This window comes from Salminus brasiliensis, chromosome 12, assembly GCF_030463535.1.
Source record: "Salminus brasiliensis chromosome 12, fSalBra1.hap2, whole genome shotgun sequence".
Lineage (NCBI taxonomy): Eukaryota > Metazoa > Chordata > Actinopteri > Characiformes > Bryconidae > Salminus > Salminus brasiliensis.
Genome location: NC_132889.1, coordinates 26,870,737 through 26,976,947, shown reverse-complemented (window position 1 = coordinate 26,976,947; position 106,211 = coordinate 26,870,737). Strand labels below are relative to the sequence as shown.

Here is a 106,211-nt window from a genome sequence, read left to right as displayed (position 1 = left end):
AATTAACAGTCAAGAGGGGCACAAGATCGCTAGCTAACACTCCATCTGCTTCACACAGACATCCACCTTCACCAACCCCGGTTCATTTTCATAAATACATCACAACAACGGTTAGCTATATGTGCAGCCGCACATACATGTAGCTATATATGTCATCGTCTGCTGGTTTTATTCCTACAAAAATGCAAAAACAGTTATGAAGAGTTCTTGATCGGAGAATGAATGATTACATGAAAACGAGCATGCTCTTTTGTTGGTCCGAGGACGACCTGTTTCGCCTGTAGTGTGCGAGGCTGTATCTCAAATTGCACCATGCTCCCTATAAAGTGCACTGCGTTTAAAATCACGCGTCCTGTTCACTAACCATTCTTCATCACAGATGTCAGTTTCTAACTGATAGGAGAAACGCTTGTGAGGATTTCCCCTCTCTGTATCAAGCAGCAGTATGTCAGAATTATTTTTTTGATCTAATATAATGATTTTCTCAAGAATTTCTCATTTATATTCTCAAGAATTTGACTTATTGTCAAAATATTTACTTTTTTTTACTTAATTACTTTTACGTAATTATTATGTATTATGTACTTATAAAAATGTAAAGACGATTATTTTATCTTTAATCTTTATCTTTATATTTTATTATTTAATCTTTACTTAAATATTGCATTTACCTTAGCAAAGATTTATAAGCAGAATTTGCTAGCTACACTTGTACAGACCTTTCACACCCCAACAAAATTTACATACACCCAGCCTACTAGCAATATGCAATGGATAGTTCGGGAGAGTATGGAAGCAAGGCTCAAAAGGCTAGAAAGGCTAAAAGCTAACATGATGGCTGTGTGGCGATCCCATGAAGAGAGTGGGTGCTAGGCTGAAAGGTAACCCTGCCAGAGTGTACCACAATCTCTTCAGTTAGCCAACTGCTAACCACACTGAAAAGACATCAAAAGGAGAGTAAGACTATCTGGTGAGACTCGGGAATAATTACAAAATTGAGAGGAAATTAAAAAGAGAAAAACAGCTTGTTTCATTCATGCTAGTAAAACTGAGCATTTTACAGCCAACAAAGTCACATACTTATTTAATATTTTTACATCAAGAAACAACAGAAAATTCACATTTAATATTGACTATAACATTTAATCCCTACATATTATTTCAAAATACTGAGTTACTTAGATATGAATAGACTGAACAAACTCATAAAGAGGGCCGGCTCTGTCCTGGGGTGCTTCTTAGACCCAGTGCAGGTGGTGGGAGACAGGAGGATGACAGCCAAGCTGGCATCCATGCTGGAGAACAGCTCCCACCCCATGCACGAGACTCTGGCAGCACTGGGCAGCTCCTTTAGTGACAGGCTGCTTCACCCCAAGTGTGTGACGGAGGGGCATCGCAGGTCCTTCCTTCCTGCTGCCGTCAGACTCCACAACCAGCACTGCTCCCAGCGGACCACATACACACACACACACACACACACACACACACACACACTTAAACTACACACACATGTTCAAGGAACAGAGGTCGTCCCTCAATGTAACAATACTATGTGCAATACCCCCCATCCCCCAGTCATTTGCAATAACATGTAAATAATATTGTTATTGCTTTTTAAATTCTTATTTATATTGTGTTTATAGTGTAAATTATTTATCTACATTTATCTTGCTATCCCTTTCTGCTGTAACACTGAGAATTTCCCCACTGTGGGACTAATAAAGGATTATTTTATCTTATCTTATCTTATATTATCTTAATTCTTGAAAATGTTATTATAATGTAATATTTGAGAGAAAATAATAATCGTTTCAACAAAATAAATCCTATTAATATTCAATTAAAACATTTTGACCCTGCGTTTCTCTGTAAATCAGGGTCCAGTGCGTAGCGGTTTGGGACGTGGCCTTGGCGCGCGCTCCTCGATTGAAGCGCTACTGTGCCTTTAAGAAGCGTTCCTCCGTGCGCGCGCGTCCCACTTCATCACATGACCGCTGTGTCTTGTGACACACCAGATCGCAGAGTAACGATTATTAGAGTTTGTTTATGGAGTTTTAGTTTAGTCCCTAAGTGTTGTCCTTTGTTTTGTGGGGTTAAGAGAAGTCGACCGAGCGTCGTCGTTATGGCGTTTCTTTAGGACACACGCGCTCGTTTCTCGGCGGCCGTTGCCTCCCTCGAGTCTGTATGATTTGAGGGCGCTTCTGGTTTTACAGTCTGGCGACAAAGTTGGCGCATGGAGGGCGGTGAAGTTACGTTTTCCTTCGTCGTGTTTTCTTCACGGAAAGCGAAGAAAGAGCCCGCGGTCGTCTGTTGAACGCCTTGGTTAGCTAGCTAGCTAATATTCACGTCAACTGACTACCAGCTATAACTCCTCCGCAAAGAGGACGCGTCCTATTCCGGCATGGACAACAAACCTCTTCTTCAAGACAGACCCCCAGCGTACAACAGCGTCCCCGGGGCTTATGAGTACGGGGCCATCCCGCCGCCTGTCCCTGCGCCTCCGCCCTATCACTTCCCACCCCCCGGCCAAGGTAAGCCAGGCTATTAATAAATCTGCCTTTACATACAAAGCAAGTCTGGCGGATTGTAGCTAGATAGCTAGTCAGCTAGCTAACCTGCCCGGGGCGAATCCGCGTGTTTACCCCGCAGTGTAGGTGGCACAGGCTGGAGGAAACGTCTGATCATTTGACAGTTTACAGGTCCTTATGTTATCGTTGAGCACATAGCTATCTGAGGGAGGCTTTTAACTAACTCGATTGAGTTAAAATGTTTTGAGCATATTTGGTCACGAAGCACAAGCAAAACTAGTCCAGCAGATACTCTTCAGTGTTTCACATCAACAGATGTATCTAGCTACTTGTTGGGCATTAATGGCTTAAGTTTGATCGATTATGTATATTCTTAACCCCTCACAGACAGCCCTGTGTCTATTTGATATAAAAAATACAAAAACTACAGAGCCACAGTTGTGAGTTGGGCGTGCTTTCACTTTCCATCGGTATCATGAGGCTGTAGTGACTAAGACACATTTCCTGCTCTTTACGATCAATGGAAATCCAGCCAGATTTAGCCTGGTTTCAGCCTAAAATGTCTCTAAAAGCTTAGTTTGCCTGTTAATGTACACCTATATTTCAGTAGGTATTCTAACCTGTTAGACTTTGTTGCTTTTAGGTACAAGAAAGGATGAGTACACCAGCCTAAACTCATCCTCCAGTAAAAGCATGGCTCCTTCAGTGAAATAGTGATTCAGCTACAACATAACAGTAACAAAGTAGGAGAAAAATACTAAAATACTACATTACAAATAGAGTAAATACTGAATAACTTATTAAACATGCATCATTTTGCCTGTGTTTGGTCTTAAAAAACTGCTAAAGCTCCGAAGTCAGATGAAGTCTGCACATAACATATCTAACCTAATGAAACTTAACACAAAAAAGGGGATTAGTAACTACATGTTAAGGGCTGACATGCAGATTACAGTGCACAAATATATCTGAGTAGATGTAAAAGCATGATTATGAAAGGACATAATCGTAACTGAATAAATTTAACAAGGTAAATGATCCACCTGTGGTTACGACACAGGTCTTCAGCTACTGCTGCAGTTCAAGGCTACCACAAATTAAACATGCTTTTGGACACTATTTAAAGAGTCTGTCTGTGGACCATGAAATATCAAGAAGTTACTAAAGAATAGCTAAATAATTTCAATAAATCCAGCTTCCTGTTTTTCCTCCCTATGGCTTTTCAGCTGTTTATACCTCACCACTTGTATTTCAGTAGACCTGCAGCATAACGTAAGTTTGGCTGGTGCTGTTCTTCTCTTTTTTTTTTTTCTTCTCTTTTTGTCTTTAAAGTCGTTTGGATTTTAAAGCTAAACGATTAAGCTCAGAAGTCAGAGAAGTGATCACAATAAAATGGCAGTGCATTTCATTGCGGCCCTACAAAAACCTTAACTCCATTGATCATAATATTTTGACACAACGTAAAGAATAACTGCATCAGATTCACTTGACAAAACGTGTCAAAATGGAGATGCAAGGTTTTGTCCGATAGCAGTAATATGCTGTCACATAATGTGCAATGAAACACAAAATGGGCATTATTAAGTACATGTTAATGAAATGTAGGTTAGTTTTCCCACAAGTACATTTGAGTAGATATAAAAGTATGATTAAAAAAAAATATGAAAGTGCATATGACTACCGTGACCCAACACAGGCATTCAGAAAAAGCTTCAGTTCAAGGCAACCACAATCCAAACATGCGGTTGCCACATTAGAGTAGTAATCAGGTGGTGTGGATGGGCTGTAAAATATACAGAAATAAATAAAAATAAATTGTAACAAATTTTATTAAATATTATGTCTCTTCTCATGTTCTCTCTTAGGATTTCCAGCAGCTCCGGCTCCCCCGGTTGCCCCCATCGGCCAGCAACCAAACTATACCAGCACGTACACCATCATCCAGCCCTCTGTAGTGGTGGTGGGAGGATGCCCAGCCTGCCGGTGAGGGAATTAACTACACAGTACTGAAACTGCTTAAACCCCACCAAAGCTTCCGATTTGGAGCATGAATGTTTCTGTGAAGTCTACCAGTTACACAAACATGTAAACATGGTAGCTTTAAGAGCCTCAGTGTCCCTGAACAGCATGACATCTGTACATTAGAAATTGATAGGTGAGTGCATCACATTGCTGTCAGAACAAAACCTGGTATTTTAAAAATGATACCTTTCCAAGAGAAGAAATAGGCAAGCTTAGCTTTAAAAGTAAGATAGTGTAGAAAGATTTTGGACTATTTCTTTCTGATCCATTCCTTGTTTTCACACAACGTAAAGGGAAGCTGGCATTATTTTAATCTTGTGTATTAAAAAAAGGCTTTTGGCCTTGCTACAGCATTCAGTTTCACTTCATACTTTCATAATGTATTTATAACAGATGGGCTGACCACTACAGAGTGCAGACAGACCAGATTACAGGTGTTTCACTTGTGTACACTTGTTGACACAATGAATCTTTATGTGAATTTGGTGTAATTAACAGATACAGGGATGTTAAGACGCTATGATGCTAGATGCTGCTGGTAAAGCCGAATGGATAGTATGCTTGGTGGTGTAGCTATACTGGCTGACTTTATAACACTATCGTTGTGGTCACAAGAAAACCTTGTATCTCAGTTTTTGCTGTTTTTCAGTTTTGACATAATGTGAAACTGGCAGTTGTTCTTCACATTTTCTCACAATCCCTCAATTAACAGACCAATAGAAACGCTCTAAAATGACCTGAAATAATTATTTTACATTGGCTTTCTTCGGAAGTTAAGGCTTTTTCATTGTCCTGTAAAGTCATCATTTTGGAGATACAGTTTTCTTGCATTACAGCAACGAAATACTGATAGACTTGTGTCAGAATTCAGTTTCAAACTTTTTGAACATGCTGGTTTCCTGTGTCCAGTGTGTTTGGATAAAGTTTGTGAAGCTACAGGTTGAGTTTTTCGTGATCTTCGGCTTGATGTTCAGTTTTAATCTCAAGAGCTGTATAACTTCATTTCCTCATAACAAGAAATGGAGGACCGAGGAACTGGTTTGAGCTGTGAAGAAGGTTGCTAACTGACGCTGTGGATTGTGACCACAGGCTCCTCTTCCTGTCAGCCCTGGCCAGCACATGACAGACATTTGAATGAGGCCAGTCGTCAGGCAGCCCACTCTGCGTTTCTGAAGCTTTTACACACATTTATTCAGATAGAAATGTGGCCTTTTGAATACCTTAATTTTTATTTCTGTGCTTCGAAAGACTTTATTATTTTAGTATCAGGACAGTGATTAAACGTTGTGTACAGACCCTGAAATATTCACAAGAGAAAGAAAATAACTCTTGAAGAGCTCAAAGGCAGTTCACAGAAAGGCAGAACACAATCCAGAAGTCTCCATGATTGTGTATATTTCATAATCACCATATCATTATATTATTGCTTGCTGTTAAACTAGACATTTTTAATTGGTTCAAAGGTATCTGCATATTCAGACTGTAATTAATTTAACTCTCTTCTGTGTAGACTACTTGGCAACCCTTAAACTACTTTCCAACCCTACTGTTCAGAAACCCTTTAATATAAAAGACTGAAATGTGTTCAGTTCCCCTCTGTAGTCTGAGCCTCAGGGCATCAGCAGTGACCTCAGAAGTGTCACGCTTGTGCGTATTTGCAACATTCTCAGTGTTCATGTGATTGAGTGAAAGCCTGGTCACGCTCAGAGTCACACTGGGTGTTGGGGATAAATCAGCCTAGTCATAAAGGAGGGAGCTCATGACAATCCTGATGTCACTCTTAGTTCGGGTCCAAAGCAAATAAAATCAGGGAGTTTGTCAGACATCTAAGTCCAGGCTATAAAAACTGTGTTAATTTTCTAATAATACACCCGTTGATTATAGTCCTGTTGAGTGTATCCTGGCTCATGAGCTGCCTGAAAGCCTTCATGTTAAAAGCACTAAAGTACTCAAGTACTAAAGTACTTGAGTTCAATGATGTGTCCCAATACTTTTGTCCATAGTGTAATGTTCTATTTATTGCTTCCCTGACCTTCCAAATGACTCAGCTGTGGTCTTAAATAACATTTGATGTGACATAATAAATCTTAAAATATTAAGGATAGCTCCTACAGACAGTGAAATGATTTCACAGTGTGATTTTAACAATACTGCAGTAATACAGAACACTGTTTGTTTTATTCACTGATCATATTTTCAGAAATGTTTTACACCCCCAAACCTAGGTATGAATGTTTGTTTGTTTTTTTGTTTTGTTTCCGGATTTCAGTGACGAGGGATTGGTAACAGATTTAACCCAATTCTACCTAATGGCTGATTACGAAGTGTAGGAGTAATAATCTTGTTATACAGCTTAATGACTGTGCTGTGCTCTCTTGTTTGCAGGGTGGGGGTGCTGGAGGATGACTTCACCTGTCTGGGCATAATGTGTGCCATTCTATTCTTTCCCCTGGGCATCCTCTTCTGCCTGGCCCTGCGACAGCGGAGATGTCCCAACTGCGGAGCCACCTTTGGCTAGAGGGACCACACTGCAGCCACCACTTTGGGGCCCAATGACCATCGCATTTTGATTTTTATTTTTTTGTTTTTAATGTTTTTGCATTTATTTTAGAAAAAATAATAATTGCACACCTTGCGTACTATGATTGCGTACTACAATAATCGTGATAATGAACAGCCGCATGGTTCTGTTTTTCCTTCATCTTCAAGAGGCTAATGAAGGTGAAAAAAACAGCGTATTCACACACTTTTAAAGACTGTTGATTTTGATTTTAGATTTTTTAAATATACCATGCAAGCCAGACCTCTGTCATCCAATCACTGGTGCCTTTAAGATGGCCAGGACATAGAACTGTAGGCTGCAGAAGCATGGAGACCAGGGACTTGGCATAAGAAGATAAAAAACTCACGCTCACCGTTTGAACTGCTAATGACGTATCAGACTCAGTCTGAGAGAAATCATCTTTCTAAATGACACAAAGACTTTGCTGAAGCTTTGGTTTAGTTACGCCACACTTCAGTTTCCTTTAATCGAAGGGGATTTCCTTTGTCTGTCTGTGTGTGTGAGACGAAGATGTAAGCTGCCTGGTGCTTTTGCTTGTGTGGGGACGGAAATCAGTGCCACGTTTTTATCTAATCAGCCTCGTTCGTATGTTCCTCACCCACTTTTTAATGACCTTATCTGTCTTCTAGAAGACCAAACCACTTCCTCTTCATTCTTCTCAGCAGGTTCTTCAGGCCTGTTTTAGGACGTTGTACCATTACCTTCATGCTGAGCTGGATCATCTCTTCTAGCTCAGTACACACTGTGGAGTTTGGCAGAGGTGTTTATATCTCGCCGAGAAAAGCCGGCCTCTTGGGAAACGGCCGGGGAACGCCTCAATTGTCGGTTCTGATTGGTGATGACATGTTCTGGTTAGCACTGCACCAGTAATCAGTGTAGGACGGTGCAGTTTTCTGAGTTATGCTAAAACCTTAACTAAGATTTCATAAGCAGTCATTTTTTTTTTCGTAGCAGTTGTTGCTAGGTTGGACAAACTTTGCAGAAAAAAACCCAAAACAAAACATGTAACCTAATGCTGCGTTCTGTTTGAGCTGGGATTTTCAGATTGGTGGTCGGAATTTCCAAGTTCAATATAGGAAATTTTGGCTGTTTAATTATCTACTCAGAAAGTCGGGGGCCTCACCAGCCCCAGGTTCAAAAACCAAGATGGCTGCAGCGACTAACTAATGTGTGGATGTGTTTCCCTGGTGTTTGGATGCGCAAAAAGTTTTTTGCAACTCTGGAACACAGCATAAATATCATAAGATGGAGCAGGTGTAGTTTTTGTGTGCACTTCAGCTCATTTTAACACGGTAGAAAATGAGTTGTTGTTTCCATCCTGCCTGGAAGTGGTTAGTGTAACATTTGTAAAGAGAAAACCGTTACATTGTGATATAACTGGTTAAAGTTGGCTACAGTTTCTCATTAAGGAACTGTAGTGTTCTGCAAAGCCTGTCAACACTTGCAACAACTGCTCTAAAAGAAAGCATTTGTGGGCGGAGCCTAGATGGCACAATCTCATAGAACGGTTTAGACCATAGGTCTTTTCATTTGACCCACAGCTAACGGACATGCACTGTGTTGTTGTTGAACTCTGTGACAGTACTACCGTTCCTCTCCGAACGAACGACAATCAGTCTAGAATGAATGTGTACCAGTGTTTTGTTTTTTAAGTCATAATGTCTTTGCCCTTGTTCCTTCATGGTGTAATTAAACATAGTCAGGGGTGTTTGATCTGCTTTAGAACACTACGCACGCTGTTATGATCGGATCCGACTTTTTATATGAGAGGTAATGTAAATAAAAATTCTATGAACGCTGCCTTTTGAGTCCAGGCTGACTTTGTTCATATCGCTGCTGCGATACTGAATCTGTGTTGATTAAAGCTGCCATGGTTGAGGTGATCATCTTTGTTCTCTTTGTTTTACTGATCGGAACAAATCTGATTAAGGCCTTTGCCAGGAAAGGGAGTGTCTTCCCAGCCTCACGTGGGTTCCCTGAAGAACCATTTTTATAAAAGAGAAGCCTTATTTGATGTAAAGGTTCTTTACCAATTTAAAGGTTCTTTACACACATCTCTTTAATAAAAAAAAAGGTTCTTCAGAAGAACCAAGAGTGGTTCTATGACATCGCTCAAAGATCCAGAAGAAATGTGGTTTCTTACTGTGATTAAGGTGCCTTTGCCAGGAGGGTGGGAATCTCTTTCTACCCTTATGTGGGTTCCCTGAAGAACCATTTTGTAAAAGAAAACCATATAAAATCTCAGAGAAGGTTGTTGCCAATTTAAAAGTTCTTTACACACGTCTCTTTAATGAAAAAAGTGGTTCTTCTATGGCATCGTTCAAAGATCCAGAAAAAAAAGGTTTCTTACTGTAATTAACGTGCCTCAGAGGGTTAAAGCCTTTGTCAAGAGGGTGGGAATCTCTTTATACCCTTATGTGGGTTCCTTGAAGAACCATTTTGTAAAAGAGAACCATATAAAATCTCAGAGAAGCTTCATTTTCCAAAAAGGTTGTTGCCAATTTAAAAGTTCTTTGCGCACACATCTCTTTTATAATGTCCTTCTATGGCAGTGCTCTAAAAACCAAAAAAGCACAAGGTGTTTTTTTACAGGGACCACTGAGAGTCAGAGGGTTAAGGCCTTTGCTAGGAAAGGGACTGTCTTCCCACCCTCACGTGGGTCCCAAGAGTAACTATTTTTTGTAAAAGAGAATCTTATGAAGGCTCAGAGAAGCTTCATTTCATTATCAAAGTTCTTTTTTATGGAAAAAAAGATGGCATCACTCTAAGAACCAAAAAAAAAAAACACAAGCTGGTTTCTTACAGAGACCACAGAGCGTCAGAGGGTAAAGGCCTTTTCCAGGGAAGGGAGTATCTCTACAGCCTTATGTGGGTTTCATGAACCTTTTTTGTAAAAGAGAAGCTTCATTTGAGGTAAAGTTTCACACGCGTCTTTTATGAGAAAAAGTGGCTTAAGGCCTTTTCCCAGAAAGGGAGTATCTTCCCACTCCCATGCAAAAGTAATGAGCTTAAGCTTCAGAGTTCCACAGTGTGTGAAACACAATCGCTCCTTACCGCGTATTGGGCTGAACAGTCGCTGCTGTGTGTAGAAAGAGATGTATAAATAGCACAAGTCCAGAAATAAAACTTTTTTTATTTTTATACAGCAGTGATCCACAGGCCAGGGGAAGGGCTGCAGCAAGAGGAAGAAGTGCATTTATATAACGGCAAATGAATGGCTTCCCTGAAGCATTGAGTGCAATTACTGCCTATTGTACATAATTAGAAGGTCAATTTCATCAAAGTGGCTCTCGGAGACGTTGTGTATGCTGCTGAAGCGCCGACACTGAGAGTTACATCACGTTCAGGGTAGGGAAAATGTGTTAAATTAAGGCAAATGTGTCCTCTCTGACAACAAATAGAACAATGGGTATTCTATACTATCTGGGAACGCCTCTGCAATGTATAGCAGAATGTGGAAGTCTATAAACACTCATATGCAGCATTCAGAACAGATCTTTAATCCTAGTGTACCATTAGTCACGATGGTTGAGGTTATAAATAAGCTAATATCATTGCTGTCATATCAAAGTCTTGTAACTCCATTTCAAAATGGCAACTGCCCTCGACATACACTCTTCAAAATAAAGGTGCTACAAAGGCTTTTTTGGGTGATGCCAGAGAGGAACCACTTTTAGAGAACCATTTTTGTAAAGAAAAGAGATTGTGTGAGTGTGAAGGACCTTTCAACTGGTGAACCAATAAATGAAAGGTTCTTCTACACAAATGGTGCTTCAGAGGACCAAATTTGGTTCTTCTATGGCATCACACAAAGAAGCCCTTCGTCGTATGAACATTTCATAATGAATGAACCAAGGCAAATCTCGTTACACAGCTTAACATAAATAGTTCAAATAGCTTCTCCTTCTGTAATTTGGAGATATGTCTTTTTTTATTACAACACCGAAGATACGCCCCTTAAAAAGAACAACTACAACACTAGTCTGGACTCTTCTGCAGAATTCAGTGCCTCTGTCCCTCCTACATTCATCAACTGTCCTATGGCAACAGGCAAATCTCAACAATAATTAGAACAGGCTGGATTCCGGTCTGTCTCAGCACACGGTAAGTACAGCGTTCTATTCGCACAGCGTAAAAGCAAACATCAGGGTCTCGGCTAAGCATTCAGGACCCGGGACAAAATATTCAGCGGATCTGTTTAGTTCATAGGAGTAGGTCTATTTCCTACCTCTGCTCTTGCTTGCAATGTCTGGGCCTGGGAGGTTTTCCCTTTCAGCAACACAGTCGAACATGTCTAACGATGTGAGCGATATGCAAAATCACTTATAAAAAAAAGAAAGAAAAAAAGTGAATGTATATTGGCTTTTCAACGATACATAAATAAATGTGTTTGCCATCTCGTGGTGATTGTGTGCAGTGAGCAAGCGCTGGTTAAAATCTAAGCTGCGTCTCTAGTGGAGTTTCTTGGTCCATGTCCACTGAAGCCAGTCTCAAAGCTTTTATGCGACGCAGTCATTCACAGAAACAGTGCTGTCTGCAGGTTACTGGTGGTGAGGTTAGGTGTGCTGGGGCTGCTGGCGGCTGTGAGCTGGATGGTCGCGGTCGCGGTGATCAGATGATAGGAGCTGATCTGTCGTTGGTAACAGTGGGCCTCAGCTTCACTGTAGCAAAGGGGTTTCCTCCACTGTGGGGTAAAGAATTTATTTTAGCTTTGAATGAAAATTGGATTGTTATATCCTGATCAAAATTGTATATTTCTTTCAATGTATTTTCAACATTTTATACAGGATTAGTGTTTTTTTGTGTTTTGTACAATTTTACAAGTTAAACATGTGAAAGGATCAACATGCCACAGTTCAGGCATTACAAGATTCCAAGAGCTAATTTAAAGCTTTTTAAATACCCAGACTTCTCAAACCTAGTGCACTGTTCTACTGTGCAGCAACACCTGCACACATTCATGGAAGGGCTATCAGAAGAAAACCTTTCCTTATCATACATATTCAACTTAATACCAACAAATTCTGGAAGAAAACATCTGTAAAAAAAACTGAAGATGAAAAAGAATGGCTTCTACTGCAGAATGACTAAGTACTGGCTATGCAGTGTGCCCTTTCTGGTTATTTTGAAATAGTAAAAGAATCATGCCTAAAATATTAGAAATAAATCTTTATAGCCTATATTTATTCTTATAGCATCTATATTGTCCTTTGGGAATCAGGTCTACTTGCTTACCTATTCCCAGTAAAATACATTCTGACCACAGTATGCTATAAATCTTTTAATAAATATTCCAGCCTTTTTTTAACCCAATAATTATCCCTAATTTTAATCTACCTATTCGGAGAGAGCAAGATCAATTGTGCTCTCTTGGGCTTTGGCTGCTGATGGCATCTGAACTAGCAATCCTTGGGTCATTGTGGTCTTAATCTACTGGACCACTTGGAGCCCCAAAATATTCCATCTTTTTTTAGCATGACCTTCATTTAAGGTTACTAAAAACATATTTAGTGTCCAGTTGATTTCCAAAAAGAACACCCTTAGGCTTAAAACTCACTCATGAGTGAACCCAATGGGCAATGGTCTTCCTTGTTGCATTCTCTGACTACACTCTCCAGCCTGTGTAATTGTGACTTCAAATGTAAGCTGCTCTGAATATGAGCAACAGCCAAATGTCAAGAAATGCTGAAAATACATATTCCTTTGAATCATCACCATCTGCTTCTATGACACTGCAACCGCATAAGACTCCACATCCTAAAAATACGTTTTTCCAGACATTAGATTCGGTTGCTGGTTTTTAATGGCAAACTCACCTTAAGAAAGGTGGCTTTGGGATTCCATTTTGCTGAGGAACCTAAAACAAAAACAAGAACAAGAAACACATCACCTCAGCATGCTTCTTCAAAGCCAAGTCAATACTGAAGAACATATGAAAGTTGTGCTTGTGGATAAACAGTCCCAATATGTGCTGTCAGATGCTCTTCACAGGGTCAGGTGTCATTTATGAGTAAAAAGAGTAAACCACATAACTGATCTCTGACTCTGATATAAAGCTGAAGGCCAGTAAAACAGGTTTGATAGCTAAGTCCGTAACACTGTCATGTGGTCGAGACATAACTTCATTGCCAGCCTGGAATCTGTCCCTGCTGGAAGGGCTTGTCAAGAGTGCCAGCTTAGAATTCTTTTCATCCGTTATTGCTGAAATGAAGGTGCTTGTCCTAAGGCAAGTTTACAGTACATACTCATTAATATATCCTTACATGAATGAAAATACAGTACATTACTTAAGCAGCATACCCTTGCATACATATACAATTAAGCACAGCAATGCAGGCATATATTAGAACAGCAGCACTTTAACCAAAAAGTTAATATGATGTCCAAAATGAATAATTAAGGGAGTGAAATGCATCGTATATCATCATTTCCAACCTCATTTGCATTTTCAACAGCAGTATGTTGAGTCCAAACAGCTAGCATGGACAAGAACTGGCACTATGTCTCCACTAGATGGCAGTAGTGACCTGCTAAGTTAATAATGAGCCGTTGGAAACGTATAATACAGCCAGATTTGACCCTCAGATGGAGCCAGGCCGAAACATCTGGAATAAGCACCTGTCCAGCTGCACCATTTTAATCTGCAATCTAATCTAGAAGGCAAAGTCAAGGGCCTGCATGTCACTGTTTGGGCTAAGGATTAGCAATATAGCAAACGGTATCATTATACATAGTACACAAAAGTACTGGGACACCTGCTCGTTCTTTGCTTCTTCTGGAATCAAGGGTATTAAAATGTGTTTTACATGTTTTTGTTGGAGCAACTGTCTGATTGTGGAGCATTGCTGTGAGGATTTGATTGCATTCAGTGACTAGTGCATTAGTAAGATCAAGATGTTCAATGCATTCAATGGAACACCATCATACCAGAGAACACAGTTCCACAGTGCTGGGGGGGCTTTATACCCCTCTGGCCCACACCTGGCATTAGGCATGGTGCCAATAGGTTCCTGTCTTTCTGCTCCAGAACACCCTATTTTACTGGCACTACTTCTACTCAACTAGACAAGCTGTGTGTGTGTGTGTGTGCATGTGCACATATGTGTCAGCAGTGGTTGCAACCTAAAGTAGCTGCATGCATTCATTATGCATTCATTAGAACTGGACATAATGTGTATATGTATCACCATATTTAACTGTTACGATGTGAGTAGAGCTATGTTTCTATGATGATGAATTTTTCAGTATAACCAATAGTGTGGGGTATTATCTGCTACTCCTTTGCAAAGTAACCCTTGGTTATTTCTGACTTATGAATTTATGCATATCATGGCAGCAGGCTGGGTAAGTCTGTCCTTCAATACTTCAATAGTGTATACAGTAGGACCCTCCCTTATGTGACTGCTTTGTGACAACACTAGTTGTAAAATGTGCTATACAAGTACATTAGATTTGACTAGATAGGGCTTATAGGCTATAGCCTAGTTCTGCACTATATTTCCTTAGAAAATATAAAAAGAAAAGTAATCCCTGACTCATAGTGTTCATCTTTTTTTTTATATAGTTTTTTCATTTTAAAGGTTGCATAGGTTTCAGTTCCCAGTTCTTACAGTTCTGTGACTAATTTACCCTGTTCTACTATGTCTTGCTTTCTCTTTCACTCCTGTGCCCTCTCATTTTTCACCAGCATGAAACCAGGAGGTGAACATTTCTCACACAACCGCTTAGGCTATGATGCATTCCTGCAAACTGCCCCCCCAACCTACCCACCCCACACACCTAATCTGATAAAACGGGTTGTGTGAAGAAAGCTGGCCTTTTTGTCACACAAACAACACCGGAATCATCTTCCTGCTTTGCTCTCGTTGATGAAAGGAGCGCTTGTGGCGTGGCATCTCTGCATTTGCCTCCGCTCTCCAGGGCTATTCACAGCACAGAGCCAATCCCTGCTTGAGTAATTACATGGCATTGGGCCCTCTTTTGCCACACCAGCGAGCCAGGCCTCAGCAGGGAGGACAGGTGTTGGACAACAGGCTCCACACCTACATAGCTGACTCGTCTTTTGATTGGAAAATACTTACTGTCTTTGAAGAATGCAATGGGATACAGAGAACATGACAGATCTGATACCCATGGTCAGTACTGAGGCAAAACCAGGTTTGGGGGACAGGGTGATGGAATGGGACACTGGTGATGACGTGATGCGGTGATGGTGCTTTAAAAGCAATGACTGCCATGTTTAGATTTCATTTCATTGTAAAATAAAAGTACAATAACTGTAATATTACTGTAAATAAACTGTAATACTGCATGCTTTCAGGCTACATGCATCTGCAACCACCCTCCACTGTAACGATAGACAACAAGTGTTATTATCTGTAGTGTGTGTGAACGTGGCTTGGAAGTCCTTGCTCAATGTTGCAGTCTGCCGTTTCTCCAGCAAGGGGGTGCCATACAAGGACTCGGGTCACATATGTGTGCCTCATTTAAAGAGAGAATAATTTTTAGATATTGCCCAGCACACGCTAATCAGATTTACAATAGATACATTATTGTACTGCCATACTTTACTTATCTGTAGTCCACAGCTGTGTAAAAAAGTTCCTTCCTTCCTTCTTGTATTGATTGAATCATCTCAGAAACAGACATCCTATTAAATGCACAGTAATTCTACTACTACCACAGTAGTTTAGCCTCCAAACTGTTCTGTGAGCACAGAGCTGTATGAATGAGAGCTGAGCTGGCGGCCGACTGACCCAGTCCAGCTTGTAGACAGGTGCCAGTTTCAGGTTGAGGTGAGTGTGGAATTCCATCGGCCAGGCTGAGCCATGGGCCGGATACGTCGCTCACGTGGTTAAGGTGGCTACCGGAGGCTCCGGGGCTCACCAGAGGATTGAGCAGGCAATGAATATTTCACTGTGCTCAGAAAGGAGTATCCCCTTTCAGGGCCTCACCATTCAACCCTCTCCAGGCAAACATCCCAAATCTCCTCTGTATTAACCTCACTTCCCTACTGTCTTTGGAAATATAGCTTTAAATGAGAGCATATAGCATGATGGTGAATAAGACTACACAGACATGAGGTAGCTCACAGCTCATTTAATTAATGAGGAGAGCACAGCTATCATATGACACATCACGCTAGCACCGGCAACAGAAATACACAGAGGATAATACAGCGGACATAGACTGGGACATTCTGTAGGAGGTGTTAAGTTGCAAAGCCCATAATATAGTGATCTAGCATGCATAGCTAAACTCTTGACAAAACAGGGCAATTAGTAAATGATCTTGACTACTGGCAACTGTGCTTTTTGTATTTTTGCAGTCCAGCAAAGGCTGGTGTCAGCACAAACAAAATTATTTACATGTAACCTCGATGCTGCCACTGATAAGCATACGTATCCTCGATTTTTGTTAATGATTTACATACATGTAAAACAATTCATGGCAAGGCCTCCTAGAGGGGAAAAGCATTACACACTGTTAATGCCAATGGCAAATTTCAGCTTATGAAAGTGCTGTATGTAGAGCAGCAGGTAAGACATGCAAGCAGGGCTCCCTAGCTCGGGGTATGTAAAAAGAACGCTATCCAGGTCAGGTGACTCTGAAATGGTTCGCCTTTTCTCAGTCAGTGTGGCGCATGCCACTCCTCTGTCCTAGCACTGAGGATTTAGCATTGTTCCACAGGCAATCCTCTTTCAGGTGTACCTGATCCTATGATCCACTCAGCCACGTGGACTGTAATAATATCCGTGTCACACCGGCCCGTTTGGCACCTCTGTGCCAATAGACACACATAGCTAGATGAACGCCACACATTTAGTTATTTAAAATAGGTCATGCTCACAGCTTTGTGAAATGTCTTCTTGGGTATGTGTGTGTTTCTTCAGAAAATGTCTCCTGCGAGAACTTGAACTGATCAAGTATTTATCATTTAGAGTAGGGATGTCCTGATCAAGTTATTTCCCCTCAAATTACGTCTCTTAATGCTGAGTATCAGCCGATACTGATCCACTAATACACAGCGTGTGCGTATTAGCAGTAGTTCAGGGCTGGTTTAAAAACAAAGGATGGAAAAAAAGAGCGTTTCAGCAATAGTTTTATAAAGGTTCAGATATTATGGTCTGTTTTCATGTTCCACTGTAAAATTGTTCCACACTGCAGAGTCTCTTTTATTTACCTATTGAGAACGTCCTTACTGATGCTGGATGAGCAATAATGTCTGTTAATGGCACCTTGAGCACAACAGATGACACTCTGAACATCGGGGTTAAACGAAGAATCGGAACTGAATTGGGAATAAAACTGCCTGGATCAGATCGGGACATCCCCAATTTAAAGTACTACACTAAACCATACTACGGTATGCATTCTTAAATCAATCACAATCCAAATTAAATAATATTTTTTGTCCAATTTTAAAGTTAAAATTCAGAACTATATAAATACAATCTACCACTATATAAATACGTGTTTTCATCCCAAAGTAAATCCCTAGCCCCTGTCTTAAGTACAGTACAATTATTCATGTACAGTTTTTAGTGTTTCTTACATAAAAATGTATTCTAGTCATATGTGTGTATATTTAGCATTAAAAATAATTCTGAATTGCACCAAAATGTTTTAAAAAATGAGTTATGTTACAATTTACAGTCTCTTCAGCACTGAACTGTAATCAAATTGAACTGTTGTGAGATTAGACATTACCACTTCTACTATAAACAATCTACACTGAAAAGTTCACATCGTGCTGCAGTATAAAGATAAAGCTTATGGGTCACTGACCGTGTTTTCAGATGAAGGAATGTATGTATTCATCTGGGACTTGGTAGAGTTCTTCCTGACAGGTGAGTCACTGTAGTCGGGAGGAGGCAGCACCATCGCATCCTCATCGTTATCCTGCTGCGCAAGGTTTGCCACACTTTTGCTGCGCGCTGGAGGGTTCCCAATGATGCTGAAAATCAGGCCACACATTAGAACATATCCCATATCTTCACTCTCCTACCATTCAAACTGCCAGGGCATTTATTTTGTCTATTATTACTATCTAGCAATCCACACAGTACTGCTGTTTTGAATAATTTGACATGTATAAGTGACAGAATAATACCCTGTCTAACATCCAAATATCTTCATATACTCTGTCATCATCATGCCCTAGATCAGAGGCCACAGCACTGGAGAGTTTAGCATTACCCCAATTAACGCACCTGCATAAAATCATTAGCTAATGGACAAGCTGTACAGAACGCTGGCAAAACTGCCATTAAACTTAATGGGAAATTGGAGCACACAACAGTTTTCGTCAACCATAAATTATTCAAACTGTACCATTGCAATTTGTCCTTAGAATCACTACATAACATTGCTCTACAGTGCTGCGCTTGGTGTAGCTAACTGAAATAGGCAGAACAGCAACAACACAGACTGTGGGGCAGCTGTGGCCTAATGGTTACAGACGTGACTTGGAACTAGAAGGTCAAAGGTTCAATCCCATGGACTTGCACAACTTGAGCAAGGCACCCATCTCCCAACATTCACGTGTGCTTATTTCATGCAGTGGCCATAAAGGATGACGATTTTCATTTTCCTTCCAAGCCAAACCTAGATTATACAACCTATTTCAACAGTGTGACCTTTTATATTCAATCAATACTATGTGAAATGAACAACATCCTTTAAATTGGGGTGTGTTAACAAAGCAAAGTTGCAATTATGTTTTGCCAGTGTTTGCAAAGCTTGTCCAACCTCGGCCAAGCGTAGCTACTTGCCCAGTAGTAGCTCAGCTAGCAAGGCCTTCCTGAGTGGAATGTGGTGTGCTGCCCAGGACTCAAGATTCATAAATAGCTTGAGACAATTTCATCACTATATGTACATATGGAAATAAGATGAGGGATAATACTCAGGATTAGTGATCATCTAAAGAATGGCTCACTCAATCCACTTATGCTGAGCAGAGTGGCCCATTAGACTGCTAATTAAATCTGGTTTGATATACACTATACAGACAAAAGTTCTGAGACACCTGTTTCTTCATTGTTTCTGATGAAATCAATGGTTTTAAACAAATAATGTATCCTGCTTTTGTTGAACTAAGTGTCTCTACTGTCCAGGAAAGGCTTTCTACTAGATTTTGCATTATTACTGTGAGGATTTTATTGCATTCAGCGACCAGAGCATTAGTGAGGTCAGGATGTTGGATGATCAGCACCCCACCTCATCCCCAACTTCCCAACCCATCCCAAAAGTCTATTGGGATGGAGCACCGTCCAATTTGCACATTTGTGTCAGCAATGGGTGCAACTTAAAATAACTGAATGCATTCATTAGAAGGGGTAGTGTTTTTCCTGACTACTATTGAACAGTTAAATAGAATTGAACTGAGCAATACGGCTGGACGCTTTTCAGCTCAGGTTCCTCAGGACAATGAGTTAGGTTACTCTGTAATGAATTTCCTCATTCTACTACGTAATTTATCCACTTGTATTTATCTTTCAGAATCTGTGGTGCAGCAGTGCTCCCGGACAATGAGGGCTAAAGGTCTTCAGATGTAATGGGCCTAAAATAGAGCTTGACCTCAGCTTGGGTTTCCTTGTCTTAAAAGAAGGACTGATCCATATCAGCAGTAATCAGAAGGACAACAGAGAGGTGTGCACCGGTGTGTGTGTGTGTGTGTGGGGGGGGGTGTATATGGGAGTGTGTGTGAGAGGGGAGTCTGATTACCTGTTATTTACTGCAGGTTCTACATATGGACGACAATAAGAGGATGGAAACCAGCCCCTCCTGTGAACAGCAGACAGAAATGCACATGGAGTATTCAGTTACGTACGTTGGACATCATCAACAACAACACCAACAACAACAACATCATGTGCAATACACTGGAATATTTGGACTTCTTAAGAAAACAACTAAATAGGAGCTGTTTTTGGGAACTGGTCAAGTGTAGACAAGCTGATATGGAAAATATTCACTAGACATATCCACTAGACTAACAGGGTCTAACTGTCGTTAGATGTATTAGACTATAAAGACTATTTCGAATAAGGCCTAAACAATACACTGGTAGGCCAATAACATCAGTCAACATGGTTTATAGAATGGTTTACGGATTTATAGACATTCAGCAAGAAGCAGAGAAACTTTTCAGTTCATTTCAAAGTATAATATATAATATTCGCCAAGCAGCCATAACATTAAGGGAGGTGAAGTTGAGTATATTGTTGCAACAGCAGCTCTCAAAGGGTGGGATATCCATATTAAGCAGCAAGTGATCTGTACGTCCTTGAAGTTGATGTGTTTAAAGCCAGGAAAAGCATAAGGATAAGGGCTAGCATAAGGATTTGAGCCACTTAGACAGGGGCTAAGCGACTGGGCCAGAGCATCTCCAAAACATCAGGCAGGTCTTGTGGGGTGTTTCTGGTTATGCAGGTGTCAGTACTTATAAACTGGACCATGGAAGGCCAACCGGTAAACCACCGACAGGATCAATGGTGGCAAAGGACTGTTACTGTGCATGGGTAGCACACGTTATCTCATCTGGTCTGATCCTACAGAACAGCTACTGTAGTACTGTAATTGCTAACTGCTGAATAAGTTCATGATGGCTATGTCATGGGGAGTTTATGCCTTGACAGTAGAGAGATATTTTGGCAGCACAAGGGTGGTTTCAATGTTATAATGTATAATGCATACCTGTTAATATCTGAAGACTTAACGGTTTCTTTAGCTAATATCATGGGAATGATGGCTCTTTATAATTGGAGACAAAATGATGGTATCATGCTCAAAGCAAGGAAAAATTGAGTGCAGTTGTCATTGTCTCAGTCCCATAGGTACTATCGACAGTTCCCATAATAGCTGACATGCTATTTCAGTTTGTTGAAGCCATGTGCACACATTCAACAGCATCTGTCTGAACTGTAAATTCAAACAGGTTACTAGCTGCTTCTTTGATTACATCCCTGTAGTCTCTGCTGAAAATATGTCAGTTATTCTCCTCAGACAATTCCCTCCTCAATCAGTATGACAACTTTGTCTTCAAACGTGTTTTGCTCAAGACCAAAGATGCTATGATAAGCAAAGGGAATGTGTGCATCTGATATTGTTAGCCAATGCCATCACCCCTCAGCGGCATCTGGAAAGACAGCTAACTGACTGTCTTGAGTTTCAACTGACAGATATCAAGTGGACAGATCACTCACGTGCTAAGCTTTAAATTCACAATGGGAAAATAATGGGAGTCCAAAGAATGAATGAACTTCAACCCTTGAACTGAAACCCTAGGCTTCTAGTTCAGTTATTCATCAGAATTGAGTAACTACTAGGACCTACTATGAAAACAATGTAAGTTATGAAGTTCTGAGAGTGAGAAAATAAAGAGTGGGGCAACATGCACTTTAACCCTGTAAAAACACCTAATAATAACCCCATTAGTTTGTATAGTATGAGTCCCTGGAGTTACTAAATAATATGCCTTTCTGCGTTAAGGGGTTAATTGTTGCCCTTAGATATAAAATGATGATGTTAGCCTGTCTACAGTAATTATAGGTGTAATCAGATTTACACCAACAGGCCCTTAAGACCTGATTGTTGATTGATTAAGATTAAGAGATTAAGATTTTGTTTTCTTTTTCAGACTTTCCCTCACACTTCCCTCACAAACCATGTCAGAGTATTTTAATTAACCCCAATAGAAAGATGAATGTATTATTAATAACACTGCTTATAAGGGAAAATATTTTCTTTAAATAGAAGCATTCAGTTTGATGGAGTTAATCTAGCTTGCCTGCATAAAGAATGGATTGTTATGGTTGTATTTTTGACTAAAATGTCCTTATACAGTTTAACACTGGGAGAAAAGTGCCTGTTTTTTACATAATGACCCTTAAGAATATAATAATAATTACATCTTCATCAGCCCTTCTTGCGGCCATGTTTCAATAGCTTCTCAGTAGGTGTTCTTTTTAATGCTCGAGTTTCCTTTGAAAGCCTTTTCATTAGGAACTTTCCACTGCACTGTTGTAGATCACAGACACTGATACTGTACTATGACAATAAAGGGAAACTGCTCTTGGTATTCTAAAGGGAATGAAACTGACTGGTTTAAATGCATCTCATTAAAACACTCCCTGCTTGCTAGCACCATCTGGTAGAATCCGTTCAGAGGCTGGCAAAGCAAAAGATAGCATAAATATTTGGGCTAGCGATGGAGGCAGGTGATCTCCCACATAGCTGTGCCGCTCTGTCTCCAGCTGTGCTCTGATTGCCTCTCCTCCTCTCGCTATAAAACTCGCACCCTTAGCCGCCGCATGTGCCGCATCTCAAGCAAGCTGTCACCGTCTGGTGGCTCTTTCAGGTCGTCAAAAAGCTATTCAGCTGACACAGATGAAATGGGCGTTTCTCTGCCACAGATGGTTCGTAGAATGACAAGGACAGTTGTGTACACAGACCATCTCTCTGGCGAGCCTTCTACACAGACAATGGCTCTAGTGATTGGACTGAATCTATGAAAAGCCCCCAGCAGGTGCAATGCAGCATGTGAAGGTGCTGGTTCAATTCTTTGTTGCCATGCTGGATATGCAAACAACTGTATTTGTATATCTGCCACAACTGAAGGGCTCTACATTTAAAGTCTCAGGGAACATCATATAAAATATTACAAATGTTTGTATTAGAATCAGAATCAGAATCTCTTTATTTCACCAAGTATGTTACCCATACAAGGAATTTGTCTTGGTGAGAGCAACACGTATGACAAGTAACAAAGAAACACAGAACACAGTCTTAAACTAAAGGAAAATTACACTAAACAATAAATAGGGTAGGGGATAAATAAAAAAAAAGTAGAAAGTACTAAAGGTAATAAAGGTAATAAAGAGCTGAAAGATGTATTTACAGAAAAGAAAAGAACATCTTATTTAACAAGAATATTTAACTGGAGTTATATTAAAGAAAACAAACATTTTTCACTTGTAGCCTGCTACCTCAATCAAGCAAAAACCATATACAATAGACAACATTTTTCAGTCTTCAGGTGATGATGCCTTAAATAAGATAAGATTCTCATTAACTTGACTGCTGGATGTGCATTCACGGAATGTAGCCAGAATGCTTGCATGGCCAGTTCAACAAAGGCACAGATAAACAAAAAAAAAGTAATGAACAAACAACAAATGGCACCCTAGGTTGGTGCAGCTGTCTAAGCACTGGCCCTATCAACTAGTGACCGCTGGTTCAATCTAATGCTAACTGCCAGTTCTTTTACATCAGCTTACAGACTCCCTTACTGGCTAACATTAAGCTGAGAGCGAAAGCCATCCTACCCAACCGATTCCTCGTTGGCCTCGCTTTAGCTGGTTGGGAAGGATGGCCTTCTTTCCTTCATCATTAAGCCTGATGCTAGCCAGTACTGGCGTTCTGTTGTCCAGTGACGTTGCATTAGTAATAGCACTGGTAATGGAACTGGTAGTATAGTGTGATAGGGAGACGGGTGGGTTGGAATTGGAAATTATTACGTTGAGAAAAATGCATGTGTGACTGCAAGCTTTACCCAAGATTAGAATCACATTGGTCACTTGCTGGACATTTAAAACCTATTCAAAGGCCATGCTTTGTATATGTGTATTGTTTGCCCATGTAAGTTAGATTAAACAAATTAGAAAGAAAATTATACTCCCCGGGGCTTTAAAGACTGAATAGCTGACATTTACTAGTATGTACCACGCCTGTGGAAGCTGGAACTGGGAGGCAAACTCTGAAGGATTTAAGTTGGAGCTCAGGGCAGCTTAGAGGTAGGTCTGTATCTGAGATGAACGTGGAGAAGAAGGGTAAAGACGGGTCAACCTTTACGTAGTCTGACAGTTTGTGACTGATTGAGTTGCTGTGATGTGATTACAAAATGCTTCCACTTTTCACAAAAACCGCTCGCAGTTGATTGTGTAATATCTAAGAGGGAAGAAATTTTACCAACTGACTTGTTGCAATGGTGGCATCCCATTACAGACTACAATTCAGTGAGCCTTGTAGAATGGTTTCTTCACTAATGTATGTAAAGGCACTGCATGACTAGGTGTGCGATTTTATACACCTGTTGTTTTATACACCTGGGAATTCAACGTGTCCCAATACTTTTGTCTTAATGCATAATGCAAATTACAAACAGCACTGCTATATGGTAACTTACTGTCTGGTTTTCTCCAGCTCTCCATAAAGCCAGCCGTCTCTCTCGTCAGGGATGAGCAGCGCAATGATGTCTCCCTCCTCGAAACTCAGCAAGGTGTTGTTGTTGCCAGACTTGTGGGGGAAAATGGTCCTGACGCGGGGCCTGCGAGCCATGTTGTTCAACCCTGAGGCCATTGACACAGACCTGGCTAATCCACTCTCTTCATTGTTATGATCTGCAAGTGAGGTACAAGGGTAAGATAATTGCAATTGACAGTGATAAACCATCTATTTTTGGTTTGATGATTTCCTTGGTCAAGCACACCTGGCCCTCCATTTCATGGGGCCCTACATAACTGAAACTGTATATCCCTGGTAAAGAATGGTAAAGAATCCTTTCTCTGTCATGTAGTGCAGTAGGATTGGGTAGATTAAACCTTACCGGGCACACTGTCTTGTTTGGGGACGTCTGGGGTGAACATGTTGGCTAGTGGACTGGTCTGAGCCTTCAGAGGGGGTGCAGGAGGTGGAATCATCACCTCTGAATTAGTCTGTGAACGTATTACAAAGCATGCTTCAACTTGTCTTGAACAATAGTTATTGAACAACTGTTATTACTATGAGCGTCCTAAGATGAATGCATAGAATGCTTTCATTATGCAAGCTAATTTCACAGTATTTCTGCCATTCAACACGCAATGCTAATTAGAATGAAGGTTGGTACAAGCATTAATCACTGGATGAAACTGTGTGTCCACCTTGGGATATATTCAGATTACCTTTATAAGCTTACTTTGTGCATATATTGCTTATTGTTGTTTGCATTATCACGTTAAGGCGTTCCTACCCGGCTGTGGCGCCTTGTAGCCGGAGAGGCCTGAGGGGTTATGGACACTGGAGTGCGCAGGCCATCTATCATTGCTATCACGCTGTCTGGAACATTGGTAATGTCAGCGCATTTGTCTTGCCAGCTGGGTATCTTCTCTGTTAGTATGTCCTTTGCCTTTTGGAAACCATAAATGACAGTGATTAGTTTAAAACTTAATTTAGACTTAATTCAAACTAATTTTAGCTTCATTTAAAACTTACTATTAACAAACTATGGCAGTAGTAAAAATAAAAATAAATGATTGAACGTGTACACATTTTTAAAAGTGACTTTCCCCTACAGGATAAACCTCATTAACTGATCTATCAGATTACGTAGCAGACTGGTGATATGAGGAGTATGAATGACCTTGTCATGGAAAGCTGCTATCTGGTAGGAGAAAGTACAATGCTTGTCCACCAGAAAGCAAAACCTTCTCTTCTCCTCCAGAAGGGCCTCCTTACAACCCTCTGCTATGAACTTCTGCATGTCCATCTGGCGGTGTGTGAGGGTCTCCAGACACTGTCGAGGAAAAAAAAATCATACACCCTTATCAGCTGGCCCACATACACAGTGCGCCTTCCTGGTTTTCACTGTAAACAAACCATCACAGGAACCAAAATGGCATGACATGGGGCTTTTTCATTTTAAAGCATAAAGACACTGTGAGGGAACAACCAAGAGGCCAACCAGATAGTGTGATCTCAAATGTCAGCCTTTGTGATGGAAGTGAACAGCCAATCTAGCTGCTGTTATCTGTTAAGTCAGGAGGGGTGGCAGTGAAAAGAGACAAGACTGGGTTGCAAAAGTCTTTTTTTATTGCTTGTCAGCCACCTCAGCTACTGATAATGACAAGCAAGGATTCCTTGAAAGGAGAATTGCTTAGCCTGACCTATGAAAAGTGTTGATAACAAGATGATAGGAACGTTACTGTCTAGGTGGGACCTCAGTGGTGGGACAAATAATCCCTCCCACTATCAGTTATATCACTATTCTACAGATTATGTTGACAATTAATTAAGTCATTTGATGTTTTTTAAAAAGCCAAACAATAAAAATGGATTTAACTAGAGCTCCTGAGTGGCACAACTGCCTAAGCGTTGGCTCAATCATTGGGAGATAGCAAGTTCTAACCCAAATAATGCCATTCCTCATTCATGTCTGGGGTTCTAAAAAAACAATACAGGCTATGCCTTCTCTCCCTAACACTCGATGATGCTAGCCAACACAAGCTGTTGTTAGCTGGACAGTTAGCATTCTCTAACATAAACACTTTCTTAGGTATTCAGCTGTCAATTGACAGGTTGGCAGCAGTTTGATAAGACGTGGTCACATTTCATGTGACACCTGAGAGGAAGCACATGTTAACCTTTATTCTCCTAGCCTGATAGCATCATGTGTGGTAGCTACTTAGTTAGCAGGTAAAACAGTGCAATATACAGGAAATTGCATCAGCACTGGGGAAGGTAAAACTGAATAGTAATTGTGTTTAACTGAGTAATGCTGACAGCCCTAAATTGTTCTAGAAGGTAGAACAGGATACAGACTACATGGGTGGCCATTTAAAGCCTTCCATAAAACTGCATTATTCATACAGACCCACCCTGTGACTTTTGTAATCCAGAGAGGATGACAGGGTGTACGAAGCACTTTGGGCTTGATTATATGTACAGTCAGCACAGTGATCTCATCAATACAGAAAAGTCTGTAAATATCTTTACTGCTTTTCACTGGTGAGATGAAACAGGCTGGCCTGTCTGGGCATTTCCCATGTTAAGATTATTTTCTGCTTTCTGCATTTTTTGTCTCAATCTTTGTCTCACTCCCCTTCCCTCTAATTTTCTCCTGTCGTCACTATAGGCTGATGAGACATGATCATACAGTGTGACTCAACCAAATTTCATGTCTACACGAGTCTGCTCTGAACAACTTTCAATCTTTGGCTTAAAGGAATTTATTTCTTTATCATGGACCATGGATTTCCATGGTATTATATGGACCAAAACTGAAGCAGATCCCCCCTTCACCATTCATAGCCTTTACTAATCCTCGCTCTACATCTTGGCGTGTGCTTCCTCTTGTTATTAAAACTCCTCATTACTTCTTGGAAAGGCACTTGATATGATTGTTTTTTTTAATCGCAGGTACTGTATATAAAGACTAAAGAAAACAATCAAGCTTGGTGGTACAGGAAGGACCTGGGCGATGGTCTGGTAGAAGGCAGCCCCCCTGGCTTTGTTGGGGAAAAAAAAACACGCCTGGCACTCCGAAGCTGCCTTCCTTTTTATCTGCTTCCTGCTTTGAGTGCCAGCACACATTGGCCAGGTTGCTTTCAGCGAGCCCCATCTCATCCCTGTTCAAACAGAGCACCATCCTCAAATGCACTTGAATGAGCCATGCTGCATTTCTCGCAGTGGCAAGGGAATTACCTGAGTGTTAGAGCTGAGCGGGCTGCGAGCCATACTCACACACCGGTACACATGCATGTGTGCTATCAGAGAGACAACAACATTCTGGCTAGCTGCGATAACACAAAATATTCCCGTAATACAACAGGAACGGCCACGCCAGCCCTGTGTTCTGCTGAGATTTGAGAAGGTGGCTGTGTTTTTACAGGCTTTTCTTGCTTCACTCCCCTACAGAGCTGTTAAAAGCCTTGATAAAAGTATGGGAGGCACAAGCTATATCTATATAAATCACAGACACAGGCATAGGCAGGTCCTTCACAATGAGTTGGCCGTTTATCACCCTAAACCTGTGATCTGCGCTGAAGCCTGTTGCTATGGACACCTAAATTTCACCTGGTAAGAAAGGCACGAGTTCTATCAGACACAGCAGAGACACAGAAGGGTCTTAAACACCATTCCAGTCTGAGCTCCTGAAAACAATGACTGTATGAGATCGCATTATGGACATGCTCCTGGACAATTGTCTGGCTACACTGCATGTGAACTGATCAAACTGCAGTTACGATAGTAATTAGTAATATCAATGCCACTAGTAAATTGACATTAATATTAAAGTCAAAATGCGAACAACCCTATGTGGTGGAGACCACCCAAAACATGTTGTGAGCATCTGGACCAGTCACAGTTCCAAATAAGCCTCTAAGAGTGTTTCTGTGGGGGTTTTAATCAAGTATTCATGAAATTAAGTCGTATCTAAACTAATAAGAAGATAAAGAATAAAGTCCAGGTAGTTGCTAGGCTGTTGCTATGTGGCCAATAGAGTGAAAATGGTTTTGCAAAGTGGTTGCTAGGGGTAGCTAGGGTGTTGCTATTGTTACGACCCTGTGTGTGTCCTCTACTGGCTGCTAGCGGAATAGCAGATGAAAGGTGCAGTCATTAGTGGAGACCCGCAGTGGCGTGCTCGCTCAAATCCAGGGAAGACTCCTAGTAGTGTTAATAGATCTTGGATTCCAGTATATAGCTTGGATTGTTGTACGATTGACCACCTGACCACCTGACCACATTTTAATGTCTCTAGTCTCTCTCTCTATGTGGTCTTTTTTTGCAGACCCTACATGACCTAGGATCAGGAGTGGTGATCCTTATACCACCTAGATTTTTAATATCCCTCAATAAAGTAAATTGTATTAACATTCAACCTGGTGTTGTTTTTCCTTTATATGTAACACAATGCAGTTGCTATGCTATTTTATGTGGTTGCTAAGATGTCCCAGGTGGCTGCTAAGGTTTTCCTTTCTATGTTGCTATGATATATTAGGTGTTTGCTAGGGTGGTTGTTAAGGTACTGTATTACAGGTGGTTGCTAAGGTATTCAAGTGGTTGCTAAGTGTGTGCTATGGTGTTGCAAAAGTGCTTCATGGTGGTTGCTATGGTATTTTAGATAGTTGCTAAGGTGCCCCAGGTGGTTGCTAAGGTTCATGGTTTTGTTCATGCTATGTGGGTGCTATAGAGTTGCTGAGGTGTTTCTTGGTGGTTGCTAAGCAGTTGTTATAGTACTCCATGTGGGTTGATGGTTGTTACTAGTGTATTTGTATCATTATGAAATGGAAAGGCTGCACATACTTTCTCCCCCTAGTTGGGAACAAATCTGATGTTATGCAGAAACTGTATGTCTGATCAGAAATAGGTATGCAAGCCTAAATTGCACAATCTGACCAAACAATCTGGAGTTGGAACGGTATCAATATCTCGAAAACTGTGTTAGGAGACAAAAATGCTGCAGAACGATAAAGAAGAAAAAGAGAAAGAAGAAAACTAAACCTCTGCAATGAGCCACCACAAATACACTCCAGCTGGAATTATAAGAGTACCCAGAAATACACTACAGCTGGAATTATATGAGTGATGCAGAAGGCTCTGATTAAGAAAGTGTAATCCCACAGATTTTGACCATGTTGCTATAACTGTTCTCCTTTGGTAGGCTTGTCATTTGTTTTGTTTACAACAGCAGTATTGGTTATGACTGTAATGGTTGTATGTCAGGATGCTAAAAACAGATGGCTGAGACTGCAGAAGCACAGACATATGATCTTTGTGTTATTTGTCTTGTCTGAAAAGAAGATGTGTAAAAAAAAGAAGTGTATGTCTTATCTCAGGGGTCTGTAAAACCAATGGAAGCATTCACTCTTATACAGGTCTGCAAGATCTTTCAGAAAAAAAGAAGCATTGTACATTATACTGTTGCATAATCCCATCCATGTGGAGGCAGACATACAGAGACATACAGAGAAGCCTTCATATCTATATGTGATTGCCATGAATATTCTGCTGGAAGGGAATTATGCATTCAGTGGTTTTGTATAAGCTGAAGTCCAACACTTAGGAAAGGCTTAAACGAGTAATAAAAAGATGAGGAAAATGAATTGTAGGTATTTTGCTAATTATTTGTTTCAGAATTATCCCAAACGTAGTTGATTAGCTAAGACATGCTGGGTGTCCAAAGTTTGCTTGTGTGGTTTTGCACATCTATTTCAGATTACTTATCAACTCACCATTGTTTGAAGGAAGCGTGTGATGATTAGACATGCATTTTGCACAATGCAAACTGATGCACATTGGCTTCCCATGCTGTTATCACATATTGTTATCTACATATCTACATGACCCCCGTAGGTCCAGGGCACAACTAAAGAAGTGAACTTCTGATAATAAGCATGACTTAAATGATCGACATCATTTGGAGTATGAAAAAAGACTCGGAAATGTGAGTTCTTGCTAAACTAATTCTTTAATGGTCTCTATTGCTAAGTGTGTGCTATGGTGTTGCTAAAGTGTTTCATGGTGGTTGCATGGTGGTATTTTAGCACACAGCATCTAAAGAAGACGCTGGAGTCATTTCATCTGCTGCCTCGTGACACATACATAATTTCTAGTCAGTCTTGACATTTCATTTTGCTTAAGAAAAGCCTTTGGACCTATTTTTGCATTTCAACTTTCAGGGAATGGTGATTCACTGTTAAATGCCTCTTTGCCTGCGAGACTTGTGAGATACATTTAACTTCAGGCTTACCTCCTGAAGGTTTTTCTGGTTTTGATATACAATTAGGGCAAGGTACAGCATGTGTGTGTGTGTGTGTGTGTGCATATGTGGTATCTGGAAATTGTGTATGTGCGTGTGATCTAGAACAGCAGGGTATTTTCCTGGAATTCATAAGCATAACACAAAGTCCAACGACTACTCTTTCTTCATAAACATGTGGGCAGTTAAAACACAACCCCGCGGCCGTCACTGTATGATGGCAGGGATATGAAAGTGGCGCAAGCGTTTGCATTCACTCACCTCATTTTCTTTGCTCTCATACTTCAGGGCGTTCTTCCCTTGGCTCTTCCTCCTCAGCTTTTTCAGGTCAGCCTGAGATCTCTCCAGCGAGTCCTGCTTCATCTTGTGTTCTGTTTGATACCTCTTGAACGTGGCCTGTGGACACACATGAAACCCACTTACACTCTCAGCATGTTCACACTTTCTGTAGGCAGCTAAGAGTTGTTTAAAGGATTTTCACTCATTATTCCTTGCAAAATGCTTCTGGTTCTCTGAGATTGGACGGTCTTGAATGCACCGCACTTTCTGTCCACATATTGTTTATATTGTATGTTTAGGTCAGGGGACTGTGAGGGCCATGGAAAAAGCTTCAGCATGCACCTCCTGGGGCAGTTCATTGTGGCTTGTGAGGTATGATGTAAAAATCTTCCTTTTTATAGATGATTTTTTTAGTTTCAGAATTTGCAGGTACTAACAGGAAGGGCTTTCGTCTAACGCTTCTTCCATGAAGATTATATTTGTGCAGATGTCGCTGCACAGTAGAATAGTGCAACACTACTCAAGCTGGGTTTATGCAGTAGGAGATTTGCCTTTCTAGCAATACTACAAGCAGCTCTCTCAGAAAGTTGGTCTTGGTCTTCCAGACCTCAACTTTCCCTCCACCATTCTGATTAACTGCCAATTCTTAATTACACTACGAACTTAGGAAACATAGTCTGAACGCGATTTGCCATCTTCTTTTAACCTTCTCCTGCTTTGTGAGCAACATTTATAAATAACCTCCCTCTGTATTAGGGAGCTGGCAGGTTTAAGTCTGGGGAATGTCCAGTATAGCTGATACAGACATTTGCATTCACACATTCAGCTTCTCTAACTAATGTCCAGAAAAGTTCTGTGTTACCATGAATGTCTGATGACTGTGAATAAGCCATAGCCCTAACAGGCTACTTAAGGTCTTAAATTGATTACTGAAGTTATTTGAGAGCTCAGACTTTATGCATTTTGGAGACTGTCTCATCTTCTACTAACATAACTAGTCACAGTAACAGACTTTTTTTTAATATTTTTTTTATATTTTCTTTATCATGAATCAGTCACAGGGTCTCCAGACCACAGGACTATTATGATTGTCACTGTCTGGGTTTTTTTAGTACCATTCCCCATGGAACGCGCTGCTCACCGTCATGTATTTCACATCCATGTCCGTTTTCTTCTCAAGCTCACCGATAATCTCCCGATGGAAGCGTCTAAACTGCAAAAAGAGAAGGAGAAGGATGAAAAGACTGAAGGGGATAGAAATGTATTCTGTGTAGATATTATAAACAGAGAGGGGGAGTTACGTTGGTGGTGAGCCTGCATTAGCATCGCACACGCACAAATACACACAAATGCACACAGAGAAAAGTAAAAATAGGTCATTGAGTAAAGCGCTGCTGGCCTTGGCTGCTGTTGTATAAGCCCAAGTGCCTGCTGATGAGGGTCTTTATGAAGAAGATGAGTCAGAGACCCAGGCTAGGGATGCCCATGCCCCCCATGCCCACCCCCAACCCATTACCACCCCCACACTCTAACCATCATTCAACTAATCACACATACTCGCATGCTCCTAACGCAGCCTGTTCAACCACAGAGTGGAGCGAGGGCGAGTGATTACATCACCGCAGACCTCGCTGAAGCGACAAGTGGCGCCCACCCATCTCCCCCATTCTTCTTTTTCATAAGCACAGATTTTTTTTTCTCTTTCCCTGTGAAAATATGCGAATTCCCACACTCGCTCTCCCTGGCCAACTCCTCGAAACTCCTCCACACCGAGCCATTCTGGTAGAATTCTCTTTTACACTGCTGTTACTTTCCTATCCATTCATTCAGAAAGATCGTTCATTCACAAACAGAAAAATACTGTGCTGCCAAATTTATTCCTTCTCTAAAAGTTCAGTCTGATTTCTGTCAAGACTAAGCTTTTTTGAGCCGCCAGTCTAATGTCATGTTTTCAGACTATGCTATTTTTAGCACTTGGTTACTATGTGTAGGAAAGAAACAGTAACCTGGGGATGAAGGAACCCTTCAAGCCTCTGGAAGCCATAAAAACAGGGAGTGGATGATACACTGGGTGTGTGTGTGTATAAGTGTGGGTAGGTAAGTATAATAGCAAACAGGAAGGTATACTCTTGTAGTGCCAGAAAGGAGTAACTATGGAGTAATGCCATGGAAAACCCCAAAGAACCCTGAAGAACCATTAATGGAGTGTGAAGAACTAAATCCATCTAATCCATGTCCGCAGCCATTTAGGAACCTTTATTTTGAATATATCAGTAAGTAGAAACGACAGTCAGAACATACATTCTGTTAGGAAACTTTGGTCCATGGCACTGGTCCATGTTTAGCTCATCATGAGCATTTTCCAGTGTTTCAAAGCCGTTTTTGAAAGAATCAGCACAGTACAGTTTCCTGAGGGATGCAGCATATGGGAATAACTAGTAAGGCTATTATTAGAACAGTCTAACTACATAACATGTAGCTTCAAGGTACAGATTTTTTTTAGGTACGGCTAAAAAGCTGAAGTTAACTGACAGTCAATTACCACTTCCCTTGAAACTCTTAACATTAAAAACACCCTAGTCTGGTCCAACCCGTTCACTACATTTTCCTTTTTAATGGATTAAATACTAAACAGTTCTGGCTTCTAGATTTTTCTCATGCTGTGTTTACAATACGAAGGAAGCCAAACGATCGCAAAATAGTTATTTTAATATTATTCAAAGGAGCAGCACCAAAAATGTCAACAGGAACGGAACTGTACAGCATTGGTGAGCAGAATGTTCCGTTAAGTAATGCATTTTTTCAGCTTTTCTTGGTGGAAACAAAACCTTGGATGACACTATCAAGACACTGTGGCACTGACTGTATTAGGTGAAGGAAGGTGTTCGTTATAGAGGTTAACTGGTCTACTCTGGTGCATCGATTGCTCTGGCATCAGTGGCTTGTAGGGCACCACTGTTATGCCACTGGGTCTCTGTATTTTCATGCCTCTGTATTTTTCATATCCTTGGCCCATGATGATGGTTTTGCACTCTGCTACAACTGACTGGTGTGCTCACGTAATTACATGCAGCAGCATAGCAAACAAGATGGTGTTGTGACAATGTTGAGAAAATCAACAACAAATTGTTTGGTGCCCACAAAAATTCCAAAATTTATGACATGTTCTATTGCCAGAAAATGGATTATGGAACATGACAAGTTCTCAAAAGCTCATTTTATGACCAAGAGGCAATGTTAACTAATGATTTGATTACGACAACGTTGTGACAATGTTGTTGAGAAAATGTAAACAAGGCAACTTATCGACAACACTGTAGCGACGTTGGGGTGGTCATAATATTCTGATATTACTGTGTATATATACACACACATATTACCCATATATAGTATGATACTTTTAAAGTGCAATTACATTTGCCTTTTGATTTACATTTTGTATGGTCAAATTTAAATTCAAGGGCAGAAGCCAGTCTTTCACACTTGTTCACACCATCCAGGCTTTTGTTGTTTGTGTTTCTTACACTTGCGGCTCGATCAATTAGCCTGCAGCACTGGGGACAGGTGAGCAAGCAGAATGCATCTGTGCTGTGTTAACGCGAAGTACTGCGCCATCGACAGAGCTGGCCTCAGGTGCAAGACAGGACATGCTGAAACCTGTTGTGCTAAACGTTACTATCGGAGCAGGTGCACATCTATTCCCTAACCTGCTTTGGTTTGAAGGGCCTTATATATCTGTGTGAATGAAAGCATGATGAATGAAAGCTTTATTGGTATTTGGGGAACAGACCATTGAGGAAATACAAGAAAGTAGAGTATTTTGTTATTGTTTTTGTTGTTGATGTTGTTTTTTTTGGTATGTATGACCTCACATCTCAACAAGATGTAAAACTAAATGTGTTTTGCAAAGCCTGGTTTAAAAACGCAGTTAATATGGTGGTTTTATTTGGAGCCCTATAAATGTCTGTATAAATGTTTTTGGAGTATATAATCAATATTTACATCAATTCCACATGAAAAAAAGACATTAAATCAACATAATTTTGCCTTTTGATTTATTTTCTTCTAGTAAAAACTAGAGCTGTAATCTATTCTATTCATGTGGATGTGAATGTAAACATTTAAATCCAGCACATTTTGTGAGCAGGTGCTAATCAATGGGCACAATTTCAATAGCGCCAAGAGGTACAGTATGGCTGCCATAAGAAAACCTACACTAGAGACACACAGAGCGATCCACATCTCAACATGAAGATCATTAGGCAATATTTCTATGTATGTGATGTTTACTGGAAAACACTTACATTTTCCTCCAGCTCTAGATGAACTTTCCTGTGAACTTCAGAGATTTCCATCAGCACAACCCCTGGAGAGAGAAATCACAGTGATCAGCCGAATACACGCATACACACACCCACACACACACGCATGGCTAAACCTCCTCCAGGTACATGTATCTGCAATATTCAACACACAATCAACCACATAATGAACCACAAGTCTCCTCTGACAATTAAACCCCAAAGGCCTTGTTTTCCAGCACCAGGCCCTCCCTTAGAGCAAGCTACTGTAATTAAAATGTGCTCATGCAGCATGGAGCTCGGCGTTATATTCCAACCAGCATGCTCTTTTTCAGAGCAATCAAATGAGGATTAAAATGCAATCACGCGAGCCTACAGTAAAAAAAAAGAAAAGAAAGAAAGCATTATAACACATTATGTATAAAAGGATCCGCCCACAGCACACTTAGTCAACGGTTATTTGTGAGCTGCCGATCAGCATGCACACAAGAGATGCTTTTGAAGGTTGGGCAGAAGCTTAATAGTTCATGCCACTGCTGTTAGCACTTCTAGCCAATTCTCTCAGAAATCTGGAGACAAACTTTATCAGTCCCCAGGGGCTCCGTGTCCGTACAGCGAGGGAGCGGAAAAGGCGAGTTTTCCATGGAAACAACACATAGAAAAAAGCCTTTTCTCTGCACAGCTGATTTAGCTCTGTTATCTATCCACATGAGTCCTCAAGACTCCACAGGTCAATCTCTCTTTCTCTCTCACACTCTCAGCAGGAATTCTCTTCACACTGCCCAGTCACAAATACGTTGTCACGATTACTCATTAAATCTCGATACTTAACAATGAAACAACAGTGACTGGTTGCCGGTCTGCATGATGATAATTTATATAGCTAGGTCCATAAGTATTTGGACTGTGATTAAAGACCAAATTTGGTCATTCGCTGTCCACCACCACCAATGCAATCAAGATGTGATTTAAGTAAAGGCGGAAAAGTAATCAGACAATCACCGATAAGCAGTTTCATGGCCAGGTGTGGCCTGTTCTCTCATTTTTTCAGGACAAATTAAGAAGCTAAAAGGTCTGAGTTGATTACAAGAGTTGAAAAAAAGTGCATTTGGTAGTAGCTGCTCAAGAGAATGCTTAATATTCAGTCCAAAGGGATGTCAATGCAAGTGAAGGATGCCATTATTAGGCTGAAAAACAAAATAATCCTCTCAGAGAGCCAACAGAAACTTTTCCAGGCCCAGAGGCACCAAAAAAGAATTTTGGAAGACCATAGAAGGCAACCAACAAAAGCAGCTAATTGCAGAATTCTATATTTCATTAAATGTAAATACAGAGGGTTTCCTTCAAGATGCAAACCCCTGGTAACACTGCTTTTTAAACTGCTAGAAAACAGTTTAAAAAGCCTGGTCAGTTCTGGAACTGAGTCTGGAGAGGCAAAGGAAGGGTTAATGATCCAAAGCATACCACATCATCTGTAAAACATGGTGGAGGCACTGTTAAGGCATGGGCATGTATGTCTCTCAGCGTTCCTGGGTTTATTAATGGCGTGACTGCAGATAGAAGTAGCAGGATAAATTCTGAAGTTTGTACTTTTTGCTCAGATTCTTTTCAAATGCAGCAAAACCGAAAGAATGATGCTTCACTGTACGGATGGATATTGATCCAGAACATACTGTGAAAGCAACATAACAGCTTTTTAGAGAATAAAAAAAAATAGTTTTATTCTGTTAGTTGGTCTAGTTTATTCAGTGTATTCAGGAGAGGGACCATACATGTATAGTGGAATTCTACCCATTAACCCCCTACCCTCTGTGACTTTTCTCACACTAATCAGTAACTACATGCAAAACAAATGCAAACCTTGATCTTAAGTTATAACAGTGGGGAAAAGAGCCAGGGACCTCTGGAAACACTACGTCTAGAAGTTTAGGAGGTTAATAAATTTCATCCTTGTAGGTTGCATCCCAAACCACACACCACTGCACAATTACACAACAATGTGTAAAAATAGTGTGGTACCATTAGAAGTGGATTCATTGTTGTGGCACATAAAGTATATATGTGTTTGGTTTTGGGCACTGTGTGTAGCCCAACACATACTTCGTATTTATTGGAAATAGATAACACTATGTTAATGCTACGCCACATTATAAGTTAAGAAAGCCAGATGAACAGGATTGCCATACTATTTCAGCAGAAAAATATTTATTTGTAAATAATCTGGATGTGTAATACTGACAGTTAACTTCTATGATTCTGTGTGGGCAGGCCAAAATATTTAGCCTGCCAATTTGTTATGGGAGTAAGACATATATCTTATAGTAAGTAACAGAATCTGACCTCTCTATATCTCGTTTAAAAAAACACACTGTTTACTTAATTAATCGTCAAAATAATCTGTAGTTTAATTACAAACATTTCCAAATCGACAGTGACTGCATTAGTCTCATTACATCAACTACCCCTCCTTATTTTACTTACAACGTTGCAACAGTGCATAGAATTGACGTGATACATGGTTGACGCATAGATAATGACTCATAGCCAAATCATCTGTTTAAATAAATCCACCTGGATAAGAGCAGGCCTATGATCATTTGAAGAAGTGAACTTTGATTCGGCTCATGTCTCAACATGAGACACGAGACTACCAAAGCCACCTGAGCGGAAGAGGTATGTGTATTTCCCACAGCCCAGTTGATCAACATACTGAAAAAGGCCCATGCTAAAAGAGGTCCGTGTTGAAATGCACTGAAATACACGGCACAGTGTGTAGGAGGAAATGTCTTTAAGCCACACAGAGTACATTTATCTAGTGACATTGCTGTATAAATGATACTTTATGGCCTTTGTTATTAATTCTACCTGTTCATAAAAGACCCAATGGAAGCACATGAGTTTGTTTATGTGGCAAATGAAGAGGCATAAAACCAGTGATCTTTGGAGTCATATCTCGTTTGCATAAAGAAATAAGGATGCATGGAATGTGCTGAATTGTTTTGAGCTTATGCTCCTATCTTCTTTTGGATTCATGCCACTCACATTTATGATGTTTGGTAGAGATGTCATGATCCCACATTCTTTTCCAATACCTATACCAATATCGAAACCTTGAGAGTCGGCTGATACTGACCTGAATTTACTTTCTTTAAAAACATTCTAAGCTTTCAAATGAGGTTCACTTAAAATGAGAATCTAAAAGTAGACTATCATGCTTAAACACTTAAACACTACCCCACGAGAAAAAACACACAGCTAACAACATCACATTACACAATATTATAAATGTAAGCTATTTCAGACTAGACTGGATTGGAGTCATTCATTATTTCCTACACTTTATATCGGATCTAGAATTTTTAACTGATGTCTACACGATATTTATACTTTAAATCTGACTAATGCTATTTGTAGTGCTGCTTGGTATACACTACATGGACAAAAGTAACGGGACACCTTCTCATTCATTGTACTCATTCAAGGGTATTAGAAAAGATCTTGCTTTGATTTCTGCTAGATTATGAAGCATTGCTTTATAGATTTCATTGCGATCAGCGACAAGAGCATCAGTGAGATCAGACTGTTGGTTGATCACCACCCCACCTCATCCACAACTTCCCAACTCCTCCCAAAAGCTTTATACCCCTCTAGCCCACAGGCATGGTACTAATAGGTTAACAATTCACACTTATCTGCTTCATAGAGTCATATTCTGTTTACAATACTTCTCCACAGGAACTAGACAAGCTATGTGTGTTTATTTGCATGCATTAATTAGTAGGAGTATGCACAAACTTTTGGACATATAGGGTATCATCCACACCAGTATAACAGTACTGGTATCACACAATAATGAAATACCAGGTTTATATATTGGTCTTTTCAGACCTAACAATTTTGATAGAAATCCATGCAAACTAAATAAACAGAACATGTCTATTCTGGAAATCTGTGGAAACGGTTTCTGTCTGGTTAACATGTACAGTGTAGTGTAATGTTCCCTATGATGTCATTTTAAAAGAATAATACAGGCCAAAACAAGCTATGCCATGTTTGTAAGCCCAGTGTAGCCACAGTGAAGAATCATCACCCTCCATTATTTTCTTATCCGCTTAATACATTTCAGGATCACTGTGGTAGTCGAGAAGTACGGGTTAATTATCTTTATTAATGATGAATGGAACAATACAAATGATCCAAAATAACCTGGCATACAATCTTTTTACACTGGCTTTCATTTTCAAGTTAAGTTTTACCATGTTAGATTTACAATGATAATGCGATATGTCTGAAAAACACAGCAAACTCAACTTTGATCAATACTGCCCATCATTACACATTTAGGAACCTTCCTATCATCCATGACTTAGATAAAACATCAGATAATGGGAAATGATCGCCTTATAAATGATGTCATAAAATAATGTGTGTTCCCCAACAGGAACGCTTTAACGAGGAAGAACATGATGCCGAGATGAGCTTTCTCAGACATGTCTAGATATTCATTTAACAGAACAGCTCTCCACTTCCCAAACATCTCAATACTTCTAATAATCAAGTCTGAATTATAGACACTGCAGTCGAGTGTTCGAGTGGGAGGGGGCGTTTATGAGCACATTCCGATCAAAGCAACACAGGGTGCCACCCAGTCAGAGACAGAAACTTCCACTGATTGGAACAAAGGCTCAAAGAGAGAGGGTTGCACAATGGTGTAACGGCCACATACAAACACAAGAGAGGCATGGCCAGGGCTTTACTGTAAATGGTTACTGTGTGATTACAAAAGATCATAGATTGTCCATAGCCTTTGTATTATCACAGGCAACAACAGGCAGGTCCAGGACAATGGATGATCCAGTACAGAACACGCTGGTGGGTTTCTGATGAATCAAGCCCATAGTGCTCTGCTAAGCTGCTACAATTCACTGAGACAATTCTGTCAAAGTAATTTTTGAGGATGGGGGAATGTAGACACTTCTACTTTTTAAAATTCACTCTTTCTCCCATCTTTCAAAGTTAGCTTGAGGTTATGTGTGGAATCACTACATACACCCTTGAAACGAAGAGTTCCTAAGAGGTTCTTTACTTGTAATAGATGTAAAAACTCTACTTAATGTGGATGTTCTTTAAACCTTTATTCTCAACGGTAATGGTTCTTCGCTCCATCACTCTGAACTTTCTGGCATGTTTATTTTGTACTGTAGGATACATCTATTTTTGCTGCACCACTGATATATGGATCACCAGGCTAATCCTATGTCCGTGGTTATGCAGGAGAAGATGCACCGCCACTGGTCGAATGCTACTGTCGTGAGGATGAAGAGGCAAAGACGAATGGATGTCATTTGATGAGGATAAGCTAACCAATTACTGCTGTACTATGTACAAGAAATCCTGTCAACAAACGAATATGACTACATGTAACCAGACACAGATAGTGTCCACCCTTTTAGTGATCTCTGACACACTACTGTACTCATCTAATAGTGTATAAATGCTAAAAGGCAGAAGACGAGTTTCATTGGTCAGTTTCACACAAAACATAGAGGGACACACGAATCCACCAATTACAGATGCGCGGCAGATGACGGATACACGAATCCACCAGTCAGACACAACGAGAACCAGAGACAAGTATCCTGACCCATCTTTATAGCCTCGTAACTCCAGATTTGACTCATGTACAATCTGACAATAAGATGCAGTTGAAAGGGCGGATTCAACAGATGTTTCAACTGTATTTCTGCACTGTATAATCACAACGATATTAACCCCTTAACGCAGAAAGATTTAGCACACACTAAGGTGTATTATTCAGTAACTACATGGTCTTCTGTACAAACGTGGTGGGTTATTATTTGGTAACAGAGGTTTGTAATAACTCTTTTGGCAGGACATAGACTGTTTATCGAGAAACTTCGAATTTGACTCCAGAGGATTCAAAATCATTTCACGCTACACAATATTTATTGTGATAATTTGACATGCAGACAAAATGCATTAGTAGCGACTGAGTCTTAAAAAATGATCTTTAAATACTAAATGCTCTTTAATTAAAGAGCACTAATTACACTCTCCATAATGAAATGTGCAGTGGATCAGTGTTTTTAAGCACTAACAATATCCACGATATGCTCAACAAAATTTATCATGATTTTGATACATTATCTTCATATTGTCCATACCGCTTGCATCATAGCACATTGTCACTGTCCCACAAATGTATCTTCCAAAGGGCAACAGAAGAGGGTAAAACCATTGGAACTTTTAATGAAACGAAAAATAAAAGTTGTATTCATTCTGGGATAATTTTGGATCATGCATAAACTTTGTGAAGAACAGATGCCAGATTTAAATTATGTAAAACACTGAAAAATGGCAAAAACAGAAAAAGTTGATCTATATCTTCCAAAAGTGGTAAAACGTACAACAACTTCTTCTATTTGTTGAAACCGGGCCCCTGAAATGCAACCGTCCGGTCACTTTAAAAACAGCTGGTCTATCAGATTGGCTCATTCCTGCTGGGTGTGTTTTGACTGCTGTCCAGCGGCCAGCGCTGCTCAGTGCCGTTCAAACAACATGACAGACTAAAGGTCACCAGAACAGCCTGGTAAAAAGCTTCCTTTGTGGCATGAGGGAGGGAGAGAGGGAGGGTGTGCGTGTGTTTGTGCAAGTGTCTGTGTGTGGGGTTGGTGACCACCTCTCTTTCCACTACTATACAAATCACCACAGTGGGGTGTGGACATCAGTTCAGATCACATTGTGTAAAAAAGAAACAACCAGGAGCTAAAACAAAAAGCATTCTTTACCCCAAAAACCATTCTTTTCTGAGTTAAAAATAAATTCCTTATAAAAATCCTGTAGAGGAGAGTATTTCCATGTGTGGATGTATTTGATTAGTCAAGGTGCTCAGTAATGAGGAGACCCACCTCTTCAGAGAGACCCACCTCTTCAGAGAGTACTTGGACGAATAGTTCTATGGTCGCCTTATTGTATTGTGTTTAGTAATGTCTAAGCTTGGAGGTATCTTTTGTATTATTAGTCTATTCTAACTAGCTAAGGCTTTTCTTGGGTAAATAGCAAAGCACTTTGTAAGTCGCTCTGGATAAGAGCGTCTGCTAAATGCCGTAAATGTAAATGTAAATGTAATGGCTCAGTTAAAGACTGAAACCTAAAGGAAATGAGAGTCAGAGACTTTATAATAAAGAATGAAACAGGAAAATTAACTTCACCCTAAATACTGCCAAACCTTTTTTAACTTTTCAGGCCCAGCAGAAACAAAACTCAATGGAGCTCCCCCCCTTTTTTTAATGTACTTGTTTATTATAACTGTCTTATTGATAAACTGCCAGCTACTAACAGGCAATGTGTATGAGAATAATGCATATTTTAAATTCTCCTACTGTTATTTTATATTTGTTGCAGTAAGAAGCAAACCATGATGAATGCTCCTAATTAAATGATTTTTTTTCTTTTGCCAAAGAGATATTTTAATGAAATCCATTTTTTCCATTAAATATTTTGGCACCTTCAAAAGGCTATGCATGCAATTGTTTTGACTTTTTAAAACATTCTTACTCAGTTAATAAAAAAAGCAGACTATATTATATAATTAGTTCTAGCCCTTGTCTGATGAAAGAAACCTGAAACAGCCTTCTAGTAACTGGAAAACACTGATGTTGCCCAACCTAGGACTGAACCAGGAACCCGTTGCCATGTTATAATTCCTTGTTCCTGGACACTGAATCCCCTGAGAAATGTTGCTTATTGTGATTATTACAGTAACATCACAAATATGTTTAGTGTGAATCCTCATCATAGATGTTCCTGCTTAAAAACGTTTGCTAGACAGTAAGAGAGAGGAGAGAACTTTGGGCTGAAGTTCAAATGGCTTCTGTTTGTAAGTAGAAAACCAACCAACCCATCATTCTCTTAGTGATGGGGGATTTGCTAGTGATTGGGGAGTTCACATGAATGTGATTGGGTAGCTGGGCCTCTAAACTGAATAAAAAATGGGGTTAAAAATAAATGATAAAAATAATTATATAAAAAGTACATTTAATTTCTGTTTTGTAAAGCATAATCATTTAATGATACATATAACAATACACCTCTAAAGATTGTATATCACCATTGCAATATGCATTTTTGTCCATATCTGTGAGAATCCTACCCAACCATAAATGTTGCTTGTTAAATGTTGATGAATCAGAGCACTTGTGTGTTTGTATGTAGGAAGGGAGATATTTTATTCTTTAAAATGAGATTAAAAAAGTATTATTGTACACCTACTGTGATTACATGGATAGAAAAAACACAATTTACATGTTTGCCATTTGTTATTGGTTGTTAATATTGAAACTAATAAAAAGACATATAAGACAGAAGTGAGGAATTGAAATCATGTAATTTGTTATGTTACTATCCATGTAATGCAAAGCGGTCAGCGGTTAGAGCACGGGGCTATTGCTCCCTGGGCACCGCAGGAGGCTGCCCATTGCTCCGGGCACATGTGCTCACGGTAACTGTGTGTGTTTGATCACTAGTGTGTAAGTGTTGGCCAAATTCCATCTGTTTCCAACAGTAATAGCAAATATGGTTGTCTCTACACCTCATAATCATATGTCAGACTGTCATATGCTCTGCTCTGTCTAACTTCACCATAAAACGGTCAGTGAGCTTTATGACTAATATCTGAGTAACAGATCACGAAATAGGATCAGAGTATGACCTTGTTACTCAAACAAAGCAGAACAGCTCTCTTGCTCGCTCTTCTGCGTGTTTACTTTCCTGACACAACATGTTTCTTGGCAACTAGCATGAGCAAATGAGCGTCACACACCCTGACAACTTGCACTGTATATATTATAAACATTACATAGCAAGATAAACAAGAGATATGAAGAGATTTCCTTGTTGCAATGCTGAACGCTGAATCTATTAGTCATTTATCTTGAAACAGTGGCCGGTCTACTTTATACTGTTCCTACTAATCGATACAATAAGTGCTGTAGCAAAGTGTCCAAGGGTTTTGTCAAGGGCTTTGGTAAAGCACTGGGTTAATTCGGTTCAGGCAGAGAGTAAACTGACTGAAAGATCATGATATAGTTTTCGTAGAATGTACAGTCATAAGCAGAAAGACTGGAACACTCGACCTTGCTTTGAATAAACACGGCTTTGCAATAGGGAAGTAGAGCTGAGGTATAATAGCCAGCCTTCTGTAAGTTTATGGGAACAGGGCTCAGAGTTAAATGACCACAGGAAAACAACATGCAAATGCCAAATAGTCTGTTTTCAGTCCCAACTCATTCACGCACTGTAGTCTCCTGTCATCTCACAGATGTTTATGTTGGTGTACTTCCTATCCTCCTTACCACATTGATCAATGCTTCAGTGGTGAAGAAGGGTAAATATGGACTTTTTTGAGTATATATATATTAAATACAAAGCACATTTTTGTTTTGAACATTTTTGTTTAAAAGAAAACACAGTTCAGTCTTAAAGGGATTATCCCTAATAATTAAGGGGCATTATAAGGGACATTAATAAGGGACATCCCGAGCTGATAAAGTACAAGCCAATACCAATCTGATCTGATCGTCCTATAAATAATACATTCACACAGTTTAAATAAGATGAGCTGCTGTTTAATACTGAAGTAACATGGCTTTATTTTTAGTAACAGTTTCTATAATGAGAAATTCTGAACTGATTTATTAGTTTGGTGGAGACTTTTCTTAAATTTATAGTGTGGTTAACATCTTATAATCCAGTCGGACTCACCTCCCTGACCATTCAGATGCCAGTTCCTTTAAAAACTGCAGTCAAATCACTTTGTGTGTGTAGTGATATAGATATCTGTCGTTGTTTGTGAACTACTGATGTGAAATAACTGTTTTATAGTGAGGTGAATGTGCTATGATCAGGTTTTCTATAGTGCCTGTGTTTATTAGCATTAGTGTTAGCATTCTCCTCCCGGTTCAGAACATATACTGGTGGTTTAAAAACAAAGAAAGACATGTGATTCTTTTGCTGGTAAGACAGTGTTTAAGCGGTTTAATAATGTTCCACTGTAAAATAGCTCCATTTTACAGGTAAATAGACTCTAAACTCTTTTATTTACCTTCTGAGAACGTCCTCACTGGGCAGTAATTTCCATTTATGGAGCCTTGAGGACATCAGACGGCACTCTGAACATTGTGGTTAAAACAAAGACTTGGAACTGGATTGGGATTAAAATAGCCAATACCCAATCAAAATATGTCTGGACCCAATCAAGACATCCCTGATAGTTAAGATACAATTTTGCGATACATAATATGTACCACAGTATTTGTTGTCCCTGAAGATTGATAAATTGGAGCATGCAAAATGCACCAGTAAAGTTTTCTTTACAAAATACTATCAACAACTAAACAAATGTGATTTGTGTTCAAGATATCATTTACTGCACCAACAACACAGTTAAACAAAGATTATGCTCTTATGAATTATACAAATTCTATACAAAAAACATGATTATCTAAAGAATCACTGAATTGTTCTTTTGGCTGACGGATACCCTCTTGTCTATACTGCTACGAGTCTAAGAACACTAGTACTGTACTGTAGTACTGTAAACTGCATTGTGGATGCATTCAGCCCACTTTTACTCAGTGTACTGTTCTTGTCTGCTGCCCAGACTAATACATTGCTAACACAAGTGCTTTGGAATAGCACTCCTGATTCCCCTTTCTGGTCTAAAACGCAATCTAATGTAGCTTTCTTGAGAGGCTACATTTTACTTTCTGCACCAAGGCAACCCACAGTTTAAAAACTACTGCTATCTAGAACTCTTCTACTGAAAGTGTAAGGCTGGGAAATATGATGATATTTGTCATTATCATAATAAACTATATCCAAATGTGCTCTCTAGAGAATACTGTGAATATAATCAGTACTTAATGAATAACCAACTGCACATTTAATTAACAAGAAAGCATAATTACTTTGTTGACTTTGACTTAATGACTTTAGTTGTGTGTATTTATAGTTGAAGTATTGTGATATTATATTGCCACAAGCTGCCACTGTTGGGCCCTTGAGCAAGGCCCTTTACCCTCTCTGCTCCCCGGGCGCTGGAGTTGGCTGCCCACCGCTCTGGGTGTGTGTGTGTGTGTGTACTCACTGCCCCTAACACATGTGTGTGTGTGTGTGTGTGTGTGTGTGTTCACTACCAGATGGGTTAAATGCGGAGGACACATTTTGCTGTAAATACGTGCACCTTTACCTTTACCTTTTTAATATATGGCTCCCCCTATTCTATTGCTACCTTGTATCCTAAAAGGTTTCTATATAGTACTGAAACAGACTATTTTACTTGTTACAATAGTGTGATCTTTTGTGGTGCTAATATAATGCCATCCACAAGACTGTTTCCTCATTTATGAAGAACAATTTAACCAAACAAAGAAATACTTAACCGCTAAAACACCTAAGAAGCTATGGAATGTTTAACGAATTTCTACCACCAAAGAATAGCCCCACCAGTTTGTACAGAAGTCCCAGTAGCTACTGAGTAATACACCTTAGTGTGGTAAGGGATTACGTGTTTCAATGGTTCTGTGAGTTGTCATGGATCTATAAAGACCTCTTGCCTTTACTAAAGAATGCTTAAAGGGTGAGGATGATAATCACAACTCTTGTCTGTACTTATTCTTCTCTTTCCTTCCTTGTGCACAAAAATGGTTGTCTAAAATCAGCAGGTGAAACCTGATTTGGAGTAGACTTGCGCAGATTATGTAAAGTGTCCCTGGAAGTCATTCAAAGCGAGCTGAGGTGGGGTGAGTGTTTTGGTGGTGAAGGGTGGCTCAGGAAGTGGCCTAGCAGTAGGATAACACACTCTGAGCCTGTCTAACAGATAAGCCTCTACAGCTGCATTCACACGGCCCTTTACTTCCCATCATGCTTTCCTTTTACTGCAGAGCTGTTGCTTAAAGGCCCAATAGTGGCATCTTAGCCAACCGGGGTACTGAACACACCGTCTTGTGAACCAAATAGCCCAGAGCTTTAATTTCTGAGTCACCCTTGCCGGTGAGATGATGAATTAGTTATAAAATAAATGTCACTGAATAATTTTGTTTCTTAATATAGGTAATAACAGACAAACAGAACACATACTTTTAACAGTAATAATAACTGTAAAAGTAGCATTTCATCAATGTTTACAAAAGTTTGTATCTCTAATTTTGCTGTTTTTCACTTCACGACTGATTTGGCTCTAACAATTGTCTTTTACTTTGTGTTGACTTCAAAATGGCCATATGACGACATGTTAAGTTATAACAATACATTGTTTGCTAAATCAAGTCTTCAGCTTATAATGATTTGGGAGAAGACTGGGAAAGAAGGGGGAGAATATTTTGGGCTGGAGTTCGGATGGCTTTGCTTTGAGGTAGGAAGCCAAGTCCCCCTTCTGATGTGTGGAGCCAGGAATTATAGATGATAGGGTAAAAGGGAAGGTGATGGGGTGGTGGAGGGTCGTGCAAACTTGTTATAGACATGTGGATAACGTTGAGGTGTAATTCACAGAACATTAAATTAGAAAGGGCTTCTCCCAAAATTCAGTTATTTCATAATTCAGTTATTTCATAACTCTCCAAAATGGCAAATTTACAGGAGCAGGAAAACCCTCCTTACTTTCAGTTGAAATCTCTAAAACTCTTTATGTTTTATTCAGTTATTATGGAGCATTTCTATTGGTCTGTTCATCAGGAAATTTTGAAACACTGTTAAAAAAAAGCAGATTCACATTATATCAAAATGTGAAAAACTGCAGAAGTGGAGATAAAAGGTTTTTGGCCCGCAGCGATGAATACTCCCTCACCTGAATCTATATAAACAGCCCTGTTTCTCTACAATACTATTACATATTTCTTTTATTTATCTAACTCTTTCATGCTGGACCAGTTTAAGGTCTCAAAGAAAGTCATTTTTTTAAAACGACCACAAAATCCCCTGGGGAGAATTTGTGGGAAGATACATAACTGGGAATAGAAAGAACACCTTCCTCAATCATTTGTGAAAGTGCATACAGTACCTTTTCCCAAAGGAAATGGGGTTTTCCCACATATAATGGAACAGCATTTCCATGTCACGTCTGCATTTAATATGCACATCATGTATAAATGGGTCAAGGGTAGTGAAGTTGGGAATATTATATAGCTTACTGATCTGCTACCTTTAAAAATACAGCATTAAAAGTTTGTTTGATCTCTGTGACTGTCTGAAGATGGGGATTGTTGATAAAATTTTACTAAACATTAGATATGCTGATCTTTTTCCATCTCTATAATAAGGGATGTGCCTTAGGGGGAAGAAATGGTACTCTCATACATACACACACACACACACACACACACACACAATTTGCCAAGCAGTTCTGCAGTAAGAGATCACATCCGTGAGAATGAGTTGCAGAATTCTGATTACATTCCAGCGAAGACTTCAGCGTCATCTGATCAGCTGCAAACCTTGTCAGAGAGATATGGCGTACTGCTAATGATTTCAGTCCAGAAATGGAACAGGGCTCTAAGAGCACCAAATGTTCTCAAAAACAGCACTGCAAACATTCTAGTAAAACGCACAGCAAAAACACTTCAGCAGCTCTTTGCATTGACCTTAAATCTCACCCTGACATCAATGGATAAACTGATTTTATTGCATACTTGTGTTTAATCTATTAAATAATGGTTCTTATAATTGATTCCTTGCTTGTATCTTTCTAAAGAACCTTTTAATTATGTGCAGCAAAGGGTTCTCCACACTCCACACCTTTACAGAAATCTTTCTATAAAGACTTGTTTCTCGCACAGAATTGCTCTTGGGTGGATATTCATGCTTTTAAAACCTTATAGTGGTTCCTTACACCCATAGATTTACAAAAATGGTTGTTTAAAGAACCTTCTGCGGAAAGGCTCAATAGAGAAAAGTGCTTCTTTTATAACATCTCTCCAAAGAATCCGTCTTGGCACCATTATCTTTAGAAGAATACAAGACCCTCCTGATCATTAAAGCTCACGTCTACACTCCAACAGCTGGAGAAGCCAGGCTTGGAAGCTTTGTTGGGCTGATGTGTGGAGTTTGGTGGGGCGGCTTAAGAATGAAAAGCCTCTCCGCCCCTGTGACACACGACCCAGGAAGAGGAGGTGGGGGGAGGGCAGGTGTGTCAGACTCTCAAGGCTATCCGATGTCAACTCAGCCACGTCACAGCAGCTCCAGTTTCACCATGCCAGAAAAGCCAAGAGTCAAGATGTTCCACTTATTGAGGAAAGCTCGGTGACGTGCAGCATGAGGTCAGTTATTCAGAGGTTATCTGGGTCAAACTGGTCATGCGGGGGAAGGTTTTGAGCTCTTATCGCTGGCTGATAGGGTGTGTGTTTTAGTGGACGTTTTCAAATGTTACCACTCACAGGGGACAAGGTCATGGTGCCCAGGTGCAGAGCGAGATGTACAGGAAGTAAAGGAAGTAGCATCAATCTGAAGAGTGAACACTCAGTGCACGTGATAACAGAATTATAGTATGGCTTTTCCTTCATTTCAGTTGCCTAAACTGTGTGGTGTAAATGAAAGTACTAGCATTCAATACCATTTAATGGATCCAGAGAAACCTGTAGAAGTAGGCTGAGGACACTAAAAATGAGGAGGAAGAGGAGAAGAAGAAGAAAGAGGGAAAGTAGGGAGGTGAGGAAGAGGAGGAGGAGGACCTGCTTAGATATCACTTAATGCATGCCAGTGGTGGGGCAAGGGAATTTCCCCCGGCTGCCAGGCTAGGGTTAATATGTCCTGTGATGTTGATGAGATTCTCTGGCCTGGCCCAGACCAAAGACGGGATGCTGGGGCAGAATAATTATTTTGTTGTTGTTTAGTGTATTGTACTGTACTGTGCACTAAGAAATAAAAATGCGCAAATGTTTTATTTAGACATATTTATTTATTGAGCGCTTTTGATTGGGAGCTTTATTTTGACCTTTAAAAAGAGGAAGTTTGGCTACTTGACTGAGACGTTATGGATTTGTATTTAGTGTTTTGGGAAATAAAGGTATAATAAAAAAAAATTTTAGCAATCAAGAAAAACTGTCATTAAATCCATCATTCTCATCAAGTTGAATGCTCCCCTGTGCAACTGATTGCAACACAACCCCCAAAGCCCCATGCTTTACATTTCGAAAGGCAATTCTGTGCCTTTTTCTCTCCAAACAAATCTTTGATCATTGTGGTCAAAAATGTATAATTTAACTACAGCAGTCCAAAAACATTAAGGTTATTTTGACCTTTTTCATTAAGGTCATATTTGTGAAGGTGGACAGTAGAGTAGTGCATAGAGTAGTCCAGACTAAATCTTTCTGAAGGTCTTTTTGCAGTCAAATAGAAGGCTCGATTTGCCTAGAAATCTTACAAGCAATTTTCTCTGAAAGTGTTTTTTCACATAACCAATCTTGGTCATCCAATGTGGGCATCAATTACTTAGATTTTTAGGCATATTTAAAAAGCTTTGAGATTTCCATCATTTGGCCTTTTTCAAGAAAGGACTGAGAACATGCTAAAGCACTTACAAGCAATTTAGTGCATTTATGCCTTTTGGAGATCCGTTCATTTTGTACTTATTTAGGTATTCATACTAACAGTGAAAGTAAAAGACTGTTCTGACTCCCAAACAGTGCCCAAACTTTTGCATTTTTGATTTTTATAGTTTGATGCACTGTGGAATTTTCTGAGTGCACAGGCACCCATGTTCAGAAAGGAATTCATATCACTAAGCGATTACTACTGATTTGTATAATCAGTAAGTACATAAAAAGTGTCTTAACTGGGATGTATAGCCTTATGTGCCTCTCGTGCCTTCGTGTGTTTGCATGTTCATAATAGTATCTTGCAAAACAAAAACTTTCTTTTCCAACTTCTTTACATATTCAACATAAATGTGCTGACATCATTGCCAAAGATCTTTTTTTGCCTCAGCATTAAACTTGAATCTTAGCCATCACAGGCAAAGGCAATCACATTATACCCCAAAGTGGAGGTAAAACTGTCACAGACTGAGGTGCCGTTTGAATTCTCATTTTAACTGAACTTGAAAAAATTGCTTCAGTCTAAGAGTAAATTACTTCACTGGTGTAGAGGAAAATGGATCTGTCTTAGATCTGGCACTACAGAGCTTTTATGAAATACAGCAGCAATGACATGCGTGAGCATCTCAGTCACACTATATGAGCAGCTTTATTTTCAGCCACAGCACTAAACAATCTGGATGGAGTGCATTTGCACTCCAGAGAAGTGAGCATCACTACAGCAGCCTGTTCCCTCAGCACCTCACCCGGCTGCACTGATTAAAGCCTGACTCATTAATCAGCACAGCACGCACACCACTGAGCTACACACTCCACCACGGACACTCTGAGGACACTGGCCTTATACACATACACACAACCCCAAATGTACAGTATGTCTACAAATATTGGCCTGGGGCCTTTGTCTATTTATATATATATATATTTACAGATATAGAGATTGTCAAGGAATACCAGCATCTGATTTGAAAATGTAAGGATTTATTACAGATTTTAAAATAGGCTAAAAATTGCAACAAGTAATATTTACAATAATGAATTAACATTTTGAAGTTATTAATCCAATAGCTGTTTACGTCTTTAAAGGTGAGCTTGTTTATCATTTTTGGTGGGTTTTTGGTCACACCCACAAACTAACAACTAACCAACATACATATATACTGTATCTATCGCTATTCAATGAAATCTATCCCTGTCCAATGAAATCTCCAAAATAATGACTTCACAGGAGAAAGCAAAAATGTGATAACCTTTAAATGGAAGTTAATGCCAAATAAGAGTTTAGAGCATTTCTATTGGTCTATTTATCCAGAATTACTTACACTGTGTCCAGAAAATCTACAGGGCTCAGACAATGGAGAAAACCAAAAACAAAAATAAAGATACATGGTTTTTATGTTTTCATATTTTTGCAGTGAGCAGTAAGGTTGGGCACCAAATAGTAAAAAGTCCCAATACTTGAAACCATACTCACCATACACAATACATATAAGAACAACTGATGAGAACTGATACTTTGGTACCAAGTTTGGTACTTGTTTTATATGGTACTGAAACCTTAGCGTTCAACCAGGGATATTAGCACACAGTGTTCAGCAACCTCTCTGTTTTTCTTAACATCAAGCATCAAGCTGATCTGGCCTAGTCTAGAAGGGTTGTGGTGGTTTTACCTTTTCATAGCGTGGTTCGATTTGGCAGTCAAAACACCACAGAATCTTAATACAAGGACATATAATGATCATTAGATCGCAGATCATTGTTATATACCAATGCTGGACATGACAATAGGAACAAGGTCAGTAGTCTGAATGGTTTTAATGTCTAGGCTGGGTTCCACTGTTTGTATGCTGTGCCATGACAGGTTGAGCGCTGTTCAGAACACAGTGTTGTTTGTTACTTAATATTAATAACGTCTTGTTTTTGTTTCATATTTCAAGCAGCTAGGCACTGCAATAGGTATGCCATCCCACAATTGTTTTTAGATTTTTAAAAGTACTGAATGTAAAATGTAAGAAGTAAAGTAAATGATTTGCTGTTTTTTTTGAGGTATGAACATTTGTACAGAGAATTGTAGAATTTTAGTGGTACTGGTACTGACTACAACATGTGTCCCAATAGGGACATTTATAAAAAAAAATTATAATTTCTTTGAGCACAATGATTTCTTTTATCCAATGATTCAGATACAGTATATTCAATTAAGCTGGTCCAATCATGTTTTCTTGGACTTTGGGCATCTTTGGGACTTGAACTCACAGTCTGCCAACAACAGGGTGAATCCCTAGACTGCTACACCAGTTGGCAGTCTCATTGGTTTAATGAGGCAATCAGTTGGACAGCGTTCAGAAAGCACTGATGAAACTTATCATGATGTAATTTATCCTGACAAGGATATGATATCATCATACCGCCCTCCCTTAGTTGCCCTGTACCCCTGAACAAGCTCTAGTCTAATTTAGGATAGGCCTGAGCTCAGATCAACCCAGATTACAACAGTCAGATTACTCTTGACTTTTCCAAACAAACAAAAAAAATGTATTCCTGTTTGCTGGTTAAGGGAGAGGCACACAGACACATAGGCCATTTATTTGCCCTTTGAGTGTGTGTCCTTCAACATAGGGGAGACCATCTTAATGGTCTCAGAGAGCAGCATGAAACACACACCACTTGTAAGTCCAGACACTATCCAGGCACTTCTGTATGAAATAGAAGGATTGCATTATAAATCTGCCATCGTGTCAGTATTGGCAGATAAGCCTGCACATGCTCAGCTCAACTTAAGACTGTCAGATGCAGGCTGAACAGAAGGCAAGGCTACTTTCCTTTAAAACTAAACAGTACTGTGCCAAATGTGTGTGGACACTGCTTCTAATGAATGCATTCAGCTACCTGAAGTTTCACCCATTGCTGACATATATGTGCAATGACACACACGTACACAGCTGGTCTAGTCCCTGTAGTAAAATAGTGCCAACAGAATAGGACTCTCTATTGAGAGTCTGCCTAATGGCAGGCGTGAAATAGAGGAGCAGTGGAAATTTGTTCTCTGGAATGATGGTGCTCCATCCCATACTCCTGGGATGAGTTGGGGAGTCACTAATGCTCTTGTCAATAAAAAATGTGCTCCAAAATCTAGTAGAAAGCCTTCCGTGGACAGTAGAGACAGTTACTCCAACAACAGATACGATAAACTCTTATCCTGAGGTTTAATACTTTTAATTTCTGAAAAAAACAATGAATGAGTAGGTGTTCCAATGCTTTTGCCTATATAGTGTGTTTATCATTACTATCATTTCTATAGTAGAGGTGTAAAAAGGCATGTATCAGGGTGCATCAGTCTGAAATGTGTGAGTAAATTTGACAGCATATTGAAAGTCATATTGTGTTGAATTGACAGAAGTTTGCTTTATAAATGACTGGCATCAAAAAGGTGATTTGGCTAATATTTTAAACCAATATTTTAAACCAAAGTCTCAAATATTGATTGAACCTATGCAGAGGATTGGAGGTATTCAGATAATGCTGGGCTATTGTGCTAAAATATCTCCATTCTATTTGTGCTACTATTTCTAAAAGCCTCTAAAAATAACCATTTCTCCAGCTGGATCTGTTTCTACAATTTCTACATTTTATAAATCCATCAGTATCCACAGATCCCACATTGTTGCCTGACAAATTACAATGCTCTAGCTTGTAACGAACATACATACAAAAAGCCTGGTGTCTTTATTCTATTATATTGCAATGTGTAAACACTTCACCAGTCACATTTGTGTACTTAGTGTATCTGACAATAAATGACAAAATTACAAAATAAAATAGTTAAATGCAACTAGCTACTCACTTCACATCTGCAAGGACATGTCTGTGCTCTGTACTATAAAACACAGTCAGCTGTAAGGCCTATGACTGATAAGAGAAGTTATCAGACACTAGTGCAGGGTTTATTGGCACTACCTCAACACAATAACTGGAAAAGTAAACATAAGACTAGCAAGACAGAAAGCTGCTGGCTAAAGCTAAACACAAACTAGGAAGCAGGGCCATAACTAGCAGCTATGGCTAAAGATAATATACAAGGATATGGATAATAAAGATGTGGCTAGGGTTAAACTACACCTAATGGCTAAGCAAAGACTAAATATTAAAAGGGCACAAGAGGAAGAAAACACAGATGAAGAAAGCAAATAGGCCTACCATGTGGGATTGCACGGTTTAGGCCTGGCACTGAAACGCATTTGTTACCCATAGGAGTGTAACCGTACACAAACTCATGGTTCAGACCTGACAGTTCAGGACTGGGTTTTCCTAAACACAAATTAATGATCACTGTTAAATGGTAAAGTGAGCATCACATGAAACACTCTCTCTACCATTTAAGATTATCTTCACACCATGAAGCTGTAGAGAAATGTTTCTCTGTATCTAGTCACTCTTATCGTCAGTACTGGTTTCACTGGTGTGTTACTGGATAATAACCAGTTACTGTAGACAGAGGAGATTATTTGTGGCCTGAATTCAGCCTGACTCTGAGCCAAAAGTGGACTTTCACACATAGATGCGTCCTCACAGAACATTGCTAACAGGAACGCTTTAGAAGTTTCCAGCATTTGGGATGGTTCGCTATGAATACACATGCCATTACACCCCATACACCCCAAGTTGCCTGTGATCCGTTCTGTCATTACAGACCTTACGGATGTGTCTACATTCTGCAATCTTCTATTTGGAAAGCTAAAAACAATACTGTTGTTCCTACAGCACCTGGGCTGTCTATGTGAGATCCAGGGAGAAAAGCCTGACAATAACAGCAGTTCAAAAGTGTGCACTACTGGCAGCACAGCAACTGAGTAAACATTCTCTGGAACGTGTGAGAAACCAGCATAACTGGGTTGTTTTTGTGCTAGATGTAGGTCCAGTCCTCACTGCTGTGTTCTTTCTAATCTCAGAGTCTTTGTATATTTTATACTGTACTACTTAACAGTGATTCTAAGCAGCATAGAAACTTTCTTCTGAGTGCACTAACCAAACTGTACTACTCAGCAAAATCATGCTATGCATTTATGAAGCACCAACATGAATTACTGGGAGCAGTTTCATAACCAAGATGAAATCATGTCAGATATCATATCAGATATTCTATTTCTCAGTACCTTCTCAGTAAGCCTGCACCATCCTCTCATAAAAAAATAAAACAGTAGAAAATGGTGGCATTTAAAATGTTAAGACTGGTCTCCACCAGTCCAGACTTTTGCTGAGACTGAAACTGCTGAGACTGAAACTGCATAAAAAAATCCTAAAATCAGTTTGGGAAGGAAATGTGATTGGTCCAGACCAAAACCTTTACATAGGCAATAATATATTTAATATACTAATTACTAGAAAAGCTTCAGATTTAGTGTGGAATTGTCAGTGAACATGAAGTGCTGGCAACCCCTGTTGGGTGAATGACACTTTGAAATGGAACCTACTGCATCTGATCTTAACCTGTGACTCCAGTTGGCTGCTTCCATTGTTTGGCATGACGCACACGTTGAATGTTTTCATGGACGGAAATGGAAACAGTTTGCAGAGTGGTTTTAGTGCATAACCAGCATAATGGTTAGTAGTTGTAATGAGCACAAGTGAGACGACTCTTCAAGGTATGCATCCATTCAGAGCACTTTCAGATGAAAGTGAAAGTCTGATACTCACCTAATTCTCTAGATACTGGAGATACAGCAGCATTCTCTCCAATCTTAGACACAGCATCAAAGTACATCTTTCCAGCCAGGGTCATAGCTACAAGACAGAAAACACATTAGCTTTCTCATCCTGTATTTCCTGTATTACGTATGTTTACAAATGACAAAATTATAATTGTACTAATAAAAGCATTATATGTTTGGTATAAAATTAAAGTGTTCACAAAATCAATCCAGCCTGATGTTTTGTAGTTGTTCTTACCCAGTCGTCTAGACATTACAATTTAGCTGATGCCAAAGTGGCTCATATCCTTATGCTTGGCTATTTTTTTCTGCTTCTAACACATCAACTGCCTGAACTGACTATATACCTGTTGCCTAATATGCCTGACTTCAGAAGAAGGCCCACATTCCCTTCTACCTTAGTTTAATGGGATACACCCAGAAGCCTAGTTTGGATAGTGGTTTCAAGACAGCAAAAATTAAACAATAAAATAGAGTGAGAGGTTGTGTTCTGCATGAGTTGGAAGCATTACTACATCAGCAAGTTTCTAAAAGCCATGTGGATGTCTATATTTTATCCTATTAAACACCCTATTCCTTTAAACCTAAGAATTAGCATTAGCACATCCAAAACTGATGCTCACCCGTAACAGCTTTCTCGTAGCTCTTTCCGAGGTTGATGAGGTTCCGCAGCCCCGGGTTAAACTGTTCCATAACATTCTGCAGAGATCATAGCAAGAACACACTTATTAGCATATTAGGGAACTAATGAATCTGTGAGGTGTAAGCTTGATGTAATCAGTAGCAATCACACAACACTGTCTACACTGCATCCTAATGCCACTTAATTTGCTTGTAGCCAATATCCAGCCAAGTATTTAAAGCAGGAAGGATATGGAAGGATCATCAACTAGCTGATACAAAAATATGTACTGGAAGAGCTCATGAAATTTACCCGTTTTATACATTTCTTGGATCCTTACTGTTTGACCACATCAACATTGTTGAAGAAGTAGTGTGTGGTTCCATCATTTAAGCTTACATTCTCAGCAAAAATAGATCTTTATAAAGTAATAAGTAAGGATTTTTCAACTCGCACACCATAGAAAAGATTGCCATTACTATAGAACCCCTAATAAACCCATTTTAAGAGTGTAGTTAAGTACATTTATGATAAAACTAAAACTTATTTTATATCAGCTCTACTTTACCAATATACATCGCTAATTCTTTTGGTGTTTAATTTTATCCTATTCTGTTGGGGCATTGCTGCACCTGCTTAAAGTGTTATTCTAGATGAAAATGATCCCAAAAAGAGAATTATAATAAAACCAACAGGCAAGAAATACACACTTTAATAAAGTTCACTTGCATTTTAGCTATAAACTAAATCTAAAAAGTGTCTGTAAAAGAGATGTCTGTAAAAGAGATGTCTGTAAAAGAGATGTGTGAGTATGAAGAACCTTTAAATTGGAAAAGAACTTTCACATCAACTGAAGCTTCTGACCTTTAGGGCATTCTTCACCATCACACAACTCTTTGCTTCTTAATGAAATTATAAATAATAATGGTTCTTCTAGGGCATTGCTCTATAGGTATTTTGTGTGCTTTTTATTGTTTTTACTCTAATAATATACTATTATACTATATACTATATTCAGTGGGTGTATACAGAGATCCAGCCTGAGTCGGTTACTTTTCACCTTGTCAATATCTCTGAGAAATCACGCTGAGATAACACATAAACACATATAAAACATTGATTTGGAAATATTGATTAGAAATTGCATTATGATACATCAAGAATGTGTTTCTTTAACAGAAACATGGTTAATATTTCAGTAGCTTATACAGCCTACATGCTGCAATCCATTACGGAGAATTATTCATAGAAATCTTTAACCAGTGAGCGGCACATCGTTCATAGTCCTGAGTGTGATCTGAATTAAACTGTCAATCAGTGTGGTCAATGCAGAGTAAACTCTCACAGAGTTTAGAAAGGAAACCCTACCCCAGTTAGCCAATCATCAACCACATTGTTCTCCACAGAGAGAGAGAGAGAGAAATAGAGAGACAGAGAGGAATTTTGAAAACTTTCCCAAGTCGTGTGGAGTGCAGACAATTAATTAATAAGCAAAAGCAAGAGAAAGAAGAGAAGGAAGGAAAACAAGAAAAGAAAAGAAGGATGCTATTTTACTAATTAACTTCCATCAAGGGTGGGTAGTGCGGTAAGTGTACCTATGAAGTTCACCAAAATCTACATTGAGACATTTTAGAGCAGGAGACAATGATCCCAGCAGCATAAATGGTGTTAAAATAAAATACTTATCTCTAATTTAACTTCAAATGTTTGTGTCATTTAAAATAAAGATATACATCTTTAAAAGCAAAAAAGTCACAAGTGTGCTTAATGCACACATTTCGTACTCTTGAAGCTAACCCCTGTTCCAAATAAGCTCACAGTAATTCAAAATAGTTGTTTATTTACATTTAGCATATTTTTAGCAAAAAAAGTTTTATTTGAGGGTAAACAGCCAATAACAAGTACCAAACCACTAAAATCTTGCAACAGCGCCGTTAGAATAGATGAATTATTTAATTCACAGTGGAGTGTCATGTTGTATGAACTAGATGGATTGGCTATGGACATTTAAAGTGATGTGCAAGTGTTTTCAGTTTGTGTGGAAAGTGTTTTTATTATTTTAAAAATGAAACATCAGATCAGTTGACAGTTACAGGTCAATTTTGTGAGTTCAGCCATGTAACTCCAGTTCCTGTGCTGATGCTGGATGCACTAAGTAGGCTGAATGTTGTTCTGTAAGTCATATTTGATATATTTTGACTCCTACTCTAGGCTGTCTGTTGCTAGGCTAGATTTACCCCTGCTTGAGTCATTATTTCACTGAAGTATTAATACTTTCACTTGAGAGTGGGTTTAAGATTCTGTATTTAGCTTTAGCTAACAACAGCAAAAGGGGATCAAACATATGGTCTTTTGGTTAATGTCTTGCTGTTTTACAGCCTTACTATCAAGAGTTCTATGTAGTGCAAAGGGTTCTACAACAGCCATTTATTACCATTTATTCCCATCATGGAAGATTCAACAAGATGCCCAGTGATATCCCCATTGGTATGGGGAGGATTTTTTTTTGCTTAAAAAATAAACTGGCATGGGACATATGTTGAGATTTGATTGATATTTCAAACTGATATTTAATGACATTTATGTAAATACATAGACCTACTGTATTTTATTCATTTTACTGCATTTGTAACCCTACAGACATAGCCCCAAATTCTATATAAATCAACTGTAGATACACTGATCAGTGTAATAATAATCATTCTATTACTTTAAAAATATTAATATTGTAAAGGTCCCTTTCGTGCTGCCAAAAGGGCTCTGGCCATTCAACTCTGAAGGTGTGTGAAGCTCTGTGTTATCTGGTGTCAAGACTTTAGCAGCAGATCGATAAAGGCTGGTCAATGGTGAGTTGGGGCCTCCCCGGATTGCACCAGTGAGCCTTGGGTGCCACTGCATACCAGGAACACCCCACAAGACTTGATGTTTTGGAAATGCTCTGACTCAGCCATCGTCTAGCTATCTCAATTTGTCTCTTATCAGATCCTTTCGCTAGTCCATTCTTCCTCAACTCACATTGGTGAAAACAGTTTTTAAAAAAACCCACAAACCTCAGGTTCTCCATCTTGGGGAAGAACCATCTAACCACACAAAGAATCATCTCAGGATTCGAGGAGTATTTTGAGCTGCCATGGTTCTTTTCATTGTCTTAGCTAAACAACCTCTTAACTTTTTTTTTATGAGTGTACAAGGTCGAGAGGCTCAAGAGGTCCAGTCACATTCTCGCGGAAACTTTTTTCTGATGAGTTTTTGCCTTTGGAATGAGAATAAAATTCCTGTGCCGACTCCTTCCTCATCATGACTCCGGACTATCACTAATGCACAGCGCAACCTGGACCTGGGCACCGAAGTTGGGACAGAGCTAAGGACAGGTTTGAACTGGAGGAAAGGAAAAACTGACTCAGCAGGACACTCACATCAGTGTGCTGGGTTAGTAATGCCTCACTCCTACACTCCTCTTCGTCCACGCCCTTCTCTGTTTCTAGCACTTCACAGTTAGATACACTGACAGTAGGGTGGCCTTCCAAAAACGGCTGGTGCTGACGTTATCGTGGGCAGGGTGTGGGAGCAGGGCCTTTGGAAAACCACAACCTCTCCCTGAGAAAACACTTGCAAAGCAGCTAGGCTACACTGAATTTAACCTCAGAGCAGCAGTGGAAGAACAAAGAAGCTGATATGTCTCTTAGGTTTGTCGGTCAGCCCAGTATCAGTGAAATACCCTAATCTCACTTTCATAGATACTGAAGAGGAATGTGGAATGTGGCAGATTAGTGCCTGACAAAGTCTGGAAGATGTCTCTGAAGACATTTACAAGACCCTTTATCTTTATGTCTGGCCTCTTCAGCCTCTCTTTGCTACATCTACACAAAAATGAGTAGCTAGTTCCTTGGGGAAAGTATAGCTAGCAGGTTACTCCAAGAACCTAGGGGCTCCTCCAAGAACACAAACAGAGGCTCTCGGAGGTGCCTGTAAGAACTTTTGGGAATCATCAGCATGCATCTGCTCGTAGATCGCCCATCTGTGTCCTATCTAAGAACAAGACCACATTCAGAAAATGGGACCCAGTTAAATTCCAGCTCCTATTTCTTTCATTTTCCTCCAACAACACCTGTATTGAGAACTATTCAACGGCTGGAACTGCTGGCAAAGTTCACAACTAATAGACCTGGGTCCATACCTGAGATAACGCTAGCCAGCCACCTCTGCTGCTGATATGCTGTAGGTTACCTGCCAGTGTAAGAAGATAAGAGGGCTGCCTTAACAGGTCTATAGGATGTTCAGCACAATGTTCAGTGAGCGTGAGTAAGCTATCTAGTAGCTACCCCCCCAAAAAAGAGCCCACACAGAGAGCTAAAACAGTGTGCACAGTGTAAACAGGGTCAGAGGCAACATTTAAGACACATAGATAATGTTTGCGGCCGCTCACCTTGTAGGTACTTTCCGTCAGCTTATTGACTTCTTCAGGGTCTCGAGACATGTTGGGAGTCCTTTACGGGTTAGAGATACAGAACTACTAAATAGAAAGGGGAAATAGTCCAAAAAACAAAAGGAACGACGACGGAAAGAAACTCCTTTATCGCTTAGTCCTCATTCCCAGTCGCTCTTCCACACATTAGCTTTGAAAAGTAAGAGGGAAAAATACTCAGGGATCGGCGAACAAGGTCAGTCGGGGGGGCTCGGCCGAGCGCCTTCGGGCTACGATTTCAAAGCTGAGCTGTCAAACTCGTGCGTGTGTGACGAGGCTGGAGGGGGCGGAGCCAGGAGAGGTAAGGTAGACCACATGACGGCACACCGGGCTCGGGCTTTACAAGCAGCTGTAGGCTTGCATTGCAGTGGGTAAAGAAAGTGAAGAAAGCGCGCCCCCCGGCGGCGGAGATCAGCCCTGTCATTGTAATGTGAACCACCTGTGAGAAATGAATGGGTTACAGGCAGACAGGCAGGCAGGCAGGCAGGCAGGCAGGGGTGGAGAGTGCTTTGCATTTTATGATTTTATTTTATTACTGATTATTACAGTGTCTATAAAAAGTATTAACCCTATTTGGATGTTTTCCTCTTTTATTGCTTTTATAAATGGAACCGTGGTTAATAAAATCTTGTGTTTGTTTGTTGTTGTAAATGAAAGAAAAATCTATTATGTTATATAAGTGATTGCACAAACTTTCACCCCTTTAAAAGTGAGTGATCTAGTTCAAAATAGGTCCAAGCAGTTGGTGCTAGTAGTAGTAGCAATTCGTGAGAAATGGAAAATAGAGATCACCATGGAGTGCAGGGAATGAGTCTCGAGTGATTGTAGTATAAAGGCACCTGTCTGGAAGGTCCATTCACTGGTTAATCGGTATTCCTGGCTATAAACACATTGTGACGATTCTTAAATCCAGTTAAATCCATCATTAAGAAACAGAAGGAACATGGGACGTGTGTACAGCTGACCAAGACACCTATGCCTTTTTTGTAAATTCTTGTAAAAAAAAAAGAAAAAAAGAAAAAACATTATATTGTATTAACCATGATTCCATTAATAAAAGTAATAAAAGGTGAAAGGTCATATTTTTTATATTTTTTTTAAACTTTTTTATGTTTTGTACTTTTTTTTATACTGAGTTATATACATCCCCAATAAACAAAACATAATCCAGCTTGCCTTGTAGATATTTTGCGTCAGCTTTTTGACTTCTTCAGGGTCTCAAGATAAGTCAGATTTGGCAGTTGAAGTAGAAATACAGAACTACTTAGAGAAGCAAAAAACAACAAAATGCATGAGCACTCAAAAGAAATTCCCTCATTGCTTAGTCCTCCACACAATTAAAGGGAAAAAGTATTACTGAAAACCCAGTAACATTTTAAGTAGGGCAAAAAAGAGTGAAAAAATATTTACCTATTTTTAAACGTCTCTGAAGACATTTAAACTGCCTCTAACATCTACATTTTTTAAATATAAATTTGTTATCGAATTGTCCCTTTTTCTCCCAATTTGGTACTGCCAATTCACCCACCAGTTTGTACCTCCCTGTAGCACTAGCAACGCTCCTGACACTAGGAGGGTATAGACTTCTTCAGGTACATGCAATGACACTGACCTCCAGTTTTTGAACTGCTGCTGATGCGGCATCGATGGGCAGCCAACATGCTTGGAGGAAAGGGTCGAGTCACTAGTTCCACTACACCAGCTAACAAACCCCTGTGCCAGCCAACCTTGCTTTCAAACAGTAATTATGAGGGGAGAGTGGCATCTACCCTCCTGGAGAGAGCTCGGTCAATTGTGCTCTCTCTGGCTCTGGCCACTGATGACAAAGAAGCCAGGGTCGGCATATGGACTAGCGATCCCCATCCGTAATGGCAGCCAGGGGCGTGATATGGAGGGGAATGTTAAGCTGATTCTAAAAATGTATTGTTTTTGAATGCTTACAAATACCCTGAGAATTGTTTCTTGAAGCTTGAAAACCAAAAAATAAAAAAATACAATACATGGACAAAAGTATTGGGACATCTGTTTCTTAATGGGTATTTAAAACAAGTTTCTCCTGCTTTTGTTGGACTAACTGTCTCCAAGTCAAGTCAAATCAAGTCAAGTGGGTTTTATTGTTATTTCAACTACATATAGAGTACACAGTGAAACGAAACAACATTCCTCCAGGACCATGGTGCAACACAGTGCATACAAAACGCAAGTGCAACACAAACAAGTGCAGACAGACAACACAACACAGTACATACAGAGAATAATAAATAATTGGGGGTAGTGTGCAAATTCTGCAGTGTGTAATAAATATTGAGTCCAGTGAGGTTCCCATTTTATCTGGAGTAAATGGTTGTAGAGAGAGAGAGAGAGAGAGAGAGAGAGAGAGAGAGAGAGAGAGAAAGAGAGAGAGAGAGTATGTGCATGTAGCAGAAAAGACATCAGTTCAGAAGTTGAGTTGAGTTGAGAAGTCTGATGGCTTGGGGGAAGAAGCTATTGCAGAGTCTGGTCGTGTTGGACTGGATGCTGCGGTACCTTCTTCCTGATGGCAGGAGGGAGAACAGTCTGTGTAAAGGGTGGGTGGAGTCATCCACAATGCTGGTTGCTTTGCGGATGCAGCAGGCAAGGATGTCAAGAGCGTTAGGGATGTCAGGGTGTTGGATGACCACCACCCCACCTCATCCCCAACTCCTCAACTCATCCCAAAAGCACTGAATTGAGCACCATAATTACAGAGAACTCAGTTCCACTGTTTCACAGCTCAATACTGGGAGGCTTTATACCCATTTAACCCATGACCATGCTTTAGGTATGGTGCCAATAAATTCATGTTTATCTGCTCCAGAGAGTCCTATTGTATTGGCAATACTTCTCTACAGGGACTAGTCACACTTTTGCACATCTGTGTCAGCATTGAGTGCAATGGTAGCTGAATGCATTCATTAGAAGCAGACACACATTTGGACATATAGTGTATTTTGTATTTTTATGCTGATATGCTCATAGTATGGTCTAAGCTTGCAAACTCAGATTTCCTGTTATACCATTGTGAGCATCATAACATATAGCAGTTCAGAGGGTGATTGTGAATAAAATGGCAGTATTTGTGTTGTAGACATCATGACCCTTGATTCCAGTCTCCACCTGTAAAGAATATGGCAAGTTTCTCTACAATGAACCATTTCACATTCAAACACTCTTTGTTTTCATCTCACTTGTCTGTTTTTTTCCTGAATTGTCCTCTTTCCAGTCAGTCAAAGTCCAGCACATTCATATCAGTGTAATCAGAAATAGCCTTTAATAATTAAATTTGAGTTTTTTGTGTAAGGACTTGCACCATCCATTATTCATTACATTATACACTGCCTCATTACACACCAACGCATCGTGCATTAAACAGTGTAGGTTTCCGCTATATACTTCTATTTTTAATGCAGTACGAGTTCAACATAATACCCATGCTTTTACTTAGGCACAATCATTTCATTGTGATGATATGGATTAGCAAAGGCATTGCAGTTTAGGCCTGGATTTAAAACCTGCATCCCCATGTACGCATATTTTAAAACCGCACCATGCCTGTATTGGATGAAGCAAAATACAGCAGCACTAGACATATTTGCTTTAAAGGCCTGTATCCTTCATCTTCACTGAGGCCCACTTATGGCGTTTGTGTGCTTTTATGTACCAAAAAAGGTCATGATTCATGTATAAATGATCATTTACCATCCTCTATTTCTGCCTCTATTCATATATATGAATATTTATGTACATATATACGTATCATTAGTTATAACATTACATATCCATCATCTAATATAATATCCATCATTAATTTGAATAATTAATAACCTGTCAAGAGATGGGATATGCATATTAGGCAACAGGTGAACAGTCTGTTCTTGCGTAAGAATCTGAGCCACTTTGACAAGGCCCAAATTGTGATGGCTAGGCGACTCGATCAGAGCATCTCTAAAACATCAGGCCAGCTCTTGTAAAGTGTTCTCGGAATGCAGTGCCTACCCAAAAGTGCTTGAAGTAAAGAGAAGCAGTGAACTGGCAACAGGGTCATGGGCGCCCAAAGCTCATTGATGTGTGTGGGGAGCGAAGGCTAGCCAGCCCATCTGGCCTTTTCTGAATAAAGAATCTGCTGCTGTCTTGAGGCCAGATACCACCACAGGACACCTTCTGAGCTGGTTTTGAAAGGGCACGGAGGGTACAGTAGCTACGACAACACTGGCGAATAGCATCCATATAACCTGGTGTTAGTCGGGAGGGAAACCTGAGCAGTATTTGACCTATATAAGCACTTATTAAGGTAACGTTTTGAAAATAAGCTGATCATAGCATATTATTGAAATGAGGAATTACCCCAACATACTGCAAATAAATAAATTAAAAGTAAATAAAAACTAATCAAGAAAACACAGTTCACAATGCATGGTGCAGCTCTCACATGTCCTACTGCTACCTTCCAGCAGAGGTCACCCAAAAACCACTATGTCACATTACTGTATATCTAATATAAGATGAATTCAGAGCCTGCAGGCAATGAGAGATGAGGTGTTCTTGCAGTATGTGGGTGCAGAAGCCATAAACCACCACTCATAAACAGTGATATAGTGATTTCTCACCAGTGCCCATAAACAAGATATAGTGTCATTTTAACCCTTTAAACTTCATAGCTGTCCACATTAGTAGACTTACTGCTCAGTAACTACAGAAGTGAGGAATGTCTGCACTATCCAGTGGACAATGCCCTACACGCATCCTGTAGGGTGAAACTATCCTCACAAATCCAGCATGAACAACGTCTCCTCTATAGCCAATCTACTTAAATGCATGGTACATTTACATTTACATAATCCTAATATGCTGAGAGTCGTGTCTTTCTGTGTATACACACTGCAATTCAAGGACATACCTTATTCAACAAAGGCCATTAAATTCACTTGGAATCACTTTTGGGAAGCTGTATAAAAGGCTGACCCTCAATGGTGAAGTCTCTCAGCAAAGCAAGGCTGCTAACTATTGAAACGACACGCTCATCCTTGTCTCCTGCTGTTGAATACAGGCGTGACAGTGCAGAGTGGCAAAAGAACAAGCAGTCACTCACAGGCCTTGGAGCTGAACATTCGGTAAACTGTGGAGAAGCCAACAAGATTGTATTGTTTAGGATTAATGATGCTGTTTTAACATGTTTGCATCTATGCATCCATCTGTCCACCCATTCATCTTTAAGTCCATTTGCTTGGTCATCTACTATCAGTATGTCTGTCCATCAATCCATACATTCCAACTCAACTCAACTCAACTTAGCTCAACTCAACTTAGCTCAACTCAACTTAGCTCAGCTCAGCTCAACTCAACTCAGCCCAGCCCAGCCCAACTCAACTCAACTCAACTCAACTCAACTCAACTCAACTCAGCTCAGCTCAGCTCAGCTCAGCTCAGCTCAACTCAACTCAACTCAACTCAACTCAGCCCAGCCCAGCCCATCCCAGCCCAACTCAGCTCAGCTCAGCCTAGCCCAGCCCAGCCCAGCCCAACTCAGCTCAGCTCAGCTCAGCTCAGCTCCTAATATCTGCATGTGCAAATGTGTGCATGAAAGCTGGGTGATTAAGGTCCAAACTCAGTTACAATACTAATAGTTGAGAAATTAAATGGAGAGGTGATGTGGTTAGCATGAAAACAGTGAAGTAAAATAGAGGATTCTGGAGTGTATGCTGAGTTAGACCAGTCTGGTGTTGTAGCGGCATCGCATATGTAAACAAGCTGTACAGTGCAGTAATGAGTAGATCCATATGTTTGTTCGTCTCTCCAACTGTTCATATATCTATCCATTCATCCATCTAATTTATATACTGCCACTGTAATTCAACCTTTTTTATCCAAACATGCTTTTAAATCATAGTTCCACATGAACCATCTCAGTGAATTGTGTGGATGGCCTTTGGCTTTTTTCATAGAAAAAAATAATTTTCAGGAGCCTCCATCCATCCATCCATTTATCTATCCATATCACACATGTATCCATACACATTTCTAACATCATAGATTCACTATCTAGAGAATCATGTACAAAATAGATGAGCATCTCAGTAAATGTTGTGACTTTTCACTTGCATGCATCTATCTATCTATGGATATATTAATATCTGAATACATTAACAGATGAACAGACTCTGCATCTCTCCCTCCCTCTCTCTCTGTCTCACTCTCTCATCCACCTGCTCATGCATCCATTCAGTCACTCACCCATTCGTCCATCTATCCATCAATCCATCTGTTCATTTGTCCATGTATCAGTCCAGCCAATCATTCGTCTATCCAATCACCCACTGATCTGTCTGTTCACTAAACCTTAATTCCATTTTGACCACCCATCCATTCATCCATCCAAACAACCATTTACCCACCCATACTTCCAACAACCCATTTCTTTGGCCATGCATCATTCCATCCACTCATCTCTCCATTGATCCATCTTTTCATCCATCCATCCATCCATCCATCCATCCATCCATCCATCCATCCATCTATCCATCCATCCATCCATCCATCCATCCATCCATCCATCCATCCGTGTCTCCACTCATTTTATCTGCCCATGTATCATTTTCCTGGCTATCCACCTTTCTTTCCTCTGCATTCACCCACCAATGCATTCACTCACTATACATGTTTGTAGAACTCGATGACCATGTCAGTAAATTGTGCAGTAGACCTTTTACTTCATTCATAAAATAAGAAATGGAATCCATTGGCAGGAGCATCACTTTAACACCACTTATCCATATCCAGTCTGGCATAACCCACTAGATAAAGAACCAAGGAACAGAGAGAGAGAGAAGGACAGAGTGAGAGACTTAGAGAGTGAGAGAGATAGAGGGAGTAGGGGAGAGACGAGTGCCGGATGCTCCCTTCATTTGAATAGCAACAGAATGCGTGGCAGCCTGTACTCTCCCTGTGGAGCCCAAGTCTATGATCTGCAAAACAACGACAAGCTCTGAACCTCACAATGACTTGCACGGCAAATGGAACAATCTAGTCCTGATGTTGTGCACACACAGACGTTAGGCCTACATAGCGCGTGTCAGGGAGGGCTTCTGTGGCCGAGCTTGCTTTGATCAGTGTTAAAATGGATTTTACCATGTTTCCACAGAGCTTCACCCAAACGTTGTTTCAGTGTGAATTCTCTTTATTCTGAGAACTCTCTGCGCTTCCCAGGCTGCAATTATAGATGCTCAATGTACAAAGCCCAAAAAAATATATAGCATTTTTTGAGAAGCCACATAAAAGATGCTGTTAAGTGCTAACAGCACTGTCAAACACGAGATATGAGTGTCTTTGAGGCTAAAACTCTTGTTGTCCACCTTTGTTTTGCCAGTGGCTTGCTTGAGTAGTTGGGCTGTGTCACACTCACAGCTTTAATAATCTACCGCAGCAGTGTGTTGCAGTGTAAATTTCATAACTTGAGTTAGTTTGAAACGGACTGTCCACCGAGACACTCTCTCACGCTCTGCTAGATGAATAGCCCCTCAGCTACGAGTACTTCACCAGCACACACAAACAGAATGGCTATTCCGGCCTAATGGATTCTGCCATCAGCTGGCGTGGCTTTTCCACGTGAGGAAAGCTTCCACCCTATGCTCATGCTGCTGCTGCTGCTGCCGCTGCTTCCACCCTCACTGAAGCATGAAAGGTTAGCTGCAATGCTAGCGTTCTGTCACAACTTTCACAACATTTCAAAATGTGCCATGAACAGATGGGTTCGGAATACAAAGCGAGAGTGGGGAGGATTTATCAGGGAGAAAAAACACTTCTTTGTGGAAGGTATAGGCTTCAGCTGAAAAAGAGAAAGTTCCTGATTTAGAGTGCGGGTTTGAAAAATAGTCGAAGGCAGCGAGCTTTCCCAGACGTGCAGCTCTTGCTAGAGTTGACAGATTTAATATCCCTGAACTCCTTGGTGCATTTAGTCTTAAAGAGAGCGAAAGCGTAGTGCGATTGATTAAAGGAGGGGGATAATTAGTAAAGGCGTGTGAGACACTGTTCTGGAAGGCTCTCACGCGAAAAAAAAAAATGCAATGAAAAGCTAGCCTCCTAGCTACTTGAAGTAATCTGGGACTTCTGTCAAATTGTCATGTTATGCTTTTTAAACATGAGTGCAGACTAATTGATTGGATTTTAATATCTCACACTGACTCTCTTTTGGAATACAGCCACAATTGCAAAGTGGCTAAAAGGAGATATGCTGGTAGTCAAAAGGAACAGTTTTTAGCTATGCTAATGCAGGGCAAATCACAAGACAGGACGCACCCAAATCGTTTCGTTCTGTAAGGGCTTGAAGAAGAAAAATAACTTTCTTCTTAAAGCCCATTTATGCAGTTTTTGTGAAGATTCTGATGATCACCAGTGTTATTTGGGATTTGTTCAGTTTACAAGGACAATAGGATCCGTCGATATAAGAGCAGATCTGTGAACAATCCTGTGGTTAAAACACTAATCTTTTTTTTGATGGACTTTTCTGAAGAAGTTCCTAGGAAGAAATGAGGCCTGATGCGGTCCATCAAAACCAGCACAACACGTCATGCTAACAGCTTCTTCCCCAGAGCTGTAGCGCTCCTCAATCACAGTGGTCACCTCCCACTGTAAACCTCTAAACTTACAACTGATCTGTACCAAACCGGACTGAACAGTTATTTGCACTCTGCCTATTTTGCACTATGACTATTTGCACACCTGTACAGATGTTCTTTTCTTTCTGTAAATATATTTTTCAGCTCTTTATTACCTTTATTACCTTTAGTACTTTCTACTTTTTTTAATTTATCCCCTACCCTATTTATTGTTTAGTGTCATTTTTCTTTAGTTTAAGACTGTGTTCTGTGTTTCTTTGTTACTTGTCATACGTGTTGCTCTCACCAAGACAAATTCCTTGTATGGGTAACATACTTGGTGAAATAAAGAGATTCTGATTCTGATTCTGATTCTGATCTGATTCTGATTAATAAATGAGGCCTAATGTAATTTTCTCATTTTTCTGATCAAAGTACTATTTTGCATTAAAGTACTATTTTGCATTAAAAAAGGATTTAACTAGGGTGAACGGGTATAGGATGTAGGCTGTCTCATAAATAAGATGCTAAAGTGATGGTATCACATGTCAGATCACAATATATGGGGTTCCACAAGTATTGGGAAACCTGCTCATTCATTCTTTCTTTCACAATCAAGGTTATTAAAATAGAGCTCATCCTGCTTTTGTTGGAGTAACTGTCTCTACTGTCTAGGAAAAGCTTTCTACTAGATTTAGGAACACTGCTGTGAGGATTTGATTGCATTTAGTGATGGTCATCACGCCACGCCTCATCCTCAACTCCCTACCTCATGGCAAAATGATTGGATGGAGCACCATCATTCCAGAGATTCCATAGTTCCACTGTTCCACAGCTCAGTGCTGGGGGGGGGGGGGGGCTTTATAAGGCTAGAACACATGCTTCTTCAAAGACATGCAAAACACCACCGCATCTTTTTTCAAAACTGTACTATACTATGTACAATACTATTGGACACTAACTGTTCAATTTTTGTTATCAGATAGCCTGATTGGCTAATGCTAATAGGCCAAGATTGGTTCTTGGACTGCCAGCTAAAGAACCAGGTAGCTGTGGAATTGTTAGGGATTGTACTTGATCATATCTGTTCTAAGGCCAGTGGTTAAACGGTTAATCTTTGGGAGGGAGAGAGAAAGAAGTGGGAGATAGAAGCACCCTCGGGTGTCTTCCCTCTCCTCTGACGCAGACCTGGTCAAAGCAATTATATCTTTATGCAAATTAAATGTTAATCAAAAGGATTAAATACTTGACTTCTCATTCGTGGGATTAAAATTCTACATTCTAATCAAAGACATTCATATTTCTATGACTGGTCTGTAAAACATATCAAAACCTAATGACAAAATATATAACCCAATATATAACTATATATAAATATACCTACATAGATAGATGGCATCTATCAATAAGACTATGTGAACAGTGTCTAGAATCTTGTTGTTCATCTCAGGCTCCACTCTGGTGGCTGGCACCATGTCCTTCTCCAGACATAAGCAGTCTCCATACATCAGAGAGGCTTTAAGTGTCTAAAGGTGTCTCAAAACAGGTGAGAGAGTGGAAATGAGTAGATGGAGGACAGGCATGTGAAGAGGCCATACTGTGGAGAGCTTACAAGTAGTCATACTCTTGAAGCGGCCCAAGCCCACTTCTTCGGTTTCAGTTCTGCTCAACAGGCTCCAGCAGAACATCTCAGTCCTCTGAAAAACAAAAACACCAGCCTCCAAACAATCTCCAAAACACTTATTAGACCCTGTGTGTCTGTAAATTATTATAAGTAATACATTATTGATGATTACCCACCCTCAGTGTTTACTCTCTTGATTAAGTTAATGCTCTTTGCCTATGCAGAGTGGTTGGACTCTTCTTCTCCACATCTTTCCCAGCATAGTGTGACTGATGATTGGACAGATCAGCTTCAGATGGTTCTTTCAGTCATGGCATAGAAGAAATTCCATTAAGGACCATGTTTGTGATAGAGGTGTATTGAGGAGTGGTACCTCATCTTGCACTGTGATTGTTGGAATGCCCAGAAAATGGAATCTAATGGGAATTACTGGTGAATTTCGTTTGACGAAGAGGGAATACGTAATGTGACTGATTACCGGAAAGGACTAATTATCCAAGATGTGTAAATTAGATGGCCTTCTGGCTACTTGTAGAAACCTGGGACTTCTGTCAGATCATCGCATTAAGCCTTTTTAAAAACATGGGTACAAGCCAATCAGTTAGATTTAGTAGCTTTCATTACATTTTTATGTCTCAATGCTTAGATCAGAGAAAATGTACAGCTCTGATCGTGCAGTTTTGATCCATTGTCACTTTTTTATTTCATCTTTGGAATAAAAAAAAAAGAGCGAGCAAAAAGGGGAAAAAACACACTGCTTTTGTCATGGGGATGATGTAGGGTTGTCAGAATCTCAATAGGTCTCTCCCCTTGATGTGGTATGAAATATTTCTCTTGTAACAGAGACAGTGTCACTCAGCCAGGGGATAAAGAAGATGCGTTACAGGTGCACGGAGCAGCGGGGATGGAAGAACAGCAGGAACTCGCCACACGCCTGTAAAAAAGACCACATAAACCTATTAAATTGGTTTTCTATGCTTTGTGTTTTCTTCCTTCCACTTTCCAAGCTCTCTCTCTCTCTTTTTCTCTCTCACTGTATATAGATATCTATGAAAGCATGTTTACAGGGCCTGATGGTCTCTGGAGAGCATGCTGCAACCAAAGCAGAAAGGCAAAATGATATCATTGGTCTCCACACTCCGGAAGGAAAGAGCGCACAGCTCCCAAAGCCCTTCCTTATACCGTTCCGTTCCTGTTCCTGAGAGTGTGCATGTACAAATGCCGAGCTACAGGGTAGAGCTCCCGAGGAGCAAGAGCGCATGCAAAAATAATGGCACTGGCAAGGAATAATACAACGAAAAAAGAAAAGAAACTGATGATTAGTGCTATACATTTCTGACCTCACTATGATTCAAATCAGTGCAGTTAAACCGATTGATTATTGATTGAGAATTGATTACCTGCAACACAAAATCTCAAATCTACTCTTCCAACATTCAAGAGTACTAAGCTCCCCACTTTGCTGCCGGAATGACAACTTCTCCTGTTCTAGGAAGCTATACACTAGATGTTGGAACATGTGAAGCTGTGGAGATTTGATTGCATGCAGTTACAAGAGCATTACTGAGTTCTGGCTTAAGCCGATGTATGCTTGGATGGTACTTTAAATGTGGACAACGATCTGCAGAATTAAAGCAACATTATGCGAGAATTGGCATTTCTTGCTCCTGGGCTCCCCCTGCAGTCAAAAAGTGTAATTTGTGCTTTGAGACACCCCTGAAACCCCAATGTCCTTTTTGTGCAGAAAAAAACAAAACATGCATTTTAATGTGACATGCTACGTCAGGCAACTTCCAGGTGAATAGATTTCGCCTGCGAACTGCGAGTATAACTTTGGTGCTGTCTTGTGCTGCCTCTGGTTTCTCAGAGCCAACATGGAGAGAGCGCTGATTGTTGCGGTTCCCCAACAACAGATATTATTATAACTGCTTCTGGGGGACTGTCTATGCAGCTGATTTCCAGCCCCGCCTGCAACCACGCCCATTTCATGTGGCGATGCACAACACAGAAATACATTTAAGGACATGCTTTACTCATGTCTTTCTGCACAAGTTGAGCGATACAGAACCTTCACTGAAAGTGAAAGAAACTTGTGCAATGTCGCAGTAGAGTAATATTACAGGACTTTACACAAATATGACTCAGCATTACACAGTTCTCGCAAGCGTCCTGTCTGCTTCACCAAAATTACATAGTGCAGTTAGCAGCATGACGAGCCCAGAGTGGGAATGATGGAGATGCTGTTCTCCCTCTTACAAGACAGTGGTAGATGAGAATGATTTTGAAGCTGTTATTTTAGGATGAAAATGCTACATAGTGTTGCTCTAATGTATTAGACAATATTATTGTGATTCGTAGCCTTTTAGAGAATGTGCACAAATAAATAAAATAAATGTGCTGGGGAATCTGACCCCAGGAATGGTGATGTTGTTACCCTCTATGCTACACCAACTGCTGATTTTCTTATGCTAGGGCTAGGATCTAATATTGTTTCACATATAATGGTAACTGTGCAGTTTTCTGTACAGATGGCATGAAGCGCTGTTGATATTCAAAGGTTCTTATGTGTTGTTTGGTTGGAAACCAAATTATTACCAAACAGGCTTGCTGGCACCCTCCTTTTAGACAAGATAATCTATTTTACTCTCTGAAGAGAGCAGATCTCATGTAGTGGAGTTTCTTTCTACCATGTATTTGTAGCCAGCATGTTTTGCCTTTGACTGAAAATCTTAAACTTTCCAAGTGGCCCTCAAAGTTTGGTAATACTGTTGTTTTGCTGGTAGGGTCTTCAAGGGCTCTTTAGTAAAGGCAATGGTTATATAAAGAACCTTGACAACTAAAACTACCCTTGGGATTCTTAAATGGTTATTTACCTTGTTAAACAGTTCTTTGCAATGATGGAAAGCATTCTGCAGATGGTGTTATATACATAACATGTCTGAATGTTTGTGGACACTTACACTTCTAATGAATGCATTCAGCTACTTTAAGATGCTAACCCTTTGCAGATGTGCACATACACACACACAGCTTGTGTGGCCCCTATAAAGTATGGTTGGCATGTTGGCATATGCAATCAGATCCTCACAGAAATGCTCCAAATATATAGCACTTCACTTGATTACCTTTGATTTCGGAAGAAAGAATGAATGAGCAGGTGTCCCAATAATTCTGTCCATATAGTGTAGCATTAAGCATGGTGCTAATTGGTTCATGTTGATCTACTCCAGAGAGTCCTGTTCTATTGGCAATATTTCTGTACAGGAACTAGACAAACTTTATGTGTTGTGCATTTGCACATCTGTGTCAGCAAATGGTGTACGTGTGGTGGTTTTAATGGTTTTAAGCACTGTAGTTTAGTTGCATTCAGCGTGTCTGTGAAATCAGGATGTTGCACCACCCCAACTCATCCCCAACTCCCCAACTCATCCCAAAAGCATTGGTTGGAACACCATCATTCCAGGGAACACAGGGAACACATTCCACTGCTCCACAGCTCAGTGCTGGTGGGCCTGCTACCCCTCTAGCCCGCACCTGGCATTAGGCATGATGCCAATAGATTCATGTTTATCTGCTCCAGAGAGTCCTATATGTGTGTGTGTGCATTTACACAACTGTGTCAACAGTGGGTGCAAACTTAAAGTAGCTGAATGCATTCATCAGAAGGGGTGTCCACAAACATTTGGACATATAGTGTATTTTCAGCAAGTTTTTTCCCTAAATGATCTAAAAGAACAACTTCTCACACTATCTTTATTACTGTCCACAGCCGTCCACACTGCCCTTACGAAGGCAAAGAACAGTAACTACGGCAACAGAGAAACTGAGACAGAAAACTTCAAAGTTCTACTTTTTTCCAGTGAAATGTATTGTGGGTATTTAACAAGGAATTCTGCAAGCACATATGTGTCCAAAACTATGCAGACAACAGTTCTGCTGATATCAAGAACATTACTAGGCAGTTTGTCCCTCCTTTACTACAGTAACAGCCTGTACTGTTTCTGATATATAATACATAAAAACAAATCCTGTGAGGATTTGATTGTATTCAACTGCAACTGGTACTGAGGTCAGGTGCTGAGGTTGGATGATCAGTTCTGGATGACACACGCCACTCCAACTCCCAGAGTTATTGAATAGAGTTCCATAGCCCTCTTGACATTGAACATGGTGACCTCAGCTTCCTGTGTTCAGTGTTCAGTTGGAAATACTTTACTATAGAGATTATACAAGCTGTAGGAACACAGTTGAACGCCTGAGTCCAGTGGGTAAGTAAATTCACTAATTAGATTAGAAGAAGTGTCTGGATACTGTTGGACTTAAAGTGTATTTAGAGAATAGACAACAACAGAAATATGGTGCAGCCATGGCCTAATGGTTAGAGAATCAGTCTAGGGATCAGACGTGGAAAGCATTTAAGATTATTGCTGAAATATTCAGGTGGTTCTGAGAAGCAGGTTTAGGACCGGAAGGTTGAGGGTTCAATCCTCTTGACCGGCAGGTTGTGTGCAATGACCATAAAGGATGATCTTAATTTTGATGAAGCACAATGTTCCTTAGTTTTACTGTTGCTGTCAATCTATGCCTTTGCTGGTTGGTTTTTCCGACCTTCTCCAAAGTAATCGAGCAAGAGTGATAGTCTGAACTTCCCTCTAATCAAAATATTCCCTTTGACAAGTGGTACGGCACCTTACAATGTCTATTTTTGGAATTATGCAGTCATTTGTTTATTGTTTTACCTTTCTTAACCCACATCTATATATATATATATATTTACATCTGAAAGACAATGCATTCAGAACCTGTGACTGGGACAACTCTAAAATATGCATGTCCACACTGGTCATTGTAAAAAGTATCAGTATAGAGCAATGGAGATTACTGTGGGCTACTAAGTTTTTAATCACCATATAAAAGAAACAGATTGCTGTCCTTATTGTTGGATACACAGTGAGAGCTTCTGAGAAAATCGGTACAGATTTGAATAGTCAGAGTAAACCCTGCTGTACTTATTTCTTTACTGCACACCATACTGCTAATACAGTCTTAGCATCAGGCATCAGTTACAGTACAGCTACTGTACAGCACATTTAACTAGTAATTCCTCATGTGCTTGGATGTTATGGGAAGCAGTAATCACAACGCCACTTTAACTGTGTTTTCTTCAGAGGTTTATACTCATCCTGTTTTTTGAGAAGCGTAATGGGACATAACATGATAATAAATAGGCACAGGTTTTTGATTTCAATAAAAAGAGTGATCTGTTAGCAATTGTATTTACAGATGGTTGTTTTTAGTTATTCAGGCATGAAATTACTGCTAAAAATAAAGTGGAAAACTTTTTTCCCCAATTTGAGTTATTTACAGTCCCCACCCACTAGATAGAAGTCCCCTGTCACACAACGCTACCAGCACTAGGAAGAACTAGGCCACAAATGTTGCCATGTTGTATAAAAATGATGTTATACATTGTTATACATTTACAGATTTCGAAGTTATGAATGACTATACAAAAGAAATATCGTCATGAACAAAATGTGCAGACAGGAGAGGCAAGAAATTTATTGGAGTCAAGTATTCCGTTTGTCGCTTCACCTCATCATATTTCATTTCCATAAAGCAGAGAAAATCTCGATCAGATTTGTTGCATGCCTCCCTGTCACCTGTCACTAAATCACAGCTACAAATCACCTGCTCCCACTGGAAATGACTGGCCGCTTGTCACTCTGTCGCCTGCTAATGTGAACGCAGGGTAAGTGGACTGCTGTGGAGCACAGCAAATGAAACATTTAAAAGCCCTATTTGGACGAGATTAGTTTTACATGGGGAGGTGGAGTAATGTCATTTTACTACCGGACGTCTGTAAAACTTTACGATTAGCATGGGATAAGAAACCTCTGCATAATTGACTAGGATGGGAGTAGCTATAGTGACCTCCAAAAAAAGATGATGATAACTATATAACCGTGAAGCTGATTTATGCTTCTGCGTCAAATCTACACAGATTCCATGGCATAGCCTGCACAAGTGGCCTATGCAGTACAGTGTAGGTTATAGTGTAGGATACACAGCTATGCATAGGGTACTCGTAGAATGCAGAAGCATAAATAACAATGAAATTTTAGTTTGAAAATGACCAGCTACAGGTTCATACCACAGATGTAGGCTATAGGCTGCGCTACACGATGACCTGTCTAAGGTCCTTTGGCTCGTACTCTGGATTTAACTGAGCTTCGCCACGGACTTGAATGAAGGCTTGTAAAACTGCCAAAATGGAATCAAAAACCTATTGCCTTTATGCATCTAAACAGCTCTTCTTGACTGCTAATGTACATCTCCAAGCACAACCTCTCCCACCTGACCTTGAAGCCCCATCGAGAGTTTTGCGTGCTTGACTCACAAATCAATCAAAGAGCACCAGAAGGAATGATTAATGAGAGGTAGAGAACATTAGTGCCAGCCACCCTCCCGACTCTTCCACATGTGGAACACATGGCGCTATCGACTGACCTTCAGCGGGCCTGGTAGTCATTGGCCTTGCTATGGGGGCCTCCTTTGCCCTGACCTGGGACCAGCTTGCACCTGCCCCCAAAATGCATCATTAACTCCTGCTGATTTTCTGATGATAGTTTGGAACACAAAACTTGTCACAAGGATTGCCTTCAAGTCCATTTCCTGCCCGCTGCGGCGTGGGTTGCAGGGTGCTAAAATAATATCGCTAATGAAAACTCCTAACTCCTCTATTCCTATTTAGTCATGAACCGAGCAGCAGAAAAAATCTTGACATGCAAGCGAGTCAAGCTAGCAAAAGGACCTATTGTGCAGTGCAGAGCAGAGTGTTCAAGGCCGCATAGTTGGAGTGTTTATTTGTGCTCTAGCCTTCTAAATATGGCAGCATGTAAGGGAGGTGAAGGATAAATTATGTCCCGTTGTTCCAATGCATGTAGTATTAATCAGGTATTTGTAACTAACTGACTCATGTCGAATTAAAAAAATAATAAATGTTTTGAAATCGTGTGAAAGCTTATATAACAGTGGTTTGGCGTGATCAATGGCTTGTGCTGAACCAAGTGCTGTGTTGAAGTGATATTACCCTTCATCAAACTTTGTTCTTTGCTGAGCATGAAGGCATACCATAGAGCTGATGAGCAGAGCTATTTTTAATTAGTGTGTGTTTGCACTCCATTACCGCTAATATTCCGTCTTGGGAGAAATTACACCGGCCGTCTTCATCTATATTGTAGAAGTCTGAACATTTGTCTTCTCAGACAGGTGAGAGGTGGATTTGTATGGGTCTGCACTTATAATCCACAGCGCTAATCACTGTTGGCCAATTACACAAATCCTGTACTTTCCCATGCGAAAACACACACATACTTTTACATGTACTCACATACAGTATCAACAGTAAGAGTACCTTAAAACGTACTATAGGGGGCTCAGAGTAGCCCATGTGCTGCCAATAGTCAAGTCAAGTCAAGTCAAGTCAAGTGGGTTTTATTGTTATTTCAACTACATACAGAGTACACAGTGAAACGAAACAACGTTCCTCCAGGACCATGGTGCAACACAGTGCATACAAAACACAAGTGCAACACAAACAAGTTCAGACAGACAACACAACACAGTACAGACAGAGAATAATAAATAATTGGGGGTAGTGTGCAAATTCTGCAGTGTGTAATAAATATTGAGTCCAGTGAGGTAGTAAAGTTATTAGTGCAAATGCTTTGTGCAAAAAATGCTTCCAATTTTATCTGGGGTAAATGGTTGGAGAGAGAGAGAGAGAGAGAGAGAGAGAGAGAGAGAGAGAGTGTGTATGTGCATGTAGCAGAAAAGACATCAGTTCAGAAGTTGAGTTGAGAAGTCTGATGGTTAGGGGGAAGAAGCTATTGCAGAGTCTGGTCGTGTTGGACCGGATGCTGCGGTACCTTCTTCCTGATGGCAGGAGGGAGAACAGTCTGTGTGAAGGGTGGGTGGAGTCATCCACAATGCTGGTTGCTTTGCGGATGCAGTGGGCAGTGTAACTGTCCATGACGGAGGGAAGAGAGACTCCGATGATCCTTTCAGCCGTCCTCACAATGCGTTGGAGGGCCATGCCCATGTGCTGCCACTTTGCCATCAGTAGCCAGAGTCAGAGAGAGCACAGTGTTAACTCTGGGTGGGTAGGTGGCGCTATATTCTCTTTTCACTCTAAAAGTGATGTTGGCTAGCACAGGCGTGTCTCCTATCTGGTGCGGTGGAGCAGGGGACCTGGTGCTTTTCTCCGAGTGTGTCAGCAGCCCGGCTGCAGTTTACAAAGATATGCATGTCCCACCCAGTGGCGGGAGCATTGCAACTGCAAGGTGGAGCTAAAACTGGTGGGTTAATTGGCAGAATCGGGAAAGCAGGGAGAAACGTACTGTAAAGGAGTTTTGCTTAAAGCGTTTATGGTAATTCTATAGGTCAAACAAATTAGCTATCATGTGAACTATAACTGCTTTGCTTTAGTTTGAAAAGACTTCTTTCTTTCAGAGATTTTAGACAAAGGATCTTGGAAAGATCTTCAAGTGATTTGTCTCTACAAAGATCAGTTGTTGTCTGTGATTCTTTATGGAGGTGAAATATGGACAATAAAAAAGCAGGACAGGAAAAAATAGCGAGGCCTTGAAATATTGATGCCTTTAAACTTTGGTGTTGGCGAAGACCTTTAAGAGCACAGCAGACAACAAAGAAAACAAATGGATCCTTGACCAGGCAATCCTCACCTCCCACCTCAAGCCCAGACAATCCAACAGAAGGTCTTAAAGGCTGTTTACATTTGCATTTTCATTCGTTTCCTAGGATATGATCTGGATGTACCGTGTTTGGATAGAATTCTGTTTACTTTTTTTTATTAAAATATGAGAAATACAGTATGACCAGATGAGATCCAATTTTACTATCCCGTTTTGTAACTGTAAACGTGATACACTACATGGACAGAAGTATTGGGACACCAGAGTTAGTGAGTTCAGAATGTTGGATGATAACTGCCTCACCTTGTTCCTAAAAGTATTGGATGGCACGCCATCATTACAGAGAACACAGTTTCACTGCCCTAAAGCTCAATGCTCAATGTTTTACCCCTCTAGCCAATGCTTGGCATTAGGTATGGTGCCAGTATGTGTGAGTCCTATTCTATTGGCAGTACTTTTAGTACAGTGACTAAAAAGGCTTTGTACATCTGCAACGCACCAACAAGCCGAAAGTGTTATTACAAACTTCTATTACCAGAGAATAGCTCCAGCAGTTTGTACAGGAGTCCCTGCAGTTACTGAGTAATACACCTTAGTGTGGAACAAGCCTGGGAGTGTTAAGGGGTTAAATGCGGTCAAGATGCATCGTTGACCACCTCAGAATGTGGTTTGAGTGATCCAGTCGTAATCCAATCACAATGCCTGTTTACACCTGGCTTGTCATGTAGTCAATTGGAATCCGAACATGATCTGATCACTGACAAGGCATGTTAACGGAAGTTGTAAACAGTCTCTTATTATGGACATTTTATGAGAAGCCATAAATCTATGGTGAAGAGAATTATGGTTGGGAAGGCTGAAGGTAAAAGAGAAGGATTACAGCCAGCAACAAGATGGATGGATGTAATTAAAGATATTATAAATGAGCCATTAAGAAGCCTATAAACCATAGATAGAATATACAACTAAAAAGTGTACCCCGAGAAATTGGTCATTTGCATGACAATAAGCTCCCCTGACACACAATGAGTCACCTTGCATGTTTAAGGTGGTAGTAAATTCAGGCTCCTGCAGATGGCATTGCACAAGGATGATCGGGCTATAAATACCTATGGGGCGACGAGATTCATAGATTGAGTAGAGGTGGCAGAGTCTTGTTGGATGTGTGGAAAAGGGGTCACAAAGTAGATGTTAATGATTGGCAAAATGGGATGATGGCATTTGGGTGTGCCAAAGGAAGTAGTTGAATTTGCAAGTGTATCCCAGTCTACAGTAGTGGCAGAAATCCCAGTCTACTGCAAATTCTTGGCAGAATTGTGGCCAAAAGACAAAGCTGACGGACAGGAACCGATGTTGTGTGTCATGGCTTGTAAATGACAATCGCATTGTTTCCAGACAAGAACTGCTTCTAGAAGTAAACACAGGTCCTTTACAACCAATTTCTTGCTCACTTCTGCTGAAGAATGCTGTAGACTGGGATTTCTGCCACTGCTGGTAGACCTGTATGACCGTATGCATCGATACACCTGCAAATTCAGCTACTTCCTTCACTCACTCTATGGCCACTTCACTTCTTTTAGCCAGTCCTTAACATCTGCTTGGCAGACTCGTTTTCCACACTTCAAACTAGACATTCACTGCATTGTACCACCTCTACTCAGCCTATAAACACCACTGCACCGCCGCAAGTATTTATAGCCCGATCTTCTTTGTGCAATGGCATCTACTGGAGCCTGAAGTTACCGCCACCTTTAACATTCTTATTCTGTACATATTGTACTACTCACACTACAGCTCCCATCCACAGATGGCGCTATTTTACCAAACACAGACAACCTGTCCTGAATGTACTCGAAGAACACCCGATAAAACTGCAGTGCCACAGCATTCTGCATACTAAAGATGGAAATTTTCTGTTCAAATAATTTTATTTCTGTGTGTCTGGGTTTCATCAGTAATTCATGCGTATGCACAGGGGTCGAGCTAGCATTAAGCATGTTTCATCATGCCATGTCCTTAAAAATACAGACAGATACATTGCCCCATGCTATTCCTTCCCACTAATTACTTTGGCCTAGTCTAGAATATCTTCTGATGTTTGATTACTGTATGCCACCATGTACCAGCGGGGGGAGAAAAATATGACCCAGTAATGTCATATTTCACCCCCTACTCTCACCACCATCACCCACTGTTGACAGAAAATACTCAGCTAGCTCAAAGAACCTTCCCAGGAGTGTGTTTCACTCGTGAACTGCCAGGGTTATTGTTCGTTTTTAGCATTATAGCAATCATTTAGTTAGAACCTGGAGCACAGCACTGGACAAACCGGCAAATTGTCAAAATGTTAAATTGGCAGTACAGTAGGCTGTGGTCTTCTATTCGGAGTCCACCTGAACACTATTCGTCACTGAAATGTTCAGGTTTGTTCTTGTTTAATGTAGTTTTTCTGCTTCTAAATTCACATTTACTTGGAGGAGAGTAACAAATGACCTGAAATGTACCTTATTACTGTCCACCACTAGCTTCAATTTAGCAGTGTACTCACAACTGTTTCTAAAGGCTGTCACACAGGTCCTCAATATCAATATACTTCAGTTTCCATCCCTAGCGGGGGCTTGTTGAGACTTCCCCTGCTAACTGGCTCAGGATAAGTGGAAGGAAGAGTCAGACTTTGATTGATAGCGGTGTGCGGCTAGGCTGTCGGGCTATACCAACCCTTATCACTCTGAAAGCTTCTTACTGCTCTCCCATACACTGTATTGTCAACAGCCTGTCCCTCAGCAGAGGCCTGGGGCAGCGGTGACATTGACGAATTTCTTTTTTTAAGGCAAAAAAAACAAACTATTGACTTCCTCTGAGGCCCAGCCTAGCTGGCATTAAAACTAAGCACTCTAAATGGCTTTTGGAGCAGATCGCTCTGCGTTCCTGATGAAAGGCAGATGATGTGTAAATGTCAGGGCAGATAGAGCTTAAGCGCTGGGGGATGGGGGAGGGGGGTTATGAGCTAACCCCTGGCATGCTTAATCTCCACACTGTTGCTTCCCTACGGATGGAGGGGGGATGGATTTGGGGGGGGTGGGACAAAATTTCCATGGGTAATCCAGGTAATGCCCTTATCCGCTTCTGTCCGCATCTGATTAGTCGCTGGAGAGGAAAACGCCCCCGTGGTCACTGAATACATCCGGTGAGCGAGATTAATGTCAGACGTTGACTTTGAAGATGGACGTCACTTTTAACTCTGTGCTATTATTAGCGATCGTGCTTTTCTGGCTGATGTGATGATTTATGGTTACAGATGACAAACATGATGCCCCCTGCTGGCCGGAGAGGAGAAATGAGACCGGAGAGCATGAAGGGGCATGGAGATTGCACCATTGGTCTAAAACTATGCCAGGTAGTGCTTACTATACTTATGAAAGGCATCCAATGTAATTGGTATTCATTCTTTATCTTTTTATTTCAACATCTTGCAGATGCATAGCGAAGCCAAGGACAGCTTAGCTCCCATCAAAGAGACTTCAGCTCCCTCACATACAATAAAATCTGTCTGGGGAGGATGGTTTATTGGCTTATGTGGTGATGTTTATATGAAAATAGAGGCTACATTAAATCTTTAAACTCTAAAAAGCCCATTTCTTCTTCATATTTCTGTTCTGGCTCTTCTCCAAGAAGGTTTAAGTATAGCCATTCCAAGTTTAGCGTGAAATAAAGGCGTGTGCAACCAAATGTTCTCTTGCCAGTGCTAGGTTGTTTGTGTCCTGTGGTTTTATCTGTATAAAGGTAGGAAGATACGCTTCCTACGCTTTTACGCTTGTGTTTATATTAGTTTGATAGTTGGCACATACTGTAGGGATGTCCTGATCCAGTTGTTTTTGGCCCCTGATCCTCTATGAGTACCGAAATGTTGAGTATTGGTTGATATTGACTTGTCTTGAGCTGTTTTTGTCAAATATGTATGTGTGCATTACCCTCTAAAGGGTTAAAGAAGTCAGTTTAAAGGTTCTAGTATGTCCCACGCTGTAATGGGCAAACTCAAAGGACTTTTTGGGCTGGAATTTGGAGTGGCTTCTAGGTAGGTGCATGAAGCTGAAGCCCCCTGTGAACAGTGAGAAGGGCGGAGACGGGGAGACGGAGGGTGCAAAGTTGTTGGACGCCATGATGAAGTTAGAATGAAGGTTTATATAGAGCTGAGGATGTGATTGCTGTGAGGATTTGGTTGCATTTAGCCAAAAGTATTGGATGGAGTGTCATCATTCCAGAGAACACAGTTTCACTGCTCCACAGATCAATGCTGAGGGTCTTTATACCCCTCTAGCCCATGCCTGGCATTAGGCATGGTGCCAATAGGTTCGTAATTACGTGCTCCAGAGTGCCCTATTCGATTGGCAGTGCATTCTACAAAGACTAGACAAGCTGTATGTGTGTGGGTGTCCATTAGCACACCCGTGTCAGCAATAGGTCAGCTTAAAGTAGCATGAATTCATTCCTTAGAATGGATGTTCACAAACATTTGAACATGTAGTGTATACGTGCAGCGTTGTATGCTCTGATATCTTTTATTCTAGTGGACTATTCATGTGAAAGCACTATTTTTACACTGTTGCGGCTGTGACGCACATTAGTCTGTCCGCATGGTTTGTTCGATGCTAGTGTTCTCGAGTGCTTATGTGATTGTCTGGTGATTGAAGAAGGAAAGACGTGGTGATATCGAGTAAACAATAAGCTACGCCACAAGGGCCACTCTATCATTCTTATGAAGCACACCCAGCATGCTCAGCCTTCTTACTTTATCTTATTTTCTTCTCAAAAACGTGCAGCAGACGCACAGAAGATCCTTTTTAAGTCTGTAGAGTCTTTTAAACTTTGAGTTTGCAGCTATTCGTCATAACCCTGTCCCCCAGAAATGGATTGCTTTAGCGCGAGGGCAAAACAAAAGCACCAGCGCAGACATTTTACAACAGAGTGCCGACGTCTTCTGAGGGCAAGTTCAATATTAAACATGTGGATGAGGACCACAGTAGAACTATCAGTGCCATCCCTGTCAGACTCTGCAGCAGAGTCATCACCAGGCTATTAAGCTCCTCAAAGCAAGACCGAACTGACCCCCCCACACAGTCACACAATCCTCAATTGACCTTCTCTACCTCCTTACACAGGATGTGTTTGCAGCTAATTCTGTATTTAACAGGAATACTGTATTTTCTAACCTTAGCAACTGATGCACTGTATGCTGTAAGTTGGCTGCAGACACTTTTGTATGTTGTAGTAAATGTTTATGTCCACATGTTTATGGACACCCCTCCTAATGAATGTATTCAGCTACTTTAAATTGAACCCATTGCTGATGTGCAAATTCACACACAGCGTGTCTAGTCCCTGTAGAGAAACCAAAAGAGTAAGACTACCGTGAATCCATTTGCACCATACATAACTTTGCTTGGCTTGGGCTAGAGGGGTGTGAGCTGTTGAGCTGTGGAGCAGTGGAACTGTGCTCTCTGGAATGATAGTGCTCGTTCCAATACTTTTGGGATGAGTTAGGGAGTTGGTCTTGTTGCTGAATACAATTAAATGCTCTAAAACAGCAATGTTCTAAAATCTAGTAGAAACCCTTCCCTGGACAGTAGAGACAGTTCCTCCAAACAACCAGAATTAACTTCTTTAATACCCTTGATTTTAGAAGAAACAATGAATGAGCAGGTGTCCTAATACGTTTGTCAATATAATGTATGTGTATAGTTTACTATAATACAGTGTGTGCAGAATTATTAGGCAAGTTGTATTTGAGATGATTCTTTTTATTATTGAACAACAACTATGTTCTCAATCAACCCAAAAGACCTAAATATATCATAAATAAATCTTGGGAGGATATCTGTTTGTGCAGGCCACTATTAATGTGCAGAATTATTAGGCAACTTAATAAAAAACAAATATATACACATCTCACTTATTTATTTTCACCAGGTAAACCAATATAACACAAAATGTAGAAATAAACATTTCTGACATTCAACAACAAAACCAAAAAACAAATCAGTGACCAATATAGCCACCTTTCTTTACCATGACACTCAAAAGTTGAGCTTCACTCCATCCTCAACCCGAAAAGGTCCCACAAGTTCATCTTTGATGAGACCAGCCCATACCCCACCTCCACCTTGCTGGCGTCTGAGTCGGAGTGGAGCTCTCTGCCCTTTACTGATCCAGCCTCGGACCCATCCATCTGGTCCATCAAGAGTCACTCGCATTTCATCAGTCCATAAAACCTTAGAAAAATCAGTCTTAAGATATTTCTTGGCCCAGTCTTGACGTTTTATATTATGTTTCTTGTTCAAAGGTGGTCGTTTTTCAGCCTTCTTTACCTTACCATCGCACACCTTGTGCTTTTTGATTCTCCAGTACCGTTGCAGCTCTGAAATATGGCAAAACTGGTGGCAAATGGCATCTTGGCAGCTTCACGCTTGATTTTCCTCCATTCATGGGCAGTTATTTTGCGCCTTTTTTTTTCAACATGTTTCTTGCGACCCTGTTGGCTATTTGCCATGAAACGCTTGATTGTTCGGTGATCACGCTTCAAAAGTTTGGCAATTTCAAGAATGTTGCATCCCTCTGCAAGACATCTCACAATTTTTGCCTTTTCAGAGTCCGTCAAATCTCTCTTCTGACCCATTTTGCCAAAGGAAAGGAAGTTGCCTAATAATTAAGCACACCTTATATAGGGTGTTGATGTCATTAGACCACACCCCTTCTCATTACAGAGATGCACATCACCTGATTTACTTGATTGGTGGTTGGCTTTCAAGCCTATAGAGCTTGGAGTAGGACAACATGTATAAAAAGGATGATGTGATCAAAATACTCATTTGCCTAATAATTCTGCATAGTATATATAGTAAATACTTTATATGCCATAGCATGTTAGATGCACTCACTCAGCACTTTATTAGGAACGTCTACATATAACAATACAAATGGTGTGGGGAAAGCAGGGAGCGCGACCACCAGGAGAGTCCAGCAAAGTGTCCGGTGGAGGTTAGGTGCCTTGCTCAAGAGCATCTCAACCATAAACTTTCCCCATCTCCGCATGCTGCTGGTCTGAGGGATCAAACTTTACGGTCCCAAACTGCTACTGTAGCCCTTAGGCCGCTGCTGCCCCCCAATCCCCATGAACTCAAACTACATATATTAAACTTATAAATGATGTAATAAGAAAAGATAAAGAAGATGATGATGCATGAGTAGAGCCCACAGTCTGCAAAGTAGGAAGTGGGGAGAGGTGGGCTGGTTCCAGCTCTCCGTATTATTATAATTTAATGAAAGCTGTTTGGCTGAAGGGTCCTTTGAGCAAGTCTTCATGGAATTTGAGAGAAAGCTGGAGGACCATGCGAACATAGCCTATGAGAGAGCGTCCATGTGTTCAAGGCTTCTTTCTCTAAACGTAATTATGAAGGCGCGGCGGCTAGTTGGGTGACTTTTCAGTCACGAAGCCTTCCTTTCCAGAACCTTGTGTCTGAAGGCAATGTTGAAAATAGTGGCATTTATATTCTCCCCTTACAGTGAAGCATGGCCTCTCGCTAATGACTAGACACAGAAACGCTGCCTTGTAATTACTGCTTCATACTCGGATACACTCCGCTTCTCAAAGCTGAATGCAACCCCAGGCAACAGTGAGAAATCATGTTCTTCCTGCAAGTTCAGGTCCCAGCGAGGGATTCCAAATGGAGTAAAATGTGATATTTATGGTTCTTTTTATTTCTGGATAATTAAATGCAAAGCCATGACTCTTGCAGGGTTGAATCGTACCACTGAGTTTTATTTAATCAGCGGTGTAAGCGTTATAGAAAGACTGCACTCCAACAGAACAACCATTAAGAAGGTTCAACTCAACATGATAAAAGAACTGTGCTTTGACATGATGCTTTTTTTTTTTTGGATTAGGCTGGGCGAACATGCCTGATTTTCTTGGGTGACTCAAGTCCACCAGTGGTACAGTTTAGGAACCTGGTGGGTGTTATATTCCTAAAAAGACAAGTAGTGAAAGTAGTGATGTGGTTATGTAACATTATATCACTGTAATAAATCTAAAGCTTCTACGATCATATATTACATTTACATTTAAGGCATTTAGCAGACTAGCAGCTCTTATCCAGAGAGACTTACAACAGTGCTTCACTGTTTACTCAGAAAATACCCTTAGCTAGTTTGTATAGACTAGGATCCAAAGATATCTTCAAGCTTAGATGCTACTAAATACAAAAGTCAGCATGGAGACCATGATACTCTGCACTACACTTCACCCAAGGATTCTTGGAAGAGGTGAAACTTCAGTCTGCGTTTGAAGACAGCAAGCAGCTCTGCTGTCTGGACACCCAGGGGAAGTTTGCCCCATCACTTTTTTTTCGTCGGTGCCAGGACGAAAAAATAATATATATATATATATATATATATCATCAATGTCGTCAGTACTTAAATAAAGCTGACCAACTGCACCTTTCATTACAGGGAGTGTAATTTGTCCTGTTAAATTGGAGTAAAAAAGAATTTAATAAAAAAATATTGTACTAAATATGGGAGAATATTTAAATTTAAGAGAGTATTTAAAATCTGCATCCACTGGTGAATTTTGCGTACATTACAAAGTATCGCAATTAATATTGAGTATCGTGAAAATGTCTTTAAATACGGTGAGGACATGTTTACCATGCCACCCAGACTACTGCCAGTGTTGTAAATGACTTCTATATCAACTTCATTAACATTAGATATTTATTACATATGAAAAAACTCATATCTAATGTTTTACAATAGATAAGTGCAGCACTGATTTGATATACACGCTCAGATTGGATATACACGCTCAGATTGGATAGACATGCTCAGATTAGATATACATGCTCAGATTGGATATACATGCCCAGATTGGATATACATGCTCAGATTGGATATAAATGCTTAGATTGGATATATATGCTCAGATTGGATATACATGCTCAGATTGGATATGCACACTCTGATCAGATATACACGCTCAGATTGCATATATATGCTCAGATTGGATATACACGCTCAGATTGGATAGACATGCCCAGATTAGATATACATGCTCAGATTGGATATGCACACTCTGATCAGATATACACGCTCAGATTGGATATGCATGCTCAGATTTGATATATATGCTCAGATTGGATATACATGCCCAGATTGGATATACATGCTCAGATTGGATATACATGCCCAGATTGGATATATATGCTCAGATTGGATATACATGCTCAGATTGGATATGCACACTCTGATCAGATATACACGCTCAGATTGGATATATATGCTCAGATTGGATATACACGCACAGATTGGATATGCATGCTCAGATTGGATATATATGCTCAGATTGGATATACATGCCCAGATTGGATATGCACACTCTGATCAGATATACACACTCATATTGGATATGCATGCTCAGATTGCATATATATGCTCAGATTGGATATACATGCCCAGATTAGATATACATGCTCAGATTAGATATACCTGCTCAGATTGGATATGCACACTCTGATCAGATATACACGCTCATATTGGATATACATGCCCAGATTGGATATACATGCTCAGATTGGATATACATGCCCAGATTAGATATACATGCTCAGATTGGATATGCACACTCTGATCAGACATACACACTCATATTGGATATGCATGCTCAGATTGGATATATATGCTCAGATTGGATATACATGCTCAGATTAGATATACATACTCTGATTAAATATACACATTGAGATTCGTATAGGGCAGTGGTGTCCAAATTGGGGTACATGTGTGTCTTAAGTGAACAATACCTCTAAGGCATTCATTTATCATAGAATAAATAGATATAATGATATAGCAAAATGACAACTTTTTAAGTGCTTCCCACTTCCAGACAGTTGCTAAGATGTTGCTGTGTAATCACTAGAATGAAACATGTTTTAGCTAAGTGGTTGCTATGATGTTACCAAATGATTGCAGAGTGGTTGTTAAGGTGTTTCAGATGATATGTTAAGGTGTTTCTGATGCTATGGTATTTAAAGTGGGTGCTATAGTATTGCGAAAGTGTCCCAGGTGGTTGCTATGACGGTTGCTGTGGTATTTCAAGTGGTCATGTTGTCTCAGGTGTTGCCATATGATTGCTGTGGAAGTTGTATTAGTATAAAAGATAATGTCTCATTATATAAGGATGCACAATCTTTAGAATATTTTAGATTTTTTGGACAAGTCAGCAGATAAAAATTCAAAAGAAAAAAATAAGAAGAAAAACAATACACAATAAACCACAATATTTTATTTTAATGGTTGGGGGTGGTTGAGGTGGGGTTGAGCATTGGCTCATATCATTTAAAGGAACCAGCAGAAGGCTGTTAAGACAGTTGGTAAAAATGGGTGTTGTGATGCTGGATTCTTGTGACCAAAGCATGCCATAGACATTTATTAAGATGCCAGGGAACTGCGGTACCTTGTAGAAAAAGGGGTATAATGTTATCTTTAGAACTATACAATGTAGCTGTACAAAGTAGCTGAAATCCACACCAGAGAACCCTTTTTGAGTGTAGCTTAAGGTAAGATGGTGACTGTTAAGCATTTCAGCTCAATTAAGTAGCACATGTAGTATAGATTTGATATTGAGTTTCACACCCCTGAAAAAAACACAAGACTATCACTCCCCATTTAGGCTGGCTCTGCCCCACCGGGCCTCTGCTACATCCAGAATAATTGCTTGTCAAAGCATTTTCATTGTCGTCTGCTAATTGACATGAATGGGGCTCAGGTGACAAAGCAATTAATGCACCGCCTGAGGCGAAAAAGCAAGCCATGAATTCAGGATTGAGACAAGCATGACGGTGAAAATTACAAGAGAAAGCTTCGGAAAAGTACAAACCACATACTTAAAAGCACTAAACTGCTCGTAATCCGTAGTTTTTTTTTTCATTTCCACATGGAGCCTTGCCAAGGAGAGGATTTAGCACTGTTGGTAACGTTTTAATCCACAACACAGGAGATGAGGAAAATTTGTTATTTATGTCTAGTGAGGCTCCTATAGTGCAATCAGCAAACAGCGATTTGCCGTGCTGTAAAATGCATGAATAAAAAACAACCTAAAAAAGTTAAGTTGCGGGGATAAAAAAAGCCCAAACCCTGCAATCGTCTCTTACGCAATCTGAGTAGAGAGCTCTATTGAATATCACAGGGAGATAAAAACAAGTCTGGAGTCTAGAAAGCTGACAGCTGATCAAATATCCTCTCTATATGCATGAATGTCCGACAGTGAACAGACCACGTTACCATTGATTTCTTCGATTTATCCTGAAGGTGGAAAACAACCATGTGTTCACTGTTAAAAAACAAACAAACAAAACTTTCCCAGATTACCTAAGATAAAACACTGCAGTGCGTTTTTCACTCTTTTCAGAATCATTTATTGGGTGCAAAAAGATATTCAACCACACCTCGACATCAAACTGTACACGTTGATCCATACGAGGAAAGAGAGAGTGATTCTAAATCGAAAGCGTTTTCACTTGATGATTTTCCTCCGTCTACCTGCGTACTCTCAGTAGATTAAATTGGTTGTATTTAAAGATGAAATCCTCAACAAACCAAGAAAGCACAATTGGTGCTCGGAAAAGGCCATTCAGTTTTTTTTTTTTTAGCAAAAATTGAAACAAGCTGCTATTTTGCCAGAACAGATAAAAATACACAAAACATTTACATTAGAGAAACAGGTTTTCCCCTTACGTTCACACACAGTGACAACAGAGCATTTGAAATCACAGTTAAATGAAAATGAATGCGCATTTATGTAATCCTAAATGTTATACCAGGGCCATCATTTCTTTCTCAGTCTTAACCCTTAGAAGACACACTTATAACTGACAAAAACAAAAGCATGGTGTGAATGAGTAAATCCCAATGATTTCTGTCTCATATCTCATGGACACAACCTCAGAAATTCTGTTGACAGTGTAAATTCTACATTTCTACAGAACAGTAGGACATTTAGGTAACATTGCTGCACCAAGGCCCAGTCCACACGCATACAGATAGGTCTCCAGCAGTGCTTCTGAAAAACTGACCATTTACAAGAGAACGCATAACAACCCTAAAATGCTCCTGTGAACATAGGGGTGCTACATCTCACAAAGATTTTTTTTTGGGCTGAATTTCCCCCACATTTTTGTCCTTATTTGGTACTGTTAATTAACCCCCCCCCTAACACGAGCATTGCTCCCGACACTAAGAGGGTAAGGACACATGTCTCTCTGATACATGTGACTGATGCGACACTGCAAGGTCCCCAGCTCCATCACACCAGCTAGTGATGAAGGCCTCTGTCGCCAAATCACGAAATCAACAAAACTTCGACTCAGACGAGTGGGTGCCTTCCTGCCTCAGAATCCTGTTTCAGTAGGCAGTGTTTCTGACGTTTCAGACAGCCTTAAAAGCTTATTTGTACCAGAAAAAAAAAACTACCATAGGGTTTTTTTATGTTGCCGTGGTGACACTGTGGTGTCTGAATCACCCACACACTCCTGATCAGAGAGAGAAGTGTTTCAAAAAAATTTAACCTAGTCATTAATCGCAAGCAAGCATGTGCAAGTTAACATCATGATGTCAGCGGGAGGCCAAAACACAGAGAACAAGCTCTGCTTTTACAAACATCTGTATACATGTGGACGGGGCCTAATTTTAACCATTGTACTGCATGTATTGCACAATTTCTACTCATTTTAAAATCTTTATGGATCAGCGCCGGCATCTGCAGATATGTATGCATGTGAAAGATATCCGATGCTGGTACTGTCCAACAATTCCCATCTCGGTGCATCCCTGATCGATATCAAATTTGAAAGTTGTACAATAAAAAAAATTAAACATTCCATCTCCATAATTTCTGAATATCAAAACAAACAAGTGCAGACTCAAACCTAAATTCTATGTAATTAAACAAGTAATTAAGTACATTACATTGCACAGTGTAGCAAAACAAAAGTACTATCACCAGTCTTCTAAGGGTTAAAGCACACCAGTAATGTTCACCTTAGTATAATCTCAGTAAATCTTAAAGGACACAAACCAATAAGTGGCAACAAGGGAAACAACTCACTTCCTAATTAGTGGGTACTGTGTATTTAAGAATAGTGCGCACTACAGAGAACCCGTGAGACTTTGATCTTCCTTTTCCACTCTATAGTCTACGACTGCCTAGCAAAACCATCCTCGTTCCTACCCTTTTAACGCAGCTAGACACAACGAGACAGGCATAATGGTGTATTTGGGCATGAGAACATGTACAAAACAGTGCTGAAAGATTGGTATACATAAAAGTCACGTATGATGCAGCTATTGCACAGCTTCACTCACGCATTACGAACCTAAAATGCGCTAATGGATTCTGTACAAAAATAACGCGGGTTCCTCTTTTCGATTGCTGGAGGATAATGCATTCAACCTTGCTGTCGTCACATTTGAAGAAAACGCGAGCAGCGCCATCTTCGTCTTTAGTACCTATCAATACTTCTTTCGCATCCATAGAAGAAGCGTATTCCTTTTTTTTTTTGTTCCAGTGCTTTGTGCTAGGGTCTCAACAGGTTCTGAAATAGAAACTCTGGTTATGTACATGCATCATTAAACAAGTATTCGAAATGCACAACCTTCCAGTAGCATACACACAGTTAATCTAATTAAAGTCAGGGTCATCTCCCTGCCCTTGACAAAACGCACTTACAAAAGTGTATGAAAAATTCAGCAGTGCCTGTCTACGTCCGTAATTAATAAAGCTAGTACTTTACAAGACAAACGAGGATTAAGCATTCTTTCAGAGCTCTTTTAAGCCGAATGAGCTGGATCTCTTCAAGGCCTACCTCCTCCCAGCTCTTTCCCGCTGACGTGGGACGAGTCGTAGAGTAGTCCTTGGCAGCTTTACTCCTCTGCTTTTAACCTCACCGGGCCGGCTGGCCAATCTGCTGAAGATGGCAGCTGCTCAAGGGGGAGCAGTATTAGAGTAGATTTGCAAGAATGTGAACGTTCTCCTCCACTAATCCCCTGAGTGTCCACACACAAGCACATACACACACATACATATACACCTATTCACGCAGAAACGGGCACACGCAGTAACTTCTGAGTGTGTAGACAACTTTATAAGGTTGACTAGTGCTGTTCATTCACACGTTGAAGCCCTATTTTAGGTTCTGTCAGTCTGATGAGTGTGTTTAAATGCTCATTTCAATGTGTATGCTGGACCAGAAACGAACGTAAATGTAAACCTTCATGCAGTTTGGACTTCACAACGCAGTCCACGCTGTCCTTGAAGTTCTCAGAATGAATACAGGGTTTTGAAGGACATGTGCAACACAAAAGCATACCTAATATCGACAACAGACCAAAGCTCGTTAAGCCAGAGCATTCAAGTGTTCTTAACCTTGAATGTGTGGACTGAGGTTTTTTTTTTAACGTCACATATTACGATTACTTCAATCATTGACCTTGCTGACATTAAAACCTTAACGAAAACACGGACAGCAGAAAAAAGGAAAAACCAGCCAGAGATATCGCTTGAAAGCACAGTGAATACTCTTTCGTCACATGACTGTGTCCCTCCGTGACAGTCCAAAAGCAGCATGGCGAGGTGTTTTACCTCGAAAGAAATTACAATGGATCCAAAACAGGCAGGCTTGACCTTACGAGTCAAAGAGCCGGTCCTCGCAAATCTCCAGGGCTGCTTTTGTGGCTCCTCCGAACACCTCTACGTTGCCGTCAATCCATGGCACTACGTTACCGGGCATGTAGGCCGAGCAGTTGGCCATGCCCGAGATGTCTATGGGCCGCAAAACTCGATCCCACATGTTGAAGTGGCTAAGTTCTCCTACGAAGGCTTGCGTAGCATCGAACCTGCCTCCGACAATGTCCTGATGAGAGGGAGGAAGCAGGTCACCAAACACATGACTGAACACTGTAATGTACCAAATAATGTTACCATTATTAGAAAATAAACACAAATACAAATCAAACATTTATTGAAGAAAAAACACATTAAAAGTTGAATTGCCATAAGGTGTTTCAGTGCAATATGACGATGATTTTTAGTATCATTATTAGAGAAAGAATAACCCGACTTCATCACAATTTACCTGTACTAACCAAAATTGTTGCAATTAGGCAATCTATTAGTTTTGGGATCTGACTCTTCAAATACATATAGCTCTATGGGATCCAAGCACCATCTTACAAAATCTAGTTTTGCATTTCCTGGTCCGCTGGTAATCAAACCAGTATCCTTATTTTTAATACGAACTCAAAGAAGTTCGAAATTGCATTTTTACAGACCAAAAAAAGTGTCCATGCAACAGTTTGATAACTAGGACCCAATTTGCAATTACTGCTGTGAAGCGCCCCTACTGATAATAATTAATTGTCAGTGAGTTAATGTGAGTCGCAATTATTATGAGAGTAATTATTCAATCATGTTGCCATTATTTAATTTGACTGTTTAATTTCCAGAGCTACATTTTAGTCATATGGAAATGGGTGCCTTTTCATCAGTTGGGTTGAGCAGAGATGGATTGTTGAACTAGGTACTAAACCAGCATGCTAACACTGTTAGCCAGTATGCTTTCAGAACGCCTCATGTTTTTCTCATACTTTCTCTCCGTCAAGAGAAACATGTAAGCGGTCCTTTGTGGACTACACTTGACATTGTGTAACTGTAGATATCTGTGTGTGTGTGTGTGTGTCAGGACACTGTAATATTAGCTACGCTGAAAAAAGTGTATAAATGTATAAATCAGTTCCACACAACTGAGATACACTATATGTTCAAATGTTTGTGGACAACCCTTCTAATGAATGCATTCATCTACTTTAAGTTGCTCACCCATTGTTGACACAGATCTGAAAATGTGCACACACAGCTTGTCTAGTCTCTGTAAAGAAAGTATTGCCAATTGAATAAGACTGTCTGGAGCAGATAAACATGAACCTACTGGCCTCATGTCTAATGCCAGGCATGGGCTAGAAGAACATAAAGTCTCCCAGCATTGAGCTGTGGAACAGTGGAACTGTGTTCTCTGGAATGATGGTGCTCCAACCAATTCTTAGCTCTCTAACACTCTTGTCGCTGAATGCAATCAAAACCTCACAGCAATTCTACAAAATTTAATAAAAAAGTATTTTATTCTGTACAGTAGAGACAGTTACTCCAGGATAAACTCTTTTGAAATATTCTTGATTTCAGAAAAAACAATCAATGAGCAGGTGTCCCAATACTTTTGTCCATATAGTGTATTTGACATCAACACAAATTAAGTAAATCTGCACATTGTGCTGATGTACCATTTCATTCATGTGCACTGTATGTTGTTTAACATCTAATTTCCACAGTGTGTACAGATTATTAGGCAGCCAGATTGCTAATTTGGTTACTTTAAGCATGCAATTTTATAATTACATAAAAAAACAGTAAATCATGACTGCCCTAGTGAGTCTAGTCTAAGTGTGCAACTGCTTTCCTGCTTCTATAGGAATAAGAGCAGATAAATCCTAACAGAAACTACAGGGTTCAATGACCTTTGGCTGTCTATATGTAACATCCCTCAGGAGTAGCAGATTACTCCCTGTTCACTTTATGTTGTTAATAAAGATGACGTCTTCTACTCATCGCGTGTGAAGCCTTGCTCTATTTTCTCCCTGTCAATCCCTTAAGGGGGCGGTTATGTCTCCCGTTCACTCTTACCTGTTCTTGACCTAGTATGATCACTCCTCCAGGTTTAATTGGGTGCCATGGGGCCAGGTTCTCCCCAGTGCCTAGCCTCTCTCCATCCTGATAGGCCTCCCAGAAGCCGTCTCTGGTTGTCCAGGTGATGCAGATATGATGCCATCGGCCATCGCTCACAGACAGAGGCAGCTGAGCCACCTGTAGAGATTAAACATTAAGTACACACTGTCCACAGCGGTGTGTTTCAGAGAGACGGTGAATATGTATAAGGTATAATCCTGCAGAAAGCAGGACTGGTGAATACAAAAACACTGCAGTGCTGAAGAATTAAGCTTCATGAAAATGTGCAGCAATACAACATGGAGCAGTTGCGAGGTCAATGTTCATTTAACGAATAGGAGGACAATGCTGTTGTGTAGAGAGTGCCTGGAGAACGATACAAGCTTGAAAAAGCTTGTTTACTTGCTGGCCTTGGTCTACAGTTTTTTTTTTGTATCTAGGTGATGCTACGCTAAACAAAGCCCTACCATCCCACATGTGCGATTCACTGAATGACTTAGTAGAACAATGTTCCATTGTTTCAACACACATAATACCTAGAATGCAGAGTGTGTGACTTCCAGCAATGCTCTGGGACTGTAGTACAAAAATGAGGAAAGGAGAATTGGACCCACATGTTGAAAGATGTTGCTTGATTATGTGCAACTGTAATTTTGATGTGTATGTTAGAAGAATTAGACACGTATTAGACATGTATTACGCAATAGCTTCATAATCACCAAATGCAACACAAAACAAATGCACTGATTTCATTTGAAATGTACAGTACTGTGCTTCTGTTTTTCTAAAATACAGTGTGAAACAGTGTGGTTAAAACCTGACTGTTTATTTATTGGAGCAGCACAAAAAATCTAATTACCTAATGGCTATTTGCATTTAGCTTTGTTGCTGTGCTGCAGAGCTTCTGGAATAAAAGCAAGCTCATGTTTACCTAATTTGTGCTGTTGGTATTCATTGATGAAAAACTAAGATTAGTTTAACTAAATGATTTGAAATATTTATATTATCAGACCTACTAGTGTACATGAATACTGTTATATATTTCATATATATTTCAGGGTTGTGCTCAAACAGTGCACAAACTACCAAGTTCCAATAATGGACTTTCTTATTGTGTACAAAGCTTGTGAGGGTTGCTTGTCAGGACTTGCATGTATATACATTAAACACTGCACTCCAAACCAAGTGGCTGAGTATGAGCGTGTTACCAAAGTATATGCCGAGGAGGCAGCTTTGTGGCTTACATCCAATGAACTGTTGAAGCTCACATCATAAGCTTTCATTGCTCATTTAATATGAAAACCTATCTTTGTTTAAATAACAATATAACAATTTCCAAGGTGCTGGAAAACCGCTGTGCTACATAAAATCAACTTAAATCAAATGTGTAAAGTTATTTTTAAAAAGTAACAGCTTTACAGGAATCCAGTAATAAGACAAAATATCAACAATAAAACATAACCCCCCGGTGAGCAAGAGAGTGGCGACAGTGGCAAGGAAGCTCAAGGAAGAACTCCCCCCAAAGCCAGAGGACAAAACCCTGGGAGGAACCAAGACTCCCTGTACTGACTCATACTGAAGAAATATACTGTGGTGTTTCAATAGCAGCTATCAGGGATGTTTTCCAATTAATTGTATGTGTTGTACCTGTGGTATTTCTGTAAAAATATCATTGCAGATGCACAAAAACCTTGTATCTCCATTATTGTTTTTTAACAGTGTGAATCTGGCTTCGTTACGCTAACATTACATTATACTTACATGATAAATGGATCTCTAAAAAAATGCACAACATTTCTATTTACAGGTTTTCTTTTTTAAGGTTTCCTTAAAAAAGTTATCATTTTAATTAGTTATCATCTTAAGTTATCATTTTAGAGATACACTGTTTGAACGAGACAGTAGCTATGCCTCTTGTGCCATACTGCCCTAGAAACGTACAATTTAGGTCACCGTTTACTGAAAGCCTATTGTAGTTGTAGTGACTTGACTACTGTGTATTCATTAAGATTAAGCTTTCTGAATCACTGTTCAGTGAATCAATTGCACCCTCTTTACTCATTTATCAACTCAAGCGAGGCATTCTGCCTGGCTTCGTGATGCTGGCTTCATTCTTCAGCACAGAAATTATACCAATTAGACAGAAAAAGAATCATCTTTGCTTTTCATTCATAATTGTGATTTCCATGTAATCAAGATCTACCATGTCTACTAGATATTCTTTCAAATCAGAGCGAAACGATGGCTCCGTAAGACATCAATATAAACCTCAGTCCACAATCTACGACCAGCGCCTTCACTGCCGTGACTGTGATGGAAGACAGGAGTGATGGAAAACCTACAATATCTGTCATCGTCATTCTGTTAAATATTTTCATTGTCCTGTATATCGATACAGTAGCTGCCTTGTACTCTAAATCTCCACAAGGCCACACTGAGAAAAGCAGTTAATAAACCTAGTCTCAATGTAGTCAAAGCAGCAAAGTAAAAATAGTGCAGTGAGGCAGAAGAGTGTGTTCAGAGGTAGTGCGGCAGGCAACGGAGGAAGGAAAATCACTAAAGATGCGCTTGACAGGCAATCAGACTCAACATGGCAGAATCTTTCTCTTTTTCTCTCATTTAACCCCCTACACACACACGCACACAGATACACACAAAACCACAACAGCCACACACACAGGCACACACACAAACTCACATGTATAATGCATGCTGTAGCAGGGAGCTGTAGGGCAAGCTGCCTCTCTCAATAAGCCAGATGCCAAACTGACACCGCTCAGGAGCGGTCTCTTGGGAATTAGTCAGGCAGCCAAACTCACTCTTTTAGTTCGCTCTCCCACTCTCTCTACACCCTTAGGTTACATGCAACAGGAGTCGGCGAGACCGATAGCTAATGATTTCCACACTCCATGGCAAAAGAGCTTTAGAAATCCAACTGCACTATTAAGTTTCCCACAAAGGAACTGAACAGAGCAGGCGGGAGGGTTTTTATGTTTAAAAAGTTACTCACTCAATCTTTCTATTCCTTTATGCTGCTTTTGGTTCAGCTTTTGTTACATTTGTTAAACGCTACCAATGTGCCTTGTATTGAAAGGAACATATTTGCTGATGAGAGTCCATAGCCAGAGAAAAGGGCCATAGCTGTATAATCCCTGTGCAACTTGTGGAGCAGGTTAAACTATTACAATGATGCATATACTCTACGGAGGGTGACATTCAGGGTTAAAATGTGTCTCACTGCTTCTTTTTTTGGAGATTAATATTTTAAAAGATTTTAAACACTTGCTTTCTAAACTCCGAGTTAATGGCGTCATGCACCAGCTCTACAAAAAGAACTGACGGAAGTTATGACGTATATGAGCTTGTGGTTGCGGCAGAGCTGAACATACTGACAAAACATGAACTGCATAAAAAACAGGCTCAGAGGATCTGACATTCCCCAGTAGCAAATCTCAAGGTGCTTCAAAGCAGACCCTGCTGCAGTTACATGGCAGGAGCCCTAATTAACATTTGGACCTACCATGTCTTGTCATTTAGACACATTTTTGTCTAAAAGAAAATTGTAACAGGCAGCTGCAGGAGTTGGGGTTTAAAACCCAAAAGTTTCCACCAATCACATTACCAGGGGCATCATCAAAACAGACCCAACATAGCCTTGTGTACAAGACAGCTTAACGACTCACCTTATCATTGACAAGTAGCTCAATGGGGTTATTGCCCCACTCTATCAATACGATTTCGTTGGCCTGTCCGGGGACGCCATAGGAGAACGGAGTTCCAATACCAGGACTAGCGCTGGACTTGAGCCACATGCACACAGTGAAGGCATACATCTCTGGTAAACTCTTCTTGATGCGACCGTACAGGTAGTTTGTTCGCAAGGGCAGAGAGATCTTGAAGTCCTCTGGAGATTTAAATGCACTGTTACCTGTAAGATCAAAGGAGAGGTGGATGTGTTAGCATTTCAGTATTAGATCTACTGTGGACTCATTTCAGTGATCTGGGGTTTTTGAGTACAAGCGCACTGTGATTAGTTATGGCTCGTCAGTGAACCGCAATGCAGACGTTATTGGGTCAAATTTGATCACTTGTTATCATTAGTAAATTGGTCCTGTTTGTGCTATTCACCCTGTCCTCGATGCTGAAAATGGAAATGAGACTGGCTCGTGATGCCAGATGGGTCATGGATAAACTCCTGAGTCCACAAGGCCAGAGACTACATGTTTTCCAGCTAAAGCAGTACAGAAAGGTAAATAGCAGCCTGCAAATATGACAAAATTGTATATGCATTGAATGCCACCAAAACAAACCAATAACTGGAGAACTGATTATCCTGAAGAAAACGCAGAATGCGTTTTTTGCTGGTTGGATGCAATATCACAGCTGGTTGCTATGGTATCATGGGTAGATGCTTCAATGTTTCAGGTGGTTGCAAGAGTGTTGCCAATTGGTTGGCAATTAGTTGCCATGTGGTTTGGTGTTGTTTGGCATTGGAATGGCGTTAATATCTCACAAACTTGCAGAAAGAGTTATGTGACAAAGATCTGGCAGAAAACTAAGACCAACAAGCAGAAGAAGCAGAAGAACAGGAATTGGATGGTTAAAACATCCCTTATAAAGAAAATGATGCAAGCTTTCAAAGACAAAGAAAATGAACAAATTGGAGAATATTTAGCCGGTTTTATCAATTCAGAGCACACCAACACCAACATTCACATTCTGAGTTGGCAGCTGTTTTAAGACAAACAGAAACATTTTAATGTCTGCAGCTGACCTTAGTAGTGGTGGGTGATATTGTACATATAAAATATCATGATGACATTTTCATGAAAAATTATATTTATCATGCTATTTTGATACATAAACCAAACTAATTTATTGTGCCAGATTTTAAAGACTGATAAAAAAAGACTAATGATCTGATGGTCTTTGTAACGAAACAATCTGTTAGGTGTTCTTTAAGAAGTGACAATATCAATGATAATGATAAAACTTTATATCGTCCATGTCGAGTCCTTGGAATGGACTGAAAAAGAACAGGCATTCAAGAGTCCTCTGGGAAGATCCACTGTGACCGTTAAAGAGCATTCTAGAATGAACCAGTGTTGCTATGGAAGAGCATTCTGGAATGAACCTGTGTGACTGTGGAAGAGCATTTTGGAATGAACCAGTGTTGCTATGGAAGAGCATTTTGGAATTAACCTGTGTGACTGTGGAAGAGCATTCTGGAATGAACCAGTGTTGCTATGGAAGAGCATTCTGGAATGAACCAGTGTTGCTATGGAAGAGCATTCTGGAATGAACAAGTGTGACTGTGGAAGAGCATTCTGGAATGAACCAGTGTGACTGTGGAAGAGCATTCTGGAATGAACCAGTGTTGCTATGGAAGAGCATTCTGGAATGAACCAGTGTTGCTATGGAAGAGCATTCTGGAATGAACCAGTGTGACTGTGGAAGAGCATTCTGGAATGAACCAGTGTTGCTATGGAAGAGCATTCTGGAATGAACCAGTGTGACTGTGGAAGAGCATTCTGGAATGAACCAGTGTTGCTATGGAAGAGCATTTTGGAATGAACCAGTGTGACTGTGGAAGAGCATTCTGGAATGAACCAGTGTTGCTATGGAAGTGCATTCTGGAATGAACCAGTGTTGCTATGGAAGAGCATTCTGGAATGAACCAGTGTGACTGTGGAAGAGCATTCTGAAATGAACCAGTGATGCTATGGAAGGACATTCTGGAATGAACCAGTGTGACTGTTCTGGAAAAGTATGAATGTGGAGACGTCTGGAGCCTCCCATCAATCACATACAGATCAAACACTTTGGTTTGCTGCTATTTTTTGGGTTTCAGATCAAGCCCCACCCTACACTTATAAATAACACAACAGTCAGTGGAGAAACTCCATCCCATCTGCAGTTAAGCCTAGAGATAGTAACCCTACATGGCTTACTTCTCTCCAGTTCTGTGATCCTCTCCAGCAGGGAGTTGAGGGTGTTCTCCGTGCGCTGGCGATGGGCCGCCGTCTCATTGTAAAGCTGGCTCTTTTCCTCCTCCAGCTCGGTCACTCTCCTTAGGAGCTGGCTCTCCAGGTCACTCAGTCGCCGCTTCAGCAAGTCGCGCAACTCGCTGGGGAACGCAGCACCTGACACGTTGGCACGCAGTTGCTGCTGCTGCAGAAGAAAAACTTGAATCAGCCTCTACAGCTCTGCTGACTGTAGCACATGCAGTTACACATAAATATTGATAAGTCACTCCTTTAAAAAAAAAAGTGCTACAATGTTCTTTTCTCTCTGTCTGATAGACGTGGAGGTGATGAGTCATGTACTATAACATTATGAGTCTGTGTATGAAGGACGAGGATTGTGTGTACTGTCTGTAGGTGTGTGCAGCTTGTTTTACTGTCTTTTCAGGTCACCAAGTGTACTTTTTACACCACTTGTATGTTGTGGGGACAATTTGCTAGTGCTGATTAGAATAAAAGCTTTAAAGAAAGAGCCAAAGCATTCGATTCTTTCCTATTACTGTGATTACTGAATACACTCTAAGGAGAAAGCCTTGGGTTATTTGGGTCTACACGTAACAGTGAAACCATCCTGGGTGCTATTTATCACTATTTAAACATTTGCTGTGACTGAATAAAAAACATTGCCTTTACTAAAGTACCAGGATTGTGTTTTAGTGTACACTTTAAGCAACAAGGCTTCTATATAGTATTGAAAATGGGTTCTCTGATGCATGATATTTCTCTTGCAGATTGTGACAAAAAAACAATCTACAGAATAATAGAGTCGAAGCGTTTATTCATTCATCATGATTCTGTATAAAAAACATGTCTTTCCTTAAAAAGTACCCTTGATCACCCATTTTCTTTACGACTAGATTGTGTTTCAGTGTACGCTCTAAGCAAAAAGGCTTCTATATAGTAACAGAAGGGGGTTGTTTGACTCGTATCAGTAGTGGAACCCTTCTGCGTGGTATACAGAACCATCAATAACAGTAAAACAATCACTTGTAATGATTCTGTATAAAACCACTGGTATTACTAAACCCTTGAACTCTTGAAGAACCATGTTCTTTAGTGTAGTCATAGCAATGGTCACGCACAAACAAAATAGGGCAATGGGAGACCCCTATCAAGACAGCTCCAAAGACAGTGTAGTGTAAGTGTGTGTGTGTGTGTGTGTGGAGAAGGGGGTGGGCGTACTCAGAATATGACATTTTTGTCATTTACACAGTAATCTCTGCCAAGAATACAGATTTTAGTGAATCCATCAATCTAATTCCCTTATCTGAGCTGCAGAGTTGCAGCACGAAGCCATCAAACCGTTAAACACCCACTCTATCCGCTGCAGCCCCCCTTAGGCGCGCGCAACCTCACCTCCAAGTTCTCCAACCGGTCCTTTAGACTCTGCATGGTCTTCCCCAGCTGCTCGATGGTCTCGGTGGGGTCGCGCGGCAGGTCCCCCATCGTGTTCTTGCCGTACTCTTTCCTGCGCGCGCCTGCTCGCGCCTTGCTGTCCCGCGCGTCTTGCGCGGCGGCCTCGCAGCGCGAGAGCTTGGCGTTCAGCTCCTTTATGGTGCCCTGCTGGCTCACGATGGTCTCCTTCTGCTGCAGGACGGTCTCGCGCAGCTGGATGATGGTGCTCCTGAACTCGTCCTCCTGCGGGCTCGCGCTCTGCACCCGGTTGTTTGTGGTCTCCACCGGGCAGCTGAGGTCCGCGCCCGCGGGCACCGCCGTGCACACGAAGCGGCTGCCCTTCGCCTGAGGGTTGGCGCGCGCCACCCTGCCGCTGCCCAGAGCGTACACGTAGAGGAGTCCGACGGCAAGAGGGATCATCGCGACCGCGCGCGGAGCTCAACTCGAACCGGTGTGTGTGTGTATGTGTGTGTTTTCTCACACGATGCGCGCGCCCGGTCTATCGTATCCCTCTGACAGAAAAAAAGTCGTAAAACTGGTCAGTTTTTCGCTCCGGTGTTTTCACGTAAAACATAAGGCCACCTCATTTCTCCCAACTTCGACGAAACGACGACGACAAGGCGCGGAGAAGTTCGAGAAGTAGCTAGTGATCGGAGAAGAAGTCCAGCATCAGTCGGAGAAGCTTCTTCCAGCAGTGTTTACAGCCGCTTTAACCGTCGTTTGCACACACGGCTAAAACTGAACCGCAGGCCCGTTACTTCTAGCTGGAAAATCCGAAGTTCTGAGGTAATTCAACAACTGGGAGCGAACTACACTCCCTCAGCCCGCCGCGCGGTGCCTCGTCCTCTCAGAGCAGTTTTCCCGCGCAGTGCTGGTGAAGCAGCAGCTCGCGCCGTTTGAGCGGATTAATGGAGGCTGCGCGCGGATTGACTCAGGTTCAGCTACGTCATTTACTCCCAGCTGGAGCGAGTCATACAGCAGCAAGATTTTTTTGGGTTTGACCCATGGCCGGACATGCTGCAATCACCTCTCTCTCCCTCTCCCTCTCTCTCTGCCACGCAGACTCCAAAGAGGTCACTGATTAAATCCACCATGTTTTGGAACATCTTCATATTCTGAACGTCAAACGAATCACCACCAGAAGACCTTATTGCTCACACTGTCACGCACGCGCAAGTCGGCTAAAATGGGCCATAGACTATTTTATTACATGCTAATACATATTTCTAAGGTACTACAGCCTTTTAAGTCATTTTATCTTTATCTTATTTCAAGAGTGAGTAAAATTGGTTAACCTACACAGTATCAAAATAGGAAGAAGTCTCTCAGTCTAGTTCTTCTAGTGTGAAATGAAGTCAAGTTCAATAAATTTTTATAAATATGAATTATTTAAAATAAGAA

At 40.4% G+C, this 106,211-nt stretch overlaps 3 protein-coding genes across 3 annotated transcripts; 1 reads left to right on the top strand and 2 right to left on the bottom strand.

The window, feature by feature from the left end:
* Window positions 1–1,992: 1,992 nt before the first annotated feature.
* bri3 (brain protein I3) lies at window positions 1,993–8,996 on the top strand. Its single transcript, XM_072693328.1, has 3 exons — window positions 1,993–2,531; window positions 4,394–4,511; window positions 6,936–8,996. The coding sequence occupies exons 1-3, from the start codon at window positions 2,402–2,404 to the stop codon at window positions 7,066–7,068; spliced, it is 381 nt and encodes a 126-aa protein (XP_072549429.1). The 5' UTR covers window positions 1,993–2,401; the 3' UTR covers window positions 7,069–8,996.
* Window positions 8,997–10,226: 1,230 nt separating this feature from the next.
* baiap2l1b (BAR/IMD domain containing adaptor protein 2 like 1b) lies at window positions 10,227–61,897 on the bottom strand. Its single transcript, XM_072694144.1, has 14 exons — window positions 61,579–61,897; window positions 57,154–57,229; window positions 56,517–56,603; window positions 35,218–35,279; window positions 32,055–32,126; window positions 30,896–31,030; window positions 25,517–25,669; window positions 25,127–25,282; window positions 24,722–24,830; window positions 24,302–24,515; window positions 19,840–19,899; window positions 17,902–18,070; window positions 12,930–12,970; window positions 10,227–11,797 (listed from the first exon to the last, which is right to left on the bottom strand). Exons 1-14 carry the CDS (start codon window positions 61,627–61,629, stop codon window positions 11,725–11,727), a joined length of 1,458 nt encoding a protein of 485 aa, XP_072550245.1. The 5' UTR covers window positions 61,630–61,897; the 3' UTR covers window positions 10,227–11,724.
* A 30,114-nt stretch (window positions 61,898–92,011) lies between these two features.
* On the bottom strand, window positions 92,012–105,908 carry nptx2a (neuronal pentraxin 2a). The gene is made up of 5 exons (XM_072693974.1): window positions 104,772–105,908; window positions 103,344–103,563; window positions 101,076–101,320; window positions 97,351–97,530; window positions 92,012–95,527 (listed from the first exon to the last, which is right to left on the bottom strand). Exons 1-5 carry the CDS (start codon window positions 105,228–105,230, stop codon window positions 95,300–95,302), a joined length of 1,332 nt encoding a protein of 443 aa, XP_072550075.1. The 5' UTR covers window positions 105,231–105,908; the 3' UTR covers window positions 92,012–95,299.
* Window positions 105,909–106,211: the final 303 nt, after the last annotated feature.

Bases quoted from the DNA above. Each gene is read 5' to 3' on its own strand.
- nptx2a (XM_072693974.1), bottom strand. From the start codon at position 105,230: ATGATCCCTCTTGCCGTCGGACTCCTCTACGTGTACGCTCTGGGCAGC. The intron at 101,321-103,343 runs GTAAGCCATGTA...TTGATCTTACAG, and splicing joins GATCACAGAACTGGAGAGAA to GTAACAGTGCATTTAAATCT. The intron at 97,531-101,075 runs GTGAGTCGTTAA...TAATCTCTACAG, and splicing joins AGCTACTTGTCAATGATAAG to GTGGCTCAGCTGCCTCTGTC.
- baiap2l1b (XM_072694144.1), bottom strand. From the start codon at position 61,629: ATGTCTCGAGACCCTGAAGAAGTCAATAAGCTGACGGAAAGTACCTAC. The intron at 24,831-25,126 runs GTAGGAACGCCT...ATACGTTCACAG, and splicing joins CTACAAGGCGCCACAGCCGG to ACTAATTCAGAGGTGATGAT. The intron at 19,900-24,301 runs GTAAGTTACCAT...TGCTGTTCACAG, and splicing joins GAGCTGGAGAAAACCAGACA to GAGGGGCTGGTTTCCATCCT.
- bri3 (XM_072693328.1), top strand. From the start codon at position 2,402: ATGGACAACAAACCTCTTCTTCAAGACAGACCCCCAGCGTACAACAGC. The intron at 2,532-4,393 runs GTAAGCCAGGCT...GTTCTCTCTTAG, and splicing joins CTTCCCACCCCCCGGCCAAG to GATTTCCAGCAGCTCCGGCT. The intron at 4,512-6,935 runs GTGAGGGAATTA...TCTTGTTTGCAG, and splicing joins GGAGGATGCCCAGCCTGCCG to GGTGGGGGTGCTGGAGGATG.